Source organism: Meriones unguiculatus, chromosome 8, assembly GCF_030254825.1.
Source record: "Meriones unguiculatus strain TT.TT164.6M chromosome 8, Bangor_MerUng_6.1, whole genome shotgun sequence".
NCBI classification, from domain to species: domain Eukaryota; kingdom Metazoa; phylum Chordata; class Mammalia; order Rodentia; family Muridae; genus Meriones; species Meriones unguiculatus.
The window spans coordinates 108,748,690-108,870,585 of NC_083356.1; the positions used below are offsets into that span (position 1 = coordinate 108,748,690).

Sequence of the window (121,896 nt, forward strand, 5' to 3'; positions counted from 1 at the left end):
ATCACACAGACCCATAAGTAATGATTACAATTTTTCTCAAGGAAAAGTGATAGACAGCCATTCCGGGTATGAATCCTGGGACCTAAAATCACTTTTTCTCTCTTTTGAAGAGCAAAAAATTCTTTCCTCAACACAGAAGTTACAAAGCAGTGTCCCACAGGCAGATCAGCCTGGTTATACTTGGCCCACATAGCATTTTATAAAACTTAAATTACTTGCCAGAATTTAAAAATGGTGAGATTTTTTTTTACATAAGGACCTGGATTTCCAGCTGCTCTTGAAAACTCAGGAGCTGTGGTGGCAGCCCTACACACAAGTTTCCACTGGGACAACAGTTGCCTGGGGGGAGTAGCCCTTGACCTCCTTAGAGTAAGGACAAAGCAAGACCTATGACCTCGCTCCTGCCTGGCACCTACAGCCGAGTGTGTAACGCTGTGTCAGTCTAAACAACTAAGCATTCACTCTTCAGCTCAACCACCATTACCATGTGGATTGTACTATATTATATTATTTATTGTAACAGCCTAGTCACTTCCATTATTCCCGAGCTTACAGATTCCCCTGTGGTTCTTGAAATCAACAGAACAAAGTGAAAACACCAAATGCTTTTAGGTATACCTCTACTACCTTCCTCTGTCTTATCAACTAACTCAGAAGCTAGGAAACCCTCAGAGACATGTCAAGCCTGTCAACATTATGATATGGCTTTTTCATCTACAAAGTTTACACTCCAGAACTGCACAGCTGAGTTAAGACCAAAGAAAGATATCAATGGAGCTAAAGAAAAGACTCAGTTGAAAACAGTGCTTGCCTTGCAATAAAAGGGAGGTGAATTTGATGCTCGTAACATAAAATAGTCAGGTTGCGTGATAGCAGTGTTTGTAATCCCAGCACTGGGGAGGTGGAGACAAGCAGATGCCTGGGTTCTAATGACCAGCTAGCCTAGTCTATTGCAGAGTTCCAGATCACTGAGAAAGTCTGTCTCAAAACAAAAGGTGAAAAGTGCCTGACAAATGTCCTCTGACCTGCACACACACACATACACACACACACACACACACACACACACACACGCCCTTGCTTTCTCACAAGCACACATACATATATTTCACAATGTTTTAAGTAAGCTTACAGTTTTGTGCTGCATATTCATTGTCACCCTAGGGTAAATGCAGCCCACAAGCCACAGGTTGAATATTCCAGCTGGGAATATTCACAACTTCCTAATTTATCCTTTCTGGTGATGGCATATCCTTAATATGCTTTTTTTCCACACTGGTCCCCACTATAAAGCTTCGCTGGGTCTTCAGAGTCCAGCTTGGAAGCCATGTCCTCTGTAGTAGACCACCCTGGTTCTTCAGAAAACCACCCCTCTCTGGGGCTCCTGCAGCAGCACGAAACTCCTGCTTTATTCAATCCAGTACCTGCCATGTTTTTCTCTAATTGTCTATTTACACGCTGCCTCCTCCACACCCACACCAGGCTGAGAGCCTTGAAAACAGAAACTGCGGCTGATTCATCTTTGTAGATTCAGTGCCTTTCTGTATACCTTGGCAGATATCAGACACTCAATAAATTCTTGTTAAATGAATGAAGAAGGAACAAACACACCAAGAACAAATTGGCATGTGTTCATGGAATGTCACACCTCAGCAATTGTAATGAGAGAAATCCATTCCATTGAAGCTTTTATGTCTACAAAGAATTGCCTTGTCCTCTGGAGCCCTTTAGAAGTAGTTTTGACAGATTCTAGGGAGTTATCAGAGGAAGCGTATTCAAGGGAAGTCATATCTTTTGGGAATAGACAGAGAGAGTCAGTTATAGAATGAGCCTCAGTGCTGGTCTCTTTCTTGACATTTCTGACCCCTCAAGTTACCACCACCAAATACTACAAAACTGTAGCTCAGATACCACCTCTACTCTGGTGCAGACATGAAAAAAGTAACCCACCATTTGGAGACCCAGAAGAGAAACTCTAATTTACCGTCTGACCTCCCATCCATACTAGATACACTTGTGATTCCTTAGAGATGCCAGATAACTTTTAAACTTTCTGCTCCCTCTCTCTACTCCTCTTTCTGTATTTGCCCAGATCACTTTCTTTATTTAAACCTCATGTCACCTAAAAGCTTTCCATGAGCATCAAAATAAAACTGTGATGTGTCCCACATCTTGCTACCCTTCACACTTCATTCTGCTTGAAGGTGGAACTACAGGAAGGAAAGGCATGGGGACCAGGGAGGGTCACAACACTATCATCAAGGCTCTGCTCCCTCTGCTCTTTGTCTCTGGTCTTTGGCTCTGCTTCATTCAATTCCACCCTACCAAAACAGATGGTGCATTTGTCATTTTCATTACTCATGAGAATACACCCTCTCCCATGAGTATACACTCAGAGAAATAATCCAATTGGTCCATCTGAACCATTACCACCATGAGAGAAAGTGGTTTTTAGTGGTTCTGCCTCAGGGTTGCCTATGATAAATCCTGTGGGGTTTGGTTCAGCTTCCAGCTTGTCACTATGACCAAATCAAAGACCAATCACACTGATATGCCCAGCTGTCGCTGGCATAGCAACAAACTCCATCTCAGCTGTATGATTGGGAATTAGTGTAAAGTCAAGACCTGATTTGTCTCCACAGCAAAAAAGACAAGAAACAATGGCTCAATTTTACCTTAATTTTTGCATGATGATACCAAAATCAAGAGAGATGCCTAGACTGTGCCTAATGAGTAAAAAGAATCTGTCACTCTTGACCCCAACTTTGAGCCCCTTATCACTGTCTCAAGCAATTATTCTGTCCTCAACCACCATGGAGGTGAAGTAAGGGAAGAAGCTGCTATTATGGTCCTAGCCACTTGGAGAAACAAGCCAGCAAGCGTGCTATAGCACACACAGGACTGCTTAGCCAGTGCCACAAAAACCTGGAAAGCATCACCTGGCAGATGGCAGAGAGAGGGAGCAGCCAATGGGATAGGAGTTTGCAGCCAGCATGGCAGATGCCAGGAGGCTGCAGCTATTCTGGGATACAGGCAGCGGCTGCTCCATCACACCAGCCCTGACAGTCCCTTCTTCTCCAGGGCAAGAAGGATGTCTCCAGCCTCCTTCCAGGTCCTAACTAATTAATGTTGAGCCTGCTGCCGAAGTCTTTAAGCTAAGCAGCCAGGACAAAGATAACCACCCTGTTACAGAAAAGAAAATTTCTAAATAGCATCTCCAATCTTGGCAAATGCTTAGTCATCATCCTTACTGGAACTTGACACCTACTTAGCACTCTTCTGGTCCAACCGCCCATGTTATTAGATAGAGAAACTGAAGGCAGAGGAGGAGGTATGGTTTACCAGCATTCCATACAAAACTTGTAGGAGAGCTGGGTGTCGCCTGATGTCTCAGTCCAGAACTCCTTCTCCTGAGATGCTGAGCACTAGGATGTGGTCTGAGTCCACTCCTGGTCTCGTGCTGTTGAAGCATGCTTTCCTGGATGGATCAAGTCAAGATCTTTATGCCACATTTATCAGTAAAGGCCACGAGAGCTTCAAGCATGGCTTCTAATTATATTACCCCTTTTTCCTACCCTCATATGCCACACTAAGAACTCAAGTTCTGTCTGGTGTAGCACTGAGACCCCCACTCTCTTTCTGGACAGAACTTGAGTCAACCCAAAGAGTTCAGCCCCTTTCTATTCCCATGACTTGGCCATTCCTCCAGATCAGTTGTCTATTAGGCAAAAATATCTTTGCCCCAAAAATTCTTCCCAGAGAGACAGCAAAACAAAAGAATACTTAATAACAAAAAAAATTTCTTCCCCTCTGATCTTAGTAAGCCTCAGTATTCTCCCCATCGTCCACACCTCTGCCTGGGTGGACATCGGAAGTCCATGCACTGGCTTTGTGATTAAGGCGCAGGCTCTACAAGAAACGGCAGGGGCTTTACAAAGGCAGGCAGGAAGGAGTCGCCCCAGTCACCACAGCTTTCTGTACCCTGTCCAAAAGAGGGTCAGCACACCTTTCTCTACATGCGCAGATCAGAGGATGAAGGGCACAGGTCCTGGGTCAGTATGCCATTCTGTCCCAGGGTATGTCTAGAAAAGCCTCTAGCTGGCAATACCTAATTGACAATTGTTCTATAAATGGTCCCAGAAGGAAGCTTTATGCTCTTCCATATTCCTGCTTCTCATTCCCTCTTCTTTAGACACCAAAGCTCTTTTCCAGAAAACCCCTAGGCAGGAGCTGGCCTCCCCCCCCCACCATCCTCTTCCCACAAGGCTCAGGTCACCTATGTTCATCCTGAATGAAAGGGTCCTACACATAATTCAGAGTGAGTGGCCATCGGTACAGCCCCTGGATCTGGACTGTAGAGTGGATAGACTGGAGGCACCCTAGCCAGCATCAGAATCAAAAACACAGATAGCTGTGAAGGACTCGGCCTCTGCACACATGCAAGGAGAGACGGAGCCAGGCAGAAAGGGTTGCTCAGCAAAATCAGCAAACCAATAGCACCTCCCAGGAAGGAAGTCCAGAACGAACACCTTTCCTCAGAGATGTAGTCCTCCACCACCCAGCTGAGAACAGTACCATCTCTCTTTAAGTTCTTACTTGCTTCATTGTTTCAGAATTTCACTCACGTGTACCATGAAGTATGGTCAATACCACTTCTTTCTTCCTCCAACACCTTCTGTGGCCCTGCAACACACCTCCCTCCCCACTTCACGTCTTCATCTTTCTTTCTTTTCTTCTTTGATAGTCTAATTAGTGCTATCCTGTGTGCAAGAGTGTGGGATCATCCCCTGGATCATAGGAAACCAATCACTCCCCTCCCCTTCTGCCAATAGCCCCTCAATAATGACAGGTTCTGAAAGGCACCTTCCTTGTCTATACCCAAATCTTAGCTGGCTTGATCCTGAGCAAGTCTTGTGCAAGCAACCACAGCTGCTGTGAGTTTTTGAGTATGATAACCATGTCATTATTTTTCAAACAACAATATTTTATATTTATACACATTCAACATGATGCTTTGTCATACAGTAACAATTTATCAAATAAAGCTGGTTAATGTATTGATTACAAGACACTCACATTTTTATAAGATCATCTGAGATCTAATTTCTTTGCAATTTTACTGAGTATAGTTGCTGTACAGTACAATAAGAGCTCCAGAATTTATTAGTGCTAACTGAAACTTTGTATGCTTTGGCCAACATCTTGCCATCCACCATCCTGGCCAGTCCCTAGCAACTAGCATTCTGCTCCCTGCTCCTATGAGCCTAGCATTTATATATTCCACACAGAGCTAAGGCCATGTGCCATCTGCTCTTCTCTGCCTCTTCTTCACTTATCATAATGTCCTTCAGGTTCATCCATGTTGTTGTCAACGATAATATTCCAGTGTGTGAATACAAGCATCACACTTCACTTACCCATCCATTTTCCGGTAGACTCTTAGGTCAATTTCATATCTTGGCTTTGTGAATAGTGCTGCAATGTGTGGAAATGCAGGTAAGTGAACTGACTTCCTTTCCCCTAGGATAGCCTTCCTTTCCACCTCCCCTCCCTCCTGCATTCTCCCTTTGAAGCACTTTGTACCTCGTCAAGGGTTTGCAATCTGTCTTCTCTGCTTCCAGCCTCTGAGAACAGGAGCCTGTCTGCTTTGCTGACTGCCTGATGAATAGCAAGGGATCCTAAACATGCGATGACTAACTTGTGAAAAGGTCTTTTTTCCTGGCATCCCTTCGTTGGAATGAGAATGAGATTCACAGCCAGGATCTCCGCAGTCTTGCTCACAGATCAAGTGCGTCAGTCAGCCTTCCAATTAAAAAGTGCTGGTTCTAAGCTACAGAATATCAGGCTGATGATGTGACCTCCACTCCCATGCCTTGATATTTTTTTTCATCCACAGCATTTATCACACAATACGCATTGTGTATTTCACTGTGTATGTATTGTCTGTGTCTTCCAACCAAGAATGAAGCAAACAAGTTTGGTTTACCACCAAAGAGAACAGGCAATCAAAATAATTAATTAACCCAGCATCCTGGAAACTGACCAGTCTGAACACAAATGCACACAGCACTTGGGCTCATCGAAGCTGGAGTACTACAGCACCTGAGATGGTTCTGCATCTGGTGCCTGATAGATGCTTATTAAGTCGATGGGGCCGAGTTACCCTTTCTCAACATTGGCTGTGTATGTATTAATTCCTTTCCAAACCCATGGTGGTCTTATTTGAGCAGCTGAGGAATAGTCAGTCTCTTTCCTCTGGCCCCAGACTATCTCCTCCAGAGCAAAGATGGCCGACGACGGAACAGCAGACGGTAGCACCTGTTATCTCTACAACCTACTATCCCACTATGAATCTTTTCATCTATCAATCCATTTCTTTTTTTTCTTCTAGAAGCAATGGAATCTGCCTTTCTTGTCCAGCACAGGATAACAGTGATATCACTGCATAGGCTTCTGAGCACTACGTCTGCTGGGGCTTTCTAGGCTCCCCGTGAAGCAGAGGCATGGCAGATAGCAGATAGCCTGATGCTCAAAATGGAATTCACCCGTTACAGCAGCAAATGCTGGAGACAGCTCTGTGATTACTGTGTGCTAAGCCAAGGAGAGAGAAAAATAGAAAGCCCCAACCTGCCCACAGACTACTCATGGTCTAGAGCAGAGGCAGGTGAGCAAGCAGTCACACTGTGAGAGGTGTCTTCTGTGTCAGTAAAATTAAGTCTTCAGAGAAACATTTGCCAGCTTAGATTTGTGTCACTGGGAATATTTCTAAGTCTCAGAGCTGCCTGGGTTTGCAAGACAGTTAAAGCGACTCCAGGAAAGATTTGAGCACAAGAATACTTGGCAGTGAAAGGACCTACCTTCCAGATACTTCAAATCTTCAAATTGCTTCTGGGGGAAAGAGACAGGATTCAGCGGGTGGAGATACCTACCACACTGTGTGTGAATGTGCCTTTCCTTGAGATGGGTAATCATGACCTATTGTTTATGCTTCCAAGACAGCGACATCCACCTTCCTGTTCTTCTTTTGTGCACACATCCAGAGTGTTTATGCATGCCTGCACGTGCACATTTTCAGTGCTTATGTATTACACACGTCCATAAATGCACACAAACACACCTGCGCTCAAGCGAATAGGACTGTAGAACATGCCAACACCCAATGCCAGTGGGATAGCTTAGAGGATTTCCCAACTAGGAGCAGAGAAAAAATGTCAGAAAGACCAAAATCTACACCTGAGAAGATGGTTAAGTGCTTGCCCCAAACATAAGGTCTCTGTTCACATCTCCAGCACATAAAAAGGAGCGAGCAACAGTGCAAACCCATAACCCCAGTGTTGGGGAGGCAGAGACAGGAGGGGCTCTAGGCCTTGCTGGCCATCCAGTCTAGCCAAACTGCTGTACCCCAGGCTTATTGGATGACTGGGTCTCAAAAAGTTAGATGGAGGGTGACAGAGTAGGATATTGTCTACCTCTGGCTTCCAAACACGTGCACTCGCACACACACCAGACATGCACATAACAAGAAAGCTGAAGATCTATAGTACAGATTCAGGAGCCAAAGAAAAGAAACCAATTGGAAACTGGTCACCAATAAAAACAAAGGCCTCATTTGGGTTGTGGCTCCCTGCTCACCTCTGACAATTTCCTCTCCAAAGAAGAATCTCAGTGATAGCAATAACAATCACGAAGCTCTGCTGAGAGCTGGCTGTGTGCCAGACACATGTGGGCTGTTCCGTGGGTCACCTAACTAATAACTGCCAGTCAGGCACCATCGTCTTGGTTGTTGTCTGTCATTGTGGCAGTCATCAGTCTAAAGCCCTTCCTGTGACCACTGCATGCTGTAGCCTATGGCCATGTTCTGCTGCCTCCCAAGGTGAAGACAGAGGCTTTAAGGAAGCAGCGACAGGAACTCCCAATTCAGTTCTATGAAATGACACTGACAGGAGAGTTTCGTCCATTCAGCTTTTCTAAAGGACAGAGAACTGGACCAGCTGTTGCCTTTCCAGATTCTCTGGGCAAGCCTATGAGGTAAGTACCAAGACTATCCTCCTTCTAGAGATGCAAAAACTGAACAGTAAGGACAGGTCTGAGTCTCAGATGGAAGAGCCAGTGAGTATCGAGGTGAGTAGCAGATTGTCACTGGGCACTGATTCATCAACGAACTTCTCTATGCATTTGCTCAGTATCACTCACTGCATACAACTATTGTGTGACTGGCATTTCTTTCAAATAGCCAAGATGTTCACAGGAGAGAGGGCAGAAAGAAGTTAAGGCAGGATGATGGGTAGGGCACCATGAAATGAGGCCTCCAGATAGGACATTGTCTTTGCAACTGTGAGCCCACAACAGCATTGGATATCTGCTCACACTGATTCTCAACTTCCAGCACAGATGGAGGAGATACCCATGAGACCACAATCCTTTCTGAAGAGCTGATGACTGTTCGTTGTTGGCAAAAGGAGTGTGGTTTCCTCTTATGGTGTAGACACAGGGACACAGGACAGCTAGGTGAGGAGGGGTGGTGTGTGTGTGTGTGTGTGTGTGTGTGTGTGTGTGTGTGTGTGCACAGAGGCCAAAGGTCAATGCTGGGTGACTTCTCTGATCTCTCTACACTCTGTTTTTGTAGATGGGGTCCCTCTCTCTGACCCTGAAGCTCTCCAACTAGGCGCCATTATCTGGTCATTGAGTTCCGGGTCCAGCCTGTCCACCACCCCCTTCCCAGTACCTGACATTTTTCATGGGTAATGGGATCTGAGGTCAGATCCTTATGCTTGTGTGGCAAGTACTTTACAGACTGAGCCATTTCTCTAGTTCCTACCATCATCCTTTGATTAGCATAAATTACTGATCGGTAATTTAATCACGGGAGTGACATCACACCATGCTCACATATCCTGCCCAGAAAGTGGTCATGCTGAGGACAAAACTGATGGCTTTGGAAGTGGAAAAGTCCTGATGTGACTTGATGTGCTAGGGTGGGTTGATGTGGGGTGAGGGGCACCCTCCTATTCTGAGGAGAAGGGAAGGAGGGAAAAAGGATGAAAAGGGTGGGAGGATTAGACCAGAAGGAGAGGAGGGAGGGGGCTGCATTCAGGCTGTAAAGTGAACAAATAAACTCTTTTTAAAAGGTAAATTTCTCACAGTTCTGGAAATGAAAGCCTCTTGTGGGTCACCAGCGCTATATTTCTTCTGGCATTATCTGAAGAGAATCTATCCCATGGTTCTCTTCAGCCTGTAGTGATAACTTGTATCTCTTGATTCACAGTCCCTTTCTCCATCTTCAAATCAAGGTGTGTGATATTTCCAACCTCCACTTCTCTTTCCCTTTTCTCTTATTATCCTCTACTTCTTTCTTTCCTTTGTAAGGCTTCTCATGCTTACATCAGAGTGGAGACTACAGAACAGCCCTCCCACCTTCACTTAAAGCGCGATTACAAAGTCTCCTCTGCCCTAAAAGGTTGCATATGCACAGATACTGGTCTATCTACAATAACAATAAGAAATAGTACCATGCACATTATTTTCTCCATTAGAGCAATGTGCATATTCCAGCCATTTGTTCAAAAATGCATGTGTGCCATTTCTCGATATATTTTGCATGTGTCGTTTCAAATACTTGTGCCTAAAATTTATTTTCCACCAAGTTTCTCTCCATTTTCTCTTGTTTATCACATTTTCTTCTGTAAAGTCTTGTCTTTCATTGCTATTTGTTTGACAAATGCAATCTTGTTCCTAACGGCACCATCTATTTCCTCAGTGCACAGAAGATGTCTCCTCTCGCTGGGATTAATGTGCTGCTCTGTCTCCTCCTGGCTTGTGTTTTTGTTGTCTTCCCTGTAGAAGGGAAAAGAATGAAACATGGAGCTGGTGTCTCAATAGCATTTCTTACTCTGAGACTATATTCTGTGCTGTTGGCTGGTTTTCCATGTTTCTTACTCTGCCTGCCAGTAGTGACAACCCCTTGCTAAAAGTGTGGTGCATCTGTGGTCACTTCGTCAAAGCATCCGCATCGAATAATGCCACTGGGTGGTGTTCGGCGTGCCATCTGCACTGTAACCTTTCAGCAAATCTCCCATCACTGCTCTGAGCATGTCCCAATATCGTCATTGTTACCATTGTCTTAATAACATCATCTGTGCGTTCTTGACCGGGTTTTCCCCAGATGCCTCTCATTTCCAGTTTCCCAGTCTCTGCTAAACGCTTCATTAAGTTATGATAATCTAGCAAAAGCCATGTTTTTCCGAGCAATGTGAGAAATAAGCTTTCCATTTTTCTCTTCTATCATCATTCTCCTAACGTGTCATAATTTTCACTGAGCAAATCTTGTACATGGTATATTAAATTAATTCTTATCTGTTTAAAAGTTTTCTGTGATTGTTACAACTAATTTGCTGTGAATTCAAGAAATCATAATAATAAAAATGATTTTCATTTCATCTTAATTTCTACAGCTCCCAAACTGATTACTACATATTTTCACAATAGGATAAGTTTGTTTTTCTTTTCCAGAAAAGATCTCATGTAGTATGGACTTTAACTGATGGTGACTTTGAAATTCTAGCCTTCTTGCCTGCACCTCCTGAGTATTGGGATTACAAAGATGTACCTCCATGCCCAGTTAAGGGAATTCTGGGGACCAAATTCAGGGGTTCATACATGCTCAGCAAACATTCTATCAGCTGGGCTACAGCCCATTGATAGAGTAAATTCTTTGCAGTCCAGAATTTTTACAACACCTTAAGAAACCCTGAGAAGAAGCAATCATTGTTTTGCTAGTTGGACTGTTTGCTGTGTAAGAGGCTGTTACCTTGCCTTGCCGGGGACGCGGGTAACCATACAGCACTGTGTCTCTCTGTGGACTTGTTACTTGTGCGTGGATGACTCTCCTTTCAGACCATGGGGGGGGGGTCCTGAGGCTTTCTGGCCACTGATATAAGTACTTGGTGAGGGGGAGTCATTGTCAGTGTGTACCCACTGGTGAACTCAGCCCATTCTACTGAGTTGATTCACACTCATGGCCATGAACACAGCCCTGGGTTAAACTCTGTGAGTTCCACTCAACACAGTACTTGCACGTGAAAAAGGGAAAGAAAAGGAGAGAGAGAGAGGAATTGATGGGGTGGGAGAGAGGTTAGAGAGGAGGGGCTGAGTCTTAGTCAGGGTTTCTATTACTGCGAAGAAAACGCCAAGACCAAAAGCAAGTTGGAGAGGAAAGGGTTTATTTGACTTGCATTTCCAGATCATAGTCCGAATCATTGAGGGAACTCAGGACAGGACCCAAGCAGGGCTAAAACCTGGAGGCAGGAGCTGATGCAGAGGCCATGGAAGGATGCAACTTACTGGCTTGCTCAGCCTGCTTTCTTCTAGAACCCAGGACCACCATCTCAGGGATGGCACAACCCATAATGGGCTAAACCCTTCCACACTGACCAATAATTGAGAAAATGCTTTACAACTGGATCTCATGGAAGCATTTTCTCAGCTGGGGCTTCTTCCTCTCTGATGACTTTAGCTTGTATCATGTTGATACACAAAGCCAGCCAATATATATATACATGTATATATGTATGTTAAATTATATATTATATACAAGTGAAATTGACTTCTTCTATAACCATACAGGAAAAAGAATCATGGTAGATAGGACAATGTCAGTGAATAACTAAACTTAAAATAAAATAATGAGTTGTATATAAACCATTGCTGGGGCTAGATTGAAAGCAAAAATAGAGTTTAGTAAATTACAGTTTAGTATCTTAAAGCTATTTCCCACCTAAAACTATTCCCATCATTGACAGTACTGGAAGAAGAAAGAAAGAAGAAAGGTAAGGAGGGAAGGAAAGCGCAGAATGAGAGAGAAGGGAAGAAAGAGAAGAGATGGAGGAGGGAGGGAGAGGAGAAGACACACAGAGCTCTCACACACACTTGGGAGTGCGGGGCATGACGTCTCCATGAAGTTTTCTCTCTGCTGCGCTCACAGACTGTTCGCAAGCAAAGCTTCGGGTACACCGTCCAATAGCTAAATTTGTTTCATTTTGTTGCAGACACTGTTTCTTAAACTTGAGAACAATCATTTTATCCATGGCACATGGTGTGCCACAAAACATCAATTTAGGATTCGCAGAACCCCCTAATGAGTCAAAAATGATTAAAAGTAAAAAAGAGGCCTCAAATATTTCTACTCCATTGACCTTCACATTTATAGAAGATTTGCATGCTGCCATCACGTTCACTGACCAAGGCTTCTTGTAAATCTTGAGGCCTACCTTACATAAGGATACATTTGAATCATCAGCAAGCATAATTGGTTTCCTTCCTTTGTCTCCTGTTTTCATGCAAATTAATGTTTTCCTTTCTGCATAACTATTCAGCAGTGTTTCAGTGCTCTTTTTAATTTGTTCACTTGACAAGCCTATGTGCAATGCTGGGTGCTGTTTAAATACCTGTGACATGCCCTGGCTCAGGGGTCTTATTATCCTGCTCCATAAGTAGGAGAACTGAAATTCCCAAAGACTACAAAGCCATCTTGCCAAGGCTGTATGTGATATATGTGATGTATGTGTAGGGGGGGCGGGAGGGAATGTGTGCCCGTGTGTGTGTGCATGTGTGTGTGTTCCCTCCGTGTGTTTACGTGGAAGCCGGAGGTCAAGATCAGGTGTCTTCCTCTTTCATTTTCTATTTTTTGAGACAAGGTCTCTTGCTGCACCTGGAACTTACTAGTTTGAACAGACTGGCTGGTCAGTGAATCCCCAGGACTTGTCCGGATCTCCATCACCACCTCAGCACTGGGGTTACGAACATGCTCATTTCTTACACTTCTTACACGGTGCGGGGAATCTACACTCAGACCCTCACGTGTGCATAGCAAGCGCTTTACCCACTGAGCTATCTCCCCAGCCTCTATTTTCCCTTAGCCACCTTAGTTCCTGCTGTAACTGTAAAGTTTATACCATGCAAAGAAAGAAAATTCTAATTTTTTGTCTTATTTTAGTCAGCACTAAATGTGAATACCTTTTTCTACCTTTCATAATTACCTTTCATGATTCTCCCCAGTGAGGTTATGGTTCCAAGCATCTTTCAGTTAATGAAATGAGATGCCAGCTTTGCTTTCCAGAGGATAACCATACTCAATTACTATTGGATTAAGATCAGTATTTTAGCCAGGTGATGGTGGTGCATGCTTTTAATCCCAGTACTCAAGAGGCATAGGCAGGCAAAGCTCTGTGAATTCAAGGCCAGCCTGGTTTACAGAGGGAGTTCTAGGACATCCAGAGCTACACAGAGAAACTCTGTCTTTAAAAAACATTAATAATAATAATGTTTTTATTATATTAAAACTATAAATGAGATTTAACAACTGCCACCACCCTTTTAAACATGGAGAAAATGCTAACCTCATTCAACACAGAGGATAAGTGTCTGAAAATCAGTGGCCATGTTGCTCTGCATTAGATGCTAAAGATGGGAACAGCTGCATTGTAGGAGAGAGATCTGGGAAGCTGATCTCCGATGAGCATATTTGAAGGGGAATACTGGAAGGACAGTGACCAGGAGAGCTTTGTAAGTGCCCAGAACCTGTGTAGATCCACATTCCTTCTCTATAGCACCACTGTTTCCTCCCGAGACATCATTTAGAACAAGAAGCCCCAGGTCAGCAGACCGAGAGCACAGAGTCCATTCCAGCCCCATAAGGAGTTTTTTATGCCCATCTGTGTGTGTGTGTGTGTGTGTGTGTGTGTGTGTGTGTGTGTGTGTGTGTGTATAGGTACGTGGGGGTGGGAGGGTGCAGGTACATTTTGTGTAGAGGTAAGAGGTCAGCCTTGGGGGTCATTCATTCTTCGGCACTGGGATTGCTTGCACAAGCTTGCACCACTCTCCCGAGCTTTTTACTTGGATGCTAAGGCTAGAACTCAGGCCACCATGCTTGTACAGCAAGTGCCTTATCAACTAAGCCATCTCCTCAGTCCTCTGTCAATGCCCTAAGGTATAGACCTACCACCTGGTCCATCATTTAGCACACGGTAAATGTAAAAAGAGTTATTATTTAAAGGAAAAGAAATCAAGTATGGTGGTTGTAACCCAACTAAAGAGGCAGGAAGATTGAGAATTCAAGGTCAGCCTGGACTGCATAGCAAGACACCCCATGAAGGGAAAGAGGAGAGGAAAAGAGAGAAGGCGGCAGAGGAGCGGATGAGAGAAACCAGTGATTTAATCAACTAGCCAAGCCAATTTGTAAATGCTGACCTGGTAGCGAGCGACTGGCTCAAGGAAGGAGATGTTGGGAAGTTTCACCTTCGCAGGAATGCAACAGGGTGAGACTCTTAAGGGGAACAGAACCAAAAAGGGATTCCTGGGGCTCTTAGAAAGAAGAAAAAAGCATAATCTTCTTTCATTGTGTGGTGTATGTGCATGTGCTAAATACATATGTGTGCATGTGTGTGGAGGCCAGAGGTTTCTCAGTAATTCCCCACTTTGCTCACTGAGGCAAGATCTCTTGTTTAAACCCAGAGCTCCCCAATTTATCTAGTCTTTCTAGCCAGTTGGCCATGGGGATCCCATCTCTATGTTCCATGCTCTGGGAGAACAGGAAGTACAGGGAGTACAGGCAGCAGATGCCCCTCCAGGCCAGGCATCTACATGGCGCTGAGGACGGAGACCCAGGTCTCAGTGTTTGTACCACAGAACCTTTACTGGCTGAGCTGTCGCCCCAGCCCTGGAAGGTGATACTCTGTTAGCCGCTTCCACTCCTAAGTCTATATCCAGGGCTCTGCAGAGGCCCAGGTACCCTCACCTCAACTAGGCCATTGTTTCTGCGCATCCCAAGGGCTCTGAGATCACTTGGTACTCCAGCTGCACCTCCTGTCCCCAGATAATTCACAGGGTAAGGACTTAGAGACAAAAAGCAGAGGAAGCAAATGGCCTATAATTGTTCCTAATATGCCTTCATCCAATCACCGGGTGCTCAGACCTGCACACAGACGACAGCAGCTAAACCAAGGTGTTTGCCCATGGGGTGAGCAAACACTGAGCGTCAACCACATTCCTTTCTTCTTTCCATCTTTATTCTTGCCTTAATTTCTCTCGTCCGTTTTGCTTCTCCCCACCCCTTTAAATTTCTTTCTCCATTCCATGCCCTCTCTTCTATCCCTTTGGGTTTCTGATGCACTTAAATTCTCCATGCTCCATCTAAGGTTTTGGAGCAATGCTCTGCCCGCTCTATTCTTTCTTGATAAGCCCCTTTGCCTTGTCTCCCCTGCCTGCTCCTCTCCCCTAACCCCTGTCCTAGGCCTGCCTACCCTCCTCTCCTTTCTTCCCTCTGCCGGACCACTAGGACCCCGAGGGTGGCTGTATATTCTCCAGGAGTACTTCATTCTCTCATCTCATCTTGGTGGGGTCTGTAGCCAGTTCTCCTGTTGCTCAGAGACGTGGAGGCAGTTGCTAAGAGACAGTGAAACGTCATTACCTGGCCCTCGAGGAAAAAAAAAGGGGAGCAAAAAGAGAGAGAGGAGGGGAGAGGGATGGAGGGGGGAGAGGGAGAGGAGGAGGAGGGAGGGGAAAACCTGGCTCTGGCGGAAGCCCGCACACCAAGGCAGCCTCGGCACCAGCTGAGTTTCCCAAAAGGCATTCAGATTCTGTGAACTTTCTAGGCATCCTCTCTCAGATTTCCCTTCAGCATAAAAGAAGGGGCACAGGGACCACAGGACAGGAAAATGCAGAAGATGCTGGCCTGGGATCCAGGAGACATGGAAGAGGAGAGTCGGGGGAGGGGAAGAGCCGGCTAGGCAATCTGTTCGGAAGCTAGCAAGCAAAGAAGCGGGGGATTCCAGCATGAGGGAGGCAGAGCCGTTGTCTGCCGCAGATTGATGTCTGTGTCCTTGGAACAGAGTGAGTAGTCTCCGAGGGACTGTGGGAGTATAGCAGGAGACCCTGAGGCTGAGAAAAATGAGTCTGTATAAGGGGGTGCTGGGTGATTTCCCAGTGGGTGAGAGAGACTGAGGCTCTGAAGCAGTGGGGAACCGGGTGGGAAAAGGAACGACAGGATGAATAGGTGGGGGCTATGGGGGCAAGTGAGGACAGCAGGGAGATAAAAGAGAAGCTGGGGCCACAAGAGTAAGGAATGGGCTGCAGCCGGGTGAGGCCCTGGGTGGAATGTGATTCTCCATCCCTTCGGCAGACCAAGTATGTGTGTGGGCTTAAGCCGGAGGCTGGGAGCTGGATAGTGGAGCATCAGGAGCTGCTGGGGTTAGGGCCATGCTGTGGTGTAAAAGATGCTGGGGTCACACTGGGGTGGGGGTTCTGGAGGACTGTGTGTAGAAAGAAGAGGGGACTATGAAAGTGTGTGTGTGTAAGTGTGTACGTGTGTGTACGCATGTGTACGCATGTGTACGCATGAGTATGTGTGTGTTCATGTGTAAGAAAGAGAGGGGGAGAGAGGCTGAAAGTGTGTGAGAGGGGTGTACAAACTGCCAGCGCTTGAATGCATGTTTTTCTTGGGGAGTTGTTCAGGGTGGGGTGTTTGGTGCTCGTGAGGGTGGAGCTATGAGCAGTACAAGAAAATCCATGCAACTCCGGACGGAAACCTGGGAGAAGGATTTCAGGTCAGGTGGATAGGGTTAGTAGGTGACAGGAGGCTGAGCTCTGAGCTCACTGTGGTCCTCATCCGGAAGACAGTAAGCAAAGAACTTTGTGGCAGGGGACAGATGGGCTCAAAGAAGATAGAAGTGAGAAAAAAGAGAGGAGTGAGCTAAGACAAAGGAACTAGGTAAGGGGGCAGGGATGTAAGGGACATATGCCTGAACGCTTTTCTTGTTGACAGAGTGAATTCCATCCTCTGCCTGCTGAGTGTCCAGCTATCCTGAGCATGGTGACAGCTTGAAGACACTGAGAATGCTTTTTTAACTTTCCCTACCTGTGCCTCCAGACTCATGGCTTTTTCCAGATTCAGTGGCTCAGACAGTGGGCATCACTTGGGACTCACCCCTCTTTGGGAAGCAAAGGGCACTCCTTGGGACTCCAGAGGCCACTGAGGCTGCACAGTCAGGCTTTCAAGAGGTCCATGGGAACACACTTCTTCCAGGCTCCTTCCTAAGTCTCTGGCCCTAGGTCTTTTGTGAACTCATGCCCACTGGGCCACCAGGAGAAATGACCTCTGAGACCTTGAATTCTGGAGATTCAAGTGCCGTTCTGACTTCCTAATCAACCCCAGACCTAGGACAGGGCTTAGGTTTTCTTAGAAGAAGTGCCAGGACCTTTAAAGGGCACCTTTCATCTCCCTCACATCCTTCCCTCCTCCCAGACACAGCACCAAGAGGAAGCACCCAGCAGGCATGGGTGACCTGCAGGGACCGGTCCAGGACCTGCTGACAGCTGCTCCAGCTCCATCCTTGCTCCCTTCCTTTCTTAAGCTTTGATCATCCTTTCAGACCCTAGGCTATCTCAACTGGGTCCTTGCTCCCCAGGATCCACAAAGGAACATCCTGTGGGTCTTAGGAAGTCCTTGGGGGCTTAGAGGCTCCCAAGCAAGTGTTGAGCCATGATAGCAAGCTCTCAGTAGCCCCGCCTTCTAGACTCAGGCCTCTAATGTAGCAGCCTCCCTGTACCTTGACTGCTGGACCTAGGGACACAGCTCTCATGGACTCCCTACAGCGCTGCTGCTGCCAGCTGCCAACGATGGGTGACAGCTGGGTACAGCTTCCCTGGCCCGGGCCTCCCTACCCAGCCTTGTTGCTGGTCTTCTTCCTCTTGGCAGCTGGTGTGATGCACTCTGAAGCAGGTACCAGCTGCCCAGTCCTCTGTACATGCCGTAACCAAGTAGTGGACTGCAGCAACCAGCGGCTGTTCTCCGTACCCCCAGACCTGCCGATGGACACCCGCAACCTCAGCCTGGCCCACAACCGCATCGCCGCGGTGCCGCCGGGCTATCTCACATGCTACATGGAGCTCCGCGTGCTGGATCTGCGGAACAACTCTTTGATGGAGCTGCCGCCTGGCCTGTTCCTCCATGCCAAGCGCCTGGTACACCTGGATCTGAGCTTCAACAACCTCAGCCACGTGCCAGCTGACATGTTCCGGGAGGCTCGCGGCCTGGTACACATCGACCTGAGCCACAATCCCTGGCTGCGGAGGGTGCACCCCCAGGCCTTCCAGGGCCTCGTGCACCTCAGAGACCTGGACCTCAGCTACGGCGGCCTGGCTTTCCTGAGCCTTGAAGCCCTCGAAGGCCTCCCAGGGCTGGTGACCCTGCAGATCGGGGGTAACCCGTGGGTGTGCGGCTGCACCATGGAGCCGTTGCTGAAATGGCTGCGGAACAGGATACAGCGCTGCACAGCGGGTAAGGGAGGTGACTAGACCGGTCACCAGGGAGAGGGTCTCCAAAAGCAATGTGTCAAAAAAGAAATGGCGGTAAGACTGTGTGCCCTCACCCTTCTACAGCAAGTCTTTGTTGGGTATAGGAGATGCATGCTGAGTGCTAGAGAAATGTATTTGCTATAGATTCACACATCTCTTGCTGCTATGGTGCCTGGGATCATAGACGTGAAGACACACAGCAAGCAGAATGGTAGAAGCTGGGTCATTGGTATTTGTTGAACTTTTTCGACGAGCCGAGTACCTTGGCACATCTTATCTCAGTGAACCCCCGTTTTACAGCTGAAGAAGCTGAGGTACAGAACCCCTAAGACAGCTTGCCCAGAGTCACTCCCTTAGAAACTGGCAGAGCTGTAGATAAAAAACACGTTCATTTGACTTCTACTCTAACTCCTGCCAGTGCTGAGAAAACGCAAAGAAACAACATGACTAATCCTGTTTATTCTAGTACTTACTATGTGCCAGTCCTTATTCTAGGCATATTTCATGTGTCAGCTCCTCTTATCCTCATGAGAACCCTGATGAGGAGGAAACACAAGCACAGGAAAATTGAGTAGCCTCGTCAAGATCATACAACCACCAAGCGTTGGAGTGAGGACTCAGATCCCGGCAGTCTGAGTCTGGCTGTCCTCTAGCCATACTGCCAAGAGTCAGATCCTGAACCAAATAACCAAACTCTGAGCTGACCAAGCAGCCTTACCAGAGTCTTCAAGGTTTATACATGGGGTGGGCGTCTGGGAGAGGGGCTAAAATGAGGCACTTTAACTAGAGAGTCTTTCAACCACAGAGTATACTGAGGCCTGAAAAAGCCAGTGTCATGGAGGATTCTGACATGGGTCCTGGTCTCTCCTAGTGGTATTGAAGCCTGACCAAAAGGCAGTAAGTTTAGCCGTGGCCCCAGCCATCAACTCACTTATGGTACAACACCAAACCTTGATCCGACAGTAGGAGTTGCTGGAGCCCCATCCCAGGGATTCCCTAGGACATACTCAGGGAAAAAAAAAAGATGCTGAATGAGGGCGACGGAGAGGACTGAGTGGGGAGTCTAAGACCACAATAACTTGGGGCTGTGGGTCACGATTCCAGTGTTCCATGGAGCTGTGGGAGGAGTTCTCCAGTACCAAAATAGCTGGAGGCTGCGATGGGGGGGGCTAGGATGGGGAGGCTGCCTAGAGCCATCTCCCTACCAACCCAAAAGCTCTGTCGGTGTGCCTCCCCCTCTCTGTCACTATTGACAGGAAGAGCCAAATCTCCACACAGTAGGTGTCCCCTCTGCCAAGATGCTGCCCCACAGAAGGCCTAGCTGCCGTAGGGAGGACACGGGGCCAGCTGCCATCACTGTAGACTTATTGTCTACTCAGCTAAGGGACCTGTGCTCTCGGCAGGAGTGAGGGAGGCCCAGTCCCCATACATGAAGCTTCCACATCAATGCAGGCAGGAGAAGAACCCAAGGTCCTGGCATTGCGGCCTTACACATCACTGCAGAGAACAGTGGTGGTCCCCAGGCCTCCATCCTTCTCCAAACGACTGATTATGTTTCTCTGTGGAGGCCAAATCTCGTCACAGTAGGTAGAACTGGGTGATGTCATCCCTCCAGACATTTTTGTATCACTTCCTTTCTTTCCTCCTTGTGAGAGTCCCCTGTTATCTGTGCTGGCAGGCAAGATTCAAACACCCACTTGTGAGAGCTACCGGGATAAAAATCTGATTTCAATATTGGTCTCTTGACTCAGCAGAGAACTTTGTGAGCCCGCAGCCCCTATCCTGTGAGCCTGCTGTGTACCCCAGCCTTCTCTAGCTGCTCTGCATTGTCTCACTGCAGCAACCAACTCCGTAAACTGTTATCTTCTCGTGTCTAGCAGAGTCTAGGGTCCCATACGAACAGCCTACTGGGATTGGCTCAATCTATAACTTGGGGATGATTGCATCCTTATCCCAAACATGAATGATCACACACAAATATACACACACTTCTAAGGATAATAATATGTATGCACATCTGTCAAAAGGATCAATCTAAGCCCATCATTTTGTTCTTTGCCCTCAAAAATTGCATAATGAACAGATAACACTGACACAGCCTGTATTTTGTGCACTGTAATTTTTAAACCCTCACATTGGCTCACTTGGAAAATTTAGGTTGGATTATTCCCTTCTTATAAAGGTGACATGGGAGAGATAGAAAAAAATAAACAGAATTTGCTGAAGGTTAGAGTTCAATTAATATTTACATGCTGATCAAAGGCATAAAGTGTTTCTCTGAAGCTACTGCCCAGATCTGTAGGCAGAAGTGCCCCCAAATGCCACTTTTGCTTCCAAGACAGACTAAGGTTAGACCACTGCCAGGCACTGTGCATTTATTGAGTAACCCTAAAGGATAGTGCCACAAGGCTGGGAAGGAAAGCAACGCCAGCAAAGGAGCAGCTTCCTCCCCCACGTGTCTGAGTATAGAACACAACCCAGCACCTGACACTCGAGAGACCCAGCCATGCTCATTATAAAAGGCACACACATCACTAATGCTTATCATATACCAGAAGCCACTGTGCACTCTAACTCGCTGAATTCTGATCACAATTCCAGAGGGCAGATACTGTGATTCTTGTCATTTGACAGAGAAACCAAATACAGAGGGACTAAATACCCTTAATCACACAGCTGAGGAGAGGGAAGAGACTCTCACTCAGGTGATAGCTCCAGAGGCCTCACTCTTGACCTCGTATTCTGAATATCTAACATGAGTCAGGCAAAGTCCCACATTCACTCACAGAAGATCCACTGAGTGCGTACTGTGGAGGGATGCGGTTCTGGTGCTAAAGATGCTACAGTAGAGGCTTATCTTCAAGGGAAGAAAGACTGCAATAAAACCCTCAGGCTAGGATGCCATCGGGGAAAGATAAAGCAGAGCATATATGAAAGGGACTTCAGAAGAAGCAGGCATGGGGTGCACCGGGGGCAGGCGTCACTAAGCAGGTCCCAAAGAAAGCGAGAGTGTGGGCTACACAGAGATACAGGGTAGACTCGCCTTCACAAGAGGCAAATACAGAAGTATCCCTTCCTACATAAGGGAAGACTCATGTGAGGCCATGGATAGAGACCTGTGTCTCTGGAGCAGAATAAATAAGCCCAATGAAGGCTGGGAAGGTGCCCTTGTTGCCCTAAAAGGGCTGTTAGCTTCCCCTCTTCAAAAACAAGCAGAGAGTGACATGCCCAGACTTCAGGCTTCGTGTCTCACAAAGGTCCCAGATCCACCATCAGAAGGAACCATAAGACTTTTCACAGACACATTTCTTACATCTTACATCTATAAAACCAAGCAAAAAAAAAAAAAAAAAAAAAAAAGTCTTGAGGGTCACTGAGAAAACGAGCACATTTGAGGCAGATAGAAGGAACTCAGTGGCTCTCTGGAAAGGATGGGAGACGGTCTCATCCCTCTCCCACGGGAGCTTCATTCTGCCTGGGTTCTGTGTTGCAGATTCTCAGCTGGCGGAGTGTCGGGGCCCCCCTGAAGTTGAGGGTGCCCCCCTCTTTTCACTCACTGAAGAGAGCTTCAAGGCCTGCCACCTGACTCTGACCCTGGATGATTACCTGTTCATCGCGTTTGTGGGCTTTGTGGTCTCCATCGCCTCTGTGGCCACCAACTTCCTCCTGGGCATCACAGCCAACTGCTGTCACCGCTGGAGCAAGGCCAGTGAAGAAGAAGAGATTTGACACAGGTGCCTCTTGTCCCTCCGTGCTGCTACTGCTGCTGCTGACCACTGGACACCTTGGCTCACAGTGCCCTGGCCACCTCCAGAATGGCTCAAACAAAGTTGGAAAGCCAGCTTTGTATGAGCAGCTATCCACACTGGGCCAGGCACTGTGCTAGCAACTGGGAAGGAAAGACAGATCCAACCCTGCCCTTAAGGTACTTCCTTCTAGTAAAGGAAAGCAATTCCAAACCATCCTTTTATGAAAAAATGCCAGTGCTCTGAGCACAGAGCTAAGGAAGCCAAGCAGAGGCTCCATCACCTGTGCCTCACAGGAAGAATTTCAGGAGTGATCTGCTAAATAGAGAGGGCAGGGTGGGCCCAGCAAATGACAGGACATCAGTGTTCAGGGTCTGCCGAGGGTGGCAGGCCTGTGGTCTAAGTGCAGAGAGGAGGTGTATGCAGAGGCAAAGCTGTCCCTCTGACACCCAACTTTTCAGTCCCCACTGCTGCTTGCCACTGCCCTCCAGGAGTGAGATGGCCTCCATGCTGGCTCCCTGACCTCCTCCCCACCAGCAGCTTTGGGGTGAAACAACCTCCCAGTGACTTCCCTATACTGCCACCAACTGCAGCCTGATTGTGGGGTCCCAGACAACAGGCTGAAAGTAATCACCCTCAGCACCCTTCCTTTTGTCCCCATCTCTGCCTCCAACTCAAGCCTTGTCTTTGAAGGGAAGGCTCAGCCCCACAGTGAGGCAGCAAAAGTCTTGGCACCGTGGGACCCCAATTTATGTGACTGTTCTTTCCATGGTGCTTACACCAAAGGAATTCACCAGGAAAGCACACTATAGGACACAGATCCTAGCATGACAGTACCCAGGGCAAGAGGACAAAGCCACCACATTCGCAATCACAGGATGGTGTGTCTTTTCTTCTAAGCAAGACATCTGAGCATAAAGAACCATTAACCCCTGATTCTCGCTAGCATCAGGCAGAGTGATAAGCTTCCTCCTCAACAATTTCCTTTCACTCATACAACAGCCCTCTCAGGAGGCTTTATTGTTCCCATTTTGCAGATGAGGTCATCAGGCTCAGAGAAGATAAGGTAGCACGCTATGTCACACTGAAAATAAAATCAGTATTCTTCATCACAATTCTTTCTAAAGCTATATAAATTAAAATTCAAGCCATGCTAATGGCATTGCTGAGCAGGACCAGGCACTCCTCTGGGCCTGGTTATATTCTGATTCATCTCTTCCCATTCTCACTGCCAGGTAGTTTTTATTGTCCCCACTTTTCAGTTGAATTCATTTGTTGAGAGCTGGGCTGCTTATCCAAGTTATCTATATAAGCAAAGAATGTGACAGGTGACCCCACTGAGGAGGTCTGTATCTAATCAGTCAGAAATTAAGGACTCTCTTGGAAACAGGATGATCAGCCTGTTTGCTATCATCATCTTCCTCATCCATGTCATCTGCTTCATCACAATCTTCCCTGTCTCCGTGGGCACTAGAAAGCCCAGGAAGCTTCTTACCTATTCCTCCCCTTGGCTTCTCACAACTCTGTGTGGGAAACAAGTCAAAACGCTGTTTTACAGGTGGGAGAGTAGAGGGTCAAAATTGGGTATGACTTCAGACTAAGGCTGGACTCAGTTCTGCCATGATTCACTATCCAGTGTTTCCTCGGGCACTTGGCAAAAGATAATGTTCTGGAAGCCTGCGAGGCAGGACTCTAGAATTCAGCACTCATTATAACAATAACAATCACAAAAATCAATAAAAGTTAGTAAGGCCCAGCTGTGCCCAGACTGCTCACAGTGGGGCAACGCCAGCCTCTAAAACATTGAAGTACCCCAAGGGACATCTAAACAGAAGTCACCATCCGAACAGTATATGAGCTCATCTTTAGAACTGGTGGCTCTAATGGCTGACATTTCTAATCAGGTCTTTAGAAAACCTGAGATGTAGTCCTACTGTGTGGTGTCGCAAGAGAAATGAATGGATCTGAGAAAATGATGGGAGAGAACCTCTGTAGGGGCTGGGGAGACCCATGCAGGCATGCCCAGTCTTGTTGGCAAGGCTGGCCTGAACTAAAATAATAACAAGAGCTTTCTATCTTGGCTCTAACCCTAGTAAGCATCCATCATCCATTCCCCCAGGCAGCGCTAAGATGCATGAAGGAGGAGGAGAATATGTCATCATCCAACATGTCTGCATTCATCTAGTCAACCAAAAGAGGCCCCAGAAGCGTTCTCCCTTACTCTTGCTTATACTGCCTAAGCCAGAGCTCTGCTCCTGTGACATAAAACCATGCCCTGCTTGCCCTGGCCACTCAACTGTGGCCAGCAATGGTGGACTCCAACTTTTCCACCATCTGAGCTTATTGCCTAAAGTGTTTTGGAAAAGAGCTTTTAGAAATAGCATTCCTGATAACCACCATTTAACTTTCCATAGAGTGACACCATGTTCACGTATAGTACTCTCTGGACGCTGCTGTTTGCTGAATTACAGTTAACATTTTATGATATCCTTCTCTGTTTTGCATAGAAGTAGAACCAGATAAGACACTAAATGCCCCTTGTGATCAAGCATCCTTTTGAGTGGCAAAATTTGATCTCCATTAATGGCAAAGACTTCTAAGCAAGATATATTAAGAAAATGTTTCTCTAGCTTCTAGAAGGTCCCCAATTAACTAAGGCACAAGAAGAGAGACATTCAGCCTCCATACTGACATGGAATTCTATGACCACCACCATCCTGTTCAGGCTGTCAGAAATGATCTAATAATCCTTGTTGCAAATGTCTCTGCATATCCTGGTGACCACAAACCCATTATAGTGTTCTCATGAGGTTTTGTTCCATTTCTTTCACACTGGCTAATGTGTTTATGAGGGAGCAATTGTTTGTCCCATATGTGTATCACTTATATTGGTTATCTGCTGACTTGAGAATATTCCTTTAGAAGTTGGGGTCAGTTCTCTGGCACAGGCCACTCAGCTATCAGGCTGATATACAAATATGGACCCTATTGATTGTCTAGCTGCTCAGGAAATATGAAAAGAACCAGTACTATAGTTGAAACAATCTAATGAAAACCTGGCTCCTCCCTCTGTCTTCCTGTACCCCCTAGAGACTTGTCCCCATCACAGAACTGTCCTTTATGCTGGCTCTGAAGATATCAGGTCATAACTAACCATATGCTTTAGAAAAGATTCCATGTCTGCATCACGCCATTCTGGACCATGCACCTCTGGTTATCCTCAAGACACCACCTCCTTTTCCATTTTCACCAGGATTTCCATGGAAACTTGAAGAAAGAGGTTGCCCGGAGATGCTGTAAAGTTTCATGGTTTCAGTTAAGGGCTTGAAGTAATGGATTTGAAGATATCAGAATGTGTATTTTATCCCAAACTTTGGAAAAGACCAACAGCTCCCTTTTCTCCACAGAAATATTCTTTCCAGTTGTAGAAGAGCACAAGGAGATACCTTTGTCCATTCCCCAAAGCTAAGGAGCCTTTGTGTACCCCAAAAGGAGGCAGGAAGTAAGGAAGGCAAGACCCAAGGGCCATTTGTAAATCACAGCACTGCTCGGGAGCTGGGTACACGACTCTCAGTTTTCCTAAGCCCTGATGTCTGGTGGTGGGAGGGTTAGGGAATAGGGAAGATACCAACCTTTATATGGAAATTATTTTATAACCATGCACTTTTGTAACTGTGAAGAATTTTTCATAAATGCACATTAATAATAAAAAGTGTATAGTTTAAAGAATTTTTCTAAAGAGTTGTGAAGAGGAAGGAGAGGGAGGGAGGCAGAAAAGGGAAGATAGAAGGGAGCTATGCAGAACCAAAAGAATGTGTGCCAAAATGTACACGCTAATGGTCTGTGGGGAGGGAGAAGTTGGGAATAATTAGGAGATGTGCCAGCCATGGAGGGGCATGTGTGGGAGGAAAGACACATCACCGAAGCCTATTTCTACCAGGCCGGAAAAAAAAAAAAAGAAAAGGACGTGTGCTCCTTTATGCCCATACTCCTGTGTGGAGGCATATTTTGGTATCTGAGATTAAACAAAGCAGAGAGCATATGTTTTAGACATGTTGGTGTTTGCAGTTTGGGTCATCCATAAAACATGCCAAGGCAAGTGGGAGTGCTTGCCTAATTAGCATCACTGAGGAGCATGTGCAAGGAAGACGGCCCATGCCAACAACATGGATAGAAAGATAATAATGTGGATATACAGGTAAATCTACTATGTGACAGCTGCTGTGCTAAATTCCCAAAACCTCAAAATAAAAGCTGTGCGCAGTGGTATACACCTATAATCTCAGCACCTATGATCTCAGGGTTATGAGTTCAAGGACAGCCTAAGACATAACAAGATCCTATCTCAAAACAAAATAAAGAAAAAAAGCTAAGCCCTATTACCATAACCACGTTAGATATAGAGACACCGAGGTGTAGAATATTAATATTTACATACCATATGTAACCAGCATGAGTAAATCTCGTTTATACAGGGACATATTGCATATGACTACTGACTTCCTAGGATAAGAAAAACAAAAATTTTAAAGAGTTGCAATCAGAAGTAAGCTGTCAGTCCTCTACTGTGGCTGTCCCCTCAGTGTGCATGGAGCATTAATTCCAAGATGCTGCCTCTTGCATAACACATCCCATGGTTGCTGAATCCCTTACTTACATCTTTCCTTTATACCGTAAGTCTTCTCAATATTCTCTATAACCCCTAATCCAGTGTAAATGCTGCACTGTTTGTTGAATGATAGAAAAACCCATGCAGTACCCAGTACAGAAGCAATTGGCATTTTAATATTTTTGGTCCCTAGTTGATTGAGTGTATAGTTGAGGAACAAGCAGTTGGAGAGCATCAACTCTACGAGGAGAAAGAAAATTGAAGAGCATGGACTGGGTTAGCAGGTAAAAGTGCTTGCTACCAAGCCTGAGGACCTGAGCTTGAGCCCCATGAGATGGTGGAAAGAAAGAATTGACTTCTACAAATTGTCCTTTGATGGTCGCATGCATTTGTGGTGCACGCACACAGATAGATAGATAGATAGATAGATAGATAGATAGATAGATAGATAGATAGATAGATAGATAAATTTAATATGAAATGTGATGAGTAAAACAACTAACGTCCTGTGCCTTAATAACCGCATTCCTTCAGGCAGGCTAAAGTATATATAAGGTATATACAGGTGATCCCAAAATCTCAATACAATAAACACTTGTTTACTAGAGCATTTAACACAGTAGACACATTTCTTACTCTTGACATTCCAATACATGTCAAAGGCTCTGTTCCATGTAGTCATTCAGAAAATCCTCCCCCCCCACCCCCGTGGATCTCTCACTCTTCATGCTTCTACCAGATCTCCAGAAAGATGTGGAAAGTCAGAGCTGCACATATTGAACAACAATTCCAGCCATAGTTAGTCATTCAAACTCAGTCCACTGACTACTTTATTGGTTAGGGTTTTTTTTGTGGGTTTGTTTTTTTTTGGGGGGGGGCTTGGGGTTTCTTTTGTTCTGTTTTGTTTTTTCAAGAGAGAGTCTCTATGTGTAGCTTGTTCTAGACTCACTTTGTAGACAAGACTAGTCTAGAACTCACAGAGACCTGCCGGCCTCTGCCTCCCTGAGTGCTGGGACTTCAGGCCTCTGTGCCCTGCTCTCTACACTGTTTACTTCAAGGACATGAACTTCCTGTGCATCTAAAAGACAAAGAAAATTCTTTGGTCAGCCTTGCCAGTTCCTAACGTGGTCTTCAGGCACCAAATACCTCACAATACACCCAGCTTACAGCAGATGAACAATGATCCCGTTCTCTGCATCAAGCTTTCTGGTGATCCACTGACCTGTGACCACCAAAGGCACATTGTTTGCCCTGCCCAAGCTCTCTCACACATACTGGCAGTGTGGGAACAGAAGAACAACAAGTTAACACCATAGTTGGGCAGGGGAGCCACACAGAATCTTTAGGTCTGTTGCAATTATAGGATTCTACTGGGAAAGCAGCTTAAAGGCCTGAGGTCAGCCAGTGTACCTAATCCAGTGTAACCCCTAAGACTTGACATAGCAAAACTGTCTGGCCAATATGTTGCCTTTATCCATCCAAGTCAGCCTCCTGCTGGTGAATGCATCCCAGCCAGAGAGTCAGTTTGAGCCTCCATAGTTCAAATATCTTTGAAGCCAGGTTTATGCTTCCTGAGCAATTTACTTCTCTTAAAACGTTAGTAAATTTTGTTCTGCTCATTTTCTCTAAGTTCTAAGTTTCAACACATGTATAAAGGTCTTTCCAAAAAGTCTCTTTAGACCCACCTTGATGTTCTTGTGCTTCTCCGCCCCTCTCCCTCCTCTGTCAACACTGCAATCATCTGAAGCAATACTTGAGAAGAGAGCACCTCTGTTCCTAGTCCTTTCCAACGGGCTGACTTACTTTAACTGAATATCTGTTAGTTTTTTGTCTCATTTAGTTCCAGAAACAGCCAGCTTTTCTGCATTTCCAATGCCTTGATTTTTTGTTGTTGTTGTTGTTTTGTTTTACTTTGTTTTGTTTTGTTTTGTTTAAGTCTTATGCTTTTCATCTCTCCTTTTTTTATTCAGTACACTTTATTTGTGCATTTTATTTAAATTGCTTGAAAACTAAACCATTTTAAAAGCAATTTGGATCTATTTGATCTGAATCCACATCAAGTCATACAACATGGAAGTTCATGAAGATAATGCAACACCTTCCCGAACACGGTCTGGATGAGAAATAAGGAAGGTAAGAAAGGAAGAACTGCCAGGCCACAGAGTGACCTGTGGCATTGAGGTTGCAGAAGGTTTATCGGAGGGTTGAACTGAGGCTCGGGGGTTATGGGTGCTGGTCACCAAGGCTGACAACCTGAGTCTGCGAATAACCCAGGTGGTGGAAGAGGGGACCAACTCACATGCACACACTCAATGAACTAATGTGAAAGATGGGGGAAGAGGAGGAAAGAGAGAAAGTACTGAGAGAGAAAAGTCTACCGCAGGGATGGGAATGCACTAGAGTAACAACTGGGTGGAGATTAGAAGGTGGCTTGTAGGGAAAGGCAGTGCTGACCTTCATTTCCAGCTCACGGAACTTAGACAGCAAAGAGCAAAAGGAGGGTTTGCTTCTGTTTGAGACAGCACCTTGCTACACAGTCTTAGCTGGCCTAGAATCTGCTGGGTAGACTAAGCCAGCATCACACTTTCAGTGATCCTCCTGCCTCTGCCTCCCAAACGCTGCAATTACAGGTGTGTGTTACTATGTCAGGAAATAAACTAATCTTTTTCATGAATGCCAGTGTGAAGAGGTTGCAAGAAAAAAAATATAAAGAAAATATAAATAAAAAGCATGAGTCTCTCTCACTAAAGTAAGAGCCCATAAAAACATTCAAGAGAAAACAGCATAAAGTCCTACAAATATATAGAATACTGTGGCTGATATTTGTAATATTAAGGATTTTGTTTCTATAACTAAGCCAGTATTTCTATATATGTAAATTAAAACCCAAAGACTTGACATAGCAAAACTATCTGGCCAATATGTTGCCTTTATCCAACCAAGTACATTGACTGCAGCCTCTATATGCCAGGGTGGGGTTTCTGGTGATCAACATGAAAACGTCACTGCTCTATCACACCAACTCTCTAGACCAGATTTAGATAAGAGAGTGGGTAATGGGATGGATTAGACAATAAACAAAAAATAATAATAATCTCACATAATTACAGATGCTGCAATAAAGGAGGGGAAGGGCTGGGGTGAGGTTGAAAGCTTTGAGTAGAACAGTGTAGGCCACATTCTGGTATTATACTTTATGTAAATCTAAAGGGAAACCACTGGAAGGTTTTCAACATGATGGTGTCCCCTGCCCCCAAGACTATTCTGGATGCTTAACAGAAAATGTTCAAAGGGTGAGGAGAAATGTGAACTGCACCACCAGAAACGTTCAGTGCGAGTGCAGGGAAATGTGTTCAGAAGGGGTGCAGGGATGGTGTGAATGGGGTCCTTGGGGTACATTTTGAAGAGAAACTGGTATTTTGAGGCACTGGGTATTGAGAGAGCGCACAGGAAAATAATCAAAAACACCTCCCAATATTTCTTCATCCTGACTTCAGGTGCAATTATACTCAGCAAGAACCAAATAGTGAAATTATTCTAAAGTAGAAATTAATTCTACTTTAAAATGCCCCCAATATAAAGTCAGCAATCCCAATGAGGGATTTGGAAGGGGAGGGGGAAACAGACACACAAACAAATGGCTAATGTCAGGAAATAGCCCAAATCTGAGCGCTCAGACATGGGGGAAGGAAAAAACAGACCAAGCAACCTTGGCTTAAACAGAGTACGGTTCCTCGCTGACTGTCTCAGCGGACATGAGCCTGAACACTGCGGCTCCAGACACTGGAGTTAATACCAAAAAGCAACCATGATGTGCCAGAGACAGACTATGAACCTAGAACTGACCCATGGGGGGAAAGATAACATCTCTCACGCTGTGGACGAGCAACAAAACCCAGGCAGCACATGACAAATGACAGAGGTCCAGTTGTTTCTGAAGTAGAAATAGCGTTGAACCACATAAAGAAAAATGGAAACAAACTTCCTGTCCTCAAGACTGCTAAAGAATGGCAGGAATTTGGGTGAGCTGGTCCTCTCAGGGTGATAATGCTGTAAATACATACTACCACTGTAATTTTTGTACCACACACAGCACTGCATACTTTACTTACAATATCTCATGGGTATTTTACAAGCATAGTGGCAGACACTACCACTGAGAAACACAGTAATTACAGGTGTGCTTTAGGCCATACTACCTGAGTTCAAGTCCCAGCCCTGCCACTTGCTAAATATGTGACTTTGAGCAGGAGATGACATTTTTATGTGTCTGAGTCTATTCACTTGTAAATTTAATAGGCTATGGTAACAACTTCACAGGTCCTCTGGGAAGCATGAGTGAGGTTCTAGAGTGAAGAACAGTGCCTAGCATGGAGTGATAGTCAGTTAGCAACAGTGGCTGCAATGATGGTCCCTCTTCTGGGAAACAGTCAGAAGCTGAGACATGTCTGACTTGCCTAACATCACAGAGCTGTGAACACCAGGGTTTTGAGCCACATCTGTCCTCCATATTCAGTGTCCTAAATGCTCTCCTATTCCAGATAAGTGACCTATCCCAACCTTCAAACACTAGTGTGTCTGGAAGAGTCTATTGCCCAACCACATTTGGCTGGCCCTGTAGAGCAACTTCAACTAAAGGAAGGGGCAGGGGTGACTTTGGGTTCTAGACCTGGTCCAAAGAAGGGCTGGAAGCTTCTGCTGTGTGCTCTTGAGAGCTCTGATCTATCGCACAGTGCTCTCTCTCTCTCTCCTTCCTTCCCTCCCTTCTCCTCCAACCATGTGTGCGCATGTGCGCATGTGCACACACACAGGTGAACCTGTGTACATATGTATGTGAAGGATGGAGACCAAACCCAGTGTTGTTCTTTAGGAGCTGTCCACCTCTATTTGGAGATAAGGTCTCTTACTGTGCAAGCAAGCAAGGCTGGCTGGCTGGTGAGCCCCAGAGATCTGCCTTTCTCTGTCACCTCAATGTTGTTATTTTAAGTGTGCCATTATACTCATTTTTTAAGAGCATTCTGGGGATCAAACCCAGTTCCACATACTTACACATCAGACAGTTTACAGACTGAGCCATCTCCCCAGCTCACCCCTGATACAGTAAATACTTTCCCACGGAAGTCCACATAGGTTCCCACATAGGTGGAGAGGGGAAAGCCTCAGTCCTTCGAATATGCCAGCTAAGACCAACTTTCTCACCATCACCTCAAGGCACCAGATACGTTAATAGGTTCAGCTTGAACATTGCAGGACTAACCACCTCTGAATGTATCCAACTGGAAAACCTAGTCATAAACAGCCAAAGAACTATCCACCCAAGGGACAATAAAAAACTTGGTGGAGACAAAAATTATGTCAGCAACATAAGATTAAAATCTGGAGTGACTATCCCACTGTAGACAGAAGCTCTGAGGAGGAAAGTGCCCACACAGGCCTAAGTCCCTCCCCTACTGGTGAGTGAAGTAAGCCACTCCATGCCACAGTGCCAGGAAGACATGACCTACCTGATAGCACTGTGGCAGTAAAACAAGAAATAAACTGTGTTAACAGGCTTAGACTAGCACCTGACACTCAGTAAAAACTTCAACACAAGACTGGCTTCCGCCTTTCTTGTAATTCAGAGCTGGTTGGAAATGAGTCAAGTTGGCCTGTGCAGGAAAGGAATACAGGTATGATTCTGTGCCCTTCCTAAGGCTGCTGCTGGGAATCTGTCTAATTTTTCTTTGCCTTGAGAAGTTCCTGTGAAAAACATTGCAAATATTGTTAAGAGACCTTGGCAAGGACAACAAAAGTAACAAACACCAGAGAATGACAGCTCCTTTCACACTGGTCTTCAGGAATGCCAGCGTCTCCAGCAACTACAAAATTGCATCATAAGAAAAATGTATCATGTGGGCATTTTTCCCAGAGGAAAAGTCATTTTCAATTTGTGCCCAGAGTAATTTGTGACTTCTTCCATGAAATGAAGTTTAAAACCCTTCTCACCCTCACAACTGTGGAAGCTATTGAGCTACCAGAGATTATAAACTCCTGGACATGAGACAGCAGCCCCTGGAGGCATAAGCACTACACTGAGCCGGTGAACTACACTGAAGAGAGCCCCATCCAGCCACAGCTTTGGTGGATAGAAGGGAATCCTTCCTTGGAATAAAAGGAATGGCTAAAGATCCCTTTAAGCAGATGCTCAGTCAATAATAAAGAACTTCAAGGAAGAAAAAGACATAGGAAAAAAAAAACATACCTCGGAGCAAAAGAGCAACAGTGGAACCAGTCTGGACAGACTGGAATCGCTAGCCACCAGCAAGAAAACTCTCACTAGACCTTTGGTGAGGTAGAAAAGTGGCCACTTTTTTTTTAACCTGTTGTATATTCTGTACTGTTGCATCAAAGATGTACAGTCTGTGGGCAAGAGATATAGCTTAGTTGATACATGCTGATGTCCTGGGTTCAGTTCCATACTGCATCACGATGCTAGGCACTGCAGAACATGCTCATAATACTAGCAGTCAGGAGACAGAGAATCAGAAGTTCACAGTCACCCTTGGCCATATAGAGAATTAGAGGCCAGAAAAGTTCCTCTTGTACCCTGTATGACAGACAAATTATGACTGTATGAGCCTCACGTTACTGAGTTTTGGGATTCTGCTGCCAAGGATTGGCACAAAATGAGGACACAACCTACTCTCTCTGAAAGAACTTCGTGTTACTCAAGGATGCTGGTAGTTACAGGAACTAGCTATGGTGTTGTAGAAGTTCTGGGTGAGAATTCAAAAGATTAATTCATTCAATAAATGTTTGCTGAAGGACTTGTGTGAAACAAGCCTATGTGTGGTCATATGGATTACAAAGCCTGAAGAAACCAGAGATGCCGACTTTGAACTGCATCCACAGTGCTGAGCTCAGAACTCAGATGTAGCTTTCTGCAAGTGTCTAGGAGACAATGCATCTCACCACTCGTTCACTAGTTAGCTTACAGCTCTGGAGTTTTACACGTTCCCTCTTACTTAAGAAGATGATTGAAGTGGTGACAGCAGCATCCCTCAGACTTCCACGGGCACAGTAACTCCTTGGGGAACTTGTTACAGCACGCGTTCTGAAGCAGAAGGCCAGGAAACACCTGGCCGTGCACTCTGGACAAACCTCCGGCATCACTGAGACCTGGAGCAAAATCCACAGAGAAATTAGCTGTTTCTCAGGAAGAAAGTCTGGACACAACCAACGGGCGCTCCAACTCATGTTTTACAGTATGTGACGTTACAGACGCTGCAAAAAGGAATGAAAATCTGAGAGGGGGATGGTGTGGTACCTGGCAGGAATCCAGAGGTGGGAAGAGGCTTCTCCCTGGGGCCAGCAGGAAAGGCCCACTCCTTTGTCATAATGGGTAAACAAAGCTTTTGGTGTCTGAAAAAGGAATCAGTAATAATTTTGCTGGCTCTGAAGTCCCTGTCTCTTAATGATTCTTCCTGTTTTTCTCAGCCTGATCCAAGAAAATGAGAAAACAGACCTAGTGAAGGTCAGTTGAGGTCATAAGACATCACTCAAGAAGGATGCTGTCAGCCTACACTGAAATAAAAAAGGCAAATGAAGATCCACTCCCCAATCCTGTTTCTTCTAGACTAACTTCTTAAAGAACTCAGCTCAATACCAGCTTTTTATTCTCCACACCAAGTCCACACCATCAAGTTCCAAAAACATGCGTTACAATTGCCAGGTGCTGATGCGCTGCAGGTCCTACATGGCAAGATGAAATGGGGTCAGTACCATCTAATTTCTCATGATATATCAAGGGCAACATGGTCACCCGGACAAGTCATAATCAGGAAGCAATAAAGGGCATAAGAAAGAAAAACGTCTTAAAATGAACAAAATGTTATAGGATTTAAAGTTTTAAAGGCATCAAGGAAAAGTTCATGGAGACGGAAATATATGAAGATGGGTGTGTACTCCTTCAGGGGGATGGAAATGGAGCCATTCAAAGTAGGGAAAAAGTCAAAAAGAAGGCATACATGGAATGAAATAGTGGCTGTTCAGAGTGGAATCCAGTTAATAGAACAAAGATAGTTGGAGAGAGATAGAACCTCCTGCTGTGGAGGATATAAGATATAAGGTATGGGCTGCATCTATAGAGGCTTAGTTTCTCCTTCCTCATTCATAGCATCTGACAAAAAACCTTCTACCTATCTACAAACACACACACACACACACACACACACACACACACACACTTCTCTGGCCCACCTTTAAATCACACCTTCAGCCAGCCATGGTGGTTCGTACCTTTAATCCCAGCACTTGGGCGAAAGAGGGAGATCTCTGAGTTCAAGGTCAGCCTGCTCTGCAGAGCTAATTCCAGAACAGTCAGGGGTATACAAAGAAACCCTGTCTTAAAAAACAGGGAAAGGATATGGAGAAAGGGGAACCCTCCTTCATTGCTAGTGAGAACGTAAACTTGTACAACCACTTTGGAAATCAATCTGGTGCTTTCTCAGACAATTAGGAATAGTGCTTCCTCAAGATCCAGCTATAGCACTCCTAGGCATATATCCAAAATATGGTCGAGTACACAACAACGACATTTGCTCAACCATGTTCATAGCAGCTTTACTCAAAATAACCAGAATCTGGAAACAACCCAGATGTCCCACAACTGAGGAACAGATATAGAAATTGTGGTACATTTACACAATGGAATACTACTCAGCGATTATAAACAAGGAAATCATGAAACTTGCAGGCAAATGGTGGGAACTGGAAAAATCATCCTGAGTGAGGTATCCCAGAAGCAGAAAGACATATGGTATATACTCACTTATAAGTGGATATTAGACATATAAGATAATCATACTAAAATCTGTACACCTAAAGAAACTAAGCAAGAAGGAGGACCCTGGGTAAGATGATCAATCCTCATTCAGAAAGGCAAATGGGATAGACATCTGAAGAAAAAAAAAAACAGGAAGAAGACAAGCCTACCATAGAGAGACTCTGAAAGACTCTACCCTGCAGGGTATCAAAGCAGATGCTGAGAATCAGAGCCAAACTTTGGGCAGAGTGCAGGGAATCTTATGGAAGAAGGGGGAGATAGAAAGACCTGGAGGGGACAGGAGCTCCACAAGAAGAGCAACATATCTGGGCCCAGATATGTCTTTTCTGAGACTGATACTCCAACCAAGAACCATTCATGGAGATAACCTAGAACCCCTGCACAGAGGTAGCCCATGGCCACTCTGTATCCAAGTGGGTTCCCTAGTAAGGAGAGTGGGGACTGTCTCTGACATGAACTAAGTGGCTGGCTCTTTGATCACCTCCCCCTGAGTGGGGGGCAGCCTTACCAGGCCACAGAGGAAGACAATGTAGCCAGTCTTGATGAGACCTGATAGGTTAGGGTCAGATGGAAGGGGATGAGGACCTCACCTATCGGTGGACTTGGAGAGGGGCATGGGAGGAGATGAGGGAGGGAGGATGAGGTTGAGAGGGGATGAGGGAGGGGGCTACGGCTGGGATACAAAGTAAATAAATTGTAATAAATAAAAAAATTAATGAAGCACTTATTAAAAAACAAAAACAAGACAATTACATTTTCAAAAGTAGTATCATGAGTATCCCCAGCAATTCATTCATTGTCATGTTTATAATGAGGCACTGCGACACCGCTATACCAGGCATCAGGAATAGAGCAGGGGGTAACACCAAAAAGCTCCAGAGAGCCAGTGTCTTAGTCCATTTTATGCTTCAGGGATAGAAGACCTAAGACTAGGTAATTTATAATGAGCAGAAAAATACTTCTCATACATTTAAAGGCAAGGACCCAAGACCCAGAGCCTGGCATCTGGTAAGGAATTTTTTTTTTACCTTTTTTTCTTTATTTTCATCATTATTATTATTATTATTTACAATTTACTTACTTTGTATACTGGCTGTATTCTCCTCCTTAATCTCCTCCTTCCCCCTCCACACCCCTATGTCCCTGTCCTAGTCCTCTGATACAGGAGGACCTCCTCCCCTTTTATCTGACCCTAGCCTATCAGATCTCATCAGGATTGTCCGGATCCTTTTTCTCTGTGGCCTAGTAAGGCCACCTCACCAGGGGAAGGTAATCAAAGAGCTGGCCACTGAGTCCATATCAGAAATAGTCCCTGCTCCCTTTACTAGGAAACCCACATGGAGAATGAGCTGCCCATGGGCAACATCTGAGCAGGAGGTCTAGGTCCTCTCCATGCATAGTACTTGGTTGTTATATCAGTCTCTGCAGGACCCCCTGGGCCCAGATATTTTTGGTTCTGTTGCTTTTCTTGTGAACCTCCTGTGCCCTCCAGGTCTTTCTATCTCCCCCTTCTTCCATAATATTCCCTGCACTCTGCCTAAAGTTTGGCTATGAGTCTCAGCATCTGGCACTTTCTCAGAAAATTGGGAATAGTGCTACCTTAAGATACAGCTATACCACTCCTGGGCATATACCCTAAAAATGCTCAACTATGTTTATAGCAGCTCTATTCATAATAGCCATAATCTAGAAACAACCTAGGTGTCCCACAAGTGAGGAATGGATACAGAAATTGTGGTACATTTACACAATGAAATACTACTCAGCAATCAAAAACAAGGAAATCATGAGATTTGCAGGCAAATAGATGGAACTAGAAAAGATCATCCTGAGTGAGTGAACCCACAAGCAGAAAAACACACGTGGTATATATTCACTTATAAGTGATATTAGTCATACAATATAGGATAAACATACTAAAATATATAGTCCTAAAGAAGCTAAAAAACAAGGAGGACCCTAGGGAAGAGGCTTAATCTTCATTCATAGGGGCAAACAAGACAGACATTGGGAGTGGGAGAAGGCAGGGAACAGGACAGGAGCCTACCACAGAGGGCCTCTGAAAGACTCTACCCAGCAGGGGATAGAAGCAGATGCTGAGAATCACATCCAAATTTTGAACAGAGTGCAGGTAAGGGATTTCTTACTGAATCATTCAATGCAGAGATACAGAGGTGAGGATAAAGAAAATCATTAAAAAGAGTGAACAAGAAGCAGAGAAATATATCTTTTTCATTAATTAAATTTGTTCATTGACAATTTTATGATATAGAATAGATGCTGAACATTCACCCCACTTTCTGTTATCTCCTTCCTACAGGTCTTTTCCCACATTCATGGCCTGCCTTGTTTGAGAACTTCCCATATGAGCACAACATATCATATCCACTCTTCTTTTCCTCCTCCAAGTCCTTCCATGCTCCACCCACACCTTGCTCTCAGATTTAAACCATCTTGTCTTTCTCATGTGTGTATGTCTGCATTTCTGTGTGTCTATGTGAAACTTGTAGCTCCCAGACCAGTGATGAGTCCTTGAGAGCCTTTTCCTCATCTATGCCTGAATGTCTGGTGTGGTTTTGTACAGGTCCTGTGCAAGCAACCAGTTATTAAGAGTTTGTAGGGCAATGTCTTCATTATGTACAGAAGACAGTATTTCACAGCAGCCCTCCTGGTCCTCTGGCTCTTACAATCCTGCTCCTCGCCAACAAACTTCCCCAACCTTGGATGAAGGGGGTGCAAGATAGATGTTGTATATGAGGATGGTCCATCTATGGTCACTTATTCTCTACACTTTGATCTGTTGTGGCTCTCTGTAACAACCTCCCTCCACTATAAGAACAGTCTTTAGTGCGGGATGAGAGCTGGGCTAATCTATTGAATAAGGATGTGTATTTAGAAGGCAGTTGAATGCTACATCATTCTAGCAGCACAATGGTAGTACATTCTCCTCTAGGGTCTAGGACCTCACCATCCACGGGTTTTGCTTTGGTTTGTGACCATCTGATCCATGTGATTTCACCACGTATGTCTATACAGCCACGGGTTTGTAACTGTGCCTTTGAAGGTGATAGGCTTACTAGTTGGTGCACAACTGAAAGCAATGACTATGTCTCCTAGAATCCTTCTGTTGACAAAATTCAACAGGGAAGAGCTAGATCCCAGCAGCCCCTATCCATCCACAACTGCCTGTCGATAAGCTCAGAGTTGTGAAAGCTAAAGCTGGCAACTATACCTGCCGTGAGATCATGTTTGCAATGACTTTGCCATGCCCAGAAGATTGCATCTCTTCCCCTGATCTTCTTCTCCTCCTCCTCTTCCTTCTCCTCCTTCTTCTTCGTCTTCTTCTCCATTGTTTCTTTTATCTCTCTTTCACAATGACTCTTGAGCTTTAGAAAGAGTGGAATAAACATTCTGTATAGGGCTGAGTGCCAAATTGTCATTTATTCTAAGCATCTTAGACAGCCGTGAGTCTCTGAATTCGCCGCCGTCCACTGCAAAGAGAAGCTTCTCTTATTAAGGCTGAAAGTAGCATTTATCTGTGGCATAAAAATAGATTTCAGTTTGGCGCTATGTCAATTTAGCTAAATCCTAGAAGGCCCTTCTAGGATTTATGGCCTCCCGAGTCATGGAGTTCTTTGTTCGTTTGGTTGGTTGGTTGGTTGGTTGGTTGGTTGGTTGGTTGGTTGGTTGGTTAGTTGGTTAGTTGGTTTGGTTTGGTTTGGTTTGGTTTGGTTTGGCTTGTTTGGGTTTTGGACAAGGTTTACAGTATCAGGCATGTATTCCTCCTGCAAAATAGACATCAAATCCAAACCGAGAAGCATGCCATTATTTCACCAGTGAGAACATCTTGCCTGGCAGGTTAGTGTTGTAGTCCATAGGTTTCACGTCTGAGTAAAATCACCAATGCCTTATCTCTCTCAGCAGCCTGCAAAGCACTTTCCAGCACTGGGCAAGCTACTCAGCAGGAATAAAACCTCCAGCTCGGTTCCAGCATGATTTCTCTATATCTTGCAACCAAGATTATGGTGCCTTCAGCAATAAGGCTTTACCGCCTAATTCTGGTGGGCAACAGGAGGAATGGCAAGAGTCTATACTAATTTGAAGACTATGACTCACCAGAAGATACCCCATACCTGGCACTGAACAGTCTCTGTTTCTTTGTTTGTTTGCTAAGCAATGGCTTCTGAGAGTAGTGCTATCTAGCTGTGCACGATATCTAAAATCTAGCTAGGCTTTGGATTATTTTTTTGTTACAAAATAGTGGATTTCCATATGGCTTTTCCACATGCCCTTAATTTGGGTTAACTTTCCCTTCCTCCCTCCTCATTACTTATATCCTCTCACTCTCATTTCTGTTCAAACTTTTCCACCTGCAATGCTCTCCCTCTACTTTCATATCACTACCTATGTTCAACTAACTCCCTTAAGACAGCCCCTCCCCTCCAGTGGCAAACCCACTCTAGAATTCTGAAAGGTCTTAACTCTTGACATTGCTGGGCCTGATATTGCTACTAACCCATCAGCTTTGATGGATACTTTCAAGCCTAAACCACAGTATGCGAATGAAGAACAAGTGTGTGTGTGTGTGTGAAAGAGAGAGAGAGAGAGAGAGAGAGAGAGGAAAATAAGAAAAGGGACAGCTCAGGCATAAGCACAAGCTGCATTCTATAAACAAATTTCATGTCTCTGCCCACCTCACCCCAGGTCTTTGCATCCTTGGAGATAAGTCTATCTCCAAAGAAACACCTATTACACCTATTACACCTATTACACCTATTCCATGGGGCTATTGTAGGAATCAGCCTTTGAGAAAAGATTTTCATACTTTGTTGGGCACAATGTAGACATTCATTACCCATTTGCTCTTTATTCAACCATAGAGCGAAGTTACTAGAATAACCAGACTACAGGGTCCCTTTCAGCTCTGTTCTGCTTGGACAGTTCTAAGACTCCACGGCACCTGTAACTGTGCCCACTGACCAGGGTCCTGGCTCATCCCAATGAGTGAGGCTCCATCTGTCCCTGAGCAAGAATCTTCTCCAGGGTGACCTGAAATGAAGCCAGTGGGATCATGCAGGCATTAATCAGACACTACTCAGATTGTGGCGCCAGCAGGCCCGGGCAGTGCTCTGGCTGTTTAGTTTCCCCTATCAACTTCCAGACCGTTCCACCAACCCGTTGCCATGACAGTGAACCCCAAGAGGCACCTAGAAGTAGCCAGGGCTGGAGGAAAGTTCCACTGATCTCAATCAATCTGACTCGGTTGATTTGAGAGTCCTAAAGTAAGAGACAATGCAATTTAAATTTGCTGAACACTTTTTGTTTCTACACTAGACACTATGTGAAGTGCTTTGTATCAGTTGCTTCATTCCATATTCACAATGGCACTGTGAAACTCAAATCCTCTTTCCCAATCAACGAAACAAAATGCTGAGTTTCAGAAAGGTGAACACCAATGTCATACAGGCGTGAGGTGGTAGAGTCAGGACACAGCTGTGCTCCAGCACCATCTCTGAGACAGCATGATTTTAAAGACCCCATTCCTGTCTTTTCAAACCACCTCCAAAGCTAGTACCTTTTTCCTTTTCTTGAATATTCCTGAGAAAGGTCAGGAGGCAGCATCTTAGAGACCTGATACTCCAAAGGGACAAAGCCAGGTCACCGTGTGTGTGTGTGTGTGTGTGTGTGTGTGTGTGTGTGTGTGTGTGTGATACAGTTCTAATTCAAGGAGTCTGCATGTTTTTCTCAAAAGAAAGAAAGGAAGAAACTTCTGGTATATTGGCCTGCAAACTATCACGTTCCCAAGGGATCACTCACAGATGCAAACAGAACACTATGACAACATCCCTCAGGTCCTGTTGCAACATTTAGCTCTAAAGAATGCTATCCCTGTATCTGACACAAGATAGCAGCTGGGGAGCCCTGGCTTTAGCAGCAGGGCTCTGTCCATGGGAGATGGGTACTAAAAGAAATAAACCCTTTCAGCAGTCAACTCAAGTAGCTAAAGAACTCACCCAAAGAGCAAACTGACATTCCTTCCCAGCCACCCACACCCCTCACAGCATCATTGTTGATCTACTGAGCCCAAGCACTGGGAATCCATGGCTTGGGAAAGTCCATCTGGCTTCTGTGGCCCCAGACATCTGGATTCCCTAACCCCAGGCAGCAGGCCCAGAAAGAAGCCAGGCAGTGTATGGACGCTTGGGAAACCATTTGGAGGGACCGCTGCCAAGTTATCTCCCTCCTGAGCAAACAACATGTCTCACTATCTAAGGGTCAACACAGCCGTGTTTATATATGCTGAAACTATTTCACTCATTAATTAATTAACTCCCTGGGTGGCCTTTTGGCCAGACTGCTAGAGCTTTTCCCCTCAGTTTCCTTATCTATAAAATAATGTAGGAATTGAGTTGGGTGGTTTCTAAGGTTACTTCCTCCTCTTGCTCTTTTGACGGTAAGATCCTACTGTAAAGGAACAGGATGGACACAAGATGACTTGGCTTAAATTCTGGCCTTGCTCTGCCAGCATGGGAAAATCCCTCTTTATTTCTGGGTTTCAGTCTCCTTGTGCTGTTAGATGCAGGGGGTGAGAGAGGAGGGACCAGATGATCTCTGAGACCTCCACAGAAGTCAGGAAATATCCTTGGCAAGCTTCTCTCCCTTATCGCCCATAGTACTCTACGACCAAATCCTGTTCTTTAAAACACAGTCCTGTCTCAGCATCAATAGCACCACCTGTTAGTTAAATCCACGTTTACCTCCCTCTTGAGTGCCCTCCAAGTATGTCCATCAATGTGTGTTATCCTGCTCCATCCATTATCTCAGAGGCACCCAGGCTATTGATTGGTTGGTTTGGGGTTTGGTTTTGTTTTGTTTCAAAACATATTCTGGGGCTGGGAGATGGTTCAGTCAGTAAAGGGTCTGCTCTATAAGCATAAGCACCTGAGTTCAGTCCCCCAGAGCTCACATTTTCTAAACAGTCAGAGCCAGCAGCATACTTCCGTGATTTCTGGAGTAAAGGCACTTGCTGCCTAACCTGATGGCCAGAGTTCAATCCCTGGGACCATGTGCATGATGGGAAAAGAGACCTGACTCCCCGAAGTTGATCTCTGACTGCCACACTCACGCTGTGACATGGTTACACACACACAAATAAATAAACAGATAATAAAACATGTAATTTAAAAATAAAAGCCAAGCATAGTGCATGTGCTTTTAACCTCATTGCTAGGCAGGCAAAGACAGAAAGATCCCTGGTCAACAAATCTAACTTAGTGAGTTTCCAGCCAGTGACAGTCCCTGTCTCAAAAACCAAGATTGACAGCTCCTGGGGAATGGAGAGACTTCTGTCTCAACAAACAAGATTTGCATCTGAAGAATGGCACCTCAGGTTATCCTCTGGCCTCCACACGGTGCTCACACACGAGAGCATGAACATCCACACATACGTGTGAACACTCTCTCTCTCTTTCTCTCTCTCTCTCTCATAACCCTGAGTTCCAATTATGTTAGCCTGATGCTGTGTAGGTTCTTATCTCATTTACAGTAAAGGACCCTGAATTGTGTCACCCCTCCCTCCCTTTCTGCACACAGCCACCTGGCTTTCTTCTCACCCTTTTTTTGTTTATCTGGAACACTGATCTGCTCCCTCTCTGTGCCATCCCATTCTTGACCTAGTGCATGTCTTCCCTTCTCTGAACTCTGCCTCCAATGGCCCCACTCAAGAACCTCCTCTGGATGTGTGCAGGTAACTGGGATCCCCAGCTAAAATGCCCAGCAAGACTTTTCTGCTCCCACAGAGCACAGCTGCTCGTGTCTGACTCCAGTCCGTGGCAAAAGCACCATTTTCTTTTTCTCCTCCCCTGCCATCTACCTTCCATCAGTGTGAACAGGTGGAGAGGGATACTCTGCCCTTGGGAAGGCCCTGAGGTGAGGACAGCATCTCCTAAAATGGATTCTGGCAGACATGGAGGTTCAACGCACTGCAATCTATGCCTTTGAGGCTCCCCAGGAGAAATGCTAGCTACTAGAGAACTCTGCCCAGGGCAAGCTTGTGAGGAGTTGTAGGCTGTCCTCAGGGTTCATTCCAGCAGAGAACACACACACACATGTTCAACCTTGCACCTCTGGGATCTGGCTGCCCTCCCAGGCGTGGGCATCAGAGTAATGGCTCCGGAGCATCAGATGGAGACTGAGATGAACCTGCATTTACACAGGGAAAGACAAGGTAGATATGAAGTGCCCGCTCTCCCACTCCAGCCCCTGAATGCACTGATGGCTGAAGTGAACTAGCAGCCTCCTCCTCCAGGGAGCTTCTCTGTACCTCTCTAGCCATACGTAAGACTCTCTCTTTATGCCTCTACATCCCCATCCTGGTGTATCCCTGTAGCACTGTGCTTAGTACAATACCCTGAGTGCTTATGTTTCTAAATCTGTCTTCCCACCAGGCTGCAGGCTGCTCAACCAAAGTAACCGAGTCTTGCATCTCAGGTAGTGTGTGTGTGTGTGTGTGTGTGTGTGTGTGTGTGTGTGTGTATACAATCACACATGTGCTTTAGTGAGGCAGAGGTCAATATTTGGGTGTTTTACCTCAATTTCTGTCTACCTTATTTTTTGAGACAGGTCTCTCACTGAATCTGTAACTCACTAATTCAGCTAACCTGGCTGGCCAGCAATCTTCCTGTCTCCGCCTCTCCATCACTGGAATTATAGGTGTGAGGACCACACCTTGGCTGGTTGGCTGGTTGGCTGGTTGGCTGGTTGGTTGGTTGGTTGGTTGGTTGGTTGGTTGGTTGGTTGGTTGGCTGGTTGGTTGGTTGGTTGGTGGGTTGGTTGGTGGGTGGGTTGGTTGGTTGGTGGGTTGGTTGGTGGGTTGGTTGGTGGGTTGGTGGGTTGGTTGGTGGGTTGATCATGGATGCTATGGATTGGATTCCTGTTCTCATGCTTGCATAGTAAGTGGTTTACTGACTAAGCCATCTCCCCAGACCCTATCATCAGTACTCACTGCCTAGAAAACACCAGTCCTTTGGGAAAATTCATTTTAGAGGTGAGAAGACTATCACCCACACAGGAGAAATTGCATATCCCCCAACATTGTAGACATGTTGTTCACGGGCAGTGCCAGAAATTTAACCCACTTGTCATCTTTCCTTTTGCTTCCCTGCCTTCAAGGGATGGGCCTCACTGAGAATGTCTGGGTCAGCACCTCAAAAGGCCTAAGGGAGCATTAATTGCCTCTTTAAAGAGACTCTGCAAAGTAAGATTTCTGGATGTTCCTGGGGAAGAGGAGACACATAGCTTGTTGTGTCCTCTACCTATCATTTGGCAAGACAGTAAAATTAATGAGAAATTCATTATAGTCCTTCTCCCAGTCACTCACTCACCTAAGTTCTGAGTGCTTTCTAAGTCAAGCTTCCTGTCAACCATCATTCAGTCCCTCAGTCCCACACCAGAAGCTCTTGCAGGTAGGGAAAAGTTCTCCAGGATTCATCTGCTTCCATGTGTCCTGAAAGCCTTATTTCCAGAGGGCAGAAGCAACTTTCACAGATCACTATGTGATCCTTGGAATTCTCCAGGCTTGGGGGCAGAGCAGCAACTGGTGAAGGTTTACTGGGAAGAAGAAGCCTGCCAAGATTTAAAACACAAAATTCGACTGTGTCATTTTCTCACTTAAAGGGCTTCAGTGCTTTCATTCTACGTTTGAGATAAGATCATCTTTCTGGGTGTGGTCCCCAAAGCCCCAGTCCCTGGCTTCCTCTGCAGTCACAGACCCCAGAGCTTCGAGCCACAGCCCCCCACTTAGCACAGTCCATTTCTTACCACTCACTTGCCACTTCTCCCGGAGTGATGTTCCTTACCTCATCTAGCCAACGCCTGCTCATTCTTCCACTGTGATTTTCCCATCTTCCTCCTCCATGAAGTGCTCCCTGGTCATCTTCTGACCCCAAATTCAACCTCTGCTGTATCCAGTAAACCCACCATCCCTCCAGCCCAGCCCACCCAACTGTGAACTCCCCTCTCTTCTTTATCACTATATGTTTCTATAGTGAGCTCTGCCATCATCGACCAGGGAACCTTCAGTCATACTGTGCGCAGGGCACTGATTTGCAGGTATGGACCTCTCCTCTGCGACTTGATCTTCTAGCATCAGAGGCCGATAAGCATGGGCCCAGCAGACACCTACACCCAAAGCAGGGCCAGTGATTGCAGGGGTAGCTCATGAAGACAGCTGTAAGGTACACAGCCGCCCAGCGTCCAGCCTCCCTATCAGTTGGGGGTACATGTGGAGGGGAAGTCTTCATCTCCCTCTGATTCCCGACTACTCTTTCACAAAGCTCCATAGGCAAAGGGGTGGATGGGCAGGAAGGTGTGCAGAGGGCCACCACATGCTCCCACCCTCAACATACATCCTGCTGCTGCCTCCAACAGGATGCTATTGCAGACTCCAGGGCTGTTATTGTCAGAAGATGGGCTTTCCTGAGCTCATTAAAGGACCTTTGTCCTTTCTCCAGGACCAGCCCCTCTTTTCCTCTGTCCCTAATAACACTGAGAGAAAGGGGCCTGGCACACCTCCAGCTGAGTGGAAGCAGCTCTCCCTTCAGCCCTAGGACTTGCCAGGACCACTGACAATTGTCATCACAGATGGCTTCAATTTGGGTGCCTTTGTGCATCTAGGCACTGACAGCCATTGGCTAACCTCAAACGCAAGAGCTGTGTAAGGGGGGACTTATTATTTTCCTTAATTTCACTGTAGAGCAAGCCGAGACTCAGAGAGGTTGGCATTCATGCCCAGGGAGCTGAGCCAGGTACTACACAAATGCAATCCCAACAGTCAGGAAGCTGAGGAAGGAGGATTGTGAGCTTAAAGCAAGCCTGGGACACAGCAAGATCCTGTCTCAAAACAAAATAATAAAAATAAATCTCCTTAAATGTGCCCAGAGTCACAGAACAAAAACAGAAAAGGGATTCACACGCGTATCTGCCTGACTCCAGCACTCTTTCTCATGCACCACCCTCTTGCTGCCTCCCTCATCCATGAGCTAGTGTCCCTCCTGTGCCAGCAGAGAAATTAAGTGAACTTAGAAGGAAAAGCCTTCCCAGGAGCCAGCATCTCCCTAATGGGAATCTGGAGGTCACAGGATCGTCCCTTAACCCTGGGAAAAAATTAGCACCAGATGAGAGACGGAATAACTCCCATCTTGTGTTTGCTCAAGCCTTAACAAAATCCCAGGACTTCCGCCCCAGAAGAGTCAGTCCACCACTGTCACTCACAGAAGTAGGTGGATGAGGGTAAGGATAATTCAAACTGGAAAGAGCAAGCTGAGTTTTTAGGAGATTTTGTGCCAGGCAAAGAAGAAACCTGAGGATCAAAACAACCATGGCTTGGTGCTAGAGAGATGGCTCAGCAGACAAGAACATTGGATGCTCTTGCAGAAGACACAAATTCAGTTCCCAGCACCCTTACGGTAGCTTACAACCATTCACAACTCCAGTTCCAAGGGATCTAATGCTTCCTTATGGCCTCTGTGCACATACACACATGCTGGCAAAACACAAATACACATAAATAAAAACAGAAATTAAATATGTTTAAAATACCATAGCTTCTCCAACATCTCACTCAACTCCTATGGCTTGGTCATCCTGATGTCCTTCCAGGGGCCTGAAATCTAATTATTTCCATATCGGGTAAAGTGCCTTATACACCAAAGCATACAAGAAATCCTGTTTCTGTTCTATAGCTAGTTTGCTTGCTTGCTTTGTTTATGCGACAAAACAGGGTGGCAGCCTTAGTATTTGAATCTGGGGTTCAAACCTCAAGTTTTGATGACCACAGATGGGTATATATTTTAACAACTCTGAGCTTTTTGTTTTTCTTTCGGTTTTGTGAGACAGGGTTTCTCTATGAAGCCTTAGCTTCCTAGAACTCGCTCAGTAAACCAGGCTGGCCTCAAACTCACAGAGATCTACCTACCTATGAGCAGATACCACTGCCCAGCAACTCTGAGTTTCTACTAATTTGCGTTTCTTGGTAGAGAGAGAGGGAAATGAACAAGGCTAGTATCTGCCTCATTAGTTTGCTGCCATGATCAGGCGAGCCAGCACATAAAGCACTTAGCATAGTGACCATCACTCACCCTCAGAGCACAGCTGGACCTTTGTCACATCTAATACTGCCCTTTCTTGCTTTTGCTGGAGTTGTGTATTGCAGCTGTATATCACAGTGGACGTGAAGCAAGGGGGTCCACCTGCTCCACAGACCTCGCACCTCATCCTTGAGAGCCACACTCTGTGAGGAGCAGAAGCAGCGTGCATATCTCAGAAGAAAGCAAAGACAGATGGACCAATAAAGTGCCTCCAGATAAAGATACAGTAGAACATAGACCGGCCTCACACACTTACCTGATGCCTATAGAACCATAAAAAACTCCTTTACCTGTATTATCCCAATTAATCACCACAACATACCTCAGAAGCTAGTACTCAGCTCTCTGCTGGTTCAGCAATCAACAACCAAATGCACAGAGAGACACAGTGTACCCCAGTAGACTCCAGTGTGCAGCCTCTTTCCTCAAGCCAACTCTGTACAAAAAGAATGTTCTAGAATCCTTACGGTCATCGAGGTTCAGGAAATGTATTATATCAGCACTGCCCAGTGAGATAAGCCCCAGCCATATACAGCTAATGCAACTGAGGAACTGAAATGCTATTTCCATAGAAGCAAGGCTATGATGTGATCAGTAACTACCGTGATGGGCCACCACACAGACCACCTCAGAGTGTACATGGATAACAAACAGAAGAACAAAATCAGGAGGGTCAGATGCTAGGGAGATGCTCAGTGAGTAGAGTGTTTTCTACAGAAGCATGAGGACCTGAGTTCAGATCTCCACACCTCACATAAAAGCCAGTCATGGACGCACACATCTGTAATCCCAACACTCTAGAGACAAGATGGGAGGCAAGAACATGAGATTCTGTGGAAGCTCATGGACCAGCTACCCTATCCTAAACAACAAAGAGCCTCTCTCAAACAATATCAAAGGTGAGAGCCAACATCAAGTATGTTCTCCAAACTCTTTCAGTGGTGTGCGCTCTCTCTCTCTCTCTCTCTCTCTCTCTCTCTCACACACACACACACACACATAAACACACCACCATCACAGAAAAAAACATTAAGAAAACAAGAGAGACCTTCCTTCACAAAAAGAATAATCTCTTCAAAACATTTCCTAGGACATCAGAATGTTTTCACAGGATCTAAGACAACCGTTTCCAGTGCTATTCCCCATTTACTAAATCTCCCACCTGGCCCCTTTCTTGGCTCAGCTGAAGAAGGAAAACACATATCTCCAAGCTTCCAACAGGAGCCTTGAAGTGGCAGGAAAAGCCAGGGGGCCAGGCCGAGGTGGCCAGTTTCTATTTAAAAGATGATTTCCTCTTCAAAATAAGTTCTACCCTCCAACTGTACAGACAGGCCAAAGGTTGTGACTGACATTGTGTTGCTGGACATTAAACTGCCTCAGAGGTCAGCAGGCACCTGGTAGGCATGTCCTGACAGAAGGTTCTTAATCAGACTCACCCCTGCCCCCTGAGAACCTTGAAGACCTAGGAGGGGAGGCAAGGGGCCAGGGCCACCAGCTGTCCCCTTGGCTAAGAGCCCCCCCCCCCCCAGTCCCTGGCTTCTCCACACGCTGAAGGATGTTTGTTAGTTAAACAGACAGGCACTGTTGCCTGGAACAGGCCAACCTGACAATAACACAGGAAGCTCCAAATACTGGGTTTTGTCTCTCTGGTGGGACTTCACTTGTAGCTGACAAGCTGTGATGCCCAACAAATGTTTCCCTGTGGTCACCACTCCCATTGTTTTCCTCTCTCCTAGGACCACTCAGCAGGACTGTCAAGGGTCATCTTACTTTAGCTCCTTTATGGCAAAGAGACCTCAGAGGCTGGTCCAAGGACAAAAAACAGAGCCAGAGAGATGCCCCTGGGTTTTGGTAAGGCAAATCTTCAAGCCCTGTGGCTTCACCCTTAAAATGTGGTACCTATCTGATATGACGGGCAAAGCCAGAGAGTGATTGCTAAGCGAAAGCCTCCAACAGGCAACAGATGCCCAAGTGTGAGCTTCCTTATGTTCACCCTCTAAAATTATGTATGTGTGCGTGTGAGTGTGTGTGTGTGAATGGGTTTACCAGAGATTAACATCTGATGTCTTCCTCAATCACTCTCCACCGTATCTTTTTGATAGCAGTTCTCTCCCTGAAACTAGGGCTCACCAGTTCGCCAAGCTGGCTGGCCTGCGATCTTTAGAGCTGCTCCCGTCTCTGCCCCCTCAGCTCTGAGATTACAAACATAGGCACACAGCGTTTGTATCAGTGCTGGGGTCCAAATTCAAGACCCCCTGTTCGTGCAGCAAGCACTTTCCTAGCTGAGCCATTGCCCTAGCCCCCTTTTCCTAAAATCCCCTAAGCTTTCCTCTCTCCTTTTCCTAAATACTCTTGATACTTGCAACATCTTTGTCGGCGCTTTTTTTAAGCTCTTAAAAGAATCTTTTATTTTTTTTAATATGTGTATTACAGAAAACAAAACACAAGAATCCAAGAACTAAGTCTCCCAGGCTCAAGCAGCTCAGCTTGGTGTGTCCTTCTAGATCCTGCAAGTGTATGTAAACTTAGGTAACTGAGATTATTCAGGAAGTGCCATGCTTTCCCCCACATCGTGAAAATTCACCAACCAAAAACCCCACGCTATGTGAGTATTTTGATAACCAAGAATACACCATGCAAAATTGTAATCCTGGCTTCCTTGGCTACAAAAATTCATAGGCGACAAAAATGGCATCAGGCCTTTAGATAGATGTATTGGCAAAGTTACAATTAAATTCTGCATTCCCTCAGTGCTCAGCTTACAAGGAAACACAAAGTAACAGTCCAGCCTTTGTAAGTTCATCATCAGGTCTATTTACTAGCATACCAGGAAGAAGGGGTGTCCCTGCTCAATGAATGTATTCCTATGGAGCAGCTGGAAGACGCGCCTATGGCAGGGTCTCACATGACGCCAGTCTCTACACAACACTGCAGATCTCGCCCTGTGAGCCTTTCTCTGCTCCTCCATAGTCAGCCTACTAACATGAATTAACTCACACCGTCAGACATGGCTTAACAATTCTATGTTCAAGAGGAACCTTTTCTGTCAATTCTACCATATTCAGTAGCTGTACCTTTACCTGTGTGTTCTCCTTTAGGATGTTTATAAAGTTCAGATGGTGAATAAACTCCATGCACAATAAACACAAATATTTTACCAGAAAGGCACATATGGACCCCTAGGTTCAGCTGCAAACCATCCTCTGAATATGGTGAGAGGATTAACGAAGGCCACACCCAGAAGACAGCCCTCCCCAAAGGCTAGCAGGATGTTTAGAGCCATTGTTCTGCTACTTCTGACATCCTTCGGGTACTAGGCCTTACCCTCCAATACCTGGCAGCTCTAGCTGAAATGCAAACCTAAGCAATGGCTAGACAACCTGAGCCACCAGGAACGGTGCCTTTTTCTGAGCACTATGCTTTCCCCTTGCCCACCAACATGCCCTGGTAACGAGATCTAACCATTGTTACGTGTGTGGTTTCAACACTACTGTGTACATAGGGGACAAATTCATGTCCTCATAGGAAACATCTAGTCCTCCCAGCTTTTTAGAAGTGCACGATACATGTTGCAGGTTCTCTGTTAAACTCATGGTGAAGTGCTGTCTCTTGAAAATACAATGATACACCACTTGTGAGCAATACAGTCGTGTGCTGGTTGGGGAGGGAGGAAGAAAGAAATGCATGAAGGGCCTAACACTAATGTGAACTTGGTAATGCAAGATTAGCCATTGCTCCTTATATCTGTGCATCTTATTCTGCAGTGTATAGTGTATACAAAAGACAGACAAGTCCATGTATGCAGCAGCTAGTCTTCCTAGACAAAGAGGCTGCCAGTGTGGACCAAAGTAGAGTTAGTGAAAAGACATGTTTTTAAATTGTGTTAAAGTTTGTAGGGGGAAAAAGGCTCTTCTTAAAAACACTTAGGTCAGCCAAGACTACACAGATAAACCCTGTCTTGGGAAAAAAAAAAAAACACTTGGGAAGTGAAATCTCAAAAATATGAGAGAAATGGAAGCTGGTCTAGACCAGAACATTGCAGTTTAGAAGCAGTTTCTGACTAAGCCTTTGTCCTGTGTGCAGTTTATTCACTGTTCTGTACATACACTGGGGAAACGGAGCACTTGCAGGAAGCATGTAGTCCTCACGCATGTGGTAATGTGTGGCTTTAGTTCTAGGCTGAGGCAGGCAGATCGCTGAGCTCCAGGCCAGCCAGGAGTACAGGCTTCGTCTCAAAGCACTGAGAAAATTTGCAGAATGGACTGGTAGGGTGGCTCAGCTTGCCAGCAAGCTGGGGACTGGGTTTGATGTCCAGGATCCACGTGACAGGAGAAAACAGATCCACAAATCCTTTAGCCTCCACAGGAGTGCAGTGGCATACCTGTGCTCACAAATGTACAAAACCCACAACTTGGTGAAATAGTCTAACATCACCTTTAAGCAGTTTTGTTATTTCATAGGAATGGTTACACTGGGGAAACAGGATCATTAAACTTGGTCTTTGAGCTGGTGCTATTTTTTAACTCTATTTTGTTTACATTTCTTAGGCCTCTTTTTCCCTTCTCCACCCCAATCCCTCCAACACCCCAGTACCAGGTAGGTTAGTGGGGAGAAGGGGCAGAGTTCTTTTAGCTACTTCCTGCTGGCTAGGGTCATCCCTTTCCTTAAAGCAAGCCTAATCTTTATTTCAGGATAACTTTTTCTCATCCAACTGCTTCAACAGCCGTCAGGAGCAGCAAGCAGGGGAGCACCAGCAGCCTTCTTCCTAGGAGCTCACCTTCTCTCTCTGAGCCCTGGCATTTATTCCCTCTCCAGAGTCCTAGGATTAAAACTAACTTCAGCTGGCAAAGGACCCTCTCAGAGCCTCCACCAGGTAAATAGTCTGCTGCTGTGGACCATCTGAATCAGTCCCATATCCCGCACCTGGGATCAGAACAAAACTATGTTTACATCCACAGGCTTCTTGGTCTGTGACAACTGGCCTCTGGATTTGATGCCTTAAAAAATCCCTCCAAATACTCTAAAGATCCTAGCAGGCCTTGCAGCTCTATCTGGAATCAATGTGGGTGCATCTCTGGCTTCATGGGTTAGGATCCATGAGGGTGTGTGTGACATATGTAGGAGTGTAAAACACCTTCCTGCAGTCAGAGAGCTCTTGATGCTGATGACAGCTCGCATTGCTCTGACCTCGGTCTCAAAGCATCACCCTGACTCTGACCAGAAGCAGTGTGCATACAAGCTTCAGAGAAAACAGATGAGGAGACTACGACAACATTTTATTACTCTTCTTTCCAGGTAAGGAAACTGCATTTCAGAGAGCTGAAATGTCTTGATCAAGTTCACAGGCAACAGACACAGAGCCAAGCCACAGCAACAGATGGCCTTTACTTCAAATGATACCGTGCATGCGAGCACTCATAATAGGATCTGAATTACTGATGAGTCTTATGTTTACCAAAGCTGTGCGCCCTTTCCAAGAGAATGGAAAGAGCCTACATTTTACAAATAAAAGGGCCATGATTAACTACAGACACAGGTGTTCAAAGAAGCCAGCTATTAATACACACTTGGCAGCCAGGGAGCAATAATCATCCTTTGAAGAGCCTAGTGACGAGTGTGGGCTGTGTAAACATCATAGTATCTTCAGTCAGTAGCTGACAAAGGATAGAGTCCAAATGGGAAGTGAAGTAACCCGGCTTTGGGGACTGCGTGTGCAATAGGGGTTGAGTGGTGTGTACTAGAGTCAGGGTACACTTGACCAGTGTATATAGCTCAGCTGAGCAGCCGTAGGAGATGCTCAGTAAGGTAGCTGCCCCGGAGGGCATACAGAAACGAGACAGCGTTGTCCTGCAGGGCCGACAGGGAGAAAAGTTGAGGAGTGAGGACTGTTTGGGTGCCTTGAGTGGCAGTCCTGGGTGACCCACACAGGCAATGGCTTCTTTAATATTGTCCTGGCCCTTTATTCGTGTTCAGACCCCAGTACCACAGCCTCATGGTAGTACCCCTCTAGACTTGCCCTCCACTGAGGCTGTTGTTCAGTAATCAATTCAGTGAGCCAAGGAAGGCCAATAAATCTCTTCCAAGGTGACTCCTCTCCTGCCCCTCCCCCAAGACTCTGTTCTTCCTCTTTGTGAGAGATGAAGACTTCCACCACCTCCTCCCAGGAAGGCTGCAGCTTCAAGCTCTCTCTCCTGACCTCTCCTCCCTCCCTCTTCAAGTGGGCTTTATGGTTTCCATGGGAACCAAGAGACTTAGCAGCCAGAGGTCTCACTACATTGTGCTGCTGTATAAGATGGAAGAGACAGCATGAGAGTGAGAAAAAGGCCTAAGAATGTTGTGACCCTTGGGCCTGGATGAATGGAGTTTTCTGATTTCCACTCCTAAGGGGCTTTCCTGAGTTAAGCCACATATGACCTAGCACACACAAAACCTATGCTCACAGGAACACTCCTATAATCACATATACAAACATTCATGCACACACACTCACATACATCCTCAAGTACACATTTACACTTACACACTTAATTCCTTCATATGTAATACATATGCCCACAAATATGTGCGTATCTAGTACACATGCTCAGTCATACACAGACACACACACACACACACACACACACATACACACAGGCTTTCCAGCCCCAACTTCCACGGTGCAGCTGGGAACCTTCCATTAAGAAAGCAATTCTTCTGTAACAAACAAGATCCTGCACTTAGAACAGCCCCAGACAGCCCTCAGTATAAATACCCTCCTGGTGACCTCTGGGAGCTGATGCCCCTCAGCAGCCTGCTTCCCCCAACACCTTGTCTCTCCCGCCCCTTGTCTTAAGAATAACATTGAAAACTTGCCTCTTGTCTCTGTAAGCACTTGGTGACAGCCAAGTTACAAATGCTGCAGGCTGGAAGGCCACTGTGGGCATCCCTGGAGACCAAGGCAGAAGCCATCAGTCATGCTTGAAGACAGGGGGCAGGTGATAAGTGAGAAATGGAAAGAAACACCTCATGCCCTGCCTTGATGAGACCCAGCTTGGAGACCTAAACTCTTAGCAGTGGCTGCAGTTTGGAAAAAAGTCCTCACAGGTGAACCTAGAAGGCAGCCTTTGCCTGCAAAGCAAGGCACAAGCATTCCAGGTGACTCCTGTCAGCCATTGCAGGGAGTCTGGAGTTTGGGTGGGCAGTTCTGTTGTTTCAGCTCAACGTTGTAGTAAATGAGGCAAGCTATGGGTTCGTCCATAGCACAGTGTGCTTGGGAGACCAGACGTTTCTAAGGCTCTTGGTGGATAAATACAGGGGCTCATCAGCTCAAGCCCATCGAGTCAGTATCTTCCAGATCCCTACAAAGTCACACACACTGTTCTCCTCGAGTAAAAAATAGGAGACACCCCCTGCTCCTACTGTTAGCAGTCCTGCAAGAACACCAAGCTACACAAATGTGACATTTATGCAGAGGACCGAGGTCAGACCCACGCAGGCTCCCTGATTGCCAGTTCAGTCTCTGCAAGCCCCTGTGAGGCCCGCTCAGTTGATTCTGCGGGAACGGGGACTGTCTCTCTTGCTTCTGCCAGCTTTGGGGACCTTTTTTCTCCAACTAGGTTGCCTCATCCAGCCTTGACATGAGGGTCTGTGCCTAGTCTTGTAACTTGGTATCCATATTTGGTTGCTATCCCTGGGAGGCCTGCTTTTTTAGGGAGACAAATGGAGGAGGGGTGTATCTATATGAGAGGGGACGGACTTGGTGGAGAAGAGGGAAAACTGGATATTATAATTAATTATGTTACATATATTATAATTTAATTAATTAATTAATTAATTAGAAATACATGAAGGAGGATTAAGAAAGACACTGGATATTCATGTCTGCCCCCCACAAATCTACTCATGTATACAGACAAACATGTACCACAGAATTCCAGTTATATATATACCAATAATGTGCTAAGCAATTCGACTCGTGTATACCAAGAATAACAGGAAAACTGTCACTGCCATCCATCTGTGAAGAAATCACAGGTCATAGATCCCATCCACCCACACTCAAATCCTAACTACTGGTTTTGGGTAATTTTTTAATGTGTAATTCATCTTTCTGGGCCTCCATTTCTTTTCATCTGTGAAATAGAGATGATCAAAATAGTACCTATGAAAGATTCTGAGTTAAGAGGAATCCATCTTAGCATTTATCTACTGCTGTTGCTATTTTTGTAATTAGCAATCCCATCTGAGTCTAAAATAAATGAATCATGAAAGAACATCAGAAAGCAAAGAAAGATGATAAAAATCACAACTGGTCCTAAGAAACCAACTTGCTCTTTGTTTTTTCTTTTTTGAGGGGTTTGCTGCATAAAAAAAAATGGGGAGAAGAGATGCAAGTATGCTTCATTACTCAATGACTCCAAACTGTACAAGAACAGAGGGTCCTGAGCAAACGAAAAAGACACTCAGCAGCAAGGAACACCACAGAAGCCCAAGAACCCTCACAATCCCCGGGGGAATTGCTGCTCACCTTGGTTCCCTGAATGCCATTTCTTTCTGGAAAAGTCAAATTGCTCCTCCTCTCCTCCCTCCCACCTTCCTCCTCCCAGGGAAACTGAAGGTCCTGAGGAACAGAGAAAAGGTCAGAGGGAGGCACCGGCCTGGCCAGGAGCCACCAACAGCTTCCTGCCAGGAGTTCCCTGGTTGCTGACTCCTACCCCAAGAAACCCAAATAAAGTCGCTGCCCTGGCAGGGAGCATTTTTCCCTATATGGGAAGGTTGTGTTCAGAGTCCGGAAGTGTTAAGGGACGTTTGAAGCCCACCTTTACCAGACACAGTACTGAGAGCCAGCCCTTACCTATTTGTAGCTGCTGTGGTGCACAGATTTGGACCTGCACCCCTGCAATTTACAGAGTCACTAACCTTGACTTCTGATAAAGCCCTTTGCGTTCTTTTTCCCTCCTTTGCTCCTGCACATGGCTTAGGCCATGGACAAGCGACATTATGATATATGCCCATGTATCTTTTCAGAATCAGAACCGTAGCCTAATTCACTTTCACCCCAGGAAACACACTTTTAAACAGAAGCATGTGTGCCCTGGATTTTACAGACACTTTGTTTCCTCCTCACACAAGCTTGTAAATGTAATTGCCATGGCTTCTTGGCCAAGAATAGAAGCTCAGAGGTATTCAACAGCAGGTTCCAAGCACTTGTGAGACAGGCTAACAAACCAATTGAGTCTTCCAGTGCTGAACCCATCTCAGCACACCACAGTACAATAGATCAGAGACAGAGAGAATTCTGGAACAGCTGGGGGAGGGAGGTAAGAGGCAAGGGTCTGAGGACTATTGCTCTGGCCTGGAAAGTCAGCTGCCCAACTCCTTTCTTCTGGACTGAGGAGACGTGTGCTTCCCTGTGCTTGACTGCGGTTTCTGACAGAACTTGTCATCCAAAACCACCTTTGACAGCAATAACTAGACACATTTCAGCTTCGCATTCAGAAAGAATGACCTCGGTCTGCCAGAGGTTTGAAGAAAGGAAGACAGAGGTTTTCAGATACTAGAAAATGTTCTGCCATGCCATTAGATAAAAATATGAATACAGAAGCAAGCAGAATGCTAGATGGCTGTTATTGGTAATATTCATTGTCAGCAGGATCTAGAACCACCTAGAAGCCATGTCTTTGGGAAAGCTTCTAGACTGGGTTAAGTAAAATGAGAAGACAGATTCCAGTTGCAGTTGGTCCCATTCCAAGGTTCAGAGTCCCAGACTGAATGAGAAGGCCTTAGTGAGCGGAACACTAGCACTCATTACCCTCTGCTTCCTGGCTGCAGACACAATGGAACCAGCTACTCGATGCTCTTGCAGCCAGGACTGAGTTCCCCACCGTGATAGACTGACTGTACCTCTGAACCCTGAGCCCAAAAAACAAACAAACAAAAACTTCCATCCCTCTGTTATTTCTGTCGAGTACTTTATCAAAGCAAGGAGAAAAGTAAATAATGCATCTCCATAGTAACGTATTGGTATAGACAGACAGACAGATAGCTAGATGATTGATAGCTAGATGATAGATAGATAGATAGATAGATAGATAGATAGATAGATAGATGATAGGTAGACAGACAGACAGATAGATAGATAATAAATAATACATAAGCAGCTTCTCAGATATGTCCAGAATAATGACTATCTAGAACACCACAGTGGCTACCAGGGCTTACAGGGATATAAGGCTCAGAGCTAGAGCATGGCTCCTGAAGCCCCTCGGCTCTTCTCCAGGGTTGTCTCCTGAGAGCCTCCTCTCCCCACTGTCACATCTCCAACCAGGAGCTACGCCACGAGCTCAGAATTCCGCAGTTTTGACTATCTTGTTTCTAACACCTGAGGCATCCTCCCTGATCTCCACCTGGGGTGTCTGGCATCTAGCAGAACCGACCACCACCTGCTTCACACCAAGTGTGAGAACAGGGAGTGTGTGGTGTCGGGAGCACAGCTCTTGTGGAACGCAATGCCACTGGTGCTGTGGGCACTGGCTGCACCATTGCTTCACACTAACCTCTGCAAACCACGGCATGCACTCTCTTACTATCCCCTCTTTGCTAATGAGAAAAGCAGTTCACAACGCCTAAGACGGGATCATAGAATTTTAAAATCCTAAAGTCCTTTTCCCCTGCTCCCTGGCAAACGTGAGCCTGCATCTCTCACACTAGGCTGAGATTCTTGTGGATAAAGTTTGTGTTTTAGTTGACTATTAAATCCCAATTGCCCGCTAAGTCGAGGCTCAAGTTTGGTCCTAGCAAGCTCTCGGAGGCCCCTTCTCACACACAGATGACCACTGGAGTGTCTTTTTGTGTACTGCACAGACAAAAAGGAAAGGATTCTGGATCATAGAGGACTAGCATTGACAATGTCTTCATTCTCATCACAGAGACACGTGCTCTGGGAGGAACATTGACCTTGAAAGCCATCTATTTCTAGGTTCCCATAGAAATGACTTTCTGTTTCATCTTTAAGCATCCATTTGTAAATCCTAAGCAAGCTGAGCTCTCTGAGCTGAAGATAATGCTTTATGAAAGGGCATTGCTAGACCAGAAACGACCATGACCCACGCACAACCGTACCTCAAGGAGCAGCTTCCTCCAACCTATCGGCATAAATATCTGGGACAGGGTCAACCAGATGGCTCAGAGGGTAAAGGCACTTGCTGCCAGGCCTGGAAATCTGAGTTTGATCCCCAGGACCACACATGGTGGAAGGAGAGAGCTGACTCTTGCAACTTGTTCTCTGACCTCCACACTTGTGCTATGGCACTTGTGTGATGTAAACGTGTGTGTGTGTGTGTGTGTGTGTGTGTGTGCGTGTGTGCTCGTGAGTGCATAATCACACACATGTCATGTACACAATAAATAAATAAAAGTGTGAACTATTTCATTTAATTTTTAAAGAGTCTTGACTGGCCTGAAATTTGCTGTGGAGTCTAAGGTGGCTTTGAACTCACAGAGATCCTCCTGCCCCTTCCTCTGGAGTACTGGCATTAGTGACATGTGCCAGTCTAAACACAACCTCTCAAGTTAGACACCGCAATGCCCTTTCCCATCCTCTCATTTTGAGACTCAGCTCTGTCATTCATGCACACGTAAGGATTCACTTAACTGAAGGACAGAGGAATGGTGTGGGCTCTGCTTTCTAGCAGACAGTGGAAAGAACACTGAATGTCATAAGTCTCAGAGAAAGAGGTGGCAGAAGTTCTGGGGAGCCCATCCCAACCGGGATTTCAAGACACAAGTGGACATGTCCCTAGTCCAGCTATATCGTTCAAGAATGACTCCTACCTGAACCCAATACTCTAGAGATGCTGCGAGCTACCTACTCTCTTGGGGAGGTCCTGTTGATTGCATTTAAGATGCCAGAAGGATAGTGAGCTCCTGCTTGGTAGCTGAGCAAAAATAAACTGGATCAGCTTGAACTCACAAGATCGCCTCACTCCCCTGGTAGAATAGGTCTTGGCAGGCCTGGGGCACACTGAGCAGAGGATGATGTGTGCTTCAGGAAGGGAGGCTAGACCCCTGGCCGTCCCTGATTCCCTGGTTGCATACTGTGCTCGTGTCTAAGAAAGAAAGAGTTAGGCCCCACGCCTGCATTCGATAAGTCTTGACAGTGCGGTGGGCTGTCTTTGTGATTCAGAAGCTGGCTCCAAAGATGGCTTCTCTGAAGGAGTTTCCAGAAGTGGCTGGAACAATGGCAGCATCACTAGAAAGAAGTGTGTCACCTCCCACAGAAGTGACTTGGAGGGACAACATCTTTTTGAATTTGTAGTTTTGGAAACTTTGTCAGAGCATTACTTCCAGTATAGGGTGTAACAGAAAGACAAAGACAGGAGAGCAGGATTTAGTTGCAATGTTGCCACCAGCTTCCTACGCATTTGAGTTATTTTCCTTCTCTGGGCCTCAGTTTCCCTGTCTATAAAACTAAAGAGTTGACTTGTTCATGATAAGTCCATTGACTCTTTCATGATATTTCTCCTATGCTCCAGCCAAAAAATACACAACTTAGGAGAAAGTCAAACCGAGCCCATGACACCCATATTGCATCCCATCCTGGGACCTGTTTCCACCAAGGCATTTGGGTCCTGATTTACAATTGACCGAACATGCCCCTTGTCCCAGCTGTTGTCCGCCCAACTCCTCCTGGAGGCATTTGCCCCACCTCCTCGTCCCCACTGCTATGAAGACTTCCACGGCTCCGCCCCTGCCATGTCTGAAATTCATCCAGCCATACTCTTCCTTCACTTCCTTAACGTCTTCCTCCCGACAACCTCTTTCATCAGAACGGTGCATTCACCCGCTCAGCGGTGACTGCAGACCGTATCGCCACCCTAAACCTCTGTTGCTCCGTCCTCTTGTTTGACTCCACTTCTGGTCCTTCCCCTTCCCACAGTTCTTTCCCTTATCTTACCACCCCCTGATCCTATCACGTGTCCACCTTCTGTCTTCGGCTTCCTTTCTTACACAAATTGTCCTTTTAATTACTCCTGCAAGCAGCCTCAACACTCTCTAATCTCTCTCCTCTGCCACAATCACCTTGGAAAACTCCAACATTTGCTCAGCACCATCTCGGGGCCTATCACACTGAAGCTAACAGCCGCCAGAGAAACTCGCACAACCAACCTGGCTATTTCCTTTTTCAGCTCAGGAACACAAATATCATGTGGAGAATCAGCAGTTGGAAATTTTGTGTTTTCGTTGCCCAGGATGAAATTTGTTGCACCCAAAGTTTCCTATATCCCTCTCACTACCCCATGCTCACTGCTGGCCTCATCTTATTTTTTTTTTTTTTCAATGCAGTTTATTCAGGAACATTGAACAATCCTCGGGCCCCGGGGAAAGCCAGCCCACAGCTTAAATAGCCTCTGGGTAGCCAACCCAGGCGTGCCATGGGGGCAATGCAGATAGGTCCACATACATGGAAGCAAGCCAGATCCTCGGCCTTAGCCAAATGTGGAGTTGTTCGTGACAGAGAGCACTCACCATCGGGAAGGTGGAAGGCGGAAACCAGCTCCATCTTTAAGGCATAGCATTCCGCAGCTCTCTACAGTTCCCCCTTTTTGTTTTAGACGCATCAGGCAAGAGTAGATGTCTGATCTCTGATATTAGAAATAAATTGGGACTTTGTACAGATGTTCATTTAGGTGTCATCCACCCAAAGAGCATCAGACCCGTCCAATACCTTTTTCTCAGAGGCGGGACCTGGGGCATCAACCCGCATGCAATCAGACATGCTCTTCTCTGGGTCCAAAGCGGCTGACCCTGAGTGCAGTGCTTAGCCTCGCAACCTGAGCGTATCATTTTAGCTTTTTATGGTATCCAACCATGCTTGGGGAGAATGTCCTGCTTCAATGGCTGTAAAGCTGGCCTCATCTTATAACTCATTTAAAAATTAGGAATCATGAGCCGAGCAGTGGTGGCACACACCTTTAATCCCAGCACTCAGGAGTCAGATGCAATGGGATCTCTGAGGTTGAGGCCACCCTGGTCAACAGAGCAAGTTCCAGGACAGCCAGTGCTACACAGAGAAACCCTGCCTAGAAAGCAAAAATAAAAACAAAACCAAGAAGAATAAAGTCACAAATCCAGAAACCCCTCATTGCCCCACCCCCAAACTACTGATAAATTTTCTCCTTTTTGTATTGAGCTTCTTCTAGTTTTTTCACATACATTAATTATACCTAATAATAGTTTCATTAAAAACACTTTCATATGTGTGTATAACATCTTTTCATCACACTCACCCAATAACCTATCTTTATTTCTTCAATTCCTGATAACCTCCTCTCCTTCATCAGCATGAGGTCCCTCTGCCGAATTCTCTTTACCAGTAATCATTAACAACGTCTGTATCAGTAACACACAGAGGCCCTGTGTGTTCCATGACTGTTGATGGAAATGTGCTTTGGCTTCCATTCTCCTCCAATTATCTCTCTTCCATCACCCTCAAAATCACCCTCAATAATCTCATTAACCTTCTCCTGGCTTGTGGCATGGGTCTTTCCCAGGTCTCTACCAGCACAGTCTGCCTTTGCACTTCTAGCTTTTTTAAGTTTTCCCTTTATCACACACACCTTCTAGCTACTGCTAACTTCTCTATTTATTCTTTTTCTCCAAAACAAATTAAAGCTTCCACAAGCATCTCCCATGTTCCGCTCTACCCTCCAACACCATTCTATTTGTCTTCTAACAGCATAACCCATGAAACTACCCTGAGCCAGATTACCAAGGGCATCCATGGCCCAGTGCGGGGAACAGCTTTCTGGTTTCCTTTCAAATGACCCATCAGCACTTCTCACTGCCCCATCTCCACAGTGCTCAGATTTTTATGACCACCTTCTGAATGCTTCCCCCATGTCTTCCCTCCCTCCCTTTGACCCACCCTCCACACCTCACGCTCACCCTCCCTCTCCTAATCTTCCTGCACACTCCCATCTCACTAAAGTATAGCCCCTTCTTCTGAGTTACTCAAGCCTGAACCCTTGAACAACTCTCACATGTGCCTGCATCACACCCATCACAAGTACTGCATGCTCTGCATCACAAACTATGAAATCTGTCTCTTCTTGGTCTCTATGGAGACCCCCTTCCATGACCCACCTTTCAAGCTCAGCTTGGCCTCTAAAGTCGCGTCCTTTAGATGCATCTGCTTTCCTCTTTCAGCCTCTTTACAAAAGCCTGTGGATGGCTTCTTGTTGCCCTCAGAATAAACTCACTCTCTTGCCGTGGCCCTCAAATTCCCATGTGAGCCTACCCTTACCTTTCTCTCTAACTTTGTTTCATGCCACTTTCCTGCTGGCTTTCGGTCCATTAGCTTTCCAGTTGCCCTAATCTTAGAACCTACTAACATCTTTTCTGCTTCAGTGTCTGCATTCTCTGATCCCTGGACCCAGAGCTCTCTTAGCCAGCATTTTAAACAGGAGGCCCACTCTCATCTTTAAGGGTCTATTGAGAGGTCACATTCCAAGATGTTCTTCCAGGACTACCTTATCTGAATCTATCCTCAATGTCATTTTCCACATTGAATATTATTTCTTTTATAGCGTTCCCAAAACAGAATGTCTAATATCTTCATTTTTGCGTGTGCTTATTATCCAACCCTATGAGAATTCTAGGTCTCACAGAAGGGCCTGGTCTCTCTTATTCTCCATTATAACATCAATAACTAATGAGTCATAGGGTAATTTCTCAGTATAATTTTGTAAGCTAATGAATGAACCATTGCAATGGTCTACAACTTAATGTCTACAACTTAATGTTCTTGCATGTGTACCTAATGCTCTTGTATGTATAGGATAGCACAAGCTATCCTATTCTTCACATTTCCTGTGTCCTTTCCCACACTCTTACCTTTTTTCACACCATCTCCTCAGTCTGAACACCTCCTACCACCCAGGTCCACATTTAACTTGCCAAAATCCTGGTCATCACTCAAGGGACCATCAACTCTAATGCCTGATATTCAACCATTAAAGATGCCCTGTACCATAGACTGTCAGTCCACAAAGGTGATCATTCAGAATTAGACTTGTCACTTCAGTTGCCCAGAGTGCTGCTCTGTGGAGGATGCCCATGTCTATTCCTATTATCAAACAAGAAAGACCATCTCCACCTGCTGCAGTTTGGATCTTGAATGTTTCTCCATTGTCCATGTGTTAAAAGCTGGATCATCCAGGTGACACTGTTGTGGGGGTGTGTAATACTTATGAAGGGAGAATTTAACTCTGGAGAAGTGGCCTTGAAGGGGACTATAGGACCTTACTTCCTGGCCATGATTTAAGTGGTTTTTTTTTCCTCTGCCACATGTTTCCACCATCATGCCCTGCCTCTCCAGAGTCCCAGAGAAGTTAGGCCAACCAGTCACAGACTGGAGCCTCCAAAACTCTGGCTAAAGAGATGTGCTCTGTTAACAAGTTAATAGGAAGTGGTAGCTCTCCAATCTTGTTCAATAGCCTCATGTTATATGTGGAAAACTGAGGCAGATCCCATGGCGTTCAAGAGACAATCAGAGCAGAGCTAAGAAGAAGAAAAACAAGAAGAACAAGAACTGAAGATCTTTGGATCTTCAGTTTGAAATTATTTCAAGCATTTTTTTTCTACCCCTCCTCCGTGAATTGGTGAATCTGAGACCTTCACAAATCTGAAAGGCTACGAATTTTTAAAATCTAAAACTATTTATGTAGTATGCTATTTTTGATCTTTTTTTTCCAACAAACTTCTGACCAGATTAATTTATATGCAAACTTCTGCCAAATGTTTCTAGCTTTATTTTGCTGTTATCACCACAATAAATATATATATACATATACGTTTTTTTTTTAATTCAAGAAGTATTGAAAGCCAATGTTGCATTTCCCAAGCCGAGCATTTCTTTCTTTGCATGCCCTCTTCAAATGCAGAGGTCTTTCAAAGCCTCTACAGTGCCAAGGAGTTCATCAAGTCACTTTCCCTTGTAACTGGAGAGGCAAAGCAGGAACAACGGAAGAAAACTAAAACCCATTGATTGCCTTTAATATGGTAGAGACTGCTTGCTGCTGCAAACATTACCTTGTGTAACCTTCTCAACAGTCCTGTAAGGTAACTACTTCTACTATTCTATTTGACAGATGGTGATGAGTGCTCTGGTTCTTTCATCTTATGAGTGTAGTCCAAGGGCTAATAACTTCTATCATGGATAAAATTTCCTTAGAAACAAGATGTTCAAGGTCCATTCCTCCGTTGAGGGATATCTAGGTTGTACCCAGCTTCTGGCTATTATGAATAGAGCTGCTACGAACATGGTTGAGCAAATGCCCTTGTTATATAGTTGAGCATATTTTGGACATATGGCTAGGAGTCATATAGCTGGATCTTGAAGTAGCACTAGTCCTAATTTTCTAAGAAAGTGCCAGATTGATTTCCAAAATGATTGTACAAGTTTACACTCCCACCAGCAGTGGAGGAGGGTTCCCCTTTCTCCACATCCTCTCCAGCATGTGTTGTCACCAGAGATTTTGATCTTAGCCATTCTGATGGGTGTAAGGTGAAATGGTACATTTACCCAATAGAATACCCTCAAGCAGAAAGACACACATGGTATATACTCACTCATAAGTGGATATTCGCCACATAATATAGGATAAACATATTAAAATCTATAGTCCTAAAGAAGCTAAACAACAAGGAAGACTCTAGGGAAGATGTTCAATCCTCATTCAGAAGGACAAACACGATAGACATCAGAAGCAGGAGAAGACAGGGAACAGGACAGGAGTCTACCACGCACGGCCTCTGAAAGACTCTACTGATGCATGTATCGAAGCAGAGGCTTTTCTTATAGCCAAACTTTGGGCAAAATGCAGGAAATCTTGTGAAAGAAGGGGGAGACAGAGAGACCTGAAGGGGACAGGAGCTCCAAAAGGAGACCAACAGACCCATAAAATCTGAGCCCTGGGGGCCCTGAAGAAATGATACCCCGGGGAGCTGGAGAGATGGCTCAGAGGTTAAGAGCACTGTCTGCTCTTCCAGAGGTCCTGAGTTCAATTCCCAACAACCACATGGTGGCTCACAACCATCTATAATAAGATCTGGTGCCTTCTACTGTCATGCAGATGTACATGCAAATAAAGTACTCTTAAAAAAAAAAAAAAAGAAATGATACCCCAACCAAAGAAACTGCATGGAGAGGATCTAAAACCCTTGGCTCAGATGTAGCCTATAGACTCAGTCTCCAAGTGGGGTCCCTAGAAAGGGGAACAGGGACTTTCTCTGGCATAAACTCAGTGGCAAGTTCTTTAATCACCTTCTCCTGGGGGGGGGCGTGCAGCCTTGCCAGGCCACAGAGGAAGACAATGCAGCCAGTCCTGATAAAAACTGATAGGCTAGGGTCAGATGGAAGAGGAGGACCTCCCCTATCAGTGGACTAGGGGAGGGGCATGGGAGGAGAAGAGGGAGGGGGTTACAGCTGGGATACAAATTGAATAAATTGTAGTGAATGATAATAATCCCTTTCTCATCTCCTCCCAATCCCACCACCCCCTCTCACTTCCGCCCCTATGTCCCTCCCCTAGTCCACTGATAGGGGAGGTCCTCCCCTACTACCTGACCCTAGCCTATCAGGTCTCACCAGGACTATGTGAAACCTTTTCCTCTGTGGCCTAGTAAGGCCACCTCACCAATGGGAAGTGATCAGAGAGCAGGCAATCAAGTTTATTCCAATGACTACTCCTGCACTCCTTACTAGGGAACACCCATGGAGACTGAGCAGCCCATGGGCTACATCTGAGCAGGGGGTCCAGGTCCTCTCCATGCTCAGTCCTTGGTTGATTCACTATGATGATTCTTGACACCAACTTCAGGCCTCCAAATACATGAGTACCTAAACATGCATGTTTATATACAATACAAAAAATGGAAAAGGGCTATTCTGGATACTCTCTAAACCTATTGAGTTGTGTTTAATAACACTCTTTGGTGATTCTTCTACATACTCAAAACTTAGGAAATCAATGGTCTAAATGGCACAGCCCAATAGGAGCTGACCTGAGAAACAAGTTTAATCTCTCTTAATACAATAAGAGACACACAAATTTCAAGTTTAATCTCTCTTAATACAATAAACATGACACACAATTTCATGATTTTTAAGAAGACAACAAACTGTAAGCATCAAAACCATGCTGACCACCTATCTTGGGAGTATTTCTTCCCACATATTCTATTTCACAGAAAAGAGGCAACTTGATGTCATGAAAAGCATTCAGGTAAACTTCAGAATTAAAAGTAACAAAGCAACTGTCTCAGCTACTACTTAGCAACGCCATTCACAAAATGGTCATCCTGCCAGGGCTTCACCACCTCTTCTAGTGAGATGGGAGGCTTGGAGTGATTCCTCCCAGCCTCATGATGCTGTGGTTTCAGTAAAGGCATTGTTCTTCCTTCACTCCTAGCATGGTCATAGCTGAAACTTCCTCTCCTAGCCTGTACCATCCTTTTGGTCATTTCTATGTGGCTTTTCTCAAGCATAAAAATAGCTTGTTATTATCACAGCAAACAATCACCATCTTCCAGAGTCCCTGAAACCCACAATACATAGCTTACTGCCAGCTGGATTCCAGCAATGCTTGAGGGCTTCCAGGTCTCCAGCCGGAAACCAACTAGCCACCATATTAGTGTGTCCATTTTCCTAAGAGCAAAGGTTACATCCATGTCCTGCAATCCTAGGACCTTGAGATGTCAATCTCCAGACTGCAGGTCATTCAGTGCTGCTACTAAAGTTCCCAGTCTACCAGAGAGCAGACTGAAGCCAACTGGGGCAGAGCCTCAATGTCTGCCATCATCTGAGGCATTCATCTCCATCATACAGGAAAACCTTTTGAATTTATAGATATATTTCTGAGTCAGAAGAAAGATTGCCAATTTTTCTTGGATGACCTTAACCTTGACACGGACTTTTTTTCAGGGACCGGAGGAGAAGGTTTTGCTTGAGTGTTTTTGTAGAGAAGGAAGTCTAGGATTTTGTTTTCCATTCAATCAGTACATCCCCTCCATCAGAAGAGGTCTTCCTCCGTGAACAGTAGGTGGCTGTACATGGATTCCCAGCAGCAGGCTGACTCAGAACTGGCTCCAGCTGGCACTGTCACCTTTCCCAGGAAGCCAACAATCATTTCTACAACCAAATAGGCTTGATGATGTGCTGAGTTCAGAAGTAAGCATACGAAAATATGTTCAACTTCACCAGCCATCAAAGAAATGCAAATCAAAGCTATATTGAAATTCCATCTTACCCAGCCAGAATGACAGTCATTAAGAAAAGTAATAGATCTTACTGTTTCCCACTTCTTTCATAAGATTCCCTGTACTCTGCCCAAAGGTTGCCCATAAGTCTCAGCATCTGCATTGATAGTCTACAGGGCAGAGCCTTTCAGAGATCCTCTGTGTCAGGCCTCTGACTTGTTCCCTCTTTTCTCCTTCTTCTGATGTCCAACCTCTTTGCCTTTCTGGACAGGAATTGAGCATTTTAGCAAGAGTCCTCCCTCTTGATTAGTTCCTTTAGGTGTACAGATTTTAGTCGGTTTATCCTATATTATATGTCTATATGAGTGAGTATGATCTGGAGAGGACAGGAACTCCACAAGGAGAGCAACAGAACCAAAAATTATGAGCACAGGGGTCTCTCCTGAGATTGATACTCCAACAAAGGACTAAGCATGGAGATAACCTAAGACCCCTGCACAGATATAGCCCATGGCAGTTCAGTATCCAAGTGGGTTCCATTTAATAGGAACAGGGACTGTCTCTGACATGAACTGATTGGCCTGCTTTTTAATTTCCTCCCCCTGAAGGGGAAGCAACATTACCAAACCACAGAAGAAGACAATGCAGCCACTCCTGATGAGACCTAATTGACTAGGATCAGAAGGAAGGAAAAGAAGTTCTCCCCTATCAGTGGACTTGGGGAGGGGCATACATGCAGAGGGTGGAGGAAGGGAGGGATTGGGGCGGGAGGAGGGAGGGAACCACAGGGGGATACAAAGTGAATAAAGTGTAATTACTAAAGAAAAGAAAGAAAGAAAGAAAGAAAGAAAGAAAGAAAGAAAGAAAGAAGAAAAGTAATAACAAAAGCTGTTGAGGATGTAGACAACAATGAACCCTTATCTACTGTTAGTGAGAACATAAACTAGTCCAGTCACTGTAGAAGACAGTATGGAGGTTTCTCTAAAAATAACTTGTCCTGGGCGTAATAGAAACACTGACACATCAAGGTTATTATAGCACTACATGCAATACCTGAACTATAAAACCAAAACAGAAGAATGGATAAGGAAAGTGTGTCATATAGACACAAAGGGATTATTTTCAGCCACAAAAAAGAAAGTTATGTGGCTTGCAAGAAGATGGCCACTGGGGATAATCATACCCAGAAAGACAAAGATCATGTTTTCCCTCATTTGTGTATCCTAGATTTCACACAGATACACAAAAATCATATATCATGACAGAAAGCTAAAAGTAAAACTGTCCAGGGGCCAAAGGAGACTACTGGCAGGCAAGAGAAGGAAGGATGGAGGAGCAAGGGAGAATACCCTAAACACAGTCTATAGACATATGCATGTTTATGTGTGTGTACGCACACATTTGTGCATGTGAAGACTTTAAATAATTAAGTAAGAGAAAATTATCAGAAGTGCCTCAACCCCATGACCCAACTTGTGCTTTGCTCTAACTGTGTGCTCCCCAGGAGCACCTGTGAGTCAAAACCACTTGGTTAAATTAGGTCAGCACTTTCCAATTTCCCTGCTTCTCTCCTGGCTCCTGATTTACCTCGTTTCTTTTGCTTCTTTGAAAAGAAAATTTTACTTGTTTGCTGCAAATTAAAAAAAAAAAAAAAAATTTTTCTCACTTCTCATGGCTGCATTTTCGTCGTCCAGTGGTTCACTTGTTTTAGCAAACTGCCTGTGTGTGCTCCCTGCATCCCAGACACTGGGAAAACAAAACTCAGCAAACACGATCCTGCTGTCGAGGAGCTGTCCACGGGGTGGATGGGCCGGGCAAGAGTGCAGAGCATTTATAAAAGCAGGCCTCTTGCTCCTAGTACCCAGGGAATGTGGGCTGGGGAATCCCAACAGGCTTAAGAAATCCATCCACGGGATATGTGAAAGCCGCTTCAGGTAGACACGCCACAGTGAAGAGGTGTGCCACACAGCTGAGTGACTGTACAGGACACCATGGGGTGAGGTGCCCACCAAACACAAATATTCTTTTGTCTCATACACTCCTGGTGGCACTTACGCAGACGAGAAAGTGAGTCTTAAGGTGACTGGGAGGAGACAGAATGCCTGGCACTTGGAGCCAGTGTTGCTGAGAGTGGACCCATGTTTCAGCCAGTTAGGTGGAACTTGTGACTCCTCCATGGTGGGGGCAGAGGGCATGTCTGCCTCCCCGGCTGCCCATGCTCGGCCTGCAGTGACGCTGATTGCCCGTCATTATTCATCGTCAAACTACAGAAGAGCATGAATGACTTGAATACTAGTTTCTGCTTTTTACTTAACACCGAGCATATGCCTAGCAAATGGAGATTTTACAAAGAGCCATGGAACAAAATACAGGACCAGTATATCTCAAAGCCATCAAATACAATATCTGAAAAGCTTTCAGAAGAAGCATAGCGACATCAGATTCTGGAACAGAAAATGTACGTCAGGGTTGGGTTGAGTTTGGGGTTTGCTATTTTTTTTCTTTATCTCTCAATTTTTATTTATTTTTTAATTTTTTAATTCACTTTACAGCCTTGTTGTAGTCCCACCCCTCATCCTCTCCTAGTCCTCACCCCCCTCCTTTTTTTCTCAGAAAAGGGGAGCTCCCTTTCCCATCCAGCCCAGCACATCAAGTTGCATCAGGACTGAGCATGTCCTCTTCCCCTGTGGCCTGGCAAGGCAGTCCCACCAGGGGAAGTGATCAAAAAGCTGGCAAGTGAGTGAGTGTCCACTGCAGTCCCCACTCCCCTTACTAGAGGACCCACATGAGGCCTCAGCTGCCCATCTGCTACATCTCTGTAGGGGGCCTAGGTCCAGTTCATGTAAGGTCCTTGGTTGGTGATTCAGCCTCAGCCAAGCCCCTCTGGGCCCTGGTTAGTTGGCTCTGTTGGGAACAAGGAGACCTGAGTGAAGAATGAGTGTTAACAGTAATGTACCAACATGGCTCATTAACTGTGACAAGTGTGTCATGCTAATGTAAGGCGTAAACTGTAAAGGAAATTGGGTGTGGAATGCACAGGAGCTCTCTGTACTGAATCAGCAGTTACGCTGTGAATCTGAAACTCTTCTCAAACAAAAGATTTAACAAAATTTTAGATAATCAATAAGCACCTTGCCCTTCCCGGCCAGGAGCTCCTCTTCTATCTGATGTCATTGGCTTTATGCACTATGAAAAAAAGATCTCCTTCACAAGCCTGAACATGCTCATGCCTAACAGCCGAAAGCCCGGGTTCTAGTCCCACCCTGCCTCTTTCCCACTGTGAGACCATATGAAAATTATTCTCTTTTCCCTCTTCATGGTCCTTGGGTTACCTATCCAGTTAATGAAGAAAATCATGTTAGACCGCTTTTAAAATTGTTCCACAAATCAGGACCACAGTCTGGTTGACCACAGTTATCCCTAGCACCTAGGATAGTCCTAGGCAAAGAGTACATAGTGAGTAAAGGTGTCCTGAATGAATCTGCTGTGGTAGGGCTTAGACATGCTTGGTCCTGGCCTAATTATGGGATACCGCACCAACAGGAGATGGGATCTTTGGGAACTTCATAGGGATATTACCATCATGAATGGGTTAGTGTCTTTTTCAAGATCTAACAAATCTTTAGGCAAGATCCCTTGAGACTGGACTAGGTCCTCTGGGAGCAGCTTTGATGGTGTAGGATTGGATTGGTTCCTGGGAGAGTGGGTTGTTATAAACAAAGAAAACTCCTTGTACTTTGACCATTCTTAATATGGCTATATCCCCTTCTACTTCTCTGCCATAAATTGATAAAACAATTCATAAAAAGACAAACAAAAAGGTTCACAAAAAGACAAGCAAATGCTGACATCATGTTCTTGGGCCTCCTGGACCATGATCTATCTAAATATGTCTATTTCCTTTACAAATTAATCAAATTAGAGTATTTTACTATGATAACATGAATGGACTGGAAATATACATACATACGTACATGTACATATGACAACATGGAATGGCTGCCTCTGAATATATATATCATGTCATAAAATGTTTTTTCTTTTTTTGTTCCATACATGTTTTTGTTTCACTTTTTTTTTTTTTTTTTTTTACATTCAGACCTCAGTTTTTTCTTCCTCCTCTTCTCCCAGTCCCTGTCCACCACTCTCCCTCTGCCCCATCCCCATCCACTCCTTCTTTTCTCTTAAAAAAAAGGACAGGCCTCCCATGAGTATCAACCAAACATAGTATAACAAGTTGCAGTAAGACTAGGCACTTCCCAGCTGAATGAGGCAACCCGTAGGAGGAAAATGGTCCCAAAGGCCAGTGTTTAGAGTCCCACATGAAGACTAAGCTACACAACTATAATATATGCTGAGGGCCTAGGAGAGTGTAATCTTCCTGACTGCTGGTTCAGTCTCTATGAGCCCCTATGAACCCAGTTTAGTTGGTTCTTGGGTTTTCTAGTGGTGTCCTTGACCCCTCTGGCTCCTACAATCCTTCCTCCCCCTCTGCTACAGGATTCCCTGAGCTAACTTTTTCTCTTTTTAAGACAGGGTCTTACTACATAGCCCTGGGCTAGCCTAGAAATCACTACGTAGACCAGAATTATGATGAATTCACAGAGCTTTGTCTGCCTCTGCCTCCTGAGTGCTGGAATAAAAGGAGTGCACTACCAAACCTAGCTAGACTCTAACAATTTAAACTCTAACTTTGTTTTATTTTATTTTATTTTTTAGCCTAAATTTCTGGCTTTATTTTCTTTTTTAATTTTTTAATGTTTTTACTTATTAAAATTTATTCACTTTGTATCCCAGCTATAACCCCCTCCTTCGTCCCCTCCCAATCCCATCCTCCCTCCCTCTTCTCCTCCCATGACCCTTCCCCAGTCCACTAATAGGGGAGGTCCTTCTCCCCTTCCATCTGATCCTGTCCTATCAGGTCTCATCAGGACTGGCTGCATTGTCTTCTTCTGTGGCCTGGTAAGGCTGCTGCCCACCTCCACCTCAGGGGGAGGTGATCAAAGAGCCAGACACTGAGTTCATGTCAGAGACAGCCCCAGCTTCCCTTGCTAGGGAACCCACTTGGACACTGAGCTGCCATGGGATACATCTCTTCAGGGGTTCTAGGTTATCTCCATGAATGGTCCTTGGTTGGAGTATCAGTCCCAGAAAAGACCCCTGGGCCCAGATTTTCTGGTTCTGTTGGTCTCCTTGTGGAGCTCCTGTCCCCTCCAGGTCTTTCTATCTCCCCTTCTTTCATAATATTCCCTGCACTCTGCCCAAAGTTTGGCTATGTGTCTCAGCATCTGCTTCAACACCCTCCTGGGCAGAGCCTTTCAGAGGCGCTCTGTGGTAGGCTCCTGTCCTATTCCCTGTTTTCTCCCTCTTCCAATGTCTATCCCATTTGCCTTTCTGAATGAGGACTGAGCATCTTGCCCGGGGTCCTCCTTCTTGTTTAGCTTCTTTAGGTGTACAGATTTTAGTATGATTATCCTATATTATATGTCTAATATCCACTTATAAGTGAGTATACACCATGTGTGTCTTTCTGCTTCTGGAATACCTCCTTCAGGATGATCTTTTCTAGTTCCCACTATTTGCCTGCAAATTTCTTGATTTTCTTGTTTTTTAATTGCTGAGTAGTATTCCATTTTGGAAAGCACTAAATTGTAGACAGTGTTTCAAACGCTTCTTTGAAAAGCTATACTCACTGGATCAAGTCTTGCAAGCTGCCAACTCACTGGAGCTTAGATAGAGCAGCCAGATAGATGGTAGGTGCCTCATCTAGGTCTTCATCCTATCTTCTGGACACGGTGAAGCGTCTGTCTCACCAAGCGATCTGTCTCTTCTTAGAATCTCTTTTCAACAACCCAGAGTAAGAGAATCCAGAATTCCCCAGTCCTTCCTTAGGGACCCCTGGTAGGTGACTGGAGAAAGACCGCTCATCTCTATGAGGACGAACAAAGCCTCAAGTCACTAAAATAAAAGTTTTTAAGTGCCCATCCCCACCCTCAACTTATATAAAGACCAGAGTTTAGTCCTAGCTCCCAGTCTTCCTGGCATCCGTGCTTTGAAACTCAGACAAGTTTTTTGCTGTGCCTGGCCAGCCTTGGAGTGGTCATGCATGAAGCACGGATGCAGGGTCTTTCCAGCTCCTCGGGGGGTCTGTACTCTACATGATCCCTGGGAATTTCTTCTGCCCAAGCATTCCATCGCTAACAGCTCTCCAACCACATTCCAGAAAGGCAGGCTCCTGGTGGGCTCTGGCAGCTGCCCTGCTGCCCTGCTAAGGTTCGGTCTGCAGCCTCTAGAATGGACTGGCAGAACACTGTGTCCTTCCCTCACTCAGAGCTGGCCTTCTGGCTGTCATCCCCCCTGCGCTGTCTCCACCAGCAGCCTGTGAGCCCCAGCAGCCTGCCAGCCATCCTAGCCAGCACATGGCATGGTGTGTAGGTGAAGTAAGGTGTGAGCGACTAACCAGTGCTCTCTAATTTTACAATGTTCTGGAGAACTTAACTCAAATTTCTCAGGAGATGTTTAATAGCTCAATATTAAAGAGAAAGAAAAACTCAGCACCTTGTTATAGTCATTCATTCCTGATGGCTTTTCCCACTTAAGCAGAAAAGTGGATGCCTCGTCCTCCTTGTACCCCTGCCCCTACTTCCACTCGCCTCCTCTTCCTGTGCTTGCTGTCCCTCTCCTCCTCCTCCTCTCTCTCTCTTTCTCTCTTTTATCTGTCTTTGTCACATACCCTGTCTCCTCTGTCTCTCTATCTCTCCCTATCTGTCTTTCTCTCTTATGCATCTTCACCCTTCCCCAGCAGTTCTTATCCTACCCGGTCTCCATGTATGCCTGGCATCTTGCAGATGAGATTACATTTTCCTTCCCAACCATCTGGTGCTGCCTCATCCATACTTTGGGGGAAGCAGCAGTATCTCATGGTCAAGAGTGTGGTCTTTCGGCCTTAGATTCATGACTCTCCGCTTGGCTATCTCTTGTCATAGTCACGTGACTCTGGTCAGGCTAATCTCTCTGACTCAGATTTCTTAGCAGAGTGAGACACTAATGTTCCTCTCAGAGGGAGGTTGCAAGGATTAGATGAGAAAATGCCTGGAAAATTCTTAGCACACTTGTAAAACTGTGTAAATATGAGCTCCCTGATATGATCAGTCTCTTTCTCTGGTGACTGTTTTTATATTAACTATAAAGTTATTGACCCCAGGGAGGCCTTCTTTGAAGAGCACCTAAACCTAATATTTTCCCCACAAAGAGTATCCCAGTCTCTTTCTCCTCCCAGAGAGAGCCACCCAGAGCCCAGTTTTCTTGGTCCCAACTGTCTGGTCTGCGTGCCTGCTTTAATTCAGGAAGGCTGTATCTAGATGAGCCATCTCTAGGCCTGGCCGCCCCCAGAAACCACCTGGGCTGTTCCTAGCATCAGTAAACACCTAGTGTGGATCCTGGAGATTCTGACTCCTTAGGTCTGGAGTGACATCCAGGAACAGGCATTTTCAAGATTATCAGAGTGACTCCAATGGAGAACAGAGCTTCAAATGTCGGACTTAAACCGGTGGTGCTGAGCGAATCAATCAGTCAGCAAGCGATAACGAATTAATAGAGACGAATGAATGAGTCAGTAGGAGACAGTGATAAAGGGAGGTGAAGAGAGATGGATGTGTAAATGGGTAGAGAGAAACAGGTGATTGTATTTTTCCCCCAGATACATATACCTGTGCTCTGGTCTCTAAAATGTTCTATTTGTTCCGTGGCTTTCAGAACAGCAGGCTTAGCTACTCCCATCCCTTCCCGGGCCCCAGTTTTTCACTTTCCTGGAACCTGTCTCTCCATCTCCTTCCCAGTTTCCCACTCCATTCTCCCTTTTTCTTTACTACTGACTGCCCCCTCCAATGTGCCCTCTCACCTTTACTGAAACAGCCACAAACTGCAAGTTCCTGCATTTCTTTCAAGGCACTTTCAAACGAGGAGGCTTTGGACACAGCAGTTACACAAAACAGTTTTATTTGATGAACCACAGTGACTAACAAGATCAGAAAAGAACACATTCTTAAGCAGGGGTGGGGGGGAGAAGAGGCAACCTCCATGCTCTCTATCCCACGCCATGGTTGATTTCCCGACTCTCAGAAGCCTCCTGCAGCCTGTACTGGCTGCTTTGAGGTTACCCTGGCCAAAGAAAGTAGCTGGGTGAAAATTTCTGGCCTGAGACATGCAGAGACTTAGCTGAGAGGAGTTGTTTCTGCCCTCCCCTTCCCACAGTCCCCCTTTCTGCTCCAAGAACAGGGTCTGTGCCAGAGATGGTCCAACTGCATCAAGCCAGGCTCTTCCTGTTTCTGTGGCATATGTCTTGTCCTTAGTTTCCAGAGCCCTCCAAGAATAAAGCCCAGAATATTCCCACCCGTTTCCAGTTCACAAGGGCTGGAAACTATTAATTACTATTACTAATCACTATTAATTTTGTCCTTGAGACCCTCAAAACTGCTCCAGTCACTTTTTTCCAACCTTATTCCCCTTAAGCTTCAAGAAAAGCTAAAAGGCACAGTCCTGATGGAGAGAAGAACAAAAGCTCATCCTGTAGCTTTCATCCTGTGGCCAGAAAGTGGCCTTCTTAAGGAAAAAGTAAGAGAAGTGAGGAATAACTCCAAACCAGATATGGGGCACAGAAGAAGGGCTGTGTTACAATCTATAAGTCTGTTCTCCCACCATGGAACTTGGAGAGGCACTGGGGCCCAGCTCTGCACTTCTCCAGCCTTAGGACCAGATGCTACTGAGGAAACAGCCCTACAGAAAGCCTAGCACAAACAGACGGACCAGCCGTCGGAGTTCCCCAAATCCAGTGGGGGTGGACTCATCTACATTCCCCCACACGTCCAGTCTTCCCCAAGTGGGTGGGGAGACCCACAGAGGTGCAAGGGAAAGTGGATGGGGTTCTTCATCCTCAAAGTCTTCGATACTTGTCTGTGTGTGTGTGTGTGTGTACATTTATATATACCCATATAGACAAAGAGCAAACAACCTTAACCAATCAAGTGACTCTCAGTGCCAAGTAGCACAAACATATGTAGAGATTGTGGGGTGAGGCGGGAGACATGAGAAAGATCTCCTCTACAGTTCACAGTTCCGTTGGGGGGGTGAGATTGGGAAAGGGGAGCGAAGCAGCATACAGACTAAATACAGATTCCCCTCTCACCCCTTTCTCTCTGCTTTCCCTTCCCAGCTCCCCCTTCATACTGATGGGATAGTCCACCAGCTGCTTCAGTCCTGTTGCCCTGCAATTCTCACAGACAACTGAAAGAAGAAGGCAAGGCTGTCCGGCTGTTGGTAAGGTGCATTATCTACTAAGCATCACAAGGATTCTGCCAAGGGGAACCCTCTGTTCACAACAGCCGAACCCTGGTGACTGGACCAACAGTGAATGGATCCAACTTTTGGAAAAACCCAGAGCTCCTGGCTCTGCAGACTAGAGCCTTTGCCTGCTCACAGCCCAGCCCCACCTGCTGACTCTCAGGAAACAGAACTCAAAGTGTTAGTTAACCCTAGCGCTTCAGGGCCTTAACCCTTAGGAGCCCAGCAGGAGAGAAGGCATGGGGATATAGGAAAGAAGCTGAAGGAAGGTTTGAGGGAGGGGGAACCCACTTGAAGAGAGAAAGTGAGGTCTAGAAAGTGAGCAATTAACAGTACAAATTCCTGCAGCAGAGGAAAAAAAAAAAAGGAAGACAGGGAAAGGGAGCCTGAAGAGCTGAAAAAAACGGCAGAAAGAAATTAAGTCAAGACATGTCTACATTTTAGGGTCTGTATAACCTTCCCCCATTTAATACAAAAAGAAACTGAGGCTTAGAAAAGTTAAGAGACATGTGCAAGGTAAGCCTCAGAAGTACTGAAGAGCTGAGCACAAGTTTGTTTGCAAGGGTCCATCTTTCCACTAAACGACAAGCCTCTGAGAAGAGGGGGCAAGGCAGAGGCCTGCGAGCAGGGAAGGGAGCGGGGAGTCAGGAAGGTACAGCCGTGCTACCTGATTCTCTGCGCGTGAGGACAAAGTCTGGGTCACACCCGGGACACCGGGCTTCTCTCTGGTCCCAGCTCTAGTCCACAAGGGTCTCTTGACTATAGGGAATAGATTTCTCATGCATCTGCTCTCCTCCCTTCCCCGCGTTGGGGCCAGGACCCTGGCTGTGCCCAGAAGAATAACTGGCAGACTTCTCCCCGCTGCTGCTGTGAGGGGGGCCTTTGCACCCACTCTCATCGCAGCAGAGCATGGAGGTGCAAGCCTGGCGAAACCGAGGGTCAAAGAAGGCGTAGAGGAAGGGGTTGAGGCAGCTGTTGACGTAACTGATGCAGGTGCAATAGGGAAAGACGTTCATGAGGAAGCTGTCAAAGTCACAGGGCCAGTGCAGCAAATTGCCCAGCATGTAGAGCGTCTTCACCAGGTGGTAGGGCATCCAGCACAGGGCGAAGGTCACCACCAGCACCACGATGATGCTCAGCAGCCGGCGCCTCTTCCGCAGGCCCTCGATGCGCTCCTTTCGGAAATGGCCCGCGATGGTTTGGGCAATGAAGAAGTAGCACGTGAGCATGATGGTGAAGGGCACCACGAAGCCTGCGGCAGTGGATGACACCCCAAGGCCCACCTCCCAGGCCCACTCGGAGTCTGAGGTGGCCACCATGGAGTAGTCCATGTAGCACTGGACCTTGGTACTGTTTTCCATGTTGCCGGTGGAACGGAACACCATGACAGGCACGGCCAGAAGGGCAGCCAGCACCCAAAGGACTGCCGTGGCCACGGCCCCGCTGACCCGCAGCCTAAGCCGAGCATTGGCCACTGGCCTGACGATGGCCAGGTATCGGTCAAAGCTGAGGCCGGTGAGGCAAAAGACACTGGCATACATGTTGACAAAGATGAGGTAGCTGCTGAGCTTGCAAGAGAAGGTTCCAAAGGGCCAGTCAAATTCCCGGTAGGTATAAGTGGCCCACAGTGGCAAAGTCACCACAAAAGTCAGGTCGGCCACGGCCAGGCTGGCAATGAAGATGTCAGCTGAGCGTCTCTTTTCCCGGCTGCTCCGGAACACGGTCCAGAGCACCAGGCCGTTGCCTGTGGTGCCCAGAAGGAAGACCAGCATGTAGATGGCAGGGATGAGGGCGCCCGAGGGCGTCCAGTCTGCGTAGTCACATTCAGACTGGTTGTCATAGTCGCCGTAACCATCGTCTTCCATGGTGGTGGATGAAGTTAGGCAGCGAGTCCCGGAGGCACCAGTTCCGGAGCTGTGCCACCAACTCAGCAAGCGCCCTCAAGCCTTGGCTTGAGCCTCAGGGTAAGAGGCCCGAGGGTGCTTAGAGCCACTCCCAGCATGCAGGACAGCCCCTCTGGAAGCCTGGACCCAGCAGATGTAGCTCCTTCTTCAGCAGCTTTTCTCTACCTTCCCTGTTCTACCCCAGCTCAGCGAAGACGCTTCCTTGCACCCTCCTGCGTCTCTGTCTCCTCCTAAACTCCCCCCTCCCTCCTCCCGCCCCCCAGGCCAACCCTTTCCTCTCTTAGTGGGTCTTAAGATCTTTAAGTTACAGCCCTTTTTTTTTTTCTTCCTTGCCACTGGGTAAGTAGACTAAATTGACCCCTCCTGTGCTGGGCTGACAATTATCTGTGCTTCCCAAGCCTCTGCCCCTCCTGGCTCCACCTCTTCCCTCAAGCTGCCACCAGCCTTCTCCCCAGACTCTTACTCTGCTTTCCTCTGGCCACCACCTCATGACTGCCTTTAGGGGGTACCATTCTGCCTCCTCAGCCTTTCCCCTCCTGTTCTCACCCTCTCCCAACCCTTCTAAATGAGACAAATTATGCAGACTGAAATCCAGTTTGACCTGAATCCAGGACAAGCATGGGGCAGAGAAAGGGTGTGATATTTCACAGGGGGATCCCAGCATCTGGATGGTCCCTGCTGCTCCTACACCCCCACCCAGGTGAGACCCTGGGACTTGTTGCTCTTTCTTCATTCCTCTCTATGACTTGGCTTCAACCCTCTTTCTGAGAACATTGGTATTTTGCAGACAAAAGCATAATAAAACTCTCCTATAGCACATAAGCTGCTGGTAGTTTGCAGATAGAGGTGTTAGAAAGTTGGTGACAGAGTCAGAATATGAGAGAAACCAGGACAAAACCTAGCCACATCATTAAGTCTATGGGGAAACTGAGGCTAAAGGTAAGTGTCTTACCAAAGATCACAGGGTAAATTTGGTTGTGGTCAGTTGTTTCCTTTTCTTCTTCTCTAAGCACACATGGAGCACAGTTCTAGCATGTCTTCAGGGCTCTTTGATTGTTGACTGAATAAGCAAATGGACGAATTAGGAAAGGAGAAGAATAAATGTGTAAGTTACTATGTGGTAAGAGCATGAACTCAGTTCAGTCCTTGGGTTCCTACCAATAGCCAGGGGCCAGGAGGTTTCCTAAGGCCACATAGGGCCAGGAAGCTGAGTTAGAGGAGGATACAGAAAAAGAAACAGCCCAGACCAGATGGTGTACTCGCCCTCCCATCTGGCCTCTTCTTCAGGACCTCTGCAGGAAGAGGGAGGACGCATGCACAGATAAGGGTTTTAAGTGCATCCTCTCTACCTCACCCCCAAGAGTGAGGGGAGACACCTGAATTCAGGCAGGAAGATCACAAGCTAGCTAAATAGTAGAACGTGAGGCGCTGGAGTACACACACACCCATTGGAGGTGGGGAATGGAAGATGGGAAGGAAGAGAGAAAGAGGAAGAGAAAGAAAAAGTGAAAGAGAGGGGGGGGAATTTTGGGGCTAGAATGAAATGGACCAAAACCAAGCCTTAGTCATCTATGGCCCAGGGCTTACAAAGCTGACAAACATTTCCTGGAAAAAGCATTTGTCAGTAAACATCCCACGGGGATCTTCAAGTAGACACAGCCAGATACCTGCTGGATAAGAGAAGCATGCGTTCAGGCACAGCAGCCTGTTTGTGACACAGAACCCTGACAAAATGGAGTTTGTCTACCCCAGGTCACTGGGCAGGCAGTGCGCATGCCTGCTGTAGTTCAGCTGTTTGAGAGGCTGGGGCCAGAGGATCACTTGCACACAACAGTTCAGGGACCTGGGCAACACAGGGAGGCTGTGTGTCAAATAAAACAAAATAAAAACAGACAGGAGGCCTCCTTCGTTCTGGTCTGTGGTTGCCAGGCAAGAATACTGAGTAGCATTACTTCACCTCAAGATTTTTCAAGACAATGTCCAATTCTGAACGTTTATCAGAAAGTTCCAGATTGATTAACCTGGGAAATTAATTCTATACTTTCAAAGAAATGTAGACTAGATGACAAGCATGTGGTACACACCTACAATCCCAGCACTTGAGAGGCAGAAGCTGAAGATGCCGTGAGGGCCTGAGTTCATATCCCCAGCACCCACATAAAAGCAGGAATGACAACACGCATCTGTAATCCAGCACTGGGTAGAGCAGAGACAGAGAGACTGTTGGGCCTCACCAGCCAGCCAGGTTAGCCAGGTCAGGTCCAAGTCCAATGACAGACCCTAGTCAAAAAACAAAGTGCCAAAGCTACTGAGATTAACACACTAACATCAAACCCTGGCCTCCATATGCACGTGTGAGCGACCTGCACACATGTATACACAAACATACACCACTCACACACATGCAAACACACTCTCACACAGAACTTGGGAAATATATGTTCTTATTTAGCCTGGGCTGAAAGATGAGGAAACTGAAGCACAGGGAAGGTAAAGTAGCTTGTTCCCTGACCCAATAAATAAATAAAGGCCTTCAACGCTTCTAAAGTTGGGATTGTTGTTACAGAGATGCAGGAGGGTGCTGGAGAGCTGTGATTTATGGACCTGCCATTGCCAGAGACAGCATCTGTTTGCTGTGCTAACTGAGATGATGGCAAGACTCTGCCTCCAGAACATTCTACAGGGCAGTAGTCACACACTCAGCTCTACCGGGAGCCAGGGCTTTGCCAGCCTCATGGTACATGAGCACACTTGCTTCTCCTAGACAGAGGGAGAATGATGGTGTGGATAAGGACAGATAGTTAGTCCTCAGCCACTTCAAATCTCCTTGCCTATCAGGAGGGTCTGATGAGTTGTGTAGGGAGCAATTTTCTCAAGTCAGATCAGGATAGAGAGTAAACACTCAGGCTGTAGCCCTTCCAGGATGAAGTCTGGTTCTGGTATCATGAGCAATCACACATACTTCTTTTTTCGCTTCCAGAAAGATCCAGGAGCAACCTTGGACAGCTGAGGCCACAGAAAGAGGGAAACAGGGAAGTGAGCAGTAGCCTTGAAATCAAGTTCCTGTCTCTCTCCCCCAGCTGTCCTGCTTGGATTCCAAGCCAGATGCAAGCCCAGAGTTCTCCACGGGAGAAAATATGGATGCATTTCTTTAATTGTCTGTCTCAATTGAAAGGGAAGGGAATTTGGAGCCAGGGATTGGATAGGGGCCAGTGATCTGTGCCTGTACTGGTGGAGTGCTGATAAGACCCAGCCTCCAGCGCAGAGCCAGCTGGAGCCAGCTGGAGCCAGATGGCCTGAGTGATCCCAACACTGATGGCCAGGCTCACTCCTCACCCAGCTTGGTGCTGATCCATCCTTGCCTCCCACTGCTCTTCTCCATCAGAGAAGATGCAGCAGAACAGAACTGAGGTTGAAGAGCAGCCTGGGTGGCCAGGACTCCACGGCTGCCCAAATACACACACCCAGTCCAGAGACTGATATCTATCCATCACCCAACCTCTGTTTAGCCCCTAATAAATGCCTGTTGAATTAAAACATTAGGGATGTGCTCAGAGGTAACACATGGGTAACTTTCTGCAAAGTGATCCAAAGTGACATACTTGCAGCCATGGGGTATAAAAGCAGAAGCTAAGGCAGTGTCATCGGCCTGAGTCCCCAGGGTTAGCTAGCCCAGAAGAAGAGCGAGCAGGTTTCCTAGGGCACTTCTCTCTCCTAGGTGATTTCTGGCAGATATTGTGACAAGTCAGAGATAAACAGTTCCTGGCAGAAAAGTGCCTGGGACTTGTTCCATGCTCTTTGAGTAGAGCCAACTCTGCTCAGAGAGTGAAAATTCTACAGCCATGGGTTCAGAAGTCTCCCCCAACCTTGCCCACAGGCTGACTCCTCACCTAGAAAGCACAGGCAGCCTTGGCCCTTTGCTGGGCGCACAGTGCATGTGCACTTAGTAAGTGCAAGATTCGCACATGATGTTAGGGTCTGGAGCTCAGAGAGGAAAACACCCCAGACTCAGACAGTATGCAAAACGCATCTAGTGCAGAGTGCTGTAATCTGCAGAAATCCAGCATGCAGGGATCACCATTCAGGCAAAATGGCGACCCTGGGGTGGGCTCATGGTGCCAATTTAAAGCCAGTTGGGGGATTTCCAGGGATAGTTGGGTCATCTTTGTTCTGATTGGTGTAGGTTAGTAGCTCGGGTACGGGTGTTCTGGGGATAGGCTTGAGCCGGGTCAGGAGTCAGTCAGGAGTTAGGGGCTTGCGAAACCAGCTGTTGAGCAACCTTCTTTCGCTCTGGCTAGATGTCTTGGCCGACTCTGGTTGGTTGTCCATTCTCTGTGGTCTTTCCTGTGACTGGAGTTCCCATTTCTGGAAAGTGGAAACTCAGGCCTACTCAGTCTTAGTAAGAGAATGAAACCTGTAGGTCAGGCTTATTTAACTGGGCCCTCTCAACGTGAGGCTACTTAGATGTGAAGTCTAGGGGTCCTTGTGAACAGACTGCAGATACAATTGGCACTGCGTGTTAAATTCACGTGTGCACAAGGGTGTGCTTGCTTCCGTGTGCAATAAGCGGGTACACATACCTAATGTGTGTAGGGAAATGTGCTTTCTTGTGGACGGTGTACACTGGATTCACACAGTTTGTCACATAACCACCCTGCGGGGAGAACAGGGAAGTGTGCTTAATTGGCTCTCTCTAGAGCTTTGAGCCGAGGAGGAAAGCTAAAGCCATCTGCTGGGACCCCACCCAGACCTGGCTCAAGATCTGTGCTGGAACATCAAAGCGTGGCCTCTCTCTGCCCCTCCCTCACTTCTCACCTCCTCCCTGCTAGCTCTCTGTGCCAGTCCCTAACTTCTCAGGTCTGCTTTGAACTCCACAGCTTGGGGGGTTCACCCAGGGCAACACCCCCCACCTCTCCCTCTCTTTTCCTCTCTCCCTCCCTCCCTCCTTTCCTCTCTCTCTGTCCCTCCCTCCCTGTCCACCCCTCTTCCTCGCTGCTCCCTCCATCTCTGCCATTCCCAAGAGGCAGCCACAGCTGGCTTGTCTGAGGGAAGCTGGGTGTGGGAGGGTAGACCTAGCTACCCACCTCACTCCAGTATGGCCCAGCCATTGTCTTCAGCCTCAGACAGGCAGCGCAGCGCCACCCCAGCCCCACTCCTTATCTGACCAAAACCAAATGGTCAGCTTCAGCAATTAAAGCCAACCCCCCCCATAACACCCCACCCCCACTGACAGCCCTTGCCCCAACACATTGCACCCAAATGGTACTATTTCCAACTTCTTGACCCTATTTCAAACTCTCTAGGCTCCCTGGGCTCCAGGACAGGCAAGGCAAAAATGGGGGGCATGAGTTCCAATTCCCTCCTGCCTATTCAGCCAGTCAGTTAGCAAGTGCTTGCTGAGCAGGTAGGGTGAGGCAGACTCTGACCACACACCAACAATTCGGGACCATGTCCCTGATCCTCTGTACTTGCTAGATGTGAGGAAGCAGCTGGTGAGGAAAAGCAGTGTGCTGGGGGTCTGATAAGCACCACAACAAGCGATGAGCTGGTAACGGGGAAGAATAAGTGAAAGCTGGCAGTTTAAGAAAGCATACCCTGTGGAGGCTCCTGGGGCTGACATTCTAGCTGAAGCTTGAATGATCAGCTTGCTCTGTAGCCCGAACAAGTCTCTCCCTCACCCAAACAAGCTTCTCCACACATGAGAACTCAGGGCCAGTCGGGGCTATTTTTCTGTGATTCTGCAGACTGTAGCAGCATATCCAACAGTGGCTGAGCAAGTGAGTTTCTTGCCAACCAGGTCGAAAGGGGACAGTGAACTGATCTCTCAGTCACTGGGTGACAAGATCACATCACAGTCATGGCACCAACCCCTGTCTGCTGGCTTAGAATGGAATCAGCAGCGATCTGGAAGTCTCTCCTGATCTCTCTGCCCGTCCCACGTGTGCTCCTGCTCATCAGTGCCCGCCTTTGCCTGCACGCACAGAGCCCCATACACAGCTGCTCTAACAAACCTGTGTGAAGCCTATTGCCACCACGTGTAAGCCGTCAGAGAGGGGTCAGGCCCTTCCTCAGGAGGGCACGGATAGAGCCTGAGCTCCTGGGACCTGGAACAGCACAGACTCCTAAACTCGCTGAGGCTGTTGGCTCCGAAGTTGAAGTCATAGGCCATAGTGGATAGTAATGGGATAATAGCATGGAGCCAGCATCAGCACTGCGTAGAAGCTTCTGGAAATGGCACTGCCTCGGATCCTTTCTCAAGATAAACCTCTAAATGCCATGCACCGGCAGCCCAAGCCTGGGTTTTAGCAAGTCTGTGTGGTAGCTCTGGTTCCCCCATGCTGCTCAGCAGGTCTTTGTTGAGTAAAAAGCTAGAATCATTGCTATTTAATAAGTGGTGTGGGTTAGACAAACAGAATCCTTCCCCAAAGAGAGCTCCCCAGGGGAGAACAGGAAAGCAAGCAAAGTAGCCTTTGATGGTGAAAGGTTGTGGCTGCTAAGCTATTCCACACGTTGGGTTTTACTGGGGAGGAAGGCAACGTCCAGGGAAGGAAAGGGCTTTACCCAGTTATCCCTGGGCCACCCAGCCTGCCCCTCCCAGCCCCCAAGAGCCCCCGCAGAGGAAGCTTTCTCCCCACAGCTCCCTGGCCTTTGTCTAGCTGTGATGAGGGACTTGGGCAAGTGGCAGAGGACAGGAAACAACAGAAGCAGGAAGGAGGTCAGGAAGAGGCGGATGAGACCCCAGCAAGCTCACACTCAGCCCTCCCAACCTTCAGGACAGCAAAGCAACGTTTCCAAAAATATTTACATGAGTCTAAATTAATGAGGTACTATATCAGCTCTGACAATGGGAGGATGTGGGGCTGGGTCCCCGAGGGGAGAAGATCAACACGATCAGCCCTGGGGGCTGCTCAAGGGGCTGGGGGGGGGAGAGACGCACTAGCATTGCAGGGCTAAAGGAGGAAATCCCAGCCCGCCTGCATCTGGCAGCAGTGTGTGTCCCCGTCCCTGGGGAAAGGAGGACTGCTGCATTCTCAGAATGCCTCCATGCCGCGCAGAAATCACTACTCCATCCCGAAGGCCGCCCGAGGGCCACCTGCTACCTCAGCTGACCAGATATCCACTCTTGCCCTTGGCAGCCCGTTCTCATTCCAGTCTGGGCAGCCCTGTACCCCACCACCGACGGTGTCACCTTGGGCAAAGCAGAGTCGCAGAGAAAGGGCTGGATCCGCTGCTGCTGTTGCTTGAAGGCTTGAGAATCTAATCATTACAAGACTCACCTACAAGATGAATCATTTTAGAGCCTGTTCTCCCTCCTGGGACTGGAGTTAGGACGCAGTGAGGGTAAAGGGCTACCACATTCGGGAAATGCTGAGGGCCTTGTGGACCAAGTTAAAAGGACACAGAGGAAAAGAGCTGAAAATGTCACTGGCCTGCAGTTTGTCAAGGCCACGCTGCTGAGCTCAGAATCGCCAAGGTGTAGAGTCAAACAGATGCCCATCAACAGGTGAACCGGCAAAGAAATACAGTATATAAACAAGGGAATTTTATCCAACCATAAAGAATGAAAGCGTGTCCCATGAAGCTAAGTAGTCGGAACTTGACCTCGCCTGGAGGAGACTAATGGGCCAGTGTCCCGGAGACGATCCTAGTGATCTCTCCCATACGTGAGATCCAGCCAAGGAGCAGGGCTTGAAGTGAGAGGAAACCATCAGGGATGCTAAAGGAAAGAGAAGGAACGCAGGGGACGAGAAGGGTGAAGAGGAGTGAATGTAATTACAGAACATTAGTACACTCTGTGCACATATGAAAATAGTGTGAAACCCTTTGTATAATTAAGATATGCTAATGAATGTGGATATAAAGTTAGATAAGGCCTGAAAATTGGTCATTTCATCCCAAATAAGATGCTTCTAAAGAGCTCTCCCTGTACCGTGGGACACTGTAGCCCTCACTACAGTACGTGGCCATGAGCCATGGAAATGTGGCTTAGAAAACAGTGTGAGCTGTGAGCATAAAATGTCTGCCAAGCATCAAGGACACCACGTGAAGAAAGAGACTGTGACCATACCTCACTAGAAATTTTATACAGGTTACCTGTCAGAATGATAATCTGAATGTACTAGGATAAATAAAACATTATTGAAATGAGGTTTGCTTGTTTTTTTCTGCTATCCTCATTAGTGGCTTACAAATTTAAACTCACGTATGCGGCCTTCACATATATGGCCTGTGTGACATTCCTGTTGGACAATGCTGTGACAAAGGATGAGGTGGCAGCTTCAGTCTCTGGTGGTGGCTTAGAATGAGGGGGCTCGGAAGAAACAGGCATGCTTTCCCAGATCAAAAACCAATCTGAAAGAGGGAACACAGTTTGGATCTTGGAATCATGGGTAATCTGCCGTGAAGTTGAATTAGAGACAGAAGCCGGAGTGCTGCTACTGGGAACAGGCAAATCTAGACTGACTTTATTATCAGTCACTTTCTCTTGCAGTGTTGTGTGGTCTCTGTTATGGGAGTGTGTGGGTGTGTATATGTACGTGTATAGTGTGTGCGTGTCGCTGCACGTGTGGGGTTGGAGCTCATGTGTGTGCATGTGTATATGGAGGGCAGAAGTCAACCTTGAGGGCTGTCGCTCAAGATGTCAAGATGTCATTCATCTTTCAGATGAACTGGCTAAGGAGCCTCACAGACACCTGTCTCCACCCCACCCCACCCACCCCACTCCCGCCAGCAGGGCTGCGCCATCAGGCCTGGAACCTTTTACACATGCTCTCGGACAAACTGAGGTCCTCGTGCTCACACACAAGCACATCACCAACTGAACCAGCCCCAGCCAAGTCTGTCTTTTAAATGCCACGCTGAAGAACTGGACCTAGAGAGACTGCTGCTGCTAAGAGCACTGGCTGGCCTTCCAGGGAGCTGGGTTCTATTCCCAGCACCCTGTGATGGCTCACAGTCTCTGCAACTCCAGTCCCAAGGGACCTGCATGCCTGTGGTGTACACACATACACGCAGCCAAAACACACACACAAAATACAATAAAAATAAATACTAAAGGCTATAAAGTCACACATCCTTTGCAGATTGGTAAACTGAGGCGCAGAGGGTTCACCACTGATTCAGGATGATGAGGCTCCTGCGTATTAGAAAGACCTTACTTCTGGGACTAGAAAGATGGTTCAGAAGCTAAGAGTACTTAGTGCTCCTGCAAAGGGCATGAGGTCAGTTCCCAGCACCCTTGTGGGGTGGCTCAGGGCATCCTAGAATTCCAGCTCCAGGGAGTTCAACACCTCCTGCCTCTGGGGGTGGGGGGGGGGTATGTGCTCCCATGCACATATCCACAAGCAGACACACACACACCATCTTTAAAATATTTTTTAAGATAAAGATCTCGAGTTTGACTCCAGCTACCTGAGAACTGTATTTCCAAGGATGACTCGGCCACCACAGCACCCTGCCTGTGTGCCTACAAGTGTGTGGTTACTGCAGAGGCGCCTCAGGTGGCATCTGCCTTCTCCTCCCGCTGGTGTGAAGGGTGAGGAGACTGGATGAAAACAAACACCCCTGAGCTCACAGCGAACTTCCAGAAGGATGGCTGGGCTGGAGAGAGGGCTCAGCCGTCGGGAGCACCTGCTTGGCTCCTGGCGCCTTCCTGTGGCTCAGAAACAACTGTAACTCCAACGTCAGAGGGCCACAGCCTCTCCTGGCCTCCACAGACCCCAGCATGCGTGTGGCCCACACCGTGTGTTCAGGCACACACTCACACACATAAAATAAAGATGTGTGCTTACACAATAGAGACATGAGACCTGACCGTGAATCTCCCCGTTATGAGAACGGGTGCTCATTAATCAAAGGAACAGTTAATGGTGTGTGGTGTGCCTATGTGCTCACCATGCAGGGGCACATGCAGCCAGAAGACTGCAGCGTCCTCCTTGATTGCTTCTCCAGCTTATCCTGTTTAATTTTTAATTAGCATAAGAGATATTAAATGTCATCATGCATTTTAAGACAGCCTACAGAACAGGAGAAGACATTTGCCAACTATACTTCAGACGGGGTTAATGTCTAGAATTTACAGAGAAGTACAAAAACTAAATACCAAAAAATCAAAACTGCCAACCACAAATAGACTAGTGAAATGAACAGGCAGTTTTCAAAAGAAGAAACACAGCCAATATGTGTTTTGAAAAGTGTTCCGCAACCCTAGTTTTCAGGGAAATGCAAGTTAAAACTGCTCTAAGGTACCATCTCACCCCAGGTATAGTAACTATGGTCAAGAAATCTAGCACTAATGTTGGAAAGACTGTAGAGAAGGAAAAACACCTATTTACTGCTGGTGGGAATGAAAACTGGGGTAGCCATTGTGGTATTCGTGTAGAGTTTCCTGAAGACACTAGAATTAGAATTACCCTGTGACCCAGAGAGTCCACTCCAGGGCGCACACTCAAAGAATCCATATGCCCCCACAGAGACACTTATCCATGATTTTGCTGCCTCTTTACGGTACCCAAGAAATGGAATCAGCCTAGGTGTCAATGCACGGATACCTGGATCGTGAAAATGCGGTGCAGGTCCACAGTGAACCCTTCTCCAGCTGGAAGGAAGTGAAATCTGCAGGAAAATGGGCGGGTATGCAAAGCTTAATGTCAAGTGAGGTGATTCACTTTATTGTTTTTGATACAGAGTCTCCCACGGAAGCTGGAGCTTGCCATTTTGACCAAGCCGTCTGGCCTGGAAGTCCCTGAATCCACACCCCGATGGCCCAGCCAGCGCTGGTGTTCCTGGCATGTGGCCTCACACAGGGCTTTTACACGGATGTCGAGGTCGGGGCTCAAGTCCTCATGCTGGCACCTCCAGCGTGTTACCTCCTGGGCCCTCTCACTTGCTGTTGAGTGTTTGTTCCAGGAAAAGAGGGTGATACCTAAAGCAGCAAAGCAGCAAACTCCAGAGAGAAAGCGTCTGGTGTCACACTCTGGGTGTGTCGGTGTGGCTAGGCCTCAGTGTAAGCAACTGCACGGTGACCACACAGGTTGTCCAGATGATGAGATATTAAAATCGAGGACTTCAGACCGCTGCTGGCATGCAGTGAGTACACAGTGTGTATTTCCTGTTACAGGGGTTTTACTTACTCCTCACAGTGACCCTGTGGGTAGAGGGTCAGCAATGGTAATGAAACGGATATAACTGCTCCCAAGTTATAACTTCAGAAACTGGGGAACAGGTTAAGTCCCTCCGCTTCCAAGTACTGGAGCTGGGCTTCAACCTGAGGACTGTTGGTCCCAAGGTCTGTCAAAAGCCTCACCCTGCACAGCTCTACAGCGCATGGCCTTAAACACTTTATAGAGCCGTGGGGTTTTAGCTGATGTCCTCTTCTAATGATACTTTCCATCCTACTCTCTTCCGGAACAAAGTATTTCATCCTCGGCAAGGTTCGGTGGCACATGCCTACTATCCTAGCACTTGGGAGGTAGAGGTAGGAAGATCAAGAGTTCAAGCCCAGCTTGGCCTCTGTGGAGATTCTGTCACAAAATAAACAAACGCACACACAGGTATCATTTCTGTGTACCCACTGCTGTTCTGCTCTTGCCTCTTTGCTTGTTTGCTGTTGGTTGGTTGGTTGGTTGATTACAATCTCATAATATAAACAAGACTAACCTTGAATCTGAAGTAATCCTCCTGCCTTAACCTCCAGGGCACTGGAATTACAAGTATGAGCTGCCACCCCCAGTTCTGTCCACAGATATATAAGTAAGGTATGTTGACCCATCGCTTTGCATCAACTGCCCGCGCCCATCTGAAGGCTCTGCTGTAAATTGCCCATCAGTTCCCAGACACGTCCAAGACCACAGGCACCCAGTTACAATACATCCCAAAAAACAGACATGACACAGGTGCTACATACCCACAACAGCTCGGGCCTGCTGTGGTTGGTCAGATAGGAGTGAGCGCTGCTGGAGAACCCTGGGTTTGGAGGCAGCCTCAGGGCCTCCGACTGCTGGGCGATGCTGACCTCTGCTGGCCACGTCCTGCTACTCAGCCTCATCCTGTCCTCAGCTCCAGTGTGCCGCACAGGCTTCTAAACCTGCTGCAGGGGTTCAGACCTGTCAGGGTTAGGCCCAGAAGACCCACCTGGGCCTGATCTTCCCTAGTCGAAGGACCCTAGGTTTCTGGAATTGCAAACTCCAGAATCACGTGGCTCAGCAACCCTTAAAGGAGGAGATTTATCCACATGCAAATCAGCTGGTGGTTTTGAGGGTGAACTGGTCCCAGAGCCAAGCTGACACCCCTCTGCCCCCATTCAGGATTTTGAGATGCACACTCTTTCTTGAAATGCAGTTACACTACACTGTCGTGACATTTATGTCATAACGTGTTATGTTATGACTGAGAGAAAAAAGGAATAATCTTGTCTTACTATTTTCTCTTTGGGTGGTTTTCTGCCTGCACCACCCAAAACTGAAGCCTCCTCAGCCTTATGCATGACTCTTCCTCAAGCATGTCACTCTGCAAAGATGACTCAAACCAGGGGAAACGAAAGTGCTTGACTGAGGAAAAGTACGGGCTAGAAAGAGACTGGGAAATTGCTTTAATATCTGGTAACGGAGGGAAAGACGCCAGGGAGGGGGGACTCTCATTGCTGAGCGCACTGTGCCACCTTGTGGTTGCTTCTAGGATAGCACCCTGCCTCCACTCTCCAAAGCCTGCTCAGTATGGAATACACGGCTACGCAAAAGCTTTGAAAAAATTTAAAGTGCACTTTTTACAAAACCTTTCTTAACTCCTTTATCTGGACCTTTTATATCACGGACTTTATACTCTGAGTCTCTTGTGCTGTACCTGCTAATTTTAGCATTTAAAAAGGTGTGTGCAAGTTGGTCCAGTATGTACCGAGAGACGATGTCTACTCGTAACCCTGCAAAGGTACCCGGTCTCTACTGTGGGGGGGATTAACACTATATAGAAACTTGACATGAGCGGGGGGGAGAGAGGGGAGAGACTGAGATTGTAGTGGCCCGTTTCTCTTTGGCTCTGGTCACTCTGAAAAGAATGTGAACTTCAGCACAGAGAGAGGCAGACAGATAATCAGCAATCAGAGAGAGCTGGAGTTCCAGATCTAGCTGGAAGCCACTCACTCACCAGCGTCACCTGTTTCTCCTCTGGAAAGGGCCCAGTGTAAGCCCAGTGGTGTCAAAACACCAGCTAGGCCTCCGCCTTCATGGGACCTAGAGCCTTGTGTGACAGAGATTCATTTAGTGAGCGATAAGGGAAAAGTGCATTGCTAGCTACAGTTAGAGCTCTGTGGAGTCTGACTTTGAGAGGCTTTTCATGCTGGAAACAGTCTTCTCCGGAAGAAAAGGATGAGTGTGCTGCTGTGTGTAAGACCCTCAGGTCAATCCCCAGTACTTCTAAACCTGCTATAACAGAATCCTGTAAACACTCCTATTTCTCCTGTCATGACTTCTCTGGCAAGGAGAAGGGGGAACGCTTGTCCACCGTTGGCAGGAACATAAATTGTCACAGACACTATGGAAAACAATGTGGAGGGTCCTCACAAACGAAGGATAGGACTGCCACCTGACCTGGCATTCCGCCCCTGAGTGTTTCCAAAGGAAGGGAAATCAGTGTGGGGAAGAGATGTCTACACTCCGTGAACATGGGAATGTTCACACCAGGGCCTTTTAGTCAAGATGTCTGCTGGAAGATAACCAGGGTTGGGAGACGGCTCAGTGGTAAAGCGCTCACGCAATTGTGAGGACCTGAGTTGGGATCCCAGGAACCTGTGAAAAGCCAGATGGTGCCAACTTGGGGTCTGAACAAGGAGGGAGTCAAGGACTGACACCTGGGGTTGTCCCCTGCCTGCCTCAGGAACAGAGTGGCACACACACACACACACACGCACACACACACTCACGACATTCAGGTGGAACGTTAGGAAACTCTGAGGGCTGAGGATGTGACTCAGACGAGACAGTGCTTGCCTCGCTGGCACAGGCACCTGGCTCAATCCCCATTAGCACATCAACCGGCCATAGTGGCACATGCTGGAATCTCAGAACTCCGGACAAGAAGATCAGAAACTCAAGATCATCCTCAGTTACATGGCAAGTTCAAGGCCAGCATGGGATACATGAGACCCTGTCTCAAGGAATAATTAAAAATTATACCACATGTTCTCACCAACAAGTGAAAACTAAAAAATTTGGTGCCACCAAAGGAGGGAGTGGAGCATCGTTTTCGGCCTGAAAAAAATAGGGGATGTGGATAATGGGGACATAAATTCAGGTGCACAGAAGGGATTAACTTCTCACACTCAAGTATCAACTAGGCCCAACTCTGCTTAGCTCCTGAGAACAGAGAAGATGGAGAGCAGTCGGGGTGACAGGACTCTTACCCTGTTGTACAATGGGTGCTGGTTAACAGCAGTTAATCGTGCAGTTCTAACAGATCGCACTTCGAGTGTTCAAAATACAAGAGGTGGTAGGCCGTCCAGCTGTCTGGATGTGGTCTCTACACAGTCCCTCCGAGAACTGGAAGATCACACTCTACCTGTAACATGCACAGCTACGTGTCGGTTGAAATACAATAAAATTGTTAAGCTGGGCTGCAGTGCACCCTGTTAGGCCCAGAGGTAGGTGGATCCGAGTTTGAGGCCACCCTGGTCTACAGAGCAAATTCCAGGACAGCAGGGCTACACAGAGAAACCTTGTTGAAAGAAAGAGAAGAAAACGAGAGAAGAGAGAAAATAAATACATGATTTTAATATCAAAACTAAAATAAAATGTGTACTTAAATAATGAGATAGCATATTGCGAAATATGAGGAGCCACTGTGCTGTATTAAACTGTGAAGTGCGTGCCGCGTCTTGGACCGGGATAGGTGCACGTGGAATAGGAGTTTTACACTGTTGGGAAACTTAGGAAAGAGTTCCCCTCCTGGGGAAGATCAAGGCTAAACTGGGAGGTGGAGGAGGGAGGCAGAGGAAAAGGATTACAATTACAGAAGCGCTGGGAAGAACAGTCCAGAGGTCCTTCCTCTGGCAGACTGGAGAAGAGACAGCACAGGAAAGAGCCAAGCAAGGCTGCAACAGAGAAGGATAGGGGCAGTTTTGAAAGAGAAGGCAGACCGGGGACCAGGTTTCCAAACTGCCTTGATGAATGTCTTTGTCCTCCGAGGAGGGGAAAGCACTGGAAGGTTTCAATTAGCAAGGTGTGGTGGTGACACTGCCCGGGTGCCTGACAGAAAAGCCACACTAGCGGTGTGTTGGAGAAGAGGAGAAACAAGAATGCAATTAAGAGATACTGATTGATCCCAACCACAGATGATAGCCGCCCGGGTTAAACGCACACTGTTCCAAGTGAAGAGAAGTGAGCAGGCTGAGACTTAGGATGAGATGTGGGTGTAAGGAAAGGGGAGACGACAGGACCACTCTAAGATTACCTGTTCTCCGGACCTAAATGAAGACAGTGGCACTCTTGGAAACAGGGCACAGAACAGGAGAGCAAACCCCTGTGCCCACGCCCTCCTCCCTAACAATCACATCTCCTCCTACATTCTGCTCTGTTCTCCATACCCCCTCTCCTCTGCACCGAAGGCTCTAATGACCCTGCAGCAGGCAGAGTGACACTTCCTCCCACCCGCCCCCTGCTGCACGCCTTCTTGCTTTCCACCCTACGCTCTGTAGAGACCACTAGACTGGGCTTGGTGTTCATTCTTGCTACAAACTCCAAAAGCCAGGCGTCTGTTCAAGCTCACACCTGCAGTGAAATTTCTACAAGTGCTGGTGTCTCTGTTCCGCCAATCAGCCCGTGCAATGGGCACATGCTGGAACTCCTCCTTCCTTCCTTCTCCTCGGTAGTTACTCTAAGAAGCCTCAGCTGCGGACTGCTTTCCTGGAAGACAGACCAGGGCCATACAAACACCACCACGCTCCTGTTGGGAGCACGGCTGCCCAGCTAGGGACGGGAGGGGGCAAGCCTGCTGTGGTAGGTGCTTCTGCCAGGGCACGTCCATTCACAGGAGAACACACTCGCTTTCACGTCCTGTGTCTCCCCTTTGCAGTAGACTGGAACACAGACGTCGACCATGGGCATCAAGACAGCTCATTAGAGCTGCACAGCAACCAGATAACAAATTCAGAGCTGGGCACCAGCTAATTCTGGACTATTAACAGCAAGAGAAAATTCAGGGGGTCAAGTTCCTGCCACTTGGTTCCACACCTTAGCCTGTACCACACTTAATGCATGGGGACTACGGGAACAGGACCAGGCCTGACACTAAGGGGTGTTTCAGGAGCCTTTAATACAAGAGAGATGGTGGGTGATCAGCTGTGTGAGATCTATGGAATGCAAAGAAGTCTGTGTGTGTGTGTGTAGTCTCAGTGTGTGTAGTGTGAGTTTGTATGTGTGTGTCCTCGTGAATCACCTCCTCCTGTTCTCATGCACAGCTGGTAGTTAAAGCATGAATGTATGAGACAGGAGTCTGGGAAGAACATAACAAAGGAGAAGGTGTCTGTAGCAGGTGGCACCAAGAGTTGGCTCAGTGAACCCTGCCTCCTGTTTGTCATCTTGAATGTGGGGTAAACTAATGAGTGGCAACAATGGTAACAATAACAATAATAATGGACCATCACTCGGGTGACGAAAGGCGAGCCTACATCTTGGGTGGCCATTCTCTACGGCTTGCTCTGTGGGAAGTCAGACATCATGTTGTGAGCTGCCCTGGAGATGAACACAGGCGGCAAGGATCCCAAGGAGGCTTCCTCCAGCCAGCAGCTGCTGAGGGACCGAAGACCTGCAGCCACCGGTTAATGGTCCTGTCGGCCAGAGTCTGCAGCCCCGGCCAGGCTTGCGGAGGACTGCAGCCCCAGCTGACTGACTCCCTGGCTGGAGACGACCAGCTGCACCACAGCCGCTTCCTAATGCAGAGAAACTGTAAGACATCGGCACCTGTTGTTCTCAGCTGCTGTGTCGAGGGGCAATTAGTCTCTCAGTAATCAGTAAGTGAATCAGAAGCCAGGCTAGAATGTGGAGGACTCCCCTCCTGCAATGACTAATAGAGGAGGATGGGCTTCCAGAGAAGGCCAGTAGCAAACATGGACCAACCCAGGTGGGGACCACGGAATCCTAGGAAGGAAGATGACAGCTAAAAAAGGACTGAGAAGTCAGCTGTGTTTGGATTTTCTGGCGGAGCAAATACATGGGAGAAAAACATGAGCTGGACAGTGAGACATGGAAACCAAAGACTTAGGCTGCAAGTGGTTAGTGGGCCTAAGAAACCCTTTTGCCATGGCTCAAAGAAAAGAAGACACATTTTCACTAGAGCAGTGCAGTTAAAACAAGAAGGTACTCCAGCACCCCCTCCAGCAGAATAGCCCATGTTTTAATCGAGATTGCTTGGGGGAGGGGTCTTCCCGGGTGGCAGCCTGAGGACTTAACCCAGGAAGTCATAACCAATGAAGGTCCTTAACCTTAACCAGCAGAAGTCTCTAAAAATTGTCCAGAAGTCATAGAGCACATGGAACATCACTTCAAAGCCCCCACTTTTCAGTAAGACCAGCCAAAAACTGTGGAGCTTGGGCTGAGGCATGCTCACTCTCTCCTCTTTCCCCAGCTCAGGTATTAGCTCCAATCTGGGCAGATGCAGCCAAGAAAACAGGGCTCCCAGATAAAAGCCACGTATATAACTCATTAGGAAGGACACGTCATCCTCTTTACTCCCCCATACTCCAAAGTTGCAAAAGGCAAATCCCTAGTAACATGTCAAAACATGAGGAAGGCCTCACTTTCTCCACCTCGGCTCTTACGGAGCAGAGTGTGGCAAGCAGCATTCTGCAAGGGTGGGATCTCACTGTCTTCATGTGGCTTCATGTTTGTTCTAACACGGAGGCTCACGCTGGGACAGACTAGTCCAGAGCGGAGGTGATTACCCCTGCCCGATGAAGCCGGAATTTCGCTCCAGGAAAACCGGGCCACTACCTCTGCCCCGCTCTGAAGAAGGGTTTGAAATGTTGTGAGAGGAGAAGACAGTCTTTTAGCAGAGGATTCCAGAGCTCAAGGCAGAGAAACCGGTTCTTTTTGAAATGGAGAGTAGGTAAAAATCAAAGTCAAAGTCACTCTCAGCGTAGCGGAGATTTTGGAGCGCTTTAGGAAGAGAAAGCCAGTAGGACCATCGAAGCCAGGGAAATAAGCCTTCTAGGACACCAGTCAGAACCAGGGTGAGAGATAGCTATGAACCCTACAAGGCCAGAACTAACCTCAGCCTTGCTCTCAGCACATGTCTAAAATAACTACCATCCTGGAGATCAACAGCAACAAAGTGAAAACTCAGACAAAAGCTGGTAGTCATTGAAATCTAAAGTGATGCTAACAGACAGATTCTTTAACAGCTCAGAGAGTCAAACAGAGCCCGCTGAAGGAAGGCATCCCAAGGAAACTTCTATGTGGCCAAGCCTACACTCTGTGAGAACTTATCTGACAGGCATCACAAAAGTGGTCCACATCACTAAGAAAATAAATACACAACAAAAACAAGTCGCAAAGAGAATCTGTCTGCAGAGTTCCTATGCTATGTTTCTTACAATGTCTAATTCTCAACAAATAAATCAGATTATGGAGAAAGAGAAAAACAAGACTCCAAAGGGAGAGAGCAGGCAATGAAAATTCTGTGAGAGGGCCCAGTGTCAGACCTGACAAAGACGTCAGAGCAGCCAAAACCAGGGCTGGGGAGACTGCTCGGAGGTTACGAATGTGTACTGCCACTTCACATGGCTTACAACTGCCTGTGTGACTCTTGTTCCGGGTCATCTGATGCCTTCTGGCCTCCCAACTACCTGCACGCATGTGGCGCACATAAACGCCCACGCAGGCACAGAAGCACACAAAGAAATAAGATAAACATGCCTTATTTAAAAAGCACATATCCAACGCCACCCACTCACAGGATACCAGGAATCATTCTTTCTACAACATGATGAAAACTTCTGCTCAAAAGAAGACTACCAAGGGGTGGAGAGACCGCTTGGTAAAATGCGGAGCGCGCACACATGATGACCTGGATTCAGTTCCCAGCACATAAAGGGCGGGACATAAGTCGGTCGGTTGCTGTCCACGAACTGGTGGTAAGGCCCTATTTCTGAAGATAACATACACACACACACACACACATATATATCATTGAAAACAGTAATCAAGCTGGCTCACAAGTAGAGCCTTCACCCCCACTGACTGGTATTCATGTACCGGAAGGCACTCTATGAGCTACCACATAAGAAAGGTAAACCCCAACCTAGCCTGTCTACAATGGGGACCTGCCTGTAATGTCCACTGCTGCTATAGTGGCAAAGCACTGTGGGAGGAACCAGGCACTCTCTCATTAGATTTCAGGCCCCCTCCGTGAGATGATAGGCATGTCTGACACTAGTCGGATAGCCAAGAACCTGAGAATAGATCGGCCACAGACGTGGGGGAAAACCAAACACTGTTGATCTGCTAAAGAGATATAATGATAACGTTGTTCCTAAGGGCATTCTGCTGGACTCGTGGATCAGTGTCTCACTTAGCCTCCCTCAGAGAAGCTTTCTCCTGCAGCAGGTGGGAACTAACAGAGGCCCACAACTGGACAATGCAGGGCCTGATAAGCTTGGATCACTCAGCCCTAAATGGAATATCTTCATCAAACCCCTCAAGACTCAAGGAACTCTGCAAACGAGGAGGTGGGAAAATTGGAAGAGCCAGGGGGATGGACGACACCAAGGAAATAATGTCTTCCAGACACAACAGGACTGACACATGCATGAACTCACAGAGACTGTGACAGCATGCACAGGGCCTGCACAGATCCAACTCAGCTGGGGTCCCAGCACTATGGGGAACTGGATACAATGTCCCAACCAAGAAACAACTCAATTAACAGTCACTTGCAAAGGAAAAAATAGTTTTCCTCAGCAGAATCTCACCGGATACATGAACCACACTTACAGGCAGGCCCTGTGGCCAGCTGTAAATGGCCAATAAAGAGTGAACCCAATTGTATTTTTTTTAACCTTACTGGTCTTTTGCTTGTATATTATGGTTTCCTGTTTTGTTTTTAGTGGTTGTGGTGGTTGTGTGTGTGTGTCTTTCTGTCTGTCTGTCTGCATGGATATGTGTTTCTCATGCTCCTTCTTTGTTTCATTTTCCCTTTTTTCTTTCTTTTCTTTTTGTTTGTTACTTTGTTCACTTTTTTAGTCCTTGTTTGCTTGTCTTTTCTATTTTTACTGCTTTCTTAAGAAAGAAAGTATGAAATTAGCAGGGTGGGGAGTTGGCAAGGATCTAGGAGTTCATGAGGGAGATTATATTTCATACAATATGTATTGTGTGAAAATGATTTTATTTTCAGTTTTAAAAATAAAATTTTAAAAATGATTTGATGGCTTGCTGGGCATAGAGACATATACCATCAGTTCCGTACTCAGGGGCAGAGGCAAGCAGATCTCTGTGAGCTTGAGGCCTGTCTACCTAGGGAATTCCAAGCCTGCCAAGGCTACACATGAGACCCTATCACACACACACACACACACACACACACACACATACACACACTTAGTGGCTTTGGGGGGATGACTGAAGTCCCTTCCAGCCAGGCATGGGGGTAGCAGGCCTTTAATCCAGAACTCAGGAGGCAGAAGCAGGCAGAGCTCGGGAGGCAGAGCCTCCACAGCAAAAGCTCTTACCCAGTGAGCCATGACTCCTGCCGCATCCAGCCATCATTTCAGCCAGTAGCTGCTGATGCCTGCTGTCACAGATTCTGTTGAGTGGGCAGACACAGAATCTCCTCTCCCGGTTCAGTTTCAGAGCACCTAGGTGGTGCTGTTTCTCTCTGCCAAGAGCACTGTTCTGCCCTCTCTGCCAGCTGCTGTTGCCTTCTAGAGAGATGTCAAAGCTACCCAACTCCCCTAGCTCACCCCTCGCTGTACCTACTGTCAGTGAAGCACCGGTTCCCTCGTTCCAGCCCTGCAACAATCCTTTCTGTATAAATCGCTGGTCAGTGAGTGGCATCCTGCTCGGTCGCCTCTCTCCTGTATTAAAACACTTAAATGAGCCCTCGTAGGAGCAGCACATCACTTAACGAAGATAAATTAGGTTAACAAAGTGGAAGTCTTGCTTGCATTTCTCCAACTTTGATGCTAGGAAAGAGCAACTTCATGTCATTCTGTCTCCGAGTTCCACTGTTCTGTACAAATTAGCCAGTGGCTTTGGAGGGTTCTCCATTACTTGGACTTTTTGAGGAGAATATGCATGGAATGTCCTTGCAGGAACCTGATCCCCGCCTCTTCCTTCATTCTCCTCTAAACTCCCAGTCTTGCAGAGAAAGTCTTGGTGGCTCTGAGCGACACAGCTATTTCTGGGTCATCAGCTCCTTTGAACCTCCTGACTGAGTCCTTCCCCACATTCTGCACTATCAAGTATTCCAAAGACCTGGCAAAAAGAGAGAGAGAAGACAAAGAGTAGGAGAAGGCGTGGGAGCACTGGCTAACGTAGCGTCACTTGTACAAATATCCTTTAGGAACGCCCAGACAGGGACAAAGGGTGGGACTCAGGCCCTTCGCCAGCATCCAGGCCCTGGACTCAGTCCCAGCACCACAGTTAGGTAGTTAATATTTAAATACCACGTTAACTGTAGTTCCCTGCTCCGGGCCTACACAGGCCATCCCTATCAAGAGTCAGTCAGGGAAAGGGGAGGGGCTCGTGGGGCACTGCCCTTTAACTCTAACTATTGGCTAAAATAGATTCTGGGAGAGTGGGGATCACTCTCTGGCCTCTGCGAGACAACAAGCTTAACCGATAGCTCCAAACCTAGAGTTACGCAGAGGTCCCAGATTAATTTTGGTGAGCCACAAAACAGGTAGATATGGACGTTAAGAGAGATTTGTGAAAAGTGTGGACTGGGCTGGTTGGGAGGTAAGGGTGAGCATTGCCAGTAAGCCAAGCATACTTAAGTGAAATTGCAAATAATAATAACTTAAGTTACATTAACAGAATACTCCCCAGGACACCCTTAAAGTGAGTATTCTCCATTTCCACGGAGGGGGATAAGCAGTTCTAGCCGTGCGGAAACCTGGATTTGGTTCTGCAGACTTACATGATAGCCAACAACCATCTGTAACTCCAGGCCAGGGTCTTCGCTGGCCTCTTCTGGCCTCCTCAGGGACCAGGCATGGACATGATGCACAGACATGCATTATGACAAAGCACCCAGGCACATAAAATGGAATTGTTTTCAAATAAAAGTGAGTGCCCTCCATTTTCCAAACAAAGAAGCAGGTTTCCAGATACAAAAGGCTGTGCTGCAGTCATTCATCAGCCAGGGCCAGTCTCTCCTCGTCTGTGATCTCCATGGGGACCCTCTGATTGCTACTCTCTGAGAGTATTTGATGCTGTTACAGAGCCTCCCCTCCCCCACCCCAAGCACTTTCCTTTCGAGAAGTGACCTCTGTCCTTGAATAGAAGCAGGGCTGAGCCCCAAACACTCTGTCTAGTCTTCTCCATCACACAGAGAGAGCGGCAGGAGAGGCGCTTCAGTTGGGCACACTAGATCCATGTACACAGGCTGGCAGCCTCGTTGGCACAGCCGAGCTGGCAATGGGATGCTCATGCAGGGTGGCTGAATAACCACCAGCGCTGAGGCCTGGGCTTTAACCACTATCATTTTAAAGATGATTGTGTGCAGTTATTTCAGCTAATTAAACCTTGAGCACCAGCCAGCCTGGCTTCCGGCTCAGGGAATATGCAGGCAGTGGGTACAGCTCTTCTCTGCCTATCTGGGAAAGCATAACTGAGGGCTAAATGGGGTGCTCCTCAGACCAAGGGGGAAGCAGGGGGAGGATGCTCAGCCTCCCGTCAAGAAAGTAAGATATTCACCCCCTGCCACCAGAAAACACTCTCCTGTCACCTCTCAGGAAAGGGCAGCTAGGGCCTATTCTTTGTGAGTTCATCAGGAAGAGCTACAATTGGGGTGAAAGCCAGGGCTGACACATCGGGTCAAGGAGACCAGCTTTGTGACAGAAGCTGTGGTGTTTGAAGATTCCTCACCTCTGACGCTCTAGTGAGGCAGCCATACAGCTCAGCACCGTCTCCATCCGACATGGCAGACACAGGCACATAGAGACATTTTAATTAATTACAGGCCGAGAACGTTGCTCCATGGTGCCCCACATGCTTTAGCACACTCCAGGCCCTGGGATAAACTGCCAACACCAAAACCAAAGTTAAATTTTAATCAGTGTTGCTGGCAAAAAGCGTCTCTCAGTAAATTTCTTGCCACATAATCACGAGGACCTGAGTCTGGAGCACCAGGATTCACATGAAAAGTTGAGTGTGGTTGTGTATGCTTGCAGTCTTGGTGCTGGGAGGCAGAGAGAGCGATGTCCCAGCCAGGTGGTAATCTCTGGGCTCAGAGACCTTGACTCAAAAACTAAGATGGTGGCATGAGGAGTGAAGCCTCCTAACATCCACCTCTGGCTTCGACCTGCATGTGTACACACACAGTTGCCTAGTACACACACACACACACACACACACTATAAATAAAACTGGGTTCAATTCCCAGCACCCAGCCATGGCAACCAACAACCATCTGTAACCGCTTCAGCAGTGGCAGAGACTTCTGGAGACCCCTGCACCCGTCACTCTACCATACGCAGCAGCAAACTGCAGAGCGGCCCCACCTCCAACAAGGTGGAAGATGTGGACTGACCCCCGAGGTTGTTCCCTGATCTCAGCACATAGTGTCAGGCATGCACACAGAGAGACATAGAAACACAGAAAGAAGGGGGTAGAGAGACAGATGGGGGAGGGGAAGAGAGAGAGAAATGAAGACAGAGACAGACAGATAGAGAGGGGGAGAGGGAGAGACAGAGAGGTAGAGAGAGGGAGACAGACAAACAGAGAGAGACAAAGAGACAGTGAGACACAGAAAGACAGACAGATAGAGAGAGACAGAGAGAAAGAGACAGAAAGAGGGAGAGACAGACAGACAGAAAGACATAGGGATAGAGAGAGACAGAAATGAGACAGAGTAGACAGAGAAGAGAGACAGAGAGGAGACAGAGAGAAAGGAGAGAGATAGAGACAGGAGACAGAAAGAGGAGACAGAGGAGAGACAGAGAGAAGAGAGAGGAGACAGAGGAGAGAGAGGAGACAGAGAGAGGAGAGAGATAGAGAGAGGAGACAGAGAAGAGAGACAGAGAGGAGATAGAGAGGAGTCAGAGGAGAAAAGAGAGGAAACAAAGGAGAGATAGAGAGAGGAGACAGAGAGAGGAAACAGAGAGGAGAGACAGAGGAGACAGAGAGATGCTCCAAAGGGCGGCAGTCTCAGTACTGGAGACTACTCCATGAGGAGCACTTGTCATCTCACAGCAATGAGACATTTGCACTTACTAACTCCACTTGTTTGTTTTATGTGTACAAGTGTGGGGGGGTGTGTACACCACACGTGTACCTTGGAGGTCAGAAGAGGACATCAGATCCCCTGGGACTATACTTGCAGATGGCTGTGAGCCTCCACACAGGTTCTGGGAACCAAGCCCAGGTCCTATGCTAGAGCAGCTCCTGTCAAAGCTCTCTCTCCAGCCTCACCATTTTTGTGATCATAAAGGTGAAGCACTCTCATCACTCACCTGCATAGGACATGCAAAGAACTCAGGAGGACCGAAGTCCCTGTGTGCCCTGCCCTGCCCTTCCTGCCTCCTTCCATTCCTCCATCCCCTGTATTCCCAGGCCCCCCTTCCTCTCTCCCTCCATTTCCCCATCACCCATGTTCCCCCCTTCTCTCTTTCTTTCACCTGTGTTCCCAGGACCTGTTTCTCCCTCCATCATCTGTGGAAGTTATTAATCATTATTGTTTATAAGTTTACTGACTGTCCTGTCCCCATACGCCTGCCAAGAGAGTGTCATAAAAAAAATGACTCTCGGAGTTATTTTAAAAGCGTCTGAAGTGAAGTGAGTAATGTGTGACACTGGAGACAGTGAGTGCTCCTCAGTTCAACAACAGGTGAACTCGTTCTACGCACTTAATAGTGATATAAAACTGATACCGATTCTTTTTCACAGGGAAAACCTTCTCTATCTCTCTTCCTCTCTCCTCTCTCTCTCTAACACACACACATTTCACTCACACTAAACCTATGAAAAGTGAATGAAGCCATTCACCAGATGTTATATACCTAGCAGCGTGGCATAAATCTTGGTCTTAGATCCACCCTCTTTGAGGAAGCCTAAGAGAGGAGGAGGCAGATGGAAGAGCATCAAAATGCCAAATGCATCATTCAAGCCTTCTTGGACCTTCCACTAAATTTCCACAGGATTTTGAGGAATGACAAATTGTTGCAGCCATTCAATTTGAAATCAGCTACTTTTCATCAAAAGCTAGTAGAAATAGTGCTTAGAGGACAATAGAAAGCTATGAGGGTGATGGTGATTTAAGATAGATTTTGTGTCTGTGTCTGTGTGTGTGTCTGTGTCTGTGTGGGTGGTACCCACAGAGGCCAGAAGGGAGTGTTAGCACTCTTTGATCTGGAGTTATAGACAGTTATGAACATACCAATGTGAGTACTTGCAACTGAATTCTGTTCCTATGATGCAGCAGTAAGCATCCTTGACTACTAAGCCATCAATTGCAATTGCTCCCACGGCAGATTTTAAGAACCCAGACTATGTTTTCACTGGGCTAGGGATGGAACAAGAACCAGCAAGAGAATGCCCCAGTTCGTGGCTGGGACAACTAATCTATGAACTGGGGATGGCTGGATTCTCCAGGCAAACACCAGCCCAGTGCACAGGCTCCGCCTCAGCTCCCTGCTTTACACATGCTGCTTCCCCTTCCTATCCTACTGTTCATTCACAAATCCTTCCAGACCCTAACTCAAAGATACAACTATTGTGGTTTGAGTATGGCATGTGGCCCACAGGCATGTTGTTCTAGTTTTGGTTTTCAGCTGGTAACACTATATTTGAGAAGTTGTGGACACTTTAGGAAGCAGAATCAACTACGGGAAGTAAATTATTAGGGGTTAGTCCCAGGATACACATCTTTCTCTCTCCCTCTCTCTCTCTCTCTCTCTCTCTCTCTCTCTGTGTGTGTGTGTGTGTGTGTTCCTCCTCCTTCCCTCCCCTTTTTTTCTTCCTTTTGGCCATGACTTGAACACACAACCCTACTCCCATGACATTCTGTCCATGGTACCAAGTGACCGTGAACATGAACATTACCCTCTGAGTTTGTGAGAAAAAATAAAAAACAAAAACAAAAAAAAATCTTTCTCCATTAAACTGTTTGTGTTGGTATTTTGGTCACACTGGCACAAAAGTAACCAATACAAAAAACAAAACCATGTGAGTGGACTTCCAGGCCCACAGGACGTTGCTCCTTCCTACCTCAGCTCCATTTCATGCAGCCCCTCCTTCCTCTGTGCTGTAGACACATGGGTCTCCTCTGCTCTTTTCATCTCCTCGCTTCCTCCACCACACAGCTCTGGCAGCTGGTGTTTTTCCCTCCACCACGATGCTTCCCTCCAGCACAGTCATTCCACCTGCCAGGCTTTACTCTGTTCCTTCTCACACCAGCTGAAGCATCTCATCCTCAAATAAACGTCTCCCTAGACCCCCTGGTTACTCCATCATTTGACCCATGGCGTCATATGTCTGTTTTCCTCCTCACAGGCCTGAGAATGTTGATTCCCTAGAACCACTGAACCATCAACTCCTTGAGGGGAAGGACCTCACTGTCTATGGCAACTACTACATCTTTGGTGCCTAGTACATTATATGGTACCTGGCCAATGGTCAGGAAATAGCCAATGAATGAATACCTCCTCAAACTATCTTCAATTGAAAGTTCTTTCCATTCCCTTCTTTCTCTCTCTCTTTCCTTCTTTTTTTCAAGTTCATAATATTTTTATTAACATATTATGCTACAAAAATATGTTTTTGCAAAATAACATTAATAGTATCTTTTTTTGTCTATTATACTCTTTTTACACTAACTCACTTATTTATTCATTTTAAATCCTGCTCTCAGCCCTCCTCTAGTCCCCCCATTCTTCTCCATCCCCCATTCTCTTCTCCTCAGAGCCACCCTGGTACATCAAGTCACGGCAGGACTAGGCACATCCTCTCCTTATCCTGAGGCCAGACAAGGCAGCAAGCTAGGATAAAGAGATCCAAAGGCAGGCAACAGAGTCAGAGAGGGCACCCAAATAATGACTGAGCTGCACATCTGCTACGTGTGTATAGGGTGTCAAGGTCCATTCACGTTCTTTGGTTGATGGTTCAGTCTCTGTGAGGCCACATGGGCCCAGGTTAGTTGACTCAGTAGGTCTTCTTGTGGTGTCCTTGACCCCTCCAGCACCCTCAGTCCTCCCCCTGTACCCTTCCACAAGACCCCCAAGACCCTTCTAATGTTTAGCTGTGGGTCTCTGCATCTGCTTCCATCAGCTGCTGGGTGAAGCTTCTCAGAAGATTGTTACACTAGACCCCTGTCTGCAAACATAGCAGAGTGTCATTAATAGTGTCAAGGGTTGGCTTTCTCCCATGGAATGGATCTCAAGTCCCTCAGTCTCTGTTCCATCTTTATCCATGCACATCAAATTTGGACAAATTTGGGGTTGAAGGTTTTGTGGGTGGCTTGGTGTCCCCACCCCTCCACTGCAAGTCCCACCCGGAAACAGAAGATGGCCACTTCAGGTTCCTTATCCCCTGCTAGGAGCCTAAACTACAGTCACCCCATACACTCCTGAGAGCCTCCCCCATCCCAAGTCTCTGGATCATTCCAGAGTTGTTACACACACACACACACACACACACACACACACACTGATATTTGCTCTCTCTCCTAGCTTTGCCTGTCTCCCCACACATATCCTCCCACCCCCATTCCCCTGCTCAGCCCCTTTCCCACCCAGTTCCCTCCCTCCATCCACCTCCAATGCCTATTTATTTCCTCTTCTGAATGAGACTCAAGCATCTTCTGTTAGCATTAGTTTTTATACTATTTTAGTTTCTTAAGTCCTCTTCTCCCCTTCTTTACTCTAATCCCTTCCAACACCCAACATCAGGTAGGAGAGAGAAAGGGTTAGTGGGGAGAGGTGTCATAGTTTTCCTCAGCTACTTCCTGCTGGTTAGGGTCATCGGGTTCCTTAGGGCAAGTCCAATCTTCATTTTAGGATATCTGTAACTTCTTCTCATCCAACTGCATCAAAAACAATCTGGAGCAGCAGAGAGGAGCACCCGCAGCCTTCTTCTTTCTCGTAGCTCTCTCTCAGCTCTGGCATTTATTCCCTCTCCAGAGTCCTCAGATTTAAACAATCTGCAGCTGACAAAGAACCCCTCTCAGTATCTGCACCAGGCATATAGTTTGTTGCTGTGGACAATCTGAACCTGTCCCATACCCCACACCTGGGATCAAAACAAAAAACATGTTTACATCCACAATAATCTTCCCTTGGGCCCTTCCTGTTACTTAGCTTCTTTAAGTCTGTGGGTTGTAGTAGGGTTATCCTGTACGTTATGGCTAATATCAACTTATAAATTAGCACATACCATGCGTGTCTTTTTGGGTCTGGGTTACCTCACCCGGGATGATCTTTTCTAGTTCCATCCACCTGCCTTAAAATTTCATGATTTCTTTGTTTTTAATGGCTGAGTAGTATTCCATTGTCTACCACAGTTTAAGTAGCCATTCTTCAGTTGAGGGACATCTAGGTTGTTTTCTGGCTAATGCAAATAATGCTGATATAAACAGAGTTGGCATGTATGGTATGGTGGAGCATTTTTTAAGTATATACCCAGGAGTGGTATGGCTGGGCCTTGAAGTAGAGCTATTCCAAATTTTCTGAAAAACCACCAGATTTATTTCCAAAGTGGTTGTACACATTTGCACTCACACCAGCAATGGAGGAGGGTTCTCCTTTCTCCACATCCTCTCCAGCATGTGTTGTCACTTGAATTTTTGATCTCAGTCATTTTGACTAGTGTGAGAAGGAATATCAGAGATGTTTTGATTTCTATTTCCCTGATGACTAAGGATGTTGAGCATTTCTTTAAGTGTTTCTCGGCCATTTGATGTTCCTCTGTTGTGAATGCTCTGCCTAACTCTGGACTTCATTTTTGGAAGGCAGCTGTGCTCACTACTATACCACCAACGCAGGACACTCTGTACTTCATTTTTAATTGGATTTTAACTGGGTTATTTGGTTTGTTGTTGTTTAATTTTCTTAGTTCTTTAGATATTTTGGATATTAGCCCTCTGTCAGATGTAGGGTTGGTAAAGATCCTTCCCCAGACTGTAGGCTGTCATTTTGTTCTGATGACAGTGTCCTTTGCCTTACAGAAACTTTTCAGGTTCATGAGGTCCCATTTATTAACTGTTGATCTTAGAGCCTGAGCTGTTGGTGTTCTGTTCAGGAAGTTGTCTCCTGTGCCAATAAGTTTGAGGTTCTTCCCCAGTTTCTCTTCTATTAGATTTTGTGTGTCTGGTTTTATATTGATTTCTTTGATCCACTTGGACATGATTTTTGTGCAGGGTAATAAATGGATCTATTTTCATTCTTCTACATACAGACATCCAGTTAGACTAAAACCATTTGTTGAAGATGCTATCTTTTTTCCATTGTATGGTTTTGGCTTCTTTGTCAAAAAAACCAAGTGTCTGTAGGTGTGTAGGTTTATTTCTGAGTCTTCAATTTCATTCCATTGACTGACCTGTCTGTTTCTATGCCAATACCACACAGTTTTTATTACTACTGCTCTGTGGTATAGCTTAAAATCAGAGATGGTGATACCTTCAGAAGTTCTTTTATTGTACAGGATTGTTTTAGCTATTCTGGGCTTTTTTTTTTTCATATAAATTTGAGAATTTTTCTCTCAAGGTCTGTAAAGAATTATGTTGGGGGGCTGGAGAGATGGCTCCGAGGTTAAGAACACTCCCTGTTCTTCCAAAGGTCCTGAGCAACCACATGGTGGCTCATAACCATCTATAGTAAGATCTGCTGTGCAGGCAGAATGTTGTATAAATAATAAATAAATCTTTAAAAAAAAGAGAACTATGTTGGAATTTTGATGGGAACTGCATTTTGAATTTGTAGATTACTTTTGGTAAGATGGCCATTTTTACTATGTTAATCCTACTGATCCATGAACATGGGAGATCTTTCCATCTTCTGATGTCTTCTTTAATTACTTTCTTCAGAGACTTAAAGTTCTTGTCATATATATCTTTCACTTGCTTGGTTAGAATTACACCATGGTATTTTATATTATTTGTGGCTATTGTGTTGTTTCCCTAATTTCTTTCTCAGTCCATTTATCATTTGTATAAAGAAAGTCTACTAATTTTTTTAGTTAATTTTGTGTCCAGCCACTTTGCTGAAAGTGTTTATCAGCTATAGGAGTTCTCTGGTAAAATTTTGGGAACACATTATATTATCATATCACCTGTGGATACCAATACTTTGACTTCTTCCTTTCTAATTTGTGTCCCCTTGATCTCCTTTAGTTGTCTTATAGCTCTAACTAGGACTTCAAGTACTATGTTGAAGAGATATGGAGAGAGTGGGCAGCCTTGTCTTGTCCCTGATTTCAGTGGGATTTATTTAAGTTTTTCTCCATTTAATTTGGTGTTGGTTACAGCCTGGCTGTAGATTGCCTTTATTTTGTTTAGGTATGCACCTTGTACCCCTCATCTCTCTCTACAGAGCAAGTTCCAGGATAGCCAGGCCTACACAGAGAAACCCTGTGTCAAAAACAAAAACAAACAAAACAAAGCAAGCCCCAGAACCTGTGCTGCTTCACAAGACCTCACAAGCATGAGGACCTGAGTTCAGATCCCCAATACCCACCTAAAAAAAGCCAGGCATGGTAGCATATCCCTGTAACCCTAGCATGTAGGGGAGAAGGGGCAGAAACAGGAGGATGCCGGGGATGGCTGGCCAGCTGGCCAGTGGACACACTGAACACCAGGCTCAGTAAGAGACCATATTTCAGAATAATGTAGAGAAGCAACTGAGAAGATACCTGCTACCCACGCACTAGCACACACATGTGTTCACATTCAAACACATATACACACGCACACACACACATGCTCACATGCACATCCAGACATGTTCACTTACTTATCCACAAAGAACTACATTTTTGGTTTTGTGTTTTTGTTTTTTTTTTTGGGGGGGGTTGTTTTGGTTTGGTTTGGTTTGGTTTGGTTTTGGTATTTTGGTTTTCATGAGACAGGGTTTCTCTGTGTAGCCTTGGCTGTCCTGCACTCACTTTGTAGACCAGTCTGGCCTCGAGCTCACAGATCCACCTGCCTCTGCCTCCAGAAATATATATTTTAAAATACAGTCTGAGCCCAGTGCTTGGGCAGCACCATGTTTTTGTTATTTTGAGGGTTGCTCGGGAGAATGGGCCAACACTGAGCTTGCTGGCTAGGGCTCAGACCTCCTATCATCTAGAGTTGGGACTGTTAATGACAGGATGTGACCTGAATTAAGCGAACAATGTAATAACAACCTCTGACCTTTCAGAACACTGCAGTCGACAAATCATACTCCCAGGCATAGACTCGGCTGACCTCACCATAACCTTGTAACTTAGGCTCCTTATCTTCATTGTATGGGACAGAAACCTGGGGAAGGGCGATGTAATCAACTAATGTCAATCACACAAAACCTGTGCAGGCTGGGCATGTCTCAGGGGCGGCCATTTGTTCATTTCACTTTCTGTGTGTGTGTGTGTGTGTGTGTGTGTGTGTGTGTGTGTGTGTTTGCTTTCATGAGTGTGACGATGGGTGTTCACACACCACAGCACATATGTAGAAGTCAGAAGAAAACCTCAGATGTTAGTCCCTGCTTTCCACTCTTAGGGAAGGGCCTCTTGCCCTTCATCACTGCCTTCCTTAGCTGAGCTGGCCCACGGGCTTCAGAACTTTCCCTGTGTCTGCCACCCATCACCTGGTCCAAATGCTGAGACCACAGACACTCTGCTGTGCAGCTTTTATGTGGGTTCTCCTGTAAGAATATCTTTGCCCTCTGAGCCTTGTCCCCGGCCCTCGGGCCAGGTTTCCAATCTGTGCTTGGGGCTCTTTCTTCTGCAGGTAACTCCCTCCCGTGCAAACTTTGATGGAGACCAAGAGCAAGAAATAAGCATGTGCAGGCTTTGGGTTCACGAGCTTGGGTGTTCTGCGCAACAAAAAGGAGTTTAAAAGTGCAGCTATTCCAATCAGACCACCTGCTTGCTGGGTGGGAGCTGGCAAGTTTATACACAGGACTCACCTTCCTTTGTGGAGATTTAAGGACACGCTGCCTGACCCTTCAAGTTTAAAGTTCAAAGTTGGGGTTTAAACAGATAAGGAATACAAGATGCTTAGCACGACGCCTAGCTCAGCATTACAGCTTAATAAGCACTGAGTGATGCTGCCAAGATCACTGAGTGTTGTTCTTCTTGGAGAAAGAAAGAGGCCACCGCCGTCCCTTCCTTCCTCCCCAGGGCGTAATAGCGCCTCACAAGATTACACTCTGGCCTTAGTCACAGAGCCTGGCCAGCTGACCGGCTGAAGGCCTGTGAGAATGGAACGTCCCTTCCTCGCCTGAGAATCAACCGTGGCCACACTGCCCAGTCCCCAGGCCTCCCTCCCAGGTCCCTGTCACGCACACCTGAGCGGCTCTCAGAAGGGTTTCTTTTCGGATCATTTTCAGAGGAAGCCGGAGGACAGGAGGGGACAGAGAGAAGGAAACCTCACCCTTGGGGGTGCGTGAGGCACGGGAGAGAGGGAAGAACCACACAGGTGACACCGACAGCCCCCTGCACTCTCCCCCTGAGCCCACCCTTCTCACTTAGGGAAAGCTGGAGAGAGTCAGGGCCCTCTCTGTCCCATTCGCGCCACGCCTGCACCTGAGTTGTTGGCTTCCGAAGACCGTGGGCTGTGCCCGGTACCAACCAGTGTTTACTTTCCGTAGTTCTCCAGCCAGTAAACACAGGAACCAGGAAGTTAGGAAATGGCCTTTTCTAAATAGCCTTGAAAGTAAGCCAACCTGAGGGACGTGTGAGGAGGACATAAAGAATTTACAACGCACAATAAAAGGAAAAACCGCCAAAGAATATGAATCATTGTTTCTCCAAAGTTCAGGAGGCTGGAGAGATTGCACTTCCTAGGGTGTGGTCTCTCCAGACACAGAGACAAGGGAATCTCAGTGAACTCAGGGCCTGCCTAGTCTACACAGTGAGTCCCGGGATTGTCAAAACTACCTAAAACACTGCAGTGGCTTGACCACAACAGCCCCAAAGGCTCACGTGTTTGAACAATCAGGGGGTGTGGCCTTGTTAGAAGGGGGGTGTCACTGGGGCTGGGCGTTGAGGTTTCAAAAGCCCAGGCCATCCCCAGCTAGCTCTGTGCCCCTTCCTTGTGACTCTAATGTAAGCCTGTCTGCTGCCATGCTTCCTGCCATAATGGCCATGGATTCTAACCCTCTGAACCAATAAGCCTGCAAATTAAATACTTGCTTTTATAAGCTGTCTTGGTTGTGGTGTTTTATCACAACATTAGAAAAGTAACTAAGGCATAGAGAGAACTTGTCTGGAAAATACACACACACACACACACACACACACACACACACACACAAAGAGCATTGGCTGTTCTTGTAGAGGACCTGGGTTCAAGTCCCAGCCCCCACCTGGCAGAACAACCATTTGTAATTCCAGTTCCAGGGGGAACGAAATACCCTAACCTTAGGAGGCACTGCACGAACATGATACACATACCTGCAGGAAGGCAAAACACCTATAAACAGAAAAAAAATAAAAGGAAACATGTTTTTGCATATGAAAGGACAGCAAGAAAACTGGAAGGTGGTCTGCATCCTGAGCCACTGGGAAAACACATAAAACCAGAGACACGCCAGAGGTGGGGAATCTGAACACTGTCCTGCTGGTGGACAGAAGACGGCCTGCAGTCCCTTCAGTCCTTAGAGCCTTATAAGGCCCAACAACTCTACTCCCAGGCACAGCCTGAAAGACACCAGGTCTTCCTGAAGATACACAAATGCTTACAAAAGCATTAGTCTTTGTTGGCCGTTTGGTTGGTCTGTTTTTGAGACAAGGTTTCTTTGGTCCTGGCTGTCCTGGAACTCACTCGGTACATGTATGTAAATGTATATGTGTGTGTATGTATATATATATACATATATGCATATGTACATGTATCAGGCTGGCCTGGAACTCACAGAAATGCCCCTGCCTCGAGAATGCTGGGATTAAAAGTACACACCAACATTTCCGACAGGAAAGCACTAATCTTAATGACCCAAAGGTAAAAGCAGGCCAAACCCCCACTAAACAGTGTAGTGTGGTCACAGCATGGACTTTTATTGGCAATATGAAGGAATGATGCCATTAGCTGTGGCGGCACATGCTACTCAGTCTGGAGACAAAAGCTTTGGGAATTGAAGGCCTGCCTGGGACCCTAAGCAAGGCCATCTCAAAATAACATATTTAACAGATGGGTTATGGCTTAGCGTCTTCACCGCCTATCACGGGGAAGTCCTTCAGTGTCTTTTTACCTAACCCTAGAAAAAGTAATGAAACACCAACCAATATGGTATCCCGACTAAAGCTTAGAGTCAGGTGGGGAGATGGATCAGCAGGTTACTGCCAGCCGGAAGACGTGAGCTCAGTCCCGAGGAGAGAGCAAACAGTGGACCGTTGTCCTCTGACCTCCACATGTGCCCCATGGCATGTGCCCACCCACACACATAAACACAGACGCAGTCAACCAGCCAACTGACATGATTTCTTTAATTTTATGTAGTTAAAAAATTTAAACTTAGTCATCGCACTAAGCCAAACAAGCAAGTCACTAAGAACTAATACTATATTCTGTGTATGAGAGGTCTCGAATTAACAAGTCTATAGATTTTGGGCAGATGGGAGCAGGGAGAAGATTATGGCTCACAGGTATAAAATACCTTCATGAGATGATAAAGACGTGCTGAAACTGCTTGTGATGACAGTGGCAGCCCTTTGTGAATATACCAAATGCCACCAAATTACACACCTTCAGTGGGTGCTTAGGTGCTACCACATTATTTGTATCTCAACAGAGCTACTTCCTAAAAGAGAAAATCAGTCAAATTCTCCTTCCCACACCAGTTTGCAGTCATTCCTTTCCCACCCACAGGGACTGCAGAAAGACAAGCCTTTGGGAGGAAGGCCAGCTGTGCTGCTCTGCAGCACCCAGTGTCCAGGGGCTCTTGAGGGCTGCAGCTGCTCCCTGGCCATCAGCAACACATCACACGCGCTGAGGCTGGAGGAAGTACTGTCAGGGTTGACACCATTTCTCCAGGCAAGAGACACAGCCCACAAGCCTGAGTGTGAGCCCAGGGAGCCTTCAGGGCCATCCGCTCGAGGCCACGGGCACCTGCTCAAAGACAGAGTGAATGACAGTGAAAGCAGCATTGCGCCTTGGTGATAGACACGAACTGGCATCACATGTCTTTCTTCTGGCACTTTCTGACCTCAGGCTTGCCTTCATCTGTGGGAAAACGGGGTGGGGAGGTTTTCTTTTGGTAAAGTGCTTGCCATGCAAGTGTGAGAACCTGAGTTCAATTCCCCTGAACTCAGGTGTGGCAGCACGCGTGTGCAGTGCTGGAGAAGAGAAAACATGTGGGTCCGAGGACTCAGTTTCCATTGTACCTAGCTGAACAGCAAGTAAAAATTTCAGGAAAGAATCAGAGCCTTATGATAGGAAATAATGTGGGCACACTGACAGGCAGCACCAGAGACTGACCTCTGGCCTCCATGCGCACAATACACCAACACACACCCGTTTTTTAATAATGCCAGCCAGACAAGCCGACACCCTACCTCCCCTCTGGTTTCATTTTGCTTGGTCAGCATGTTAATAAGGGCCACACAGCTACTAAGCAGATGAGTGATTCTCTGCGCGTCTTTACTGCAGCCCTAGACACACCCAGGACTATTTATTTCTAAGACTGAGGGAACTGAAGTTCAGCGAAGCCAGACAACCTCCATGTCACACAGCCATCGAAAATCACCATCATGTTAAGCGCCATATCATACCATATCTATATCGTGAAGGAAGCATCTCCTAATGCAAAAGTGGGCCCTCGGAGAAGACTTCTGTCCAGATACTACAGAAAGGACAGATGCTGTGGGCAGTTGGTAGAGGAGGAGGACTCCCCCTTTCTGCCCTTTCTGAGGACTAGATGAGGAGGATAGAAGAGATGAGGGAGGGTGGGACCAGGAAGAGATGAGGATGTAAAGTAAATAAATTAAAAAATGGAAAATGAAAAGGGAGAATGTCTGGTGGCCAGAGGGAGAGTTGTCGCCGTGGTCCATCCTTCCAGCACTTCGTACCCAGCTCTCTTCCCCAGACATCCCATGCTCCTCCCTTCAGGAGCTCTGTTAGGAAGGCAAAGGTGTGTGAGTGATGCCTTCTGCTTCTAGGAGCCATGACAGCAGAGGTATGCTAGCTACTCTCTCACTCACTATGACAAAACACTGACCAAACCCAGCTTGGAGAGGAAAGTGTTTGTTTTTCATAACACATCATCCGGGGAGCCAAGGCTAGGACTCCCACAGAAACCGAAGTGGGGGCATGGAGGAACGCTTACTCCGCACGACTTGGCAGCCTACTTTTGTGTTTTGTATTTTGTATTTTTGTATACAACTCAGGGCAATCATTAATGAGGCAAATGCCTCCTAGACGTGCCCATGGGCCAATCCGACGGAGGCACTTCCTCAACTGAGATTTCCTCCTCCAAGAAACTCTAGTTTGTGTAGACGTGACAACAACTAAACAACACCACGTCTGAAAGTGGTGAGAAACCCTAAGGAGTCAGAGGGTGAGGCGAGCAGACGGAAGGCTCAAGAAAGCACTTTATTTGGGTGGTTATGGGCTTTTCCACTTTATACCTAGTAAGAATATTAGGCTGGCCCTCCTAGGAGCCATCCTCTTTCTGCCCTATTACATGTATATCATATGTTACTCCAAATTTTAGCAACTGAAGACAGCCATTGTATTATGTACCTGCTACGGGTCAGAGCTTTGGGCAGAGTGTGAGTGGCATGACCAGAGGGATGATACGTCCCTACTCCATCACATCAGGAACCAAGAGAATGGTTTGAATCTGGGGTTGGGGTCATCTGGAGCTTCTCCATGAGTACTTTAGGAATTCCAAACAGTGGTACTTAGAAAGCTTCTATGCATGACAGATATGTCCTTACAGGTGATCTCACAGTATGGTGGCCGTGGGGACACTAAGACTTCTCAGATGGCAGCTGTCCTACTCTGATGTCTGTTACCGTGCCTAAGTATCGTAAAGTGGGTGCTTTACAGTAAAAGAAAAGGTTTATTTACTACTGCCACCCACATGGCTGGGGTCCTGGAACCCTGACTAGGGTGGTGAGAAAATGAAGAACGGATAGACACATGAAAGAAGAAGCTGGAGTCAGGAAGGTTGTGTGCACACTGACGGAATGGCAGATACCTCTGCCTCAAACTGGAAGGTAGGAGGCCTCTCTGTGTGAGCAGTCTCAGGCTGTAAACCCTGAGGAAGAGAAAGCTGCAGGTGGGTTTTGTGTATACGGTCATTTACTTGCACTCAGGCCCCTAGGAAAGCTTTCACCTTCCGCCTTAGCCTGGTTCATACGGGAAATGGCTTTGGCAAGCTCCCATGGGTTCGCAGCTTCAGTCTGTGACACGGCTGGGTCCCATCAACAAAACATATTCATTCAAGACTTCAGCCTCTCAGGGCTTCTGCTGCTGCCCACAGTCTATCTCCTCGCTCAGAGGCCTGGGAAATCCAAGGGCTGGCTGGACACCAGCTCCTGGTGAGGGCCTTATTGCTACCTCTTTACAGTGCAGAGCACCACGTGGTAGGAAGCAAGCATGCTGGCCTGAGTCTCCCTCCTCCTGCAAGCATACTGCTACCCTCAGGCAACCCTTCTTAGAATCATCCAACTCTGATCACCTCCGAAAGGCCCCACGTCCAAATGCCATCAACATGTAAGTTTGCAATGAGGCTCCTAACATCGATCCCCACCCCCTGAGCGCACCTTCAAACAAAGCCGAGAAGGGAAGGAGGACACAGCAGGTGACACCTTTTTCCAGCATCCAAGGAAAGACAGAAGCTGCCCCTGAGGCAGAAAGGCAGCCGCAGCTTGCTGAGGTGTAGCTGCCCTACACAGACATGCTGTGCTGGCCCTCAGACTTCAGATACAAGGGCCTTTGAAAGGGCTGGGAACACAGCTCAGGGACAGAGCTCCTGCCTAATGTTCAAGGCTCTGGGTTTGCTCTCCAGCAATCAATATGAGCGGGAGGGGGAGAGAAGAGAGGATGCTGGGAGGAGGAGTGTGAGTAAAGTATACCGTTACCTAGGAAACTGTGAAAAAATAAATAAACAAGTACATTAAAAAGAGGATAGATGATCAAAACATGTTACACAAAATTCTCAAAGAACAAGAGAAATATTTTCTTTAAAAAAAAAAAAAAAGCCGACACCTCTCTGTCCATCCTTGCCCCCGCCAGCCTTACATGCCGTAGGAAAGCAGATTCCCAAGCCACCCCACTCTGGCTGGGAGATGAAATTTGAGGTACCTCTACCACAGCGGAAATGTCCTTCCCCACAACCACTTCCTCTGGCTTTCAGAGTCCTCAAAGGCCGGGCCCCGTGTCAGCCTCACAAACATTTTATAGAGAGCGAAAGCAGTGGGCAGTGAGGCAGAAGGAGGCAAGTCTGAAGCCAGGTCGGCAGTGCCAGGCTTGCGCCTCCTGAGACACAGGAACTTCTGCGAGGCAGGAGTGGGATGCCTGGTTTTGCAACTTCTCTCTACACCCATAAGACTGTGCTCACTGTGGGCTTTGTGTCGTCATTTCTGGTAAGAGGGAATTTCTAAGAACCCCCAGGGCCCACCAGCTGGGCAAGGATACATACAGCCCAGGCAGAGGGCCAAAAATGATCCTTCCTTGGGGTATGGCTCCAGTAACCAGCCCTAAGGACCATAGGCTTGAGAGATTATATGCCTCCCAGAGTGCCCAAGCATGGGGACAGGAAGCTGAGCTTAGTCACTTTCCAATGAGCTTTTCCAGGACAAAATCAGCAGCAGGTGCCTGTAAGTCCTGAAGTGTGAAACCCAGTCCTGACAGCCTTCTGTTATCTGCCCACCCGCCCCATCACTACCTCCGAGGCCCACTTCCCCATCTTCCACCATCGCCATGCTAGAGGCTCAGCTAGTTCTCCAGACTCCCTATGTTGAAAACCCTCGTCCTTGAGCATGTGATTAGATTGGGAGGCAAAGCCTTCAAAGCCATGCTTCCATTAAACCAGGCTGCTAGAATGGGCCCTCCTCCTGTCTAACTGGTATCAGATTCAAACAGGAAATTTAGACAGACATTAGGGATGCACACACACACACACACACACACACACACACACACGACAGCACATGAGGCTCAGTGAGAAATCAGCCATCTGGAAGCCAAGGGGAGAGGCCCCAGAAGTTCACCTTCCTGAGCCCTCCAGAGTCACCAGGCGCATTCCGATAAAGGACCCCTAACAACCTATTGCAATTCCCACCTTCTGAGAACTACACTTTTTTACGCCCAACCTTTGTGTAAGCTGAATCCCCTCAGGGAGCTCCTCCTCTGACCCAGTGACTAACTACATTCCAGGCCTTCCTTGCTAACTGCTCACATCTCTACACAGCACAGGCCTACAGATTTGTGATTGCTTGGCAACAGCTCTGCCCAGGCAAACCTTCAGGCTCCTTAAGTCAGACGGTGGCTCTGATTAGCCACACATGGTACAACCGCCCCCTCAATCCCTTATCCACGGGGACATATTCCAAGGCCCCTAGTGGATGTCTGAAACCACAAACACTACTGAACTCTGTATTTTCACATATGTACAATAAACTTAATTTACAGGTCACTTGTAGTAAGAGATTAGTAGCAATAAGTAATAGTGGAATGATGATAGCATCCAGTGACAATAGTTACACTTTTCCTCCCTCAAAATACTTCACTGCCCTTTCCTCGCCCACCTTCTTACGAGGTCAAGAATTAAGGGGAGCATTTCAGAGCCTCTTTGGCATATCTGGGCTGCCAGCCTCACTCGTCTCACACTTTGAGCTGCCAGGTGGAACTAAAGAGTACCTGAAGACAGTGCATACAGTGTATACACAATGAACACGGAGGCGATTCCCACCCCAGGCAGGAGGAACAGGGCAGCGCAAGATTTTGTGCTCAGTTTTAAAGTGTGTGAACTATTATTTATTTCTGGACTCTCCCACTTCCTACGTTAGACCACAATCAGCTGCAAACATGCAGAAAGTGAAACCATGGGCATGGAGGCTACATATGTTGCCATTCTGAGCTCTATGACATCATATTTTGGCTTATCTCCTGTAGCCACTTCCCTTACTAGACTTTGACCCTGAGACTGGGCTGTATCTGGCTCTTTGCCATCTCCCAAGGATGAATAATTGATGAACGAATAAAACAAATGTAGGATTGGGTTGAACTTGGGAGTCTGATAAGTATCTCAGCTTCTCCTGGAAGGATTTCTCACATGAGACCCTACAACACAACTTTTGGTCCATTCATCTTCCTCCTGTGCAAATTCTAAGACCATTCCAGGGTCAGAATAATTAGCGCTGTTCTAGAACAGAAGCCCAGGGAAGAGCAGTACTTAACCAGAGATGTGGGTTGTCTGATAGCACAGTGCAGGATGACAGGCCCTGAACATAGCGACATAGGGGAGGCCTTTAGCACCTTTCCATCCCCTAGCACCCCACCCCCACCCCCCGGGTAACACTATCCTTAAACAATCTACAAATCTGTAGACTTGTGCTTGGGTAGTGAAGTGGCAGACCTGTAACTGAAGTATAAAGCTGAGGCAGAAGGATGACTACATTGAGACCACCCTGGGCTGCATAGACAGTGAGATGTCCCTGAAAAAGAAGTAGTGGTATGGGAAGGAAAGGGGGAGTAAGAAAAGGAAGGAAGAGAGGGAGGAAGAAAGGAAAGGAAAAGCAGGAAAGAAGAGAACAAAGAAAGAGCTGTGTGTGTGTGTGTGTGTGTGTGTGTGTGTGTGTGTGTGCGCGCGCGCATGCGCGCGCATATGTTCTCTCAGGCACTGCAGCACTAAAGGAGAGTTGGGAAGAGGGAATGTTGAATCTTGGGGTGGGAGAAAAATCCTACCTGAGTCGTGAGGAAGGGTTAGAATCCTCTGGAACCACAGAGAACAAGAGGAACAGCAATAGCGGAGTCCAGAAAGGCCTAGTTAATAGCTTAGTGCTCTTCTCTGATGAACTGAGCCTGGATTCAGATGAAGTTCTGGCATCCTGGCTCCCGGGTCTTTGTGGAGCGTTCCTCTTCCATGGCGTGAGACTCCTCTCTTACTCAGCTCAGCCCTAGTGCTAGTCCAAATCACAGAAGGCATTTTGTCTGAGGCCAGGCTGGCTGGGGTTAACAAGAGAAAGGGCCATTTCCCTGAAAACAAAGGTCTGGGTCAATAGATCTACCAGAGCAGCTATTGATCAGGAGGGCAAAGGCTCTTCGGGGAGCCTCTGCTTCTATTAGACCTAGGAACCAGCTGCCCTTCAGGCAAGGCCTTTGTAAGCACGTCCTGGGCCACACCCTGAGAGCACAGAGGCTCTCTCCTCAGCCAGAACTCCTCGGGGTCAGACTCAGGACCACAGAGCTGTAAAAGACCCCACACATTCTCCCCATTCCGTTCTTTCTCTGGAGTCTCTGTTAAGAGTTCAGCCACTTGAAAACTAAGAATGGAACTATGAAAGACTCACTTACCTCCCTTTGTAATTTAGCATTTCTTTTTGACATAAACATAACCAGCAAGATGAAATTACAAGGGCCCATCCCTTTCTCTCATTAAGAATAACAAGCTAAGTGGGGCACAGTGGTACACGCCCATGATCCCAGCACCCAGGAGTCAGAGGCAGGCAGATTTCTATGAGTTCGAGGCCAGCTTGGTCTATAAAGTAAGCCCAGGACAGCCAAGGCTACACAGAGAAACCCTGTCCCCTCTTTGCCCACCCCCCAAAAATGAATACCAAGTTGGGCACCATGGCACAGACAGGCCTGTATACCCCAGCAGTTGGCCAGCTGAGACAGGAAGAACATGAACTTTAATCCAACCTGGGCTATATAGTAAAACCCTGCTCCAAAAAAACAAGCACACGCACACACACACAAAACAAAACAAAAACCCCTCACACCCGACTATGGGCACATACCTCAGAGGCAGGTGGAGCACTGTGAGTTCAAAGTCAGCCTGGTCTACATATCCAGTCCCAGCACAGCCTACACAGACAGACCCTGTCTCCAAACAAAGAAACAAAAAAACAAAACCAGAAACAAAAGGCTGGAGTTTATCAGGGAAGGGAGGGGGGTGAGAGAGGGCAATGGGGTTAAAAATGACTGAAATAAGTTATATACATATACGAAATAGCAAAAACATTATAGATTTTTTAAAAATCCACAGAGGTAGCTGTAGAGATAGCTCAGCAAGGACACTTGCTGCCCTAGCAAAGAACCCAGGTTCAGTTCCCAGCACCCACATGAACAGCTCACAACTGTCCAAACTTCCAGTTCCACAGACCCAACATCCTCTTCCGACCTCTGTGGGCAGAAGGTACGCATACAGTGTACACACATACATGCAGGCAAAACA

General features: G+C 46.7%; 2 protein-coding genes across 6 annotated transcripts; one reads left to right on the forward strand and one right to left on the reverse strand.

The window, feature by feature from the left end:
- Window positions 1-15,484: 15,484 nt before the first annotated feature.
- Lrrc55 (leucine rich repeat containing 55) lies at window positions 15,485-26,275 on the forward strand. 2 transcript variants are annotated; one of them, XM_021642856.2, is made up of 3 exons: window positions 15,485-15,885; window positions 16,817-18,331; window positions 21,842-26,275. In XM_021642856.2, exons 2-3 carry the CDS (start codon window positions 17,632-17,634, stop codon window positions 22,075-22,077), a joined length of 936 nt encoding a protein of 311 aa, XP_021498531.1. In that variant the 5' UTR covers window positions 15,485-15,885; window positions 16,817-17,631; the 3' UTR covers window positions 22,078-26,275. The 2 variants fall into 2 exon arrangements, with proteins under 2 accessions (XP_021498531.1, XP_060246317.1); XM_060390334.1 differs by lacking the exon at window positions 15,485-15,885 and adding an exon at window positions 16,070-16,179.
- Window positions 26,276-75,892: 49,617 nt separating this feature from the next.
- Window positions 75,893-120,771, reverse strand: Aplnr (apelin receptor). Of its 4 annotated transcripts, XR_009593877.1 has the most exons (3): window positions 120,405-120,765; window positions 102,227-102,381; window positions 99,508-100,612 (listed from the first exon to the last, which is right to left on the reverse strand). XR_009593877.1 is itself a non-coding variant. In XM_021642927.2 (2 exons), exon 2 carries the CDS (start codon window positions 79,113-79,115, stop codon window positions 77,988-77,990), a length of 1,128 nt encoding a protein of 375 aa, XP_021498602.1. In that variant the 5' UTR covers window positions 79,116-80,214; window positions 120,405-120,771; the 3' UTR covers window positions 75,893-77,987. The 4 variants fall into 4 exon arrangements, 2 of the variants coding, with proteins under 2 accessions (XP_021498602.1, XP_060246318.1); XM_021642927.2 differs by lacking the exons at window positions 99,508-100,612; window positions 102,227-102,381 and adding an exon at window positions 75,893-80,214 and having other exon boundaries at window positions 120,405-120,771; XM_060390335.1 differs by lacking the exons at window positions 99,508-100,612; window positions 102,227-102,381; window positions 120,405-120,765 and adding exons at window positions 75,893-80,214; window positions 81,239-81,430.
- Window positions 120,772-121,896: the final 1,125 nt, after the last annotated feature.

Bases quoted from the DNA above. Each gene is read 5' to 3' on its own strand.
- Lrrc55 (XM_021642856.2), top strand. From the start codon at position 17,632: ATGGACTCCCTACAGCGCTGCTGCTGCCAGCTGCCAACGATGGGTGAC. The intron at 18,332-21,841 runs GTAAGGGAGGTG...TCTGTGTTGCAG, and splicing joins GATACAGCGCTGCACAGCGG to ATTCTCAGCTGGCGGAGTGT.
- Aplnr (XM_021642927.2), bottom strand. From the start codon at position 79,115: ATGGAAGACGATGGTTACGGCGACTATGACAACCAGTCTGAATGTGAC.